At 46.3% G+C, this 107,524-nt stretch overlaps 19 protein-coding genes across 19 annotated transcripts; 12 read left to right on the top strand and 7 right to left on the bottom strand.

Annotated features, from left to right (window-relative positions):
* Positions 1 to 3,714: 3,714 nt before the first annotated feature.
* On the bottom strand, positions 3,715 to 6,466 carry N7539_008819 (uncharacterized protein; the record flags this gene model as incomplete). The annotated part of the gene is made up of 4 exons (XM_056938414.1): positions 3,715 to 3,938; positions 4,215 to 5,239; positions 5,298 to 5,697; positions 5,755 to 6,466. 4 exons carry the CDS (start codon positions 6,464 to 6,466, stop codon positions 3,715 to 3,717), a joined length of 2,361 nt encoding a protein of 786 aa, XP_056786422.1.
* Positions 6,467 to 13,917: 7,451 nt separating this feature from the next.
* Positions 13,918 to 15,646, top strand: N7539_008818 (DUF2841 domain-containing protein; the record flags this gene model as incomplete). The annotated part of the gene is made up of 6 exons (XM_056938413.1): positions 13,918 to 14,007; positions 14,065 to 14,270; positions 14,321 to 14,453; positions 14,522 to 14,717; positions 14,763 to 14,951; positions 15,006 to 15,646. 6 exons carry the CDS (start codon positions 13,918 to 13,920, stop codon positions 15,644 to 15,646), a joined length of 1,455 nt encoding a protein of 484 aa, XP_056786421.1.
* A 4,212-nt stretch (positions 15,647 to 19,858) lies between these two features.
* Positions 19,859 to 20,143, top strand: N7539_008817 (uncharacterized protein; the record flags this gene model as incomplete). The annotated part of the gene is made up of 1 exon (XM_056938412.1): positions 19,859 to 20,143. The coding sequence occupies one exon, from the start codon at positions 19,859 to 19,861 to the stop codon at positions 20,141 to 20,143; it is 285 nt and encodes a 94-aa protein (XP_056786420.1).
* A 1,077-nt stretch (positions 20,144 to 21,220) lies between these two features.
* N7539_008816 (uncharacterized protein) lies at positions 21,221 to 21,412 on the top strand (the record flags this gene model as incomplete). The annotated part of the gene is made up of 1 exon (XM_056938411.1): positions 21,221 to 21,412. The coding sequence occupies one exon, from the start codon at positions 21,221 to 21,223 to the stop codon at positions 21,410 to 21,412; it is 192 nt and encodes a 63-aa protein (XP_056786419.1).
* A 6,209-nt stretch (positions 21,413 to 27,621) lies between these two features.
* On the bottom strand, positions 27,622 to 30,834 carry N7539_008815 (uncharacterized protein; the record flags this gene model as incomplete). The annotated part of the gene is made up of 4 exons (XM_056938410.1): positions 30,723 to 30,834; positions 30,178 to 30,555; positions 29,854 to 30,019; positions 27,622 to 29,785 (listed from the first exon to the last, which is right to left on the bottom strand). Exons 2-4 carry the CDS (start codon positions 30,182 to 30,184, stop codon positions 27,622 to 27,624), a joined length of 2,337 nt encoding a protein of 778 aa, XP_056786418.1. The 5' UTR covers positions 30,185 to 30,555; positions 30,723 to 30,834.
* Positions 30,835 to 34,539: 3,705 nt separating this feature from the next.
* Positions 34,540 to 35,123, top strand: N7539_008814 (uncharacterized protein; the record flags this gene model as incomplete). The annotated part of the gene is made up of 2 exons (XM_056938409.1): positions 34,540 to 34,611; positions 34,692 to 35,123. 2 exons carry the CDS (start codon positions 34,540 to 34,542, stop codon positions 35,121 to 35,123), a joined length of 504 nt encoding a protein of 167 aa, XP_056786417.1.
* An 8,256-nt stretch (positions 35,124 to 43,379) lies between these two features.
* Positions 43,380 to 43,749, bottom strand: N7539_008813 (uncharacterized protein; the record flags this gene model as incomplete). The annotated part of the gene is made up of 2 exons (XM_056938408.1): positions 43,380 to 43,466; positions 43,576 to 43,749. 2 exons carry the CDS (start codon positions 43,747 to 43,749, stop codon positions 43,380 to 43,382), a joined length of 261 nt encoding a protein of 86 aa, XP_056786416.1.
* A 5,318-nt stretch (positions 43,750 to 49,067) lies between these two features.
* N7539_008812 (glycoside hydrolase family 71 protein) lies at positions 49,068 to 50,504 on the bottom strand (the record flags this gene model as incomplete). The annotated part of the gene is made up of 4 exons (XM_056938407.1): positions 49,068 to 49,518; positions 49,573 to 49,795; positions 49,848 to 50,376; positions 50,427 to 50,504. 4 exons carry the CDS (start codon positions 50,502 to 50,504, stop codon positions 49,068 to 49,070), a joined length of 1,281 nt encoding a protein of 426 aa, XP_056786415.1.
* Positions 50,505 to 51,872: 1,368 nt separating this feature from the next.
* On the bottom strand, positions 51,873 to 52,556 carry N7539_008811 (uncharacterized protein; the record flags this gene model as incomplete). The annotated part of the gene is made up of 1 exon (XM_056938406.1): positions 51,873 to 52,556. The coding sequence occupies one exon, from the start codon at positions 52,554 to 52,556 to the stop codon at positions 51,873 to 51,875; it is 684 nt and encodes a 227-aa protein (XP_056786414.1).
* A 13,138-nt stretch (positions 52,557 to 65,694) lies between these two features.
* N7539_008810 (uncharacterized protein) lies at positions 65,695 to 66,462 on the top strand (the record flags this gene model as incomplete). The annotated part of the gene is made up of 3 exons (XM_056938405.1): positions 65,695 to 65,916; positions 66,092 to 66,298; positions 66,355 to 66,462. Coding segments are annotated over 3 exons (537 nt in total), but the record flags the coding sequence as incomplete, so codon positions are not given.
* Positions 66,463 to 66,984: 522 nt separating this feature from the next.
* Positions 66,985 to 67,394, top strand: N7539_008809 (uncharacterized protein; the record flags this gene model as incomplete). Its single annotated transcript, XM_056938404.1, is given in 2 exon segments — positions 66,985 to 67,206; positions 67,221 to 67,394. 2 exon segments carry the CDS (start codon positions 66,985 to 66,987, stop codon positions 67,392 to 67,394), a joined length of 396 nt encoding a protein of 131 aa, XP_056786412.1.
* A 156-nt stretch (positions 67,395 to 67,550) lies between these two features.
* N7539_008808 (uncharacterized protein) lies at positions 67,551 to 67,932 on the top strand (the record flags this gene model as incomplete). The annotated part of the gene is made up of 2 exons (XM_056938403.1): positions 67,551 to 67,594; positions 67,692 to 67,932. 2 exons carry the CDS (start codon positions 67,551 to 67,553, stop codon positions 67,930 to 67,932), a joined length of 285 nt encoding a protein of 94 aa, XP_056786411.1.
* A 2,436-nt stretch (positions 67,933 to 70,368) lies between these two features.
* N7539_008807 (uncharacterized protein) lies at positions 70,369 to 71,097 on the bottom strand (the record flags this gene model as incomplete). Its single annotated transcript, XM_056938402.1, has 2 exons — positions 70,369 to 70,814; positions 70,869 to 71,097. The coding sequence occupies 2 exons, from the start codon at positions 71,095 to 71,097 to the stop codon at positions 70,369 to 70,371; spliced, it is 675 nt and encodes a 224-aa protein (XP_056786410.1).
* Positions 71,098 to 72,413: 1,316 nt separating this feature from the next.
* On the top strand, positions 72,414 to 75,197 carry N7539_008806 (WD40 repeat domain-containing protein; the record flags this gene model as incomplete). Its single annotated transcript, XM_056938401.1, is given in 5 exon segments — positions 72,414 to 72,855; positions 72,903 to 73,481; positions 73,527 to 74,291; positions 74,305 to 74,341; positions 74,559 to 75,197. The coding sequence occupies 5 exon segments, from the start codon at positions 72,437 to 72,439 to the stop codon at positions 75,195 to 75,197; spliced, it is 2,439 nt and encodes an 812-aa protein (XP_056786409.1). The 5' UTR covers positions 72,414 to 72,436.
* An 11,128-nt stretch (positions 75,198 to 86,325) lies between these two features.
* N7539_008805 (uncharacterized protein) lies at positions 86,326 to 86,958 on the top strand (the record flags this gene model as incomplete). The annotated part of the gene is made up of 1 exon (XM_056938400.1): positions 86,326 to 86,958. One exon carries the CDS (start codon positions 86,326 to 86,328, stop codon positions 86,956 to 86,958), a length of 633 nt encoding a protein of 210 aa, XP_056786408.1.
* A 5,362-nt stretch (positions 86,959 to 92,320) lies between these two features.
* On the bottom strand, positions 92,321 to 93,066 carry N7539_008804 (uncharacterized protein; the record flags this gene model as incomplete). The annotated part of the gene is made up of 2 exons (XM_056938399.1): positions 92,321 to 92,850; positions 92,910 to 93,066. The coding sequence occupies 2 exons, from the start codon at positions 93,064 to 93,066 to the stop codon at positions 92,321 to 92,323; spliced, it is 687 nt and encodes a 228-aa protein (XP_056786407.1).
* A 2,301-nt stretch (positions 93,067 to 95,367) lies between these two features.
* N7539_008803 (uncharacterized protein) lies at positions 95,368 to 95,889 on the top strand (the record flags this gene model as incomplete). Its single annotated transcript, XM_056938398.1, has 1 exon — positions 95,368 to 95,889. The coding sequence occupies one exon, from the start codon at positions 95,368 to 95,370 to the stop codon at positions 95,887 to 95,889; it is 522 nt and encodes a 173-aa protein (XP_056786406.1).
* Positions 95,890 to 96,131: 242 nt separating this feature from the next.
* On the top strand, positions 96,132 to 96,479 carry N7539_008802 (uncharacterized protein; the record flags this gene model as incomplete). The annotated part of the gene is made up of 2 exons (XM_056938397.1): positions 96,132 to 96,171; positions 96,199 to 96,479. The coding sequence occupies 2 exons, from the start codon at positions 96,132 to 96,134 to the stop codon at positions 96,477 to 96,479; spliced, it is 321 nt and encodes a 106-aa protein (XP_056786405.1).
* Positions 96,480 to 104,054: 7,575 nt separating this feature from the next.
* On the top strand, positions 104,055 to 105,777 carry N7539_008801 (uncharacterized protein; the record flags this gene model as incomplete). Its single annotated transcript, XM_056938396.1, is given in 5 exon segments — positions 104,055 to 104,088; positions 104,162 to 104,687; positions 104,701 to 105,058; positions 105,120 to 105,254; positions 105,304 to 105,777. 5 exon segments carry the CDS (start codon positions 104,055 to 104,057, stop codon positions 105,775 to 105,777), a joined length of 1,527 nt encoding a protein of 508 aa, XP_056786404.1.
* Positions 105,778 to 107,524: the final 1,747 nt, after the last annotated feature.

The following is a 107,524-nucleotide window of genomic DNA, read 5'->3' as shown; positions in this document are numbered from 1 at the left end:
TAAAGAGCCACAACATTTGCCAAAAGTTGAGGAAAGATCGTTATCATCTGCAAGCTTGGCTGTAGAGATCAAGTTATGCGCGAAGGATGGGATATACCACACCTTCTCAAGCACAATCTCGGTTACCTTGAACGTTTCAGAGTTGCGAAGATTAAGGCTGATATCGCCGTATCCCTCGGTCACCACATCGCGACCATCTAGTAATGAGACGCGAATGCGGCATGTTGAATAGGTGACGAAGGCGGCTTTGAACGGTGTCATATGATTACTTGCGCCAGAGTCAAGCATCCAAACGTGCTGATTATCATCAGCGTCAACGCTCGCTACTGAGAGCTGAGGAGTTACGTATGCGGACGCCGCACTTAGGAAAAATTGGTCGGCCTGGAAGGATACAGACGAAGCAGCTGGTAATTCCTGAACCTTCTTCTCATCCTCGTCCTTAAACGATGAGGTCGCCGCAGCCGCGGCACCACCAGACTTGTTCTGGTCCTTGGGTCCCTTGTAATTCTTACTTTTGGGGTTCTGAAAGCAGTCTTGAGTGCCATGTTTGCCGTGACGTTTGTGAAAGTGACACCATTTCAGATCCGAGCTTGAATCTTTCGAATTTGAATCCTTCGAATCCTTATCGTCTTTTTTGCCGTTTTTCTTGGATTTCTCATTTGACTTGGTAGCTGCCATAGCCGAATAGTGGCGTCTTGAAGACTCGAAGGAAAGGAATCCAGCAAATGTATCTTGTATCAAGCGAGGACTGTCCATATCTGGTTTATGGCGTGTAACGAGTGGCTCAGTGGATGGGTGTGCGCGAATAGCCTCAATAAACTGGCCGTACTGAATCGCCTCTGGGATAGGTTTCTTGATTGCTTCCTGTAGCTCTTGGAAGGTTTTCTGCCACTTCGTGACGAAGGTACTAGCGTTACCCCCCTGACGGTAGTGACAAGTCGCCCATTCGCTGTATTTCTGTTGGAAGGATTGGGCGCTCACTTGACCGAAAGTTGAGCAGAGAGCTTTAAAGGCCTGTGGCGAAGATTCGTATTGTCGAATCAAGATTTTGATAGAATCGTCAAGAGACGCAGATAGGAAGTGCAGACATGCTGCATCAGTCTTTCGATAGACTGCTAGTTCCTCATTCTTTTCGAGGATATTGGTCTGCATCCAAACCCGAATACTTCCGCATCGGTGATGTTTTGAGGATCAACACCTTGCTCATCAGCCAAAATATTACGTACTTCGGACTGACGAGGGAGGTCTAGAGGAGTATCAATAGGCGGATGGTAAAGACCGGTGATAACGGGCCAATAGTCGAGATCCTTGTAGTTAAGGAATTTCTTAAACTCCGTCATCCAAATATCGAAGTTGGAGTCGCCCTTTAGTCTAGGGACGCAATCTTGAATCTTCTCCATGTTAATGGTGTGTGTGTATGATTATAGAAGAGCTTCAACCTGTGATGAGGTCGTCGAGAAGCCTTCGAAGCAGCTCGGGGCTGCAGAGGGGGATGGCGTAGAGCCTAAGAATCAGCGCGGAGCTGGAGGAGTTGTAAAGTTGCTGGTGTCGCGACGTGAGTGCTAAGCTGCAGCGCTTGCAGGACAGCAAGGTTGGTGTGAATAACCTCACTGGCGCGCTAGACAGGGCTCATAACCTATTTGACTCAGGATCTTACGAAGGAAAACCCTTGAAGGTGAAAACACTCGACGTTGAAGAGAGAAGGAAGAAGGAAGCTAAGCTAGACTACTGAGGGTGGTGGTCCCAGGTGGTGAGGGCGTAGCCCATGTGTGTGCCAGGCAGTATGGCAGGCTTCACCACAAACAACTCGGATGCCGAATATAGTCTGCTGAGATTGGCGTACGTGCCCGAATACTCATCACTTCTACTTGAGAAATGAGGCGGAAATCATGTCTCAGCTCCGTTACTCCCTCTACGCAGCCAATCCCGTGGCGCCTATCCAGTGCGCACTCTATGCCTCCACCGCCGATCACTGCACTCGGTGTGCAGCCAATCCTGTGCCACACACAGTGTGGGTACTCTGGGTCTCCAACGCGTATCTAGTACACTCTGCCCATCCAATTCCCGCGCGTGCCGCGTTTCCAGTGCGCACTCTACCTATCTAGTAATCATATTTCTTTTCACCAATACGTCATCTTTATCCAAAGCCTTCATTAAAAGTAGTCGAAAATTCTGCCCCTCTATCAGGTATCTCATCCAAAACCTCGATATCTTCCAGCTTCTGCGATACATCAGTAATGTAAGGCCCAAATCCTAAAAGGGGATAGCCAGAGGGGGACTGGGTCGTATACATGTGAAGAGACGGTAATGAATAGATAGGGATAGGTGATGGAAAGGTTATCTTATGAGTTACAGAGCGAGTAGACTTAGGCTTGTGAGAATAACAACTCTGACTCTGGATTCCCTACAGACTGTCTTCCTCTGTTAATTTGTCTTTTGGAATCTGCGAGTCCTTCGTTCAGTCGTGACGTCCTTGACTTTCGGCTGGCTACGGCCCACGTGACCCATTCTGGGTATCCCCACGTTCAGTTTACCAAGTCTCTGACCGAGTTATAGATACTAGATAGCTACAGGCGTATTAGGATATGATGCGTTATTCAGCCAGGTGGCGTGTTCCCGAGCGGTGAGTGGACGTGGATTGCCGCCGTAGCCAGCAGTCCCCGCTAGTCCAGCAATAACGTATCCCACCAACATCGTGAAAACATCTCTCCCACTAGGAATATTTGCTATGATGGCCTCGCAATATGAAGTGAGCTGCTATTAAATGCCTCTAGAGGTCCACTTCTGACTTCTACAGGATGCTATTGAGCGTCTTAATTCGAGACGGAGCGTTGCGCAGCCCCATCTAAACCGAATGAGGTTCGGATGATATGCTAAAGTAGTTGGAATTGCTCGGTCATTCTGTATGACGAGGATTATGTACTATATTTCGGGTTTCTCCGCGTAGAGCGATTCAAGGATAGTACGCGAGAGAGTAGCGCCATCACGATCTGAAAAAATGGCTGAAGATGACTATCCTCATCGTTCAGTTATCGACTCTATAGCATTACGCACAATATCACAGTATGTGTTTATGGGCAATCAGCCCTTACCTTTATGATGTACTCGTTTCGGGAAACCATGACACTGCGGTGGACAATCCTGATTCATTGTGCGCACCGTCAAGAAGCCATTTGTGATTACCATCTTCGTTTATCTGCTGGTAATGTCCAGGCTAGTCAAATTGTAAGAAGAGAAATCAGTGATTAAGTGCTGGGAGCTCGGGTACGCTCGGTCGGGGACTTGGCAAACTGAACGTGAGGACACCCAGGATGGGTCACGTGGGCTCTAGCCTGCCGTAAGTCAAGCACGTCATGACTTCGAAGGACTCGCAGATTCCCCCCAAGATAAATAATCCGAGGAGGATAGTTTAGAGGGAATCAAGAGTCAGAGTTTTCTTCTGCCGATACATACGTTGACGCACTCTGTAGCTCATAAGATATCCTTTCCCCTACGTATCACTTCCTATTCCTAACCGTCTCTTTTCATGACTCGTATACGACCCAGTCCCCCTCTCGGACTATTCCCCTTTAGGAATTGTCCTTACACAAATATCCGCAAGCCACTATTGATATGCTCACTCAAGCTAAGCAATTTCGCATGCTTCCGAACCGATGGCCATTCTTCAGCCACTTCTATGGCAAGTGAGCAGTTTTCTCTTTGAAAGCGTATCACTCATAGCGATGAATCGGGCTCAACAACTGACAAAGTCACATTTTCGAGCTCACGCGCACGCTGCTCAAGGACCTTGGTGACCTCTGCCTCCTGGGGCGCCGAGAAAGCTCGGCAACCAGATTTGAAGATGCCTGCCTTATGCCGAGCGATATCTGGAAGGTGTTGGACAAGTTGGACGAATACGTGCGTTGCTGCAGGGAACACGAACCCAGTAGCAAGGGACACTGTAGACAGACAATCGAGGATGCTCTGAAGCTAGCTCGTGCGATTGGCCAGACTTTTAAATCGGCATATGGGGCAAACGGGACACATTTTCTGATAACAGGAAGCTCGCACTTAGTGAGCGGTGCACTCAGTATCCTTGGAACCACAGGGCAATGAAGGAAGCGCAATATAGCAGCCAGAAGCACCTTCCCACGTAGTGAAAGAAATCTCTTTGAGAAAGTACGTTCCAGTCCCCGCCATAAAAAAACGTGGCCGACCCTCTAAGAGGAGCTTACTGGCTAGCGCTCTTTTCACTGCGGAGTGGAAAAGGTTGATGAATGCAAAGTCGAACCCAAGAGGGATGAATGTTGAGTATGCTTCAATGAGGTCTACCGCACGCTTGAGTGTCCCATCGGCGCATAAATACTGGCCTTCGTACCAATCGATTCGTGCTAGGCTGACGAGTGTACGGACATGGCCCAGTTGGTCGGTCATATCGTGATTCTGTATATTCTCATAAGCCTTCAGTGCCGCCCCCAGGGTATTCCTTGCAGCGTCAAATTGTCCTAGGTTGATGTGGGCCTCCGCAAGTGGGAGTGCGAGGCGCCTAAATGCTTTCAGTCGTTGGCTTTGCGTTTGCCTCAGCCGCTCGACATCACGATAGAGCAGATCTCGAGCCTGCTTATTGTGTCCCAGCTCACAATACATGTCAGCGAGGTGAAATTGAATATGGCGGTAACTGGGGTCACCATCATGCAGGCAACGCTCAAAACATTCTCGAGCCTCGGAGAACTTTCCTGCGTATCTAGCAACTCTCCCAAAGACGGTATTGAAGAGTCGGGCAGCTTTGAGTTCCATCATTGACGTAGAATGACTCCTGCTCTCCCACCGGTCCAGCTGTTCCCATGCGCGATCAAAATCATTGCGCATTATCGCATTCTCCGCTCGCGAGAAGAATAGACGACCATACGCACAATATGATCTGACGTCTGAATCTGGGCTCGGATATTTCGAAATCTCATGGAAGATTTTGTCTAAAACAGTTTCCGACCCCTGAATGTCCCCCTTCCGCCGGAGCAAAGCGCTCTCCTGCCAGGTAAGCACAGCCTCCACATACAGAGATACTGAAGAATCATGCAGCGTACGTAATATCGATACAATGTACTCCGCATGCGTATGATTTGTCACCTTGCAAGCTGATAAGGACGCCTCCATAAAGCTTCCTTTGACATTGGATGGCAGATCTAGAACATCACGTTTCTGAATGTATTCCCATAGCTTATCCATCGCTGGCATTAAGAGCTTCCCTGCTGTATAGAAGCTATAGTGGTATTAGTGAGACCTTTTGCTGTCTTCGTTGGGGCTCTGTTCATTCTTACGTCTCTTCAAAGGTGTCGTCGCGCGGATAGATGTATCCTATATGTGCGAAGAGAGCCACCAACAAGGGCTGCGGGTAACTGCGGAAATAGCTCTCCAAATCGCAATCCAAGGTATAAAGTTGAGTGCCATCTTCGGCTTTGAATAGTTTGATCAGACCATCGTTGGAACAAGCCTGAATCTCCTCGCCAAAGGTACATTCGTTGGCGAAAAGTTCCTGAAAACACATCATGTCTGCTCGGGAAGCCGTTGTTCGATTACCACTTTGACTCCATCGGTATTGGGGTAATAGCGCCCTTCGCAGAGTGTCCAGCTGAATACGGCTGCTTCCCATAACATGTATGAGAACTAGAAGCAGCATTTTCCTAGTACCCCAAGGGAAGGAAGACGGGTGGTATACTCCTAGAGCCGTATCAGTAAGATAAACATCGTAGTATAGCCAATCGGGTTCGAATTAACCTGTGTTCATGACAGTAGCATGCCAATTACGGCCGCTACAGTGGGAAACGGCTGCCTCCGAGTCGCTTGCCAAATCTGCACCTGACGGGATTTCCGTTCTGCGATCACGTGACGAATTGGTGCGAGTAAAGGTAGTCTTTTCCTTGATCAATGTGTGCCAGTAGATTTCTAGACCTGGACAATATAAGGCATTCTGATTTGAACCCACATCGCGACCAATTCGTTGGACAATCTTGGCGAGTTGAGTGGACGTGATATACATACGTCCATACCGACCGCTTATGCCGAAAATACAAACAATAAGAATTGCGTAAGCGGGGCCAAATCGCTGCAAAGTGAAAATGACCATTTCCTTATATTTGCAATCCTCCCAGACCTTTGCTGCGGGAATAACTTTCGAGAACCCCTCGTACATGCGTTCGAGAAGCCGAGGCTCATGCTCCAAGGCTTCAAGATTCTTCCTGATCTTCTCGTCCGTACGCAGATAAGAATCGCTTGTCTGCAGCCGTGCCTTTATCTGTGCCGCTTTCGTTTCAAAGTCTTTGTAGATATTGTTCGGCTGGACGGGGTGTTCGGGCTCGAGTGAACAGCGGAGATATTTGGCCTCGAGCTTCAACAATTCTTTCGCATGTACATCAAGCCTCCCAAGCCCGCTGGTATCATACCAGGAATATGAGCCTGTCGCGGAAATGATCTGTATTGTCGGTGACATACTGTGGCACGTGTAGTTATGACACGATAAAAGAAGAAGATCGAACAAGAGTACTGGATGCGCGAGGAGGGAAAGATATGTGGAGGGACTCTGGTGTGATATAGCGGCGTTCCTTGCCTGGGTTCGGCAGAGGTTATGAAGAACAGGTGGGGTAAGGCGAAAAGTGACCAGGTACGAACGAATTCAAGGTTATGGAGCGACCGAGTTACACGTGATCTCACTTCGGGTCGCCCAAGACATCTGGCGCATCTATCGAAATTCAAGCATAAGAGCCTCATATTGCTAGGATTACTCCGTCTCGGCGGGTGTTAAAAGCTCTTGAATCTTGATTCCTTCTTTGAGGTTTTATCGACCTCCGACCCCTGACTAACAACCTAAAAACATTAGGGACTCGTGACTTGAACCTCGTAACGATGCGGCTTAATTCGGGTCATAGCCCGTCCTATGACCGTTGGTATACAAGTGTGCTCCCCCTCCCTATTAATTCGTGGGGCAAGAAGTGCAAATTGTAAGTACTTGTAGTAGGGCACTGTTTTTATTTACCGATTACATCAATATTCTCAACTCTACAGTGACGTTCCATAATTTTTTAATCCCTTGGCCGCACGCTGGCTTTGACCGCCTGGTTCACCCCTAGCGCCTACCCTATACGCGTATGTGCGAGCTCGATCGGACGCGTCTTACGCGTTAGCCCTAGAAAATATTCAAATTAGATGTCTACTAGGCGCTGAATTGTTGATTTCAATCACTTTTGTATCTCACTTATGTATCTAGATTTTCTGCCCGAGGTTTTCTGTCCGGCGAAGGAGGCGACACGTAGAGCAACGCGCATATCTCTGGTCAGACGACCGCGTAGACCCGCAAGCCACACAAAAACGTTGGTTATCAAGAAAGGTAGCTTGGTTCAATCACACTCAATCACACTCAAAAGTAGTAGATCGATTAGGCGGTACCTGACGACCGCATCGCGAGCAATAGGAAACCGCTGGGGAGATTGACATGGTAATGATGGTATCAAGTGATGTCAAGGGGCAGAAGTACTACTACTAAGAAATAGAAAAGAACGATATGGTGTAAACGACCGTAGAGGAGGAATATCATCATTAGGTATGTTGTGAACATGACAGGAGGACTGGACTACTGGACTGACTTGGGATGTCACTGTAGCCTCTTCTTCTTCTTCCTCTTTTCTCCAGCTCTTGAGATCCTTGAATACCACGCACACAGATGAATAACAGTTTATGAGTCCTTCTAAAGCTTTTCGTAACTGGCGTACAACAAGGTACTCAATTTAGGAAAGGCCCACTTAGTACAGGGTATTAAGGAGTATAGGTGTTAAAAAGGTAAAAATATGTTTCGTATATAGAGACGTGTTACGGGTGATGGGTAGAAAAATTTGATGGGGTGAATCGGCAGAATCTACCCGTAGCGGGACCGGTGAGAACTACCAATCAGAGAGCCGGATTCGGGAAAAAGGCGGTCGTATGGCCTTAGAAAATAGCAAACCACACAACCATGTCTACAGACTTGATACTTGAAAGAAGAGACGCGGGTCACGTGATTAGTCAGACGAGAGTCGAGACAGTAGGACCACATGATACGAGCGGAGATGTAGACAGATCACGTTGTCGAGACAGAAGCAAATATCTGGGAAACATCACGTGATGTAACTTTGGAGGCGATCAATTTTGCCACGGTCAGCTAATCGGAGCACAGGAATAAAATTCCAAGCACTTACATGAGAGGCAACTTCTCGTTCCACCTCCAATTTGCAATGACGGTTTCCCTACGACCTCAAGCCCGACGATCAGCTCGGCAGTCCCCTTATCATAGCGCCCAATTCTCACTTCTAACTTCTAGTAGAAGTTAGAACCTTTGGCCCTACCATCTGATTGCTTTTAAGGCAGTCCGGCTATCCCAGACGACCCATGAGCAGCGTGCTAGAACGGCTCTACTTTCCAAAAGGGAGCTTGATTTCATTTCCCGGCATACTCCATGTTTAATGATTGGCGGGAGGAGCGGTGTAGGATCATCCAAAACATGGGATTCATTTGAGGTCCGGCTCGTTCCAGGGCTGGTTTATAGGATCTGGCTATTCGCATGATGCCAAAGCGGCCAAACTATCATTTGCACGACGGCTAACCCGATCAAGCTTAGGTGCCAAGTCCCCCACTTTTGTTATTGGACCTCAGATGTCTTACCGGCCGAACTCTCTAGCTTGAAAGGGCTGCAGATTGTATTAGTAGTCAGGTTCGGCCAATCAGAATGCAGTATTTATATGCTTTTCAAAGTGCTCTTTACCGGTGGGTTTACGCATGTAAAAGCGTCAAAATGTTGAAGGGGGTTCGGTGGTGTTGAAAGTGGTGGTTCGGCAGAAAAGTTGCAAGGGGGGACCCTTACAAGACTCAAGCTGCGGTGATGCGGCCGGGGACTTGAAAACTTGGTTATTTGAAAGGGGGGGGGCCCTTTCAATAATCGTAAGGGGGTGGTGGTATCTGACAATGCGTAGATACAGTGAAAAGTGAAAAGTTCAATCATACAGGTAGGTGCGAGGGCTAGCCTAATTCGGTGAGCCGTCGTGCGATCGGTAGTTTGGCGTCGTGCGAATAGCCAGACCCGTTTTATATCTCCGTTCCGATTTGGCTCGGCTCGGCTCGAGAGCCTAAAACTCGCGAGCACGGGCTTGCATCTCTGATTTTCAACTCGGAGCCCACGAGCTCTAAGCTTGCGGTGTTAAGGGTGTTTTAATGATTCTGCCGACTCACCACCGAGGGACCCACAAACCCACACATTCGATAGCCTCTCTTCCTTCCCATGCCTTTCTCACCAATCAAGTTGTGTTTCCCCTTCCCTTTTCCTTCCAGTAGAACGATATTTACAAATAAAGGGCTCGCGGGTACGAGCTTAGATTATCGCCCCGGCTCGTTGGCAAGGTCTACTGTAAGTTACCTAACTTATATAGACGTTATTGATATCTTACTACTATATACCTCCTGTTGCGAACATGACAGGGGGACTGGACTATCTCAAAATGAGAGGGAGGACAGCACATGGGAGGACATGGACACGCCTACCACGTGTGCCACGCGCGCAACGCGGACCACCTCAAAACTTAGGATGTACTGTACCTTCTCCTTCTTTCTCTTTCTCCTCTCCAGCTCTTGAGATTCTCGATTACCACGCAATAAAATTGATGAATCCTTCTGAGAATTTCCCTTTTGGCGTACAACACCTCCGAGGTAATGAAGAAAGAACGTTTGAATCTTCAACCTCTGGCCCTCTATGCTGTAGATGAGTCTCGGGCAGCGGCCGCCTCGATCTCAGCGTAGACGGTCTAGGTCGAACAAGCAAGGAAGAAAGTAGGATTTAGCTAGGTGGAACGTTTGGCGTATTAGGACCCGGCAGACCAAGCCTTATCCGTTCTTCTCGCTCTTCCTTCTCAGTCTTTTTGCGTTATGTTGACTCTCTCTCCACTTAACCTCTCTCGCGTGGATCATTCGAGGGCGACGTCCAAGTTCCTCCTGGCGCTCAATGCGTCGAAGCTGGAAGGCGGAGAATGTTAATTGTTTGTTACCGTCGACGGGCAGTACTTGATTTTTCAATGATGATTAATGCGATGGAATCCGTCCGGCATGATCGATGGGAGGTCTGTATAGACGAGCGGGAATAGGAATGACCGATTGGAAAGGGTAAGAAGAAGTAGGTGGAAGTTGGAACCGTGAAATGAAACTTAAGGTTATGAAGTGTTTACTGTTTAGTAAGAAGGAAGTTCGGGTAACTTCAACGTTTGACTCTATGGAACTACGTGAACGAAACTAGTATTCTTTATTGTATTACAGACGTATTGATAAGGTAAGTAAGGGCCTATAGATTAGGTCCTATACTGTGTATTATTAAGTCTGGATATCCCTAGGATCTGAAGGGCGATGATGTTGACCAGAGAGCAAGGGAGAAAGGCTAAGTAATAGTTAGAAAATACTAATATTCTATCTGTGACGCATGGGCGAAGGTCAGCTTACCAAATGGTGAGTTGGTTGACCAGTTCGTGCGCGGACTTGGAGAGTGGAGGTTGGAAGGTCGGTGAACAGGTCAGTTGTCGTGAACTGGTGAGTCCACTGATCAGTTGGTCGGTTGATCGGTCGACTGGCGAGTTGTGGTCAACTGGTGGGTCGGTTGGCCAGTTGATGGAGAAGGACGGAATCGAGGAGGAGGTCACGTGACCAATGTTTGTGATCACGAAGTCAGGTGATCGTGTTTGTGTTCGTGTTGTTGCCTTAGGTCTCCCACACGTGGTTGCGCTGGAGCCTGAGGATTGTTTGTCTTTCTGTTTACTTCTGTGAGGAATCTTCCATGTGGATCTTTCCATGGGGACCTGCCGCCTCACCGTTGCCCCACTCCACGATGGATATATGTAGCTGCACTTCGCCCTTCTCATTTCTTTTTTCCCTTTCGTCTTGGTTTCCTCGTTGCATTGGACACAGTTGCTTCTTCTTGTTCTCCGTTCCAGACGTAGAATTCAGTAGCTGTACTGCCTGGGAGTCACACTATCTGAGTAAAGTGGACCTTTATACTCTACTGGAAGAGTCTTATCTACTAGATAGTAATATTATTTAATAGCTACGTATAATATACTATAGACGTTAGGAAGAGAAGCTATCCGATCATTTAGCGGGCTAGTAACTGTAGGAATGGAAGTCAGAGAAAAGAGGTAGAGACACAAAGAGGGAAGCAACTTTGTTTCCCAAGTCTTTCTGTCAGTGTTGTACGCTAGTTAGGAAAAGCTTCAGAAGGACTCATAAACTTTTATTCTAACTTGACTGCGTGGTAGCGAGAATCTCAAAGGCTGGAGAAGAAAAAAGAAAAGAGAAGAGGCTACAGTCCATTCTGAGTTTTGAGACGGTGCGCGTGGTGTGCGTGGCACACGTGTCTCCTATCCTCCCATGTCCAATTCTCTCTCTCGTTCTGAGTCCGTTCAGTCCTGTCATGTTCACAACAGTCAGCTGACTTTGGAGCTGTTCCAGGATACGTACAAAGTCAGCTGTTCCAGGATACGTAGAAGTTCCACACGACGAGTCGACGACTAGATAACTCGTACTGGGCCGTCCGCTGCTCTGAATTGAAGTAGATGCCAATATGGTCGAGGTTCGCTGCTTAAGGGTAGGTTGCTAGGATAGAGGTAACTCCGAGGACTCCACTTCATAGAGAAAACGGATAGTAAGCCTGAATCGGAGGCCAGTGCGTACGCTACGGATATAGTTCAGTCAACAGCGACAGCTGCCAGATTACAGTTCAGCCGGGGTAGGATGACCCTCGTCAGGGTAGGGTCCGCCCAATTTTCACCTTTCGCTCCAGAATTATACTTCCCGACCATTTTCCTGTTTTGTGGAACCTCCGAAGCTAAAGTTGATTTACATCTGCCGTTTTTAAGAATAGCACCCACATAGCACCCACACAGCAAAGGCGTATTTCCCGACGTAAGGAAGTTCCGTACGAAGTCGAGCCCAAGTGAGTATCAATGAGCAGGTACTAAAGACAAAGAGGGGACGAGACGTGTACCTGGCGACATGGAGCGACCAGCTTCAAAGAACAGCTATCCTCAGTGCCTAGGAAGTATTATACTATGTGCTATCGATTCAGTTCTAGAACTACGAGAGTTCCTAGGGCGACACTTCGTCCCACTCGGAAGGAACTGCGGAGTGAAGCGACTGCTATTAAACCGTTGGCCACCGGCGCAATTCTTTATGTTCTACACCGACCGCAACACTGTGGTGAAAGCAAAAGCAAACCGTAAGTGAAGCTTGGACATTCTTCAACATTGAAGCTCACGTGTTTTGGAAATATCACGTGCTTGTGGGTATATCAAGTGGGTTAGACAGAGAAGAGCAACCAATCAATGGACATGGAATCAGATCGAAGTGAGGGTTGGGCCCCAGGGGAATAATGTAAAGCTATACCAAATGAAGGGTCACGTGTTTTGGACGGGGAGACCGCCCAGTGGACCAATCAGATGGTAAAGATTCTGCTGGAAGTGAGAATTTGGCCCCATTATAGTGTCGCTTCGCTCCGCAATTAGGGTTACTTTGGTTCAACGTGGGCTCTACGCTTCATCCCGCCGTCAAACCGTCAAGTTGTATGCAGTCATGGCAAAGATAGAGTGCCCGCGAAATTTGTTGCCTCGTAGATGGGATGCTTCATTATCCTGAGTTGATAGTCAACAATTCCCCTCTTCTCTTAAGGCTAGAGAAAGGATAGAGAAGGGCAAGTCGATCGATAATTGACAGTGCGCCAGGCCTGTTGGTCTAATCCGAGAGACGGTCTGACGCTGAATAAGCGGGATAGTCTGAGAATGGAGATGATCGGGTAGGTGTCAAGAAACTCAAATGTCAACTTATCAAATAGCGGACCAAGATGATTCCCAGATGAGGACACGCTGCGGGCTCTGCTGTATCCTGCATCTCTGGAAATATGAATATTAGTAATTATAGATGTTTACATGGCATGTGATTCTGCCACTCACCACAGTCCATAGCTTAGGTAGAATCTCTCCCCCACAGCAATCTCACTCCTCATCCCTCTCACATATCGATACTGCTGCCCCTACCGTAGCCGTATCTCATCAATAGAAATGAAACGAAATAGCTCCAGCAACTGCTCGGCTTGCTGTGGCATAGTGTTTAATGCTTCCGAAAAGAGTATTTTGGTACTTTGTTTCACCCTATCCACTTAGACCGCTGGAGGAGAACTAAAGTACTCCTCTATTTCCTATCGACATGTCTTCCTTACCTGCTCGAATTCAGTCTTCACTTTCAACTTTCTCTCTACTCTCCGGTGGAGGAAAACCCATCCCACTCGCCTCTCCGCCTCCAAACCAAGATCAAGGTACTCAATCTCTACCCAATCTAGCCGCATCGTATTACATACTGCCGTTTCTGGCCTATTGTCTCTGGAACGCCGACGAGAGGAAGTGAATATTAACATCCCCTCGATCCTGCAACTAGACAAGTCCCGTCAGCGGCCGACAGCTAACTGTCCTGCAGTCTTCCCTAAGCGGACGAACTATACCACATATCCTTATAGAGCTGTGAGTATACATCCCCGCAGAAACAAGCCAGACTCGACCGCTAAGCTCGTCTGGAATTGTGTACGGATGTCATCTTGTCATACAAGCTCCCACGAGGCATTACGGTTTGTGTTCACCATTGGCCGTTGACGAGATGACAATGTTCATCTCGGGACGGCTTCGTGCGGCTTGCATAGAGCTGCTTGGAAATCGAGAGCGCTAGGACTGACTATAACCAGATGGGCTTGGCTGATAGTGGGATCTAGAGCAACCTCGACCTCTTGCGAGTGCTAGCCTCGCTCTGTAAGAAGGACCGTCCCATCTCGAGCGGACGTTGTCTAATTCCTCGATCCATACACCCAGGTAACACTTCAGCGTTACCCATCTCACCATGGTTTGCAACAAGTCAAATACTACCACCGGTGTTATGAAGAGGTCTACCTCGGCTATAGAAGGACCGCCTGGTTCGGACGTGACTCCTGTAAGTTGAGACTGATGGAACCCAGACGTGGCTGGGACACTGAACGTGAATGATTAGTCTTCGATGACGTCTCCTCGTTCTTCACTCCGCTTGCCTTTTAACCACTATGCTTTGATCCATTTGGACAGCGAGGGCAAGTTTGAGGTCGATGAGTCGTCCTCTATTCGAAAGGAAAATTCTGGCGTGTTCTCGTCTGAGACACGCTGGAAGTTTCTGGAGATCTTGGGTGTGAGAAATGAATACCAACCTTTCGCTCGCCGTATGTATTTTCTGCCCCCCGTTATTCAAGCAGTCATATCTAAAATGACTATAGGTACCCTGAAGTATCGTCCCGCAGGGTTAAAAGACGCCGCGGAAATGCTCCCAGCATCTCATCCTCTGACGATGATCGGGCCGAACCCGGCTCTGATCGCGAAAATCTCCTCCCCGCCAGATCTGGCAAGGTGGTCCCTATCCGCGTTGGAGACACCCAGAAAGTCATGAGCTACTACGAGAGTGCTCTGAGCACTTTTAGCAGCGCAAGTACTCCGTGGTTGCTGAGGCCTTCATCAAATTCATCGAGCCTCGCAAACAGGCCCGATATCCGTATAACGGATGCAAGCCTCCGCCGGGCTCTCTTCCCGGCTCCAGGGCTGACCCGGAGAAGACCAAACCAGAATGGTGGCCCCGAGGAGTGATACACATGGAGCCTGACCACTTGTTGAAAGACTGTACGTTTCTTTCCATTCCGCTGACATACTGACTATACTAATGAGCCCTGGATCGCATTCAACTTCTGCTCCACATCCTGCGCAATCTTGGAAAGTATGGCGCCACTGCCGCCAAGCTCGAGGAAGTCGCTGGCGACACCAAGCGGAAATTGAAGCATCCTTCTCATGTGAAGATTATCTACGAGATCCTCCGGGTGCGAAAGATGGAGGAGTGCTTTGAGCGCGGGGAAGTTAGTATAGAAAGACCGGTCAACCTCAAACACTTGATTACAAGCTAACATCTCTCAGACGCCGACATGGTCGTTCACGTCTATAATTGCGGCTTCAGCCACAAGGGTGACGGTGACGAGGATGAAGAGTCTGCTAAGGCACCGACAACCCTCAAAGCTCCCGAGCGCGTCGAAGATGATCTGCTAACACCTACTTCCTCTGTGGAGCAAGTCTCTGCTCCTCTCACCACACCAATCGAAATTGTGAATCGTTCAATGCCAGGTCACTTTTCGATACTAGAGACTCTCAATTTTGAAGGCTGTGACGGCCACGCATTCTACGCTAGGCCCCCACATCACGCAGACCTCCGATTCTCGCAATCAATACTCAGTACACCCGCCACCACAGAGATGATGAGTCTCCACAGAGTCTCAGTCTCCGACTACCCCAGCCAAAACCCCTTCCCAACCTCCACATCCGACCAACAACGTACGACAGCAGATCGCTATGACGCCTGGTCATCGCCCATCTTCCGGCAGAACATCTCCAGCCCGTTCGACCACAGCGCTCCACCCAGCGGCCGGAACCTCTTACCTCCCTCAATTTTCGACCACATACCCATGGCATCGCCCGCCACTGGGCCAGTGGGCACTGCCGCTCCGCACCGGGTTGCTCGGTCACCCGCACGGACTACCTCTCTCGTACCCGGTGTAGATTGAAAGGGCGGGCTGGACTCGGTGGGATCTTCGCTTTTCTACTGTAAAACAAAGTGACTGATGTGCAGAGGAGCTCTCAAGATAGAATCTGGTCTTTCTCTTAATGAGTCTTTGTTTAGCGGTTTGTGTTGGCTTCTTTGACGGCTTTTTGATTTCCTTCTATATCTTACTGTGTTTATAACTCTCGCTGATTATTTAGCAACATGATTGACTTCGTCTTATATAGACTTCTTCTCTCCCTCATGCTAGAGATCATGTCAACAAGAATAACGGGTAGATAGTGATCTTTACATATCCTATGCCCGATGATTTCAAGGTTGTGGTCCCCAGATAGCTTTTTGAGATCTTGAACAGAATTATTCACAAACTAGAATCGCATAAGCCTATCGAAGTATAAGTCTGCCCATCTTGTACTAGTCAAGCCGTGCTGCGATACCCTGGCCTTCCGCTTCCAGGGAATAACTATGCTGCTATTTTGGTTGAGGGAAATTATCGCCAGTAGTTCAATCGCCTCTCAGCATCTGGTTGTAATATTGCGCATGCGCTGGCTCACCTGGAACTACCAGTGGATGTGAAAGAGGCGCCGCTTCAGTGCAGGGCTTGAGGCGGGTTGCTGTCAGAAAGAACTTGCGATGGCTCAACGATGATTCGAAGATGGCAATTGTGTATCGCAATATCTGGGATCCGCAATAGCTTACTGACAAAGTGCATTAGAACACCTGGATATAGACTATGCCACTTCATGCACTTTCATCGACAACCGTTTGTCGAGTTTGACATGGGTTCACCACGTCGACAGAAGACTCCACGCATGGCAATTACATCAACTTGCCTCTCCTCCGAAGGTTTTCAATCTCCTGGGGAGGCCTGGTGAGGCTCGCAGAATGATAGAAAGCTGGGGCGTGCCAGAGACGCAATCTCTGACGGAACGCCAAGTGCATATTGACTTTTCGCTTGTGGCCTCGAATAGTTAGAAGTCCGTGTGGACACTGGACCTATCAAAAACTTATCTTGAGAACTGCTACTGCTATACTGGTCTGCTTCGTAATGATTCAAGACGATCCCAAATCACCTGTGCATGATTGAATGTTCATCGTGCGTTGAGAGAGATCGACGAAGCAGAAAGTCTGCTCAAAGAAGAAACTGCGAAACTACGTTCTGCTGATGAATTATTCAGGGCCTGAAGACCTATTTGGGTATAATCACTGGATGTCAACATTACAAGGATATCGCAGCCAAGTCTGGCGGAAGCTCGGTCTAAGATTTTCGACTTGACCACTTTCTTCAGCGAAATCCCGAGCTTGGAAATCAGCAATCAGCGGCTCCATGTCCACACACTTACTGCGTCAGTCCGTGGCTATCACATGCGGTCATCATTTCCACAAGCAATGGCTGATGGGGAAAATGTGAAAACATTGGCCAAACAATATTCTGCTTCTGCCAAAGGGGGTTCACCTTCGCTTTCAGTCTAGCTTTTCCTCGGATATACCCAACTTCAAAATGCCCTTGGGTCCATAAGGGATGCGAAATCCACTTCCATAAAGGGGAAAGACAATTACTGGATACCAACAATCACAACATTAGCAATAACATTAGGAACAGCCGAGTACTTTTCCGTTTTCGAGATCATGCGTACGTATTACTAAGAAAAGAGAAGCCTAGTCACCTATGAACCTATTAATTGATCTAAATCTCCGCTTGAATCACAGGGCTGTACACTTGATGTGGTCGTCTGCGGAGGTGGGCTCATTTTGGGCTAGTTAAGGGGCACTGAGCTTGATCTTTCGCCTCAACTCTGACTAAAGCTTGCTGGAACTTATGCTGCAGGCAAAGGACATAAGCAGGCGTGGATTGGAAAGATAGTCCCCTTATCTTGGACAAACGTCAGTTGAAGAGACACCAAAGGACAGGCGAGATTGAGATTGCCCCAATATGCTGTGGGATTGTGCGCGAGGCTGTAATCACAGAGAACATCTTTTCTGAATGGGTTTCCGAAGAGTTCGCGCAACCTTCTGGAAAATGTTTTTGTTTGGCGTCTGGTGAAAGCCGTAGTAAGACAGGCTAGTTCGATTCGGATGCCGATAGTGAGATTATGACTATGACGGAATTCGGGCAGACGAAGATTGGAGGAGACTTCGCCCTCCCTGCAGACAAGGGTGAAGCTATTGTCTGTACGTCAATCATACCGCTAGTCTGCTTCTACTATTCGAGTAAACATCACCGTACGATTTCGTTCACGATGGTAACGTATTGAAACAAACCCGGAGGCCCTTTTGTCTGCTTTGCCACGTATTCTAGGCAACGGTAACGTCTGCGTTCCTTACGCTGAAAGCCTGTGAGGCTCCAGCTTGGATCTCATCTTCCCGGTCAGGAGTACGGTCTTGTTGACACTTTGATTAGGCCGTGCTAGGGCGTGCTGCACCCGCCCTCCTTCGCCGGTATTCGCTTCCGCCACTTGCTTAACCAATTGTTCAGGCCTTTTCGAAGCTACCAAAATCTCGGGCTACGCGCGAGACCTGTCAAGTACAAAACCCTTTGTTAGAGGGAGACGGCCGAGTAAGTTGGCTCTTACAGTAGGGGGCCGGAATTTCAGAAAGTAGATTGGAAACTCCTATAGCCCGGTAAGACCCCTGTCTGACCTCTAACATGTCAACCTTGACACAACCCAGAACGCTCGACCCCACCAATCTCTTATCCCTTCCTCTCCTGGCCACTGTCTCTGATTGACTTATGCAACCAGGTCAGCTCATCGTTCGTTTAGGCCTCCTCAGAACCGTTCGAGAGCCAGCCACCACTAAGCGCAGATACGTAGAGGGCGGCGGGCGGTACTGGATACGCGGGATGGAATTAGCTGCGCAGAGGGCGCACCGATTAATTGATTCCTTTATTCCCTGTTCAATCATTTAACTCTTTCTGGGCATCTGCGCTTTATCAGTTTGTATTGGAGCAGTTGCGGTCTAGTTATTTGCTAGCACTCATATCAACCACACGGACATCAATGGTCCGATCATTGTCCCTGCCCTATGAACATCAATGACTAGTATCTGAAAGACGCAGGGAAATAGTCCAGTATAAAGAGAAACGTGCGCAGATTAACGGGTATATAAGTCTATTGAAGCCCAGTAACACCAAGAACGTCCATTGTCGACTACAATTGGAAGTGGTTTCACACTGTGCCAACCTATTCAGCCCAATCTTTCTTGTGAGCCTCCCGGGCATAATATGTTTGTCCATACCTGACAGCTAGAATTAAGCACTCAACTATTCTCATTGCCCTTCAGGTAAGCTACCCTGCGAACATTAGCTGGGAAAAGTTGATAGTGATAATCCAGGATGTGTACGTTCTGAATTTCCGACCCGAAGGCTTCGGGAAGACACCATAAACGAGCCTTAAGACCATCTGGGACGAGTGATCCCAGACCCGCTGTTCCGGAAACCCCGTAAAGAAAGAAGCCTGCGAGACCAGCTGGAGAGCCTCAAATGGTGAAAGGATCTATCAAGGGGTTGGAGGGTCCGCGTTTGGATATAGATGAATGATTTTCTGAATCGGACTAAGACCTCAATGACACTTGTACAGTTATGTGACACTTCACCCACAGTCCGGGCGGAGTTCGCGAATCAATTGCGACGTCAAGCTGAGACAAAAAGAAGAAGGCGCAGAGAAAGGTAAAGGAAAGTACAGACCTGCCACAGTCGATGGTGGTGAATGTCCCAGCATTCTCCTCTTCGGCCAGGGACGAAGTGGAGCCGGAAGAGAGAACCAATTCCAAAGGACAGAAGGAACACAACGGTGATGCTTTCATGCCGCTGCTCAGACAAGTTGTATTGTTGCTCTATACAAGAGTAATACTCGCCGTATCATGCACCGATGACAGCTTGAGACTTGCCACGTTGAGCAAGTTTCATTGGATGCGGGAGCGTCGTCAAACATCATTCCGAAACACATTATGGAACAGATAAAAATTCGGGCCATACCGATTTCGGGCGGAATGATGGAAGTTGCGGATGGACATCGCACCAAGATTGATGCCCTAGTCTGGTGTCAAGTGACAGCTAGAATGGACTCGGTATTTCCTGAAGTTGAACACGTCATTACCGTGATGGTCATACCTGGTGATCCAGCCTACCATCTGTTGCTCAGCAGGCATTGAATGCATACGTGTCAAATCAAAGGGGACTACTCGACGGGCACATACACGTTCGCTAACGACAAGGATGAGGTTAGGCGAATGCCCCGAGCGGATTCAGAAGGCAATCGGAGCAGCCAAAGAACGCCAGGAGAATCAGACCGACGGACCGATCCGGATCACCATTGATGCAGTGGGTGGCATCGGAGGATCCCCAGACACGAATACCAGTCCGGAAGATGGCGATATAAATGAAGATGAACTGGACAGCTATTGGGACGTCATCACCAGAGAGGTAGGTGGTGAGTTGAACTGGAAAGAAGACGAAGATAGGCAGTATGTCGCGGATCTGGAGGAGGATTCGGAAAGCTAGATCAGCCCATGAGGGAGACCCTGTTCAAGTTGGGCACAAAAGGCAGTCAGGGGGCAGATTAATGGATGTAAGTCACAGATTCATTGTTTTTGGAGAAGACGACGTATTATGGAAAGTCTTTGTTACCCCGAGAGCGCTTGTTTGCAAATATTGTTAACCTTGCGACTGCATTGAACTTACATTGCCCGAAGATACAACCCTATGCGTTTTAATTCATGAAGCAAATAGCTGCAGTGACTCACGTTGGGGGGGAGATGGGATGATTGAGAGAGAGGTGCGAGAACAAAATCTGATGGGCTTTCTAACCGAAGACAGACCGATATACCTATTACCTCAGGAAAGTATCGGAGGATTTGGGATCAGCGAAGATGTGGACCGCAAACCAACCCCAGCTGATGGGACCGATGTTTGAAGAAGGCTCAGCAAAATGAGATGTCTAGAGCCGGATCCTATATATTTGGAGAGAACTGTTTGAGTGATGAGGTGCCAGTGAGAGAGATGCCCACCACGAAGTTGGGCGTGCACGGCATTCGAACATACCCGATTATGGTGCCGAGGAAGGCGAAGTTGGTGTGATACACCCCGGAGGAGTTGTGGCAAAAGACTATTATTCCGAAGTTGGAGCCGAGGAAGCAGGCGTCATCACCAAATATGTCTCCCTGGTCTGCGGAAACGAAGTTCCCGAAGAAGACAGATCATGTGCCCGGAGTGAAGACGAGCTTGTGGATGGTCCACTAATATATCCAGCTGAATGCGGCCACGATCAAATTAAATTACCCAATGAAGCGGATGGAAACTGATGAGATACGGCTACGGTAGGGGCAGTAGTATCGATATGTGAGAGGGATGAGGAGTGAGATTGCTGTGGGGGAGAGATACCTAGGCTATGGACTGTGGTGAGTGGCAGAACCACATGCCATGCAAACAGAAACAATCAGTAATGTGCTCGGTCAAAGGAAATAGAAAGTATATTTCAAGGCGGATGCAACGAAGGACTACTGGGCGATCCCACTGGCTCCGGAATATGCTTGCGAGACAGCTTTCAATTGGGTATATGGTCAATACTGTTGCCTTTGAATGAGTCAGGGATTGACTGGTGCACCAGAGACGTATGCCAGAATGAAAGACTTGGCGATGGGAAAGATTCCGGAACCATATGGAGAACAGCGACTGTCAGATGGGGATGCGGGATTCGAATACTACATGGACGATGACATGGGGGCAGCCATGACGGTGATGGAACTTCTGGTCTTCCTGTATGATCGGTAGTTCCCACGATTGAGGTGGGCGAGATTGACACTGAGTCCAGCAAAGACGACATTCTTCATTGACAAGACGAAGATTCTTGGACATGAATGCACGTTAACAGGGATTCGTCCTTCAGCAGACAAGTTGTCGGCGATTGCCAATTCGCCCGTGCCTACGAATGAGCCAAAGCTGATAAGGTTTGTATACCTAACGCCGTTTTTGAAAACTTGCATTCCTGGGTAGGCGGACCTAGTGCGGATCTTGAGTCCATAGTCTAGATAGAATCCCTCCCCCGTAGCAATCTCACTCCTCATCCCTCTCTCACATCGTGCAGCTGCCCCTACTGTAGCTGCATTCCAACAGGTTATGAGCCCTGTTTAGCGCACAAAGTGAGTTTTTAACACTTCCTACACTGCCTATTCAGAAATTCGCAAAGTAACCGCATTTTCAACACGGTGCATACGTAGGTTCGGCGCAAAGCCGCGTGGGCCCGACGGCCCCTACGCACCGGCGCACACAAAAACAAAAACCACAACACGAAATCCTACTGGGTGCATAACGCCACTGATCCGCAGAGGATCATTCGAAGAATCAACGATTCACTAACCTTTTTGATTCGCATCAACCAAAATACAAATCAACATACCATATTCGGTCATTTTGAGTGCAAAAAGGCATATCGTTTCAAGTGCACAAGAAGACATATCGAATCAGCTGAAATGGAATACATCGATGCAATCAAGGCGATCGCTGAGTTATCCAAGCACGTCTCAACCCTGGAAGGGGAGGAGACTCATGAAGAATGGAAAAAAGAATTGCTCATGCAGCTCGCACCCTGAATAAAGATCCATTGCTAAACATGCTTGGTGCAAGACGGTGCTCAGTTCAAACGCCCCGAGAGGCACCCGAGCTTGATGTTATTCGCGAGCAGCTCAGAGCTTAACGTGGCGCCGAGCCAACTTCAGAGGAGCTTCGAGTTTGGCTCAAAAGGAATATTGATGACCTAAAAAAGGAATACGAATGGTTTGAAGAGAAACATCGGATTGCAACCCACCACATCTACTGCACCATTAATAAGACTGCGAAAGGGTTCATCGCCGATCGTTCTAATTCATACTATTGTATGAAGGGTCTTGACAACGCGTATGGGACTGCAGCACACACAGCCTGCGCTAATCGGCTTTCAAGTCTTCCGGCTATTAAATACACCGGAGGTGATTCTCATGCGTCCGTTGACAGATGGCGAACGGCTTTGGAAAACTTCAACGCTGCCATACCTGATCACTCATGCGGTCATAAGATAGCCTTGGCCATATACAAGCTTGTGGTCCAAGGACTCTCAAGCGTTAAGGTTCTCATCAACACTTGTGAGCCACCTGATAACCGCGAAAGCTTCCTTAATGATATCTACGGGAAGTTCATTGAATGGGAGTCAAATGAGAAAGCCATAAATGCAGCTATAGCTGCAACCTCTGTAAATCTAGGTGGAAAAGGCAGAAGCAGAGACAGAGGAGAAGACCCTGAACACAAGGACCAAAATGAGTCTAGTCGTGGTAGGGGACGCGGCCGCGGACGAGGCCGAGGACTAAGTTCACCCCATTTTTGTTCCTTCCACAACCGTCCACCTGCTCACGCCAGTGATGAGTGCTGGGAAAACTTCAAAAACAAAAGAAACTGGGCCTAGCAAGGCGGACCAGATGTGGCTGCTGCGAACACCATGGATTCTTCGAAATCTGACTCAAAGGACAAGGAAAAATTAACTAAAAAGGCATCTTCGACCTTTGCGGAGCTTTGCGCTTCTGCCGCGCGCATTGCAACTACACCTCGTAATGCGTCCTCCGTCCATGTTGCAGCCGCATTAGCTGAAAACGATCAACATGCGTGGATGGTTGATTCCGGCGCAGCGGATCATATGTCCTCATATCGCGCGAATTCCATTCGTGTTGCGCCTTTCGTCACCCAAGTCAGCCTAATCGATGGCCATCATGTCCACACCGAAGGATAGGTGATGTAGTGCACAATTTTAGTACGAATGAGATTCTCTTACGTAGCTCACTGTGCACAAGGTTTGGTGTATCCCATCATTCCATATGAACCTCATTTCGTCATGGCAACTGGCCAAAGATTTGGGCATCGAGACTCGGTTTGGAATGGACCAAAGTTCCTTCATTAAGGGGGGTCAATTCATTATTACCGCGCATCGAATTAACGGCCAATATTGGGTTCACATATGCGCCGGAGATAGTCAAATTGATATATTCTGCGCCTCTGCGGTTGAGCTATCTCTGGTAAAAATATCAGATTTGCTTGATCAAGAACAATTTAGCGTTGCGGCTTCGAGGACTTCAAAATTCAAGCTTATTCAAATGCATTTGGCTCACAAAAGAGCTTGCGACGCAGGTGAACAGAAGGTGAAACGCATGCCTGAATATGCCGATGGTATTAAGATTCAAAAGGGCAATGGTATTATTACACCCTGTCCTCCCTGCTTCCAAGGAAAAGCCATCGCCTATTATTCGGCGAGGGCAAATGTATCAAGACTACGCCTTGTCAGAAGCTGCATACCGATATTTGGGGTCCAATCTCAATTGCAGGCACTGGTGGCCAGAGATTCATCACCACTATCACCGATGGTGCGTCTCGCTTCTGTTGGGTCTTCCTGTTCAAGGCTAAAAGTGAGATTTTGACAAAATGCGCCTTGTGGTCAATTATCTGGCTACTCAATCTACTTACACGGTCAAAATAATTTCCGGTAATAATGCAAAGGAGCGCCTCGACATTAAAGCTTTCTGCGAAGAGTCCGGCATTGTATGGGATCCGGTGCCACCCTACACTCAGCAGCTCAATGGAGTGGCTGAAATGAAGAATCGGTGTTTGATTGAATCAGGTGTGGCTATTTTTTCGGGGCATCAGCTTCCAAAGCACCTTTGAAGTAAGCTGCTATTGGGAATCAATTACACCATGAATCGCCTTTGGCATTCAACTATTGAAATGACGTCTTATGAGGCTTCTTGTAGCAAAAAGCCAGATATTTGGAATCTGCGCGTGCTTGGCTGTCAAGCTTGGTGCTTGATTCCACAGGAACGGCGCGCAGATAAGCTTTCTCCGCGCATGGCTGAGTCTAGGGTGGTCGGCTACTGCACAGATGCTTATAAGCTGAATGATGTGCATTCCAAGCGCATTATTACATCCAGAAACGTCAATGGCAATGAGAACGGTCTGAAGGACCTTTCAGCTCCAGATTATGATCTTGATGCAGGCCAACGGCTTCAGGGCCACATGGACCCTACAGTCGATCAACGTAGATATGTGCCTGCCAGGTTTCTTGATGATCAGCCTTTTGAAGACAACCGAATGGACCCGGTTATTGAAGGTCCGCTAAGACCGGTGTCTCCAAACCCTTTCATTGCAACGGATGAGCCACCAATTTCGGAACGGTCAACACTTTGAAAGAATTCCTTCGAAAGGGAGCTTCAGATTCAGGACGTCTACCACTAACTTGAAACTCAACCAGAACTCCATAAAACTGCGACAGAACTCGGCAGTCCTCAGGCAGAACTCGAACAACTTGAAACTGAGGCAGAACTGGAGATAACTCAACCAGATCTCGACTAAAATCGACTGGAACTCTGTCAAACTGGGACTGGTAATCCGGCACTTCGACGCTCAACATGCGTACGCATCAAATGACGGGCGGCTATTGAGTCTGAACAGTATCTCGCGTTTCGGAACGATTCTTACGCTGCATACGTTGTTGATACTAAATACGTAATGTATTCGACTCGCAATCCGGCTGCTGATTTACAACCACTTTCGCATCTGCTGCCGAAAAAATTAGCTCCAATTCGGACAACATATGAGCCGGACGGCTGGCAGGACATGAAGCAAAATTTGACCAAGGAGGAGTAGGCAAATTGGGTTGTCGCAGCGCACAAGTAGATGCAAAAGCAGCCGAAAAATGGCACTTGACGTGTGGTTGATCGTCCTTCCAAAAAGACGAAGAATCAGAATCGGAAGACTCTATTACCACTTCGATGAACCTTGCGCATCAAAGATGGCGGCACTTATAAAGCCCGCCTCATTGCAAAAGGCTCCAAGCATCGCGAAGGAATCGATCATCTTGATGTCTACGCCAGAACAGCCAAAGCTTCAAGTTTCAAGATATTCTGCGCAATTGCAGCCCAATATGTTTGGAATATGCATCATATCGATTACGTGGCTGCATTCTTGGACGCCGATTTGATGGAAGAGATTTACATCTATCTTCCTGAAGGTTTCAAAGAGCCAGGGAAATGCGGCCTCCTTCTCAAAACGCTGTATGGCCTGAAGCAGAGCCCAAGGGAGTGGTACAATACCGTTTATGGTGCATTCCTTGCCATTGAATTCAAGCGCCTGCAGGCTGATCACTTCGTCTTCGTTAACATAAACTCAGGCTCTACTTCCTTCTGCATGTTGATGGTATGCTGATTATTACGCTTCCTGATGATGCGCGAAGGTGGTTGAAAGATCAAAACAAAAAAGACGTTCGATGTCACTGCTAACGGCCAAGTCAGGAGATTCCTTGGAATCGATATTATTCAAATGGATGGCCGGATCTACCTTTCGCAGATAGCGTATGTGCGCAAAATCTTGAATAGATTTGGACTTCAAGATGCGTATACAGTGCCTGCGCCCTTTCATGACAAAGAAACCTAACAATCGCGTGAGGGCACCGTATTGGCTGATGATGAGATCGAGCTTTACCGGAAGATGGTCGGCTCATTGAATTGGTTCATGGTCAATACAAGACCAGAGATCTCACTTCCAGTCACCAAGCTGGCCCGTTACGCACAAAGCCCCTCGCCCAATCGCATGACTGCGTTAAAGCGCATCTTTCGTTACCTCAAGGGGTCTGAAAACCTATGCGTTACTTACTCATATTCACCTAATAGCCTACTCGGCTTCGTCGATGCAGACTGGGCTGGTAAGCATGCCGATTCCTGCATGTCCACGTTCGGCTTCGTATTCAAGCTTGCAAACGGCCCTACCATTTGGGCTTCCAAGAAGCAGACCTGCGTGGCCCTCTCGCCTACCGAAAGCGAGTACATTGTGGCTTCTTTGGCTGTACAGGGGTGGGTTGGTTGCGCCTATTTATGAACGAATTTGGTCTGCTGGATATGCCTACCTTAATCTAGAGGACATCCAAGGCACCATCTTCCTTACGGGGAGTTACGATTTGCGTCGGCGTACTAAGCGTATTGATGGATGTCAAATATCATCACATTCGTGACCAGGTGGCCAGAGGCGCATGGAAATTCATCAAAGTTATGTCCTCCGAGCAAGCCGCCGATGGTCTTACCAAGCCACTACAACGAGTCCAATGCGAGCGCTTCTTGACCCTTCTGAGCATGAAGAAACTGCCTTCATGAGCGTCTCGACACAAGCAGAACTCGGGCAATGTCCCAATACCATAAAAGAGTTTTATTCCAGTTTTCCAGTTAAATTGCGAACAGAGTCGCGACTCAAGGGGGGTGTTTTTATGGCATATGACACTCTCGCACACCGCAGTCCATAGTCTAGAAGGAATCTCTCTCCGGTAGCAATCTCACTCATCCCTCTCTCACCTTGTGCAGCTGCCTCTACTGTAGCTGCGTTCCATCAATTAAGTACAGATTGCAATAAAAGTCCTCGTCAAATCACAAAAGCTACTCAGCAGAAATTAGATTTACTGTTCTCAACTGCTCCATCCGGCTCTAGAAAACCCAGATATCTTGAGAATCGTGTTTTTGTCTGGGGACTTCATACACCTGACCGGATGAGTTTAGAAAGAAGCCTCGGGAGGCAAGGCATAATGGGGATGAACACCTTGAGTAAAAGACGATCGCTCAGAGAGTTTGAACAGGCGATCACAACTTGTAAAAGGTGACCAAATAATAAGTGGCACTATACGCTTTGATACTAGTCAATTGGCGTGACCACGGGAGTCTTTGTATGAGTGCTCAGAGGTGACATCTCCCGCAACGTTGTGATCGAAGATCTCGCTTCCATTCAGTCGTGGGAAGTTTTGTGAGACAGGAAGATCTCGGAAGAAGTCAAAGCTAGGGATTACATTTGAACAGTACTCTCACATTCTTTGTTCAGGAATGGGCGATACTATGAAACGGAGAGGTCTACCGAACGACCCAGAAGATAGTCGATAAGATAGGTAATGTTCACTCAGACAGTAGATAGACATTAAAGTGCCTAGCCCTTTAAAATTGAGCCAATCCACTCCGTTCCAGAGCTGTTCGTAACTTTCTATCCGAGACTTGTTTCTCATTCTTCCGGCCTTTCCGGTTTCTTGATTTTTTTGTATCGCCTTTTACCTGTGAACTCTTACGTAGTCTTTTCACGGCCCCCTCCTTTTCTGTCGTCAGTTTTTCCTTGCGCAGGCGTGCTTGTCTTGCCTTTACTTCTTTGCGTTCCGCTTTTTCCCGCGCAGCAGAATTCTCTCGGGAAAGATAACGGCGCAAGCTAGTTGTTACCCTTTGTGCGATTGTTTCAATAAACGCCGATGTATTCTTCACTTCTGCGTGGCTCGTTTCCTGATACAAAAGGATGTCATCATCTTTGATAAAATCCTCCAAGCTTATGTAGCCCGGCTTCCCATATTCTAGCTCGACTGGGCGTAGGTTTATGTTGTAAAATTGGCCACTCTTGTTAGTTGCCCTGGAAATATGTCTTTCCACATGATTTTTGACTTCAGATTTCGCGCGATGCTCCACAGTCTTGATATAGGTACCGTTGAGAACAACCCATGAGGCGTATGCGACGTTTGTAGCTTGAAAGTTTTTTTCTCCCTTCGGCCCTAATTTGTAACGTTGCGGACGAGCACGGCCTGAAATAGCATCGTATCTCTGCAACCTTGCGGTATGCGTGTCTTTTGAGTCAAGAATATGGTTCGCTACAGCGGTATCTTGTCGCTGATCAACCACATCTGCATTAGGCTGTGTCTGAGGCTGTTCTAGCCCGGGTCCGATCGGTGATACAGCGATTGGGTCTTCCTTCGTTTTAGACTCCGTGCTGGACATTTGGCGCTTATTCATCTTATCTATTTGTGTATCGGCGTCAGTGTCATCTGTCTCGTGGTTGTGTGGCAAGGCTGATGGAAGTTGAAATCCATGAACCCTCGAAGATGGTGGGCTTTGATTTCCACTGCCATAGAAAGAAAATGTTGGCTGGTATAGCTGTGACGGTGCCTCGGCTTGAGAACAGAAGCTCCTTTCCATACTTCCACCTCGATCCATTGTAACTGGATACTGCATCGTATGTCCTTGCCAAGAAGGTGACGACACTTCGCGAATTTCTGCCGGGTTCATGCCTCGTGAATCAGGTCCGTGAGTGCTCTGAGACATGTGGAAACAGTCCTTCATCGCATTCATTAGCAATTCATTGGAGCATTTCATCGAGCGGGGGCCGTCAGTTCCCCGGTGATTCCTCTCGCGTGTTCTGATTCTATGTGGTGCGCCCAGCCACCGTCGCCATTTCCGTGTAAGTCGCCGGGTGAGCTGCTTTTCCTCGATCGCTCTAGCTTTATTGGGTCCTGAGAATTTCGAGATGTTCCTTTTGAATCCGCGAGCGCTGGCACTGGCTTTGTACGAATTACAGTGGCCTTCTTCGATTCCACCTGGTGTCAGAACTTTGCTTGGATTGGGATTTGTAGCATCCGAGGTCACGGATGGTCCATGTTCGCCAAGTGATGGAGTTTCTACATCTGATACATCTGAGGTTTGTGCCTCGGTCCACGTCGCGCCAGTAGTAGCTTCTTGCAGGCACGATTCCTGGCTAAAATGCATTCGATAGTTCATGTCGGATGTGGACGTCTTATGACTGGTCCGGAGACTTGGTGGTGTTCTGATCCCGGAATGCGAGACCGGAGGCACAGGATCAAGAACCCTATCAACCGAATCTGCCACATGTCCGCCATTCAGTGGAGTTTGTACGTATGGAATTTGTGCCGCGCGCCATGTGCCATCGCTGCTGTCAACCAACGCACCTGCCTGATGCACAGATTTTGCCGGAAGTGGTGAGTCTAAGCTAATATCCATCACATCAAACGGGTGAGGGAAGTACGCCTCATCACTTGTTGGTTTAGCGGCCGCGGAAGAGCTGACTAAGTGGGCAGGGAACTCATGCACTGAAGATGACTCAACGTTAATTTGAGGGTTGATGTGAAAAGTAGGTTCCAATTCACTTCTACCGGTACACATGGGAAACTCCCCGCAAGGCTTATTTGTGGAAGAATCGTCTTGTTTTTCGATATGAATAGCGTTGGGCTGAGCGCCGTTGAAACCATCACGAGGCCAATGTGCCTCGTGTCCACCCACGCCTTTCCTGGAAACCTGGGCAGTATCGGGGCCTGGAGACTGCATCTCACTGCCAGGAGTAATTTCAGAAGGTATCAGACTAGGTAAATGGCAAACATCTAGAGGAAATCGACTTACTTCGAATCGCTATCATTTTCAGCTTCCACATAGGGTGATTTCCAGTTACTCGCGTGGTTTTGACGCTCATGACTGTTTTTATGTGTCTGCGTGGAGCCTGAGGGTTCTGGCGAGAATCTTCGATCCAGTGGAAACAAATCAGTGGTCGCATCGTGATGCGAAGTCTCTTTGTCCAATAGTGTTATATCATTCTGTATGGGAGGAACCAAGTTCGTATAATGGGTTGGCGGATCTGTGATTGAATTGTGAGTCTTTGTATGGAGTATGAAACTTATCCCGTTTCATGTACAGGAATTTCGTCTTGGTACGAAGGGTCACACTGACCTGTCATGTTCTCTGGCCCCACGTAACTGCTACGTATGTCTGTCCAAAGTTCCGGATCCTGTCGAGTCTCGGTTTCAGGGATCTCATCCGCGGAATATTCTAGTGTAGAAACCCGGTCATCCTGGTCATTACCCGACTGGCGGACCGAATTCCCATCGCTTCCTCTTGCATGAGTGGTGCTCGGATGCGCATTGAGCGAGCTGCCAAATTGGGGGGACTCGCTCTGGTAATTAGATTCGAGTTCTCGTAGTGAGACGTCGGACTCCCTTGTGGAGTGCTGTGTCTGTCGATTCCCTACCGCTTGTCTGCGCGGGACCTCAGCGTACTGTGAAGGGCAGAATGGATCGGCAAAGAACGCTCGATATATACATGCAAGTTCTATAAGCGTATTACAACTAGCGAACTGGTCAAATATTTGACTTGCATCTGTGCCAATGGTTTCAGCAACGTCGAAAAAAGGTGCTGCCGCGCGGCCTCCGTTTTCTCTAACCAGCGATCACCTTTCTGACCTAAACAGTCATCCCGTGTAATGTTGGGAAACTTACAGCCAGTGCACAGATTCCCTCGAAAAGTTTGACGGTTGTGAGGAAGAAGGTCAATGTCTTCGCGGGCACGCTTCGCTATCCAATCCGAATTGAAACCCAGGCGCTTTGCCATGCTGGCCAGGTGGTTTGGGAATGATGGCAGGTTTGCGTTGTTGAGATGTCTCATCATGAACAACCACAACTGTCGACAGCTGAGCTCTTGGCGTACCTGGAACGGAGCGGTTATCGTTCTCCAGCCTTCTGGTGTTTGTATTGCGTAAGTGTCCACGTTGTTGTTCGGTTGTGTGTATAATCCTCTCAGGGTCTCTTCAGCCGGTATTCCGCATCCTTCCCTTCGCCCATAAGCTCCCTTCTGAAGCCCCAGCATAGATTTCAGTGATATCGAGACTTTGCATAGAATTCTGGCATGCACTGTGAATAGCTGCATTGATGGGATCATGCATTTGGATTCCAAAATCGCAGCCTCGAGTGCCTCTCGACAACCTCCTCGTAGTCCTTCGAATGTATACTGGGAAGAAAAAAGCGCCTTGATTTCATCTGCATCGCGTTGTGAAACCGAGGGTATGCGGGCCTGCATCCTGTCTATCAAATCAGATGGAACATCATCTAACGAGAAAGACTGATCTCCTCGGATTTGATGAACCCGCTCCCGTAAACGACACCAGAAGCCAAGAATGTAATCATCCCAGTATTTTTTGATTGACTAGAATATTGTAAACCGATCAATTTGTGGAGGTGAGGCTTTTGGACAATTGCAAGGACTTGAGGGTACTCACCAGCTCGCATCGTGTCGCGTGGTATTTTTTGGCTTGGCTTTCCAATGTTCCGTACAGCATCTTCGGAAGTTCCTGTTGAAATCTCTCGTATAGAGGCCCAAGTCTGTCACAGTTTCTCAAGACCATCTGACCTTTCGATTCACTGTCGCGGATCAAATGATTCAGCCCTTTCGTCTGACCACTTGCGGTCAGGTCATCTCTATGTTGAAGATAGAGCCGTATCTGGGACACATTCGGAAGCTTGTAATGAGAAACCCCCCAAGTAAGATAATTTTTTTTTTCTTCTCCATAGCTTCTCATCTCAGATAGCTTAGCCGTTGAAAAGAATCCATATGGCGCAGGAACCCACGGGGTGTAGCACTCACTATCGAAAAACAGGTACGCATATCCAAACCCACAGAATTTGCTCAAGACTTTACATTTGATAATCGCCCGTATACGTGATATTCCGTCCAAACAGGTCATTCGAACTCCTGAAAACTCAAGCCGTTGTGGTTCTGAATTTCTGTGGAGTTGCCGACCGTAGCATTGCGTTTTTTCGTAGTCACTTCGAGATACCATTATGATCGGAGCGTTCTCAATGAATTCCGCGTTATCGAAAGATTTCCTGATTCTTTTCATCCACCTCCTCTCATCTTTTGCAAGGGCTATTGTGGCTTTTTCAGGGTCCGGCTGTATATCGTTATATTTCACGAAGTGTAAGCCCAGATATTCCTCCCACTCGGCGACATGAATACGGGCCATGGTGTAAGTCGAGTGTGCACCAATTGAACGCTAAGGTTGTTGTTAATTATATGCGAAAGTTGTCTTCTCTTCGGCTTGAATCACGTTCTAGATATAAGTATTGCCGCTAAAGGAGTGTTCTATTTATAGTCGTCTTTCTCGGTCGGCGTATTCCCTTCTCGAAAAATCAGAAGACGGAGATATGTAGGGTAACTTTCACAGTCTTTATCTAACTCCATTCCAGTTTAGCTACCTGGCCAACTTGTTGGCAGAGATTGCCTCTTTTCACTCAGTGGTAGTAGTCAAGGGAAGGACTTGAAGTTTTGCACGGGTTCTCTCCTAATAGTCTTTCATCTTTCCATTTTCTTTACTTCTACGTAGCCATTTTGCCTCTTCACCTAATACTAGTCCCGCAGTCCCACTGTTCCTCTCTCCACTTTATTTCTATACGGAGACCTGGTCCGCCAGCGTCAACACTGCTACAACCGTACTAACAGAACCTTTTCGGCCAATTTTCTAAGAAGCGGGTACTACGCTACAGTGCGAAGTAACAAGAGAAGAGTCTCGCTTTCATGTAAGCATAATCGATAAATTCGCTTTCGTTTAGATATAAACGTCGTATCATTTGATTGTATCGTAGTATAAGACGATTTTGTTTCGCATGACCTTGGCTTTTCGGTGTTGGTGTCTGTGAGGTAGAAAGTAACTGGAGAGGGAATCGCATTAGGCCTATCTTTATTATGACCCCTACAGAACACCTTCTCCGAGGTTCTAGTCAGAATCTAGTGATCTCTGAGCGAGAGCTCGGACTTTTGCTAGGCTGTCTCGAGGTGCTTTATTCTTTCAGGGTTTCATCATCATCGATATTTGAATCCGAGAAGAGCTACGAGGGTCTATCTAGGGGATCTTGTCAAGAAAGCAGGATCACAGGACTAGTCGTTGTAACGTTGATTGTCATGTAACAATTAAAGCAATTAGAAGGGATCTTGATCGCCAATTTTAGGCCCAAATTATGTTTTGTAGCGAATCCGTGTTCCTGGGCACCGAACCGTGATCCGGCGACATATCCTAAACGCATCAGTGTTGAAGTTACATCCGAACTGTATTCGAGCTCTGGAGTGGGGTATACATAGTCTGTTTTGAGCCAGCCGATCGCGAAAGAAGAAAGTCCGCTAAGAGACAACAGAAGACCTACCATCCTGCGATCACAAGTGCTGCCGTGATGAACATGTTCTCTGTATCCCGTATTACAGGTGCAGTCCAATATTAAAGATTCTGATGAGATACGGCTACGGTAGGGGCAGCAGTATCGATGTGTGAGAGGGATAAGGAGTGAGATTGCTGAGGGGGAAGAGGTTCTACCTAGGCTATGGACTGTGGTGAGTGGCAGAATCACATGCCATGGAAAAAGATTCCGAAGATGTCTGCACCCAAACAAATTGTACCGGATAACGTCAAACACGGCCAGAACCGAGTGTATCAATGTTAATAATACCTATTGCAGACTAGTGAGATACGCTGTCTTGTTCCCGTAAATGGCACAGACCAGATTGGCAGAAATCCAACAGCAGTCAACGCAAAACCTAGCGATTACAATTGTGATAATACTTTCTCATGTAGGGCCTGCGACTGGTAGGCGATCTAGGGCTGGTGAGAAAAGTACGAAGCTTCTCTTACACTAGTTTTGTCCAACCGAGGTAGGAGGAATCGCAGAATTTTGAAACCTTTTACTAATCTATCCTAGAGAAAGGTAATTCACAATCCCCTAGTTCCCTCTGGAACGCTCTTGGCGGATACCTTCTTCGTGCTTAGTATGCCTGACCCGTTTCTCGCAGCGTTTGCATGTCCACACAGGCACCATGATCGCATCAGGGACACGGTATTATACTTGCCGGAATAGTCTACTACATAGAATAGCAAACGGCATTTTTCCACCTAATTCTCGTGCCTTAAATCTTCTCTAGTAATAATAGGTTTCTACTAGAAGGTAGTTAGGGATACTATTCTAGTTTGTATTAGAAGGGTTTGTGTTAGGAGGCGCATGACCGGGGGCGCTAGCTCGATAAAATCATTCATGTAAAAATAAAAAAAATCAAGCAAAACAATCAGATTAAATAGGATTTTTCGCGCCCTATCATGACGACTCCGAGTATCCTAACGGGTCCGTCCGCTAACATACCCATCTATAGAACTGTACTAGTCTCAAGAATATCTTGCGACTTAAAAACTCGGTCGTCGCGCCCATAAATTCCAGGACTGGTCAATGTTTCGAATTAGTCCACAAAATTCACATTCAAATCCTGGAGCATTTCAACATCATGATGGTAGCCAGCCATGATACCAGCACGAGGGTGTGCGACAATATTGAACAACATAAGAAGGATACGAAGGTAGATAGCGAGACGATATGAGTCTATTGAGCATATGTGCTAACTATCGTCTGTTGATCATAGAAGCTATTATCACAAAGACGTGCGCAGCAAGAACATCGCGCAAGGCAGAAAAAAAGAGACAAAATGATGAAATGGAAATCAAGAAGTTGAATGAGCAACTCGAAAAATATCACAAGGAGAACCAGGAACTGAAAATTCAGCTCGTGAAATCTCAAGCCGACCATTCCCAGTACAAGCTGCGGGCAGCTAAAGCAGAAGAGGCATTGGAAAGAACTCAGCACATTCTTACACAGTTGATGACTAAGCTGCCACCAAGTTCGCACCTGACCAACAATGTTGATACCAAGTCTGGGGGCACCCTGTCTTCGGCCAGCTGGTTGACTATTACGCCTCGCTTGAATGGCCATACCCAATCATGGCCTTGCTTATCACCAGTATCGCCAACGTCAGGGAAAGACTGGTCAGGAATTTCCCCGAGCGCCTTTGAATTGACGTGGAAGAAAGATTAGCAATGGTTATATCGGAACCGAAGTCGGCCAGGACTCCTAAGGAAGCCCTGTGCGAGCTTACTGGACTAGGACTATCATAAGATATTGCCCTGTATCTCGAGGTGTGAACAAGATGTGTTTGATTACTACCGCCTCTGTTCGGAAAATACTCTGTGAAAGATATACGAATAGCGCTACTAATGGTGCTGTGTATCATTACTTAGAATCTTCTATCATAACATACGCTAAGTACCTTTCTATTGGAGCATATATACTTAGTCTTATCTTTATAATAGTCCTTCGAAATTCTATCTTTACTAAGGATACTGTAATTCCAATGATATAGTCAAGCTCGCCTATATATAAATTCGAGATTCCGACTCTAATAAAGCGACGAGCCCAACCTTACCGGCTTCAACAAGGTGAAGACATTCAATACACCTCATCATTACGAATGAACGCTCCTTTCTCTATATATCAGCATTTTGCGGCCCTGATATCCTTATATCTGCACCTCAGTAACCGCTTCCCTCCGCACTTACTCAATTCTAAATACTCTTAAACCAAACAACTAATAAGTATACAGTAGGCGAGTTCTCGGTAATAAAGGTAAATCCCTACTTTGCAATGCTACTTATCAGCCAAACGACTTCAAGATTGCCTTAATACGCTGATTTTACGGAAAGTTCATTGCCAGAATTACGTCTGTGTGACCTGAGATCTGTCCTAAAACTAGTAGAACTAGCTCAGAGCATCAGGTAGTTACCTTATTTAACACAAGATGACTAATTAATCACCCCGTACCTTCTAATTTGGGGGGAGGAATAATGATTCCTCAAATTAGACAAGGTACATCAGGATAACATCCACGAAGAATATAATCTTCTCAAATTGATATTTGGGAGGAATCGACGTTCTCACACTATATCTCGACACTGATGAAATTGTTTATCTGGTGAGATACGTAAAAGTAGTCGTAACGTCCGCCCGTGTAAGAGACCTGTTCATAACGAAACAACGCCAGTCTGTAGCTTCAGCTTGGTGTCCGAGGTATACATCGACTCTTCAAAACAATCACGGCCTTGGGGTGACATGCTGCTGGTTTTGAGGTTGGACTTCCAATAGTAACGCATCATAGACGCAATTGAGGCCGATGTAGAGATAGTCGTATTAAGGACAACCTGGTGAGATACGGCTACGGTAGGGGCAGCAGTATTAATGTGTGAGATGGATAAGGAGTGAGATTGCTGTAGGGGAGAGATTCTACCCAAGCTATGGACTGTGGGGAGTGGCAGAATCACATGCTATGTAAACAGAACCGAATTTCGGCGAAGTAACACCGTCCATACGGGGGCTAGGTTTACCCCCGGCAAAGCGACGGTCTGAGTGAGCGTTAAATTTACTATAGGCCTACTATAATCCAGCCGGGGCCGAAGAGAGATTTATAATCAGACAGTGGTGACGTGTAAAATCGTAATATAAGTAGCACCTTTTTGGACGCGAAATAATGATATGGAACTTTAATACCTGGGGTATGGTAGTTCACCCAGAGTGCGTCTTCCCTTCTCGTCGGTATTACTATGAATCGAAGATGATTTCAAATGATTTTCGAGCTAATTTCTGAGCTCTACTGAGGAATCAGATGTTTTGGGCCAACCCGCGGGGGTCACCTTATTCTCTTTTTCCCTGCCTATCGTGCGAGTCTGTTCGCACTGGCGTTGTTCTTCTTTCCTCGGTTTTGCTACATGATACGAATTAGCATAATGACACTGGTGTACTTTTTGAAGGGATAAAAGCGTAGGGAACGAGAGAAGAAAGGAACTAAGACGAAAGAGCAACAGATAAGAACATTTACTTCATTTCAATGCAGTATTTTCCTCGTCCGCCGCTCATAATCAATGAGAGAGCGCGTCTATAGCAGCATAAGAGACCGATTCCCATTTCCTCTCAAGACCTGAATTAGCGTGTCTTATCAGGTCTCGATTCATGGTTGCCAAGACGAGACACATTCCATAATCAATCCCCACGGTATATATGCGTGCGGAGAAAATGGGGCAGCTACACGAAAAACGAAAAGATCTCTCGTGCAACAGCAGGAAAATTCGAATCTTCCATTTCTTAAAGAAGGATGGGAAGGTCGAAGAGATAGAATATGCTTAAATAGAAAAGTCGAAGATTTCAAAGTCTTCAACTTACAGCCACCTCTTCTAGGGCGACTGATACTGATGCAGTATTATATGCAATAGCTAATCGCTGATTATTAGGCGGCTACGCAGAGGATCGAGGACCAAACAAAAAAAAATGGGTAGGGCGGGGAGCGGGGTAATAGAGGCGTGTCTCTATCCTGGATCCCGAATTCGGGGGTCTCCTCTACGTCGCCGATATCAATTATTTCCTTATATCGATTACGGTGCCCGCAAATCAAGTCTAGTGATCGCGGTCAATGAGCTCACTTTACCGAGCTAAGTAGCGAGGGTCTATCGGCAATAACTGCAATATTTCAAGTAAGAATAGAGATATCGTTGAAACGTATTCCTTATACTAGTATCAACACATTAAGGGAAGAGATATATTTTAAGTAAGAGACTAGTCGTTAAACTAAGACTCCGGGCGTACCATGTACATAGTAAATACAGATCCCGGAGCCTCATGGATCAAGGCTGTCTTAAATACCTATCCTCAAAATCTTGAATACTCTGTGGTGATAGGAGTCGCAAACTTTTCTCACTCAGCCAGAACTTGCCTATCATATTGAAGTTTAATATTGGGGGAGTTCTGCTTCTCTTCCGTAAATAATGGGAGCGGCGCATGCTAATGGTATTGAATATTAGTGTGATACCGCCTAATATAACAAACGTGTTGGGAACAGTAGTGAAAATATTTTGTGTTGCGTTGTGTGACATCGCAGCTCGCACAGCTAATGTCCGTAGATGTTCCTGCGGTACATATGTCGATACTCGCCTGTAAAACTGGTTTAATTCTTTATAGTGACAGAGAAATCTACGAAGTACCACACAAGAAGCAAAGATCGCTTTTGTGGCCTAAAAAAGCCTAGGGTTAGCGTAAACGTGATCCTGTCTCGAGAATTCGAAGTATATCTGAACATAGTGCGTCAAAGATCGGGCTGGTGCCTCGTGGGGATTGTAGGAATGAGAGCCAGGTAGATCAGTTATTACACAAGATGCACTGTAAGGCTGTAAGGCTCAGACTTATAGGAGGCTAACAGATAAGATAAGTATTTTCATGACGAGACAATCATATACAGCTTTGGAAGAGATATATCATAGCCCACATAACGAAGTACGACCGCGGGATGCTTAACCCCACAGAGCTTGACAGGGTAGTTATAAATTGAGTCGCTTTTTAATCTTCATCGTTCTCCCAATACCCTGTCCCTATAGCGAGCCTCATGATTTACGATATCGAGAGCTCCGAATGTAAGAAATTTTGACATCTTAGATATTTCTACATAAGGATGCTGAAAGTTTCAGATCGAATATATTTGCATGGCGTGTGATTCTGCCACTCCCCACAGTCCATAGCTTAGGTAGAATCTCCCCCCACACTAATCTCACTATTCATTCCTCTCACACATCGATACTGCTACCTCTACCGTAGCCGTATCTTATCAGAATATATATATAGCTTCTTACTCGCTTTCCATACTCAATATAGCGTATAGCGTTATATTCAGCCTATAACCTCAATCTCATTAGAATAGTATTTCCTCATAGGATTTCTCGAAGTTCGATTCAACACTCCGCTGCTCTGGTCACCCTATTGCATAATACTTATTGACCGCCCCAAAACTTACGGTGCGTGCGTAACATTCTTTCACGATCGCCACGATCGCAAATATTGCTTTCGGGATCACAGGGCTGCGTGAAAAGTCTCAATCCTCACGTCAAATTGCATACTTGATCTCGTGTATTAGATTTGCGAGCTGTCGTAGGGGATGTAAATTCACAAGCTCCTTACGCGCCTAATTTGAAAGATATTTTCTACTACCCTTTGCACTTCTGAATTCTGACGCCCTTGTTCACGGACGGACTTGATGAATGGCAGTATAACCGTATGCCGTTATCAGGGAAACATTTCACCCGGGCGGATTCCATTTACTATTTATGAAGAAAAACGAAATGACTTTATATTCTCGGTTGCCGATATTTAGAGGGTAGTGTGACGTTAAGTTACAAGATGTCTGGTGTAGAGGGCTACCGTAGGGGGCCTTGTAGCCTTACTTCTTATATGTTTACCTATTTAGAGGGACTAAATATCCCAGCTTTTATCTACTCGTGAATATACGTGCGAAAGAAAAAGAAAAAGATTAAACGCAACTTGTTTGGCTGAGGGAGGAAGAGAAGAGAATCTAGCTAGAATGTGGGTTTGTGGATTCCAGTAGTGGTGAGGGAGGCGGCAGAATAGCCGGTATCATTTCAACACTCTCGCGACGAGTAACTGCTCTCTCACCCATCCCAGGACCCAGCGCAATACGGCTGCGGGAGGAACACCCTCAGCGTAGCCCACGTGCTGTGCCACTACTGCTCGAAGTGGGGAGCACTCCGAAGGGAGGTTCTGGGCTCGGCTCCCATACTTGTCCTACGGGACGCGGTTCATTCTGTGAAGGCAGTGGAATTCATGAGGCGAACGGGGCTCCTGGGCCAATTCCGGAGCGTACGAACAACAACGCAGGGCCCCGCCCCTGCGGATATTTGACAGTGCCCTAAAGGCTTCTAATTTGAAAACGCGACTACCATCATGATGGGAGACTAAAATTGTTAGACATAGGGGAGTCTGAAGCCGTTGGCCACGGACAGGAAGGAGGGCGAGCCCCGGCTCCAGGTAGTGCTCTCCCGGTAAATTGCGCCCTAGGCCTGACAGATCCGTGTATGATTAATGATAATGATAATAATAATAATAATAATAATAATAATAATAATAATAATAATAATAATAATAATAATAATAATAATAATAATAATAATAATAATAATAATAATAATAATAATAATAATAATAATAATAATAATAATAATAATAATAATAATAATAATAATAATAATAATAATAATAATAATAATAATAATAATAATAATAATAATAATAATAATAATAATAATAATAATAATAATAATAATAATAATAATAATAATAATAATAGAAATAATAATAATTTATTGAATACTGTCTGTATCCGGGAGGGGCCCTTATATTGGTTCTGTACCCACACGTCTCGATATGTTAATTGATATCAGATTACCGTGAATGCTCTCGTCAATGATTAGTAATATTGTGAATATTGAATGATTTCAATATTATAGATCTAAAATAATTTGGATTGTTCACGTACATGATGCATGATGCATAGAGAGAGTTAGTACTCGACTCATCAAGCAAAGAAAGTAATAATTAGATAGGCTTCCAAGTAGCGCTATAGTAACTTTTTCCTGCCCCTTCCTTCTACCTCGAGGGACTTAAAAAACAAATTAACATACTACTCTGAGAGGTCTTGACTCCTTACTACCAGGCAGCCTAGAAGACTTGCACCTCGCTGAGGTATTTATCCCTGGGACCCGAGCGATGAAACAGTGCGAGTCTGTGAAGGGCTGTAGCAAGACTTGATTCAATCTAACTAGGCCAACATACTGTTTACAAAAAGCTTAAGGAAGGAAAGTTTATCCCGCGCGTTCTCCACGTCAGCATACCAAGGTCTCGTGATACACGTGACCTATATCGGGCACTGGCTCGTGACAGAGTTCATCTATATAGACATTCGGACCCTGAGCAGGCCGGCAGATAGGAGTTGTGTAAACATACATGACCGTGAATGAATCAATGGATCAGGCGCCCAGTGGTTTTAAACAGTTACTGGACTGCCTCGGCCGTCGTTGCTGGTTCTAACGGGTGGTCGAGTGGGACCTTCGGTGTCTTCAAAAATACCATTTAAATGTAATTTTTGAATTGAACCAGCAAGATCCGATGATGATTGAATATGGTAATTATATCTGCCAACGGAGATTACTCCTCTTTGTGAGCCTTGCAGTGATGTGATATAGTATAGGTTTTTCTCCCTACCGTCTTTTGCAGGTTATCCACTTTCTCTTTTTCTCTGTGCGTGGAAAGTGTCTGTCTTGTCTACTCGCAGACCACCAATCTAAGCTTCCCTACTCTCTTTGATTTCTATACGTGGATCTAGCTTATCAATATACATCATAAGGCCGGGACCGCTGCTTTAGGACTAAGGTCAATTAGTGACTATTCCATACTTTTGAATGTATAGAGACTGATGTACCACAGAAAAACAAACTAGGCATTCTCAATAGACACATAGAAAGGGAAAGTTCTATACCCAGCCTTTTGCAATCCGCCACGCGAGAGGCATGTGTATCCTAAAATTTGATGACAATACCTCATACTCCGGGAAAAGTGAAGAGTTATTTTCAGGATCCTCTTCTCGGCCAACTTGAGAGGATATAGGGTCGTCAGCGCGGCAACCTACGGTTATGTCCGCACGGAGTGACGCGAGCTTGGGTTGAGTGCCGTCAGTTCGTCGACGACATAATAGTACTTGGCTTTGAGACCCACATTGCGGTCTACATGACTCCGTTAGGACAAGGTAACTCAGTGACGAAGGCCTTGTCACGCCGAATATACGGCTTGCTAGAAGATGGAAATCCAGTATGTCTGCATGGGTAGCCTCACGCGGCAGGCGGAGGTCCAGTACACGGAGCGGGGATTGAGCCAGTAATTCCATGTACTGGGAATTCTGTCTTGTGTTAGAGAGAGATGCGTGCTTTGAATATACAGATTACTTACTAGAACAAAAGTTGACACATCTAGGGCTAATGCTTCCATTAACCCGTACGTCCAGAGTTCTTGTAACTTACACGGTATAGCGTGGAGTATATCTTCGCTTGTGTAGCCTATGGGATACAGAAAACCATCAACCGTAGAATATGAGCAATCAATGTAGGCGAGGAACGTCAGAGTCTGCGCATGTTGGTGGATGCCCTTAGATAGGTCTTCAAAAATCTCCCCGGTAAAGCTCGCTAGCTGAATCTCTAGGTGTCGTAGTCCTTGAAAAGACACCAAAAATCGCTTTAGTAAGTCTGCTTGCTGCCTTGAGTCTTGACGAGATTTTGAGCGTGAACGATATAGTTCAAATCCACTAAGTCTCCATTGATACTTTTGCTTGGTCAAAGACTCCAGTAACGTCAACTCGGTCGAGCAGCATCCCAGAGACAGATAACGAAGGGATTGAACCATTAAAATACGACAATCAGTCGGGTCGGCAAGGTATAGTCCGCAGATATTTTCATCCATGGGAATTGTATTGAGAGGATCAAAGCTGTTCGCATTGGCAGACATCCGACAATGCTCTGTGATGGTCAAGATCTTATCGTGAATTAGCTGAGGAATCTCGCAATTCACCCTCCAGCTACGGGTCTATTAGCCAATGACCCACAACTACAAAGTTCAAGCGCATTGTAATAGCATATCTGATTGATCGGATTCTCGTGTGTTTGAGTCTCAGAAGAATTTCTACGAGAACTTCGACATGGTCTTTGTCCAAAACACTAGACGAAGCCACGACCTCTAGATGTCTGAGTTGCCGAAGGTGTTGTACGAGGTGTGGACGGCTCCAAAGTATTCGAAGAATAGCAGTATAATCTTTGCTGATGTCCGCTACAATACTGTCAAAAAGACTTGGAAACCCCATATAGCGTAATTGCCTGCAGGATCCCAAAAGTCTGATGTGATCCCATGGGGGTAACTAGAAATCCATCAGTGGAAATTCTCACATGATCGTACTTTCGGCTCGCATACACTGTGACAAATATGTTCGACCAACTCTAGAGGGAGAGCCAGGATATACATCGCCAGTCGTCGAGTAACGTAATATACTTCGAACTCGGCCTGTCACTGCTGATTGAACGGTTGAGAAAAACAAGATGGCTAGAGTGACTCCAGAAAGGCAAAATCAGATTCACTCTTGTATAGCATTTTGGTCGTGATTTATAGCGATGATAGATAAAACGAAATTACGATTACATGTGTTACGATATAATATCAACTGCAGCAAAGATTAGGTACAGTAACTTAGGGAGTAGATGGATATGGGAAACTAAGAGAAATATTATCGGTCATTACGGTTATGAATCGCTTACATAGTCTGAAAATTATGAAACGTTCGTTTTTTCCTGCTTTCCAGACGCTCCCTCAAGTGAGGACGGGGTATATTATGTATTATATATTATATTGAATGATTTTACCGAGCTACATGCGGTTGTCACTTGCTTCAGTGTCGATACGCACAATATTAGTGTACTCATCCTTTTCCCGGGTGACCACTGCATGGATATACTTTGACGATAGTCATGATGGCGGGGAGGAGTTAGCTTCTGGCGATTGGTGGTACTAAGAATTTGAGAGCAAGCGGAGCTGACTCCTATGCAATTAGCTGAAGATTCACGAAGTCATCCTCAATTCTTTGCAGGAGGTCTAGGACCCTGGGATCAAGCGGAACATCACCGTCGAAGTACCAGTCCTGTCGTAGGCCAATAAACCGGCCGAAGTGAGATCGTCTGGACTTCATGTTCTGAGATGCACTGTCACTATGGTCGAGCCATGTCGGTGCATAGGCCATGTAGGAAAATGTCTCGGGTCGGAAGTGAGAAGACAGTAGCCGAGGATATTCGTAGGAAAGTCATCATGATACTTGCCCGTGTCGCAAGATACTAACGGATATAGCGGTGATCGAAGAAAATGTAATAGGTGAACAAATTCATCATGAACTTCCAGATGATTTGAAGCTGGTGAAGGACTCGGACGAATTGAACCCTCTGCTAAGGTCCCCCTTGTCTGCTCAGGGCTTTGACTAACTCTACGTTGTTGCATAGCAAGACCTATACGAGATGCTATTTTACCCTCGAAGGCTAAAGGCATGAAGTCAATATATTGCCACGAGCTTGGCTAGAATACTGATTTTCGTTCCGTTCGATCGGTCGTGTTGATTCCAGAACAGGGAGCGTATACCACTTATAACTAGACAGAGTGGCTTTACGTATTTAGATACGCATGACTTTTAGTTGGCGCTCGCCTGACGGCTATTCGATTAAGGCTGTGTAGTTTATACAGCCAGATATGGTATTTGTAAACTCCTCTGGTCTTTTTCTCTGTCCCTCACTCACTCACATTCTCTACCATAATACAGCCTGTTGAGACGTACAGGTCGATAGACTGATCTTGCGCCTAATTCATACCTGTTGAACATTTGTACTCGCATACTTTGGCACGAGAGTGGATACTGGACATTTCACCTTCTCTGCTGTATTGCGCGACCTTCCTGGACAAATCAAGCTAGAACGATGGACCAGGCTTCACGTGTTTGTCTCTTGCAAATTTGGTGCAAGTCTAAATTTAGCAGAATCCTCATCCAAATTTAGGTATTAATAGTCCGTAATCCTCGACTTGACAGGGGCCAACATTGATCATGAAAAAAGGGAAACGCATCATTGCTAAGATTGAAGACCCTCGCAAAAAAAAAATCACGTTAGAAAAAAGAGCGCTGGGTCTTTATAAAAAATGCTCGGAATTAGGCGTTCTCTGCGGCCAAGAGGTACATCTCTTTCTGCGAGACAGAGCAACCGGAAGACTGCGGTCATTCTCGTCTTCAGACAATGAGAGTTTCCAGCCAGATTGGGCAAAGATCAGACCAGAAGATCGGAAGAGTTGCCGAGATGTTGAACGTCACTATGGTGTGATTTCAAATCCGATCAACCTGGCGGGAAAATCCAAAGATCCAGCGGCAACGCAACCACAGACATGTAGAAGGGAAATCACTTCGAAATCGATTCCTCACGATGACTCCTATCGGCATAGCGCGGTCTTCTTCGAGCTTCTTCGCGATTCTATTACGCTAATAGATACATTAAAATCTCGTACCAAACCTCCTAGTTTCACAGAAGCGACCGTGAATCTATTCGACCTAGAGCTGAGTCGATTTTGATCACAGAAACCAACAAGTAGATAGTGTGCGTTTCACTGCAACCATGTCCCTTCGAACCTGCTCACGCAAATTGTGCTAAGCTCCCATGGTCCCCAACCCACCGCTATTTACGAAAATCAACTCCAGATTTTGGTAGACATATCCCTCTGGTCCATACACCCGGAATTCATATACTCTATACACCATTCAAACTAGAAATGATTTCTTATTCCTGTTCTTGCGGAAAGCTCTGATGGTATTCTGTATGCTAATTGAAGATTTTCTCGTACCGCCTATTGTATACTAAGCGTATCAAGAACGTAATATAAGATTCTACTCTAGAAGTTCCTCACGGGGGCTAGCTCGTGGGGTGGTGGGATGGAGGTGATGGGGTGGTCATGAACCGGATAAACTGGAATTTACCGGTTTCTCTTGATTTTGAAAGACCTCAAACCTCACGGGGTGGAGGCCATGCGGTGGCGAGATCGATTAAACTTGTTTAAGATTGAAAAATACTTGACTAACTTTACTACAACAGTTTAATTCGGTTATTTCACCCTATGATCTCTAACCCTATAAGGTCAATATAGAGATTGTATGAGGTGGTGAAGGTGGTATCAGGTTATATCAGGCTATAATAGGTTACATGATTCTAAGTTGTCGTATTACTTAAAGTTAGTAGGAAGTGATTTTATACTTGCATCCGTTATAGGATCTACTAGATAATCTTAGTAGACTTCGGTAATTATTCAGAACTTTATTAAAGATTTATCAATTTATCAGATGACGAATAATATAATAGAATTGTAAGAAGAGAAATCAGTACCGTCTCTTGGGAGCTCGGGTAAGCTTGGTCGGGGACTTGGAAAACGGGACCTAAGGATACCCAGGATGGGTCACGTGTTCCGCGGTGGCCGCAGCCGGCCGCAAATCAAGGACGTCACGACTGAACGAAGGACTCGCAGATTCCCCAAGGATCAACTATCAGAGGAAGACAGTCTGTAGGGGTTCATGAGTCAGAGTTGTCATTTTCCAATCCAGTCCCCCCCGGGCTAATCCCTTTCGGGAAGTATCCTTATAATATGACTAATAATAGGAGATACCAAGTTTTTTCCATGTATTTGTCACGGCGCAAGTCATACGTGGTGACTCAAGACGATTCACGATCGAATCGACCCCGCGTCGTCTTAGGGTAACAACCCCAAGAGCTCTGTGTGGGGCTGTGGGGACTCGGTACGTGGAACCTCTATGTATATATTGTGGGAACTGGTGGAGCCTGCCAGACCCCAAGATTCAGTCTTTGAAATCAGACCCCATAGACTTGGACTCTCTGCCTAGCCAACAGGTCCTCTGTCCTGCGATACAGACCCCTTAACACCTCTCCTCTCGCGGTCAGTACCCTCGTTTACTTTCAGAGCGGGTTGAACTTCTTTCCCGGGCATGCTTACGCCCGTCCAACACCAAATCGTAGACCGAGTACATTTGACGAGCAGCGAGTGCTTTTGCTTTGATCGGAATTCGAACTGGTCTAGAAAATTTGAGTCTTCCTTACCGGCACCAGTGACTTAGCACGTGCCTCGTACTACTGGTGTGTAGTCTAAAGGATTTCAAATCATTTCAGGGTTACTTGGATAGTACTTCCGGCCTCGATGTTTGACCGGAGAGTTTTTGAAACGAGCTCTTTGTCTTGCCCGACTTAACTCGAAATTCTTGCAGTAAATTTCATTTTGCAGTACACCGGCAAATCGACAGACAGAATCAATTACCCATTGACCATTGCTAGGCACTCTATCACTCTGAGCCCCGTCATTTCTTCTCCCGTAGCATGTGCCTATCACATCATTTATTTGAGATCTTTGTGTCTCTGTGTGGGGATAGTACTGTTACATCGAGTGTGTGATAGCCTTTCACAAGCCATCATCATTCTTCAGCAATCTACGCAACCCCCTGATTTTTTGAGAACGAAACAAAAATAGTCAATCTCATCCTATACAATGTTGAGCCAGGGTAAATCTATCATGACAGCAATGATCATCTCATTGTTGCTTCCAGTGGATGGTTGGCCACGAACGACCCTTGGACTGCTGTAAGATATTAGGTAAAATCTGACTAGAAGGAGAAAGATGACGTATATCGAAAGGAAATCTCAAATACACAGTACAGAGTAACTTTGGTTGGAAATAAAGATAATCTGTATCTAATTCCCTCTCTTCGTACGTTTCCAACGTATCCACCCCAGCTACGAGCGATAGCGACGTGAAGCGGTTGCGACGGCGGGGGATATACTTTTTACTCTCGCTTATGGTAGGTGGATCAGATGTCAGAGTGAAGCTAGGAGTATAAGTAAAATACGGTTCGAGTTGCCTCTTAGATATCTCTTCAATCTTTTCTTGCGAACGAGGATCCCGTGGCTCTGGAAGAACGGTTTCTTCTGTTCTTGAATCCTCCCACTCGAGGCACAATTTTCTGATAACCATCAAGGAATTCTCTCGTTGATCAATTGTGCGTTCCTTTAGAGACACATCCACGTTTAAATACCTAAGAATATACGATAAGTCCTCTTTGATTGCAGTTGGAATTCTGGCGTACTCACCTCGGCTTCGAAGTTATCCCTCAACTTTTTCAATGCTCTCCATATTTGAAGCATATGCCCTGCGTTAACAGCGGAGAGATGCCGATTCTGTCTGAGTAGTCATGTACCACCCCGTGTATTACCTTGCGAATGATTTCAAACATGCCTGGAGCCACTGAAGCTGAAGTGATAGGGATGTGAAGCTATCATAAGTATGTAGAAAGTCTCACCAAAGCCCGAAATCTCGATTCACTCCGCAAAGGTCGAGATATTTATCATGCCGAAAGACGAGTACCTCCAGCCTGAATTCGACGAAATCTAGTTCTTCAATATAGCTAACAATAGAATTCGTTAGCAAAAAACAGCAATTGAGAGAACGGTCAAATTCACCGGGCTAAGCGAGATCTTCGGTGATAAGATGTTTTAGTCGCTGGAAGAATGATGGACTTCGAAGGGGATCAAGTCTTTGCTCGCGGTCAAACCCGAAAAATGTTAACAGCAATCTGCTTTTCAATAACACTCTTGTCCTCACTATTGTACTGGACGGTCTCGTTTCTGTGAGGCCTATGCTGTCGTCACCTTTAGTACTACTTTGAACAGCGACTGGTCGCCAGCACGGCGCGGGTAGCTGGATGCTACTTAAGGCAAACCTGGGAGATGACAAAGGGGAAGTCTCAACGGCGTGCTTGTTGAGGCTGAGCCCCAAATGTAATGGCCTGTTCTTTCTTTCGTCATCTATGAACGGGCAAGGTGGCTGTTGATTCAGCTCGGCCTCGCCGCCCTCGCGCATATTTGACTGTAAGAATTCATCAGCTTTTTTTTATTTTTAGAGGTAATTGGGGCAGTGGCTTTTAGTCATATAGAACTCCATCAAAAAGGCTATGTTTTTGACTTTCAGTGAGGCAAAGATTGTTGTTAACTGAATGGCGTTCTGTGTGAAGAATCAACAAAATCAATGTATCAAGTAAACTGGTGGGTCTGGAGCTCTAAGGCGTTAAATTTTCTGAATAAAGACATTAGCGAGAACGCTCCTAAATCACCACTCAACAACTGAAATGAAAGACCAATCCGACTCGTGTAGTACACCACCGACCGATATGTCTTGCAGGACTGCGAAAGAGCACTGCTATGAACGGTGACGAAACAGCTCACGATAAGATAGAGGAAGAGACGCATTTCTACCAACGTCCAGAATGTTCCAAGAGCGATACTGAAAATATTAAGCACGACAGATCTCAGGATCTTGTATGTTTAAATTCTATGATCTTGCTATATTTACAAAAGCTCAGAGAGCTATGAATAGTGCAAGTATATGGAGTGATACCTTATAGCCTTGTTTCTGTATAGCCCAGGCTAGTCTTCAAGAATCCTCTTATTGAAACAATAGAGGGTGTTAAATTAACGTCTACAGTGTCCCTACGTACGCGTTCGAGTTGTAGATTCCATCTAGGCACACATCTGAAATGTCTCGCGAGGCTGTACCGGACAAGATGACCCCTCCGTCACGTGAAACAGTAAAACGCTGACGACCTACGCCCATCGGGCATCTGTGGGCACTAATTCCTGATGGTGCGCTAAGCGTGATTGATCGCTCCCCTGATTGAACGATAATTTGTGCGGGTGACTGAAGGAAAGCGACAATAAAGACCTCGTCTTTCAAAGTCTCGTAACCGGCTGGTACATTGATGCTCAGTCCAGTGGATGCGCTGGTCATGGCACATTCTGCGCTTTTCTTTGTAGTTCGATACCAGTAAACGATGCCATCCTTTTCAACTGAGTTATAAGGAATTTCTGAGGATCCAGCTTTATACGCGCTAATAAATGGCTTTAACATATTCAGCCACCCGTCGTGCGGCCTATCTTGTGTCAGTTCGGGAAACCAGGATTATATCAGAGCGGCGGAACCTTACATGCCTGCAGTCCATCGCGAAGAACCGTCGTCTGTATGAAGCGATGAAAGAGGTCCAATGTAATGCGATTCACCATAGTCATTCCAGCTGATTATCTCGACAAACTGGGGCCGCAGGTGCAAAATCTCGACCCAGCGATCATACCACAAGAGATCGGACGGAAAAACCCAGTTCTTGTTTAGGGGACGATCTGAAAACTGAGTGGAAAACCAAGGTGAAGCCGCTGCGTCAAATCATTAGCAGTCGCACTACAAAGCTCTCTTGAATTAGCTTACGTGCGATATATGGCTTCCCGTTCAACTCTTGATTGTACATTGTGTCTCCTTCGCGAACGGTGATATTATGAGTGGGGGTTGGGGCTTGGTTGTCACCATTGCTGGGCCAGGCCATCCAATTGAATGCACCGTCTATTGTGTTGAAATCTCCGACACCAGTGTGGAAGTTTGGGGCGAAAAATATGTCCAGACCTGCGGCTGTTCGAATGGACTCAACATTGACGCCATCACCTGCAAAGGAAGACACGAAGACCTTCCCATCAAGTCGGAGCTGTGCAGGTTGATTAGCGTACTGTCTTACCTTGGCACCTATTTCATTTCCCTGTCCTATCCCCCAGTGATTGAAATCGAACGATAAGAATAATTTCATCTCATTATTAGCAGCGGATTCATACGCAAATCCAAGTTGCGTATCAGTAAAAGAATCTGTGCCAATGTTCATAGCGAATGCATCTATACCTGCCTCTCTTGCTCGTCTCATATCGCCGTCGTAGTCACTAACGCCTTGGCGATTGCTCGTGATCCCGGTCTCGTATGTTTATGTCAGCATCATCCTACCGTCTAATCACTCCAACTCACCATGAAATGACAGAACACGAGCTTATCCATCACGCCTCCGCCACTAGCTATCGTTGTTTCCTCGCGACTTGTCAACATCGGGATATTGTCAGAGATTGCGTTCAGATACATAGGTTTTCTGGCCATTCGAACAACCCGCAGGCACGTTCTGTTATCGGAAAAGGCAAACTGTAAAATAAGTACCAGTCTACCAAGAAGAAAGAAATTTTTTTCAAAAATAGGAAATCTGCCCCGACTCTATGTCTGTTAGGTGGGAGTCCATCCAAAACGGGCAAACTACTCAATTAGCACTTCGTGTAAGAACCATAATCAGCACGTTCTAGATCGTGAAACAGCCTTTATCTGACGGCTTTTGGCCTCCTACCCACTTATGTCAAAAAATACCTATCAAGTCAGGAGAATACGATCATCTAAGACTCAATAGTTTCAAACACAGGAAGAGTTTAACCAAGGACGTCTTCTACAGATGACTGATAAATTGCAATACCCTCGCTACGATGCATGTTTTGAGATTCTCTGGCCTTCGGACAGAGCAGCAGTACTCGATCGCCTGTGTTCGCGTGATATTTGGCAGTACTTCAGGTAAATTTTACAGTCTCGTTCTGACCATAACATACGTGCCGCCGCAACCATGTATGTCCCTTCGAACCCGCCCAAAATTGAGGTACTTTGGAAGACGACGCCAGCATAGTCGACCAGTAGCTCTCAGTCTTTTAATTTCAGTAAGAATTAAAATTAATCAATCTCTGACTCCGCACTGTTTACCCTCTACCCGTGTTTGCATGGCATGTGATTTTGCCAGTCACCACAGTCCATAGCTTAGGTAGAATCTCTCCCCCACAGCAATCTCACTCCTTATCCCTCTCACACAGCGGTACTACTGCCCCTACAGTAGCCGTATCCCATCATTATCCATGCAACGTATAATCAAAGCCAAATTGCGAGTGTGTAAATCTACTTTAGCTGAGAATTGTACTGATTGTCACCAAGTGAGTGAGTTACTGTACCTCCATATCCAATATCTCGTTGGTGTGAATGATTAAGCTCGGCAAGACTTTGCTTGGTAATGATTTTGCTGCAAATGTCTCAACTTGTTGTCAGCATATGGCACCTCTAGCATATGTTGTCCAGGAACTGCGGGCATGCACGGAGAGGCAGGCGTTTGGGAAGATTCAGCACCACGTCGAGTACATGAATATGAACACTGATATACTGTAATTTCTGCTCTACAACCAGCCTGACAATCTGGAGCTATTCTGTGTAATAATCGATGTTGGAAGCCCGAACGCCGTGATACTTCATCAACCCCAGTCAGTCATCATGTTCCGCATTATAGTTTGGTCATCGAGCTGCAGATGGCCCAGGGATCAACCGGAGTGAAGGCGGGCCCAGCTTCGCGATAAGTCGTAACATGAGGTGCGAGAATTGGGAGGGAGGTCCACCCCCTCACAGCCACGCACTCACGCTGACCGGCCGCACGGGATCATCGAACACGCTCCGATAGACACTTTCGATCTCACTGAGGTAGTCCTCCACGCTAAACTTCTTCAGCCCCTTACGCTGTAGGAGAATCTCTTCCTCATCCGTGACATGAGTAGCGCTAAATTCTTCGGCCACCTTGTCTATTTGCGCTAGCTCTTTACTGAATGGATGGTTGTCCGTAAAAGGGACATCCTGTGAGGCACGGATGGTCGGGTTACTGCGCGGGGCTACTAATGGCGGGGGCGATATCCCGTGCTGCGAGCGCTGGCGCGCTAACTCTTGGTGCGACCGCTTCGTGTGAGATAAGGCCTGCTGAGGAATCAAAGGGGCGTCGTTGGACGAACGAGACTGGCTGGTCACGGTCGCGGAGCGCTTGGGGAAATAGGATCCAGCATTGTTATTCACGGGGAAAGGGTCACCTGGCGACTCATCAGGAGTGGTGATCGAGGAGTAGCTCTGAGGGGATCCCGTGTCGAAATCGTCTCCCGATCGCAGCGAGGAAGATGAGGAAGAGGTATAGGGTAGGATATCGGGCGTATCGTATGCTAACATATCGGTCGTGGAGATCAGCTGCACGGGGCCTGAGATATTGCTGCGCTTAATAGAGCCGGAGTTGAACCGTATATACTCCTCCTTGCGATAGGGCATGGGGCCGGACACCTCCGGTCGCTTGCTCCGTTTAGTGGAGGCGCGAGTCAGAGTCGACACGTCAATACGTCAACTTGAGTCAATTAGTCAGTAAAAAATTTTAATTAGTTCTGAATGGGGGCAAACAACTTGACAGCGACCCTATAACTTGACAGTTGACATCCATTTAGGCTATAACTTGACAGTTGACATCCATTTAGGCTACCTACCTTGTACTGAAGATCTGGTACCGCGGTTCGCGGGGGTATAGTGCTAAGCCCACTTCGACTCGCGGAGTAACACCTACTACCTTCCGCCAGGAACATGACATGACGGACATTCCTTCTACTGTTGAAATATCTCTCCTTCTACATACATCAACGCTTCCCATTCTGCCACAGCCGGCTAATTAGAGCACAGGAATAAAATTCCAAGCACTTATATGAGAAGCAACTTCTCGTTCCACTCGAATTTGCAATTACTTGAATAGCATTAGTAGACTAAGAGGGATACCGATTAAGTCTCTACCAATTCACAAATACCGAGTTACTAGACTATCCAATGTATCCATTAGGTGTAATAGAATATCGGAACGCATACACTTATTCTTCGGATCCACGTCGGATCGGGAAAGAGTCTTGTGAAGACCAACGCAACGACCACAGGGGGAAACTGAACGACAACCGCCCTCCTCGATACATTGATATGAACGGTTCCTGGTGATAAATATCTTTGAAAATACGCTTACAGTAGTAGTATCGCGAAGAGACGACGGCATAAATAAAAGACTAGCATCCAGAGGGCTAATACTATCTGCGGACTTTCGTAGTCAAGTCTGGGCTCCTCAGACTCTCGACTAACCTGACCGGTATTGAACACCCGTCAATACAGTAGTTGGTCCAGATCCTACCACCATCACTTCTTAAAGGCTTTCATTGTACCCTCGAGTGAAATGGACGAGTAAGGTAATCCGTGAACGATGTTGAGTAGAACAAAAATCTATTCTCTTTTCTCGTGATTAGAGGGATGCTTGACGCGAGGTTCAAATCTATCGCAAATTTCTTACTTTCAGGGGTTAATGGACCTTCATGCCGGCACTATCGCGCGCGCCGCGATATAGGTTTAAAAATACACTTTTGGTTTTTCCCGACGGCATAGCAAGAGCTCAGCGCCTCATTCAGATATCCTCCTATTTTCAAATCCTTTGTCTCACAGGAGAGGGGTTCTCGCTTAGCCGACGCTACCTCAGTCCGCGGACGTTAAAATAACCCTCGTGGTAGCCACCCCTTCCGAGGTTGAATCTAAGAATTTGCTAGTCGAACCAAAAAACTCTACTATATTTTCGAAAGAGAACCTACACTCACACAATTTGATAAATTAGTCACATATCTGGAATTATATAATCATATGGGTGACGGGAGAAAAGTCAGTGGCAGAGACCGCTTATGTCTTAAAACTGATTAGTATCTATTCCAGTACTTATAAGCTCGGTTCGCAAGTACTGCCATTTTGTCATCACCGTGCACAGTACCATACGGATCAAGTCACGCTTATAACACGATCATTGTCCGGTATAAATGGTGTGCGCTCACCTAATAGCTGCATCTTCGCCTGTGTAGCAGGAACAACCCAGCTTGAAAGAGCGGTAAATTGTCCTACGATGAGAATGCCAGACTGCCGTAAATACCGTGGTATAAGGATTAAGTAAGTTCTATCGGATAGGTTTCTCTGGCCATGTGAACTAATGATTGAACAATGGTTTCCACTGAAAGTGATAATCAGAAAATCCGAGGGGCTCATCGAACGTTGCTTCCGCCGTTACACTCACTCGGTCGTTCACTCCGCGAAGATCCGAGTCATCAGGAGGAAGTAGAAAAAACACAAAACCTCCACCACTATGAAGAGGATGATTTCTGCATATTCGGTCTTGACGGTTTTGGTTATCCAAGAGTCGTGATGCCGAGTTTCGCTTCTCAGTCAAGTTCGTTGACGGAGTCGGAGTCATCGTCGAAAGAGGAAGCGTGAGACTTGTGCAGCGATAAGAATCGATCAAACACGTGGTCCAATGAACCCAGATCTCCTGTTGTCTGGTTCAGACTTTCTTGTCCGGATTTTGACAGACACAGTTCTCGTTATACCCCAGCTATCTGCACCAGGAAGCGGCACTGAGGCTTGTGCAAGAAGTAAATGATTCCGCTTCCTGCCCTAGCGGACTCAAATTTCAAGCAAGCTTATTCTGAATATGAGAAACCATATTATTTTACCCTCCCTTTCAGCTCTTCGGTTTGGGCATGTATTACAAAAGGTGAAACAGAATCCTGTGTGAAGTGGCGACTCGAGTGCAGTTAGATGGCTTTTACTACGCTCCACGAAATCTCACATCCGTGCGAGGCAAATAAGGCCTCACCATCCCAACCCAACTCTTGCCTTCCGTGCCTGTGAGCCAGTAAGAACGGAAGATATCCGCGCACCATATGAGAATAAATCACGATTTTGTGCTCCAGTGTACAATTGTCTTTGAAGCAGTGTAGGGACGTATATAACAGAGTACTTTGTTCACATTGATGGAAAATCAAACAGTCCAGGAAAACCACCGACAATCCTGAGGGACTGGGGCGCACCTAAGGCAGGTGAGCGAGACGCCAATATTCTATCTTATTAAGATCTTAAGTGGCTCTTCCGACCGTGGATGACCCCTATATGATAAGATTCGAAGGTGTTCTTTTCTTTTCGTCGTGTAAGCAGACATGATGTTTTATAAACTACTAGAGTAAGAAGGGACGAAGAGGACGAATTGTCCTACAGGATTATTATCATGTATAATGTATAACGATTGCACAGAGCCACACTGGATCTACAATCTGAAGGCATATATACTTAGCGCCCAATCTCTTTGATATGCTACATTAGCACCTCTTAGCACCTCTTTTCCCTACCCTTTCTCTTTGTATCTCATGCCGGAATTGGAGTCCAGTCTCTAATTCAATCTCCACTTTTTTTTCCCACCACTCTAAACATGCGGTCTCAAAGATCTCATCCTCTTCTGCATATTTTCTGTCTTGAAAACGGTAGTTATGTCGGGAATTCTCACAGGCTAAACATGACTGTATCTCTCTCATCCCACATTTCATGACTTGATTAACCATTTGACGAATTGCGCCAATTTTGACATCATACTCGTGAGACTTCATCAACTGCACGGCCAGATGATGGACAAGTAGAGTTTGTAGAGCTCTCCAAATATGAAGCATATGCCCGGCGTCGTCAGATGACAGGTCGCGTTTCTATTATACATGGTAAGACAACAAGACACAGCAAGCGCTTTATGGGCCGCATACCTCAAACCAACAGAATTGGTCATCGGGATGTTCAGTAATTCTGAGTTGGTCCAAAAAATCCCATAAGAGGCCGAAGCCTCGATTAGCACACCCGTAGGGAAAATCTCGCATGGTTTGCAGTAATATTCCTCGAGATCGATCTCCGTCAATCTCAACCATCTTGAGTCTGTCAATGATATAGTTCCTTAACCACATGCAGCAGGATATTCGGATGGAACTATGAAAGACGATCACATCCCGTTCGAGAAGAGTTTTTGCACGGGCTACCGCTCCATCAGTCAGGGCCTCCCCGTGATTGAAGCCAAAAAACGCATAGAACAGTTGTCGCTCTTTAGATTCATTCGTGTCGATGGTGATGGGCGATCTGCTTCGCTTTGAGGCTAAATGAGACTCTTCTAGTAACTTGAACTCTCTATAAGAAAGTCTTCGCAACGTACAATCGTTTCTCTTCGAGATTCCCTGTGACAATTTTGGTGGCAATGGTGGCTTCCTTGACCCCTGAGGCGGCTTTCGAACCCGTGAAGGTTTAGGACCCGTACTTCCGCTCATTTTCGATTGTCCCTTAATCAGAAAATTACATTAGTCGTCCTTACCATATATATATGGTTCTCCAAATCCCCTGTATATCTTATTAATATTGAATTATAAATCATATTCTTTTTTCACCGTTGTTGGTATAACTGCTTTTAGGATTGCTGAAGTATATGTAAAAAATGATAGTAGTGATATAATTAGCGATGCTAAATACTAGACACCAAAAATAGGTAGATCTACTGTAACTTCGAGGGCCAATTCTGCTTTCCAGACAACTACGCCCGCCATCTAGTACTCTAAAGTACATACATAATAGTGGGGGATACCCATTTATTTGGATAATATTCGGGGTCTGATCTATTCCGCCATTGACCCACTCTTACCACTAAGGCTCTCCAGCCAGAGCTCTCTACTCGGCGTCTCCTTCGGATCTTTCTTTTAGCTTGGAATCGAGTCTATGGGCGCTGCCGCCGTTTATTTGTCTCCCAAGATAGATAAACGTACTAGTACAATATTTCAGTCGAAAGGGTGCCCTAGTACCACTGCTCATGCAGAATCACCTAGATGTAGATATTCAGGTATTACGGGGAAAGTAGATAGGTAAAGATGATAGCAGACTTACTTAGGCTTTTATTTACTTGTTCCTCTTCCTTTTGACTACATCAGCCGGTATGGAATCCTAGACACTTGTCATGTTTCCGAAGAAGTAGGCCCGTAGGGAACAGTGACGGTTTCTATTTATCCTACTAACTATTGACCAATATACTATAAGCCGTTAGAGCCCATAGAGTATAGTACTATATTAAATAATCTCGAATTTACGGTATTTACCAGACAAAAGTAATATTTACCGAAAAAACATGGACACGATTGTGTTATATATATGATATATCTATAGCCCATACTTCTTTCTAGAATAGTCTTGAGTACGATATTACCTAAATTTACATAGGCTATGATTATATATTAAAAGCTGTACCCTGAGAACCAGTAGTAATTAATTTTAAATAAGCTATATCCGTCAAGATCAAATTTCAAATTCTCTAGAAGAAAGGCTTTAGTTTATTTTAGTAACCATGTTACTTTGAATTTAATCATTTTATTATTTCAAGCTGATTTAGGCTCTTACAGATCCCCGGGAAGGTGATAGGGGGAAGGTCATGGGGTGAAGGTCATGGGGTGAAAATTTCATATAGCTTAAATCAAGACGTATCCAGTCGTATCGAGTCGGCGCGAGTCGGCGCGAGTCGGCCGCCCCATGACCTCCACCCCGTGAGTCCACCACCTCCGATATAACTGGGTTTAACTGGTACTAATCCAGTTCATCCGGGTTAGGACCATCCCGTCACCCCGTCACCCAGGGCCCCGGATTTTACGAAGCAGCGCCCTTCCTCAATATTCCTGTTCGGTATCAAATTTACCCAGAATGACAGAAACGTGGTATTACTCGTGCCGCGTGCGTGATTGAATCCAGCCATTTTAGGTATTCTAACTGTCCGTCTTTGTACTCTTCTATAGACTATCCCTTTGATTAATTGAAACGATGCAAATATGACCGAGCCTCGGAATCCTCTTTCGTAAATAAGGAAAGGGGTCAAAAAAGACAAACAGAATCGGAAAACCTGACGTAGTATTGAAATTTATGCACGTGAATGCTATTAGACGCTGAGTAGGGAGGTTACGGAAGGTAAGATTGTCAGAGACGTTCCAACGCCGCCCCTAAGGTTGCTCGGGTCGATCTATGGATGCTCCCACTGGGCTCGCCCTGTTCTTCAGTCATTTATTACCTGAGTTTAGATTCCCTCCTCACGCGTCACACAAAGCAAGTACCGCCGTCGCCCAGTCCACAACCTCTAAACCATGAACACATAATAGGTAAAAAGAGAAAAATTAGAAAGCACTTAGATCCTCATACAAATGACTATTCTTTTATCAATAACATGAGCGCCTCGTCATACTAGCAGTCGAAATATCGCAGGGTATGGTGAGGAAAATACAAGCATTGACCCCCCGTGTGAGTCGGTTGTATTTGGATTCGCTCTGTAGCCTAAGAGGAGCTTAACAATCCTAGTGTGTCCACCCTGGTTTGCCTAAAATAAGGGCCGTATCTTCGCTCTGCGCCCGGGCGGGGGATTCGGACTTGTATCTCAACTTTAGAAGGAATTGTATAACTCGATTGTAACCGTTTACGGCTACTCTGTATAAAGAAGCCACTCGTTTCGATGGCCATAATATAGCTTCATCTTTCGCGATCACATCCACTGCGCATTCAATCATCCGGAGTCTTTGCATAAGGTCCTCCTGACCGTAAGTAGCAGCTATGGAAAGAAGTAATGCGCGGACCTTTCCGCATTCCACCCTCCCGAAGAAACATAGCCACTTCGTAATGCATACCACTTACGGCCGCCTGTATCTGTGGCCTACGTAATCTTAGTACTTCGACCCACCTACACCTTTCAGTGTAGGTGGGCTACGCCCATTCTCTCTTTTTCACCCACTTTTCTCAAGCTTCCAAAATTCGCATCATCAACGAATCTACCACCTTCAAATATCAATCAATATGCCTAAGACCATGAGAACCAGAGACCAGAAGCTAACGGAGGCTGTTGAAGTCTACCACCAAGGTGAAAACCCAAATCTTGCAGAAATCGCGCGGAATCATGATGTCTTGCCTAGTGTCCTTAACCAACGCATTTGATGCGGTAGAGGGGCTCTATCTAGTAGAAAGCCTACTCATAAAGCCCTAAAGGACTACCAAGAGGAAGCCTTGATACTCTGGATCAGGGCTACCACAGAAGTTAGAACGTGACATCCCTTAGAACTTTTTAGCGATTAGTCTCTGTCAATACAAGGAGCCATCTTGGAATCCTCACTCTGGTCCAGACCTAGGCTGAGCCTAACGCTGGCCTTGTAATTGTTATTTGTATCATCATAGGAGTTCCAAAATCACTCCTCGTCTGTTGGCTATGGGCCACAGCCATCAAATGTAATTCGCCGAAAGATCAAAAACAACGGATCAAAACCACCCAAAAGATAAAGCTATTATATTTATGATCCCGATTTGTTTGTAATTTGCGACATGATTTAAACCAATTCATCAAAACGACTCGAAAATTGAGACCACTGTATTTAAGATCTGATCCCAAGCAGGCAGTGTATGTCCGTGACACAGCGTTACCACCCGGCAATCATTGTGATATCTAACGTAACGATTAGTCAATGGCATCTGTCCGCTATCGTACTACCTGTCACTGGCGCGGTCGTATGAAGTATCCGAGACCAAATTTTAGAGACAGAATTTTCACCGAAATCAGTGGGGACATATCAGTATTTGCTGTAAGACTTGAAAAGCTCATCTACTTGAAAAGTTGAAATCAAACATTCTGAACCTCTGCGACGCCGGGGCGAGAAATGACTTCATTCCCGCAGTCGGGTCGACGGCGGTCGGCGCAATTACTGCTGATCAGTTATATGTCTTATTAACGAAAGAGTGAGATGTGGATACCATTCAAGTGATCGTCCACGATATAGTCTTCTATAGAAGAGGCTTTGTGTGGCGAATCGGGCTTTGTGACACATACGTTCCGGCACCTTATACACACGACAGTATTCTATATCAGTCTCGATGATTCTCCTCTAGGCTAATTTGATTGAGGTATCAGTAGGCACGGTTCAGCTTGCCTGTAACTGACTATTCACAATGAAATACAAATTTCACGCCTACTTTCTGCTCGCTAACTTTGAAGAGCAGTTCTATCCAACTGCAGAGACTTTGGAAGTACCCGAAGTCGGTATGACTTACAAGGATGCCACGCTTTATTAAAGCTCAAATGACCGGGCGACAAAGAGGGCGGATTAGGTCTTATCGGTAGCGTTTGGCTAATAGTATTAGAAAGCAAATATTCAAAGCGGGTATATATTATAAGAGCTTCCTGAAAATTAGAGATACCGGCATTGAAAGTAGCACTTAATTCTTCAGGCATATGGAGTCCGCTGAATGACCATGTATTAGCGCAAATCATTCTTGACTCTGCCTCTGGTGGTTTAGAATGTGTAACTAGACGGGCACCCGAAAGCATACCTAATTTTTTCTAGCGATTAAGCACAGAGGGTAGTCGCCGGTGCAAGACATTCCTCAGGGGCATTTCACTGAAAAATATTCTATCAATAACCCCGATAAAGGGTAAATCTTCGATGAATGCTTAGTAATGTAATCTTCTAGTCTCTCTGTGCCAAAGACGTTCCGATACCTTTCATTGATCTAATTTTAAGAGTATTTTGCAACTCTCGTCGTATGATCTCCTGCAACTGGCCAAGTCCAATGAAAGCAGCCTGCCGTACGGTGGTGGCCACGAGGGATCGAATGGACGGCGTTTGTGGCGATGAATGTGCGTGACTATTTGGCGGTATAAGTGTGTACTCAGATTGCCGCCGCGAACATCGTCGATACCGAGTTCGAGAAATTTGCTTTTTAATCCGCGGACGATTGCTGAGGTCATGTGTAATAATATGATAACGTACGGTTCGATGTATTCTAGCTTCTACTCTGGACACACTGCCCCGTCTCTTGATCAAACTTATACGGTGCACTGTTCTTACCGTTCTTGTCATATCAGCTATGATAAATGTCCGAGGCTCACCAGTCACTTCAGGCTCACCAGTCACTTCCAGTAATGCCAATGATGTACATTATATAGAGGGTGCTCTGAGAGCTGAAAAGAGGCGCGATGACGAGAGCAGTCCAATCAGTAATACTTGCGTTGGGAATTTTCGACGAAGAGAATTGATGGTAGGCCAGTATTCACGCTGTTGTAGCTTGCCGTGTTGGTCCCAAAACGGTGGTGACGGAAATCGACTACTAGCCGCAACCTTAATAGTAATAGCTATCGGAATTTCATCAGTCCGCGACAGAAACTCAATTTGTCTTGACACGCCTCGCTCAGAATTCGAAGGTTTTCAGATCTCCATTCCTGCCAGTAGAAGCTATGTGTTCCTGTTTGAAACGGAATGCTATTTATGCGCGAATACGACCATCATCGAATTGAGCCGCGTGTGCGTGAAATTCTTTCTTTTCGCTGACCGGAATCAAGCATTTCTATGGTACATTTACATTCGCTACATTGTTCATTACCTGGGACGCAGTCGATGCAGTAAAGGCGGTTGAATTTATAAAGTTAACGAAGCTCCTTGGCCATTTTCGGGGCACACGGAGAACTACGCGGCAGCTCCCTCCCGCCACTGCTTGACAGTAATGAGATACGGCTACGGTAGGGGTAGCAGTATCGATGTGTGAGAGGGATGAGGAGTGAGATCGCTGAAGGGGAAATATTCTACCTAACCTATGGACTGTGGTGAGTGGCAGAATCACATGCCATGCAAACAGACAGCGTCCTCGGAACCTCAAAGATGAGATGATAGTGTAAAGATCCAAACTCTGGCAGACCTAAATGAGATAAGCGCGGGGAGGTCCCTCCATGACAGCAGGAATCTGAAGGAAAGCGAGCCTCGGCCCCAGGTAGCGAGCCTCCGGTACATTGGATCCAAGACCTGACAGATCCGAGTGTGATATATGATAATGATCAGAATAATCAGAAGAATCAGAAGAATCAGAATAATCAGAAGAATCAGAATAATCAGAAGAATCAGAAGAATCAGAAGAATCAGAAGAATCAGAAGAATCAGAAGAATCAGAAGAATCAGAAGAATCAGAATAATCAGAATAATCAGAAGAATCAGAAGAATCAGAATAATCAGAATAATCAGAATAATCAGAATAATCAGAATAATCAGAATAATCAGAATAGGGGAAATAGGAACATAATACTTTTCAACAGCGTCGCAGTAGGAGGGTAATCGCCGCAGCGGTAGGCTATGACAGAAAATGGTGAAAGGTACACCACCAATGATCCATCTAATATGATCGCCGGACATTCATGTTTTGTAAATCTGTTGAACTATCATAAATAGGAGTTGCCGACACTTCCAGAATTAACTCAACCAAAAATTTCAAGCCTATTTTTAGCTCAAGTATTGAGCCGACGGCCCTCTTAAATAGCCCAGAAGAAGAATCTACTCAAAGTCGATATCCAGCAATGCCTGAAATGAGTTCCTCTACATACTCTCTACACCAATCGTGGAAACCCCGGATACAGATACCTAGGACGGATCCTAGGAACTCAATTTTCGGTTTGGGTTCTGCAAATTTGAAAATTGAGACCGATACGGCCGCGTTACCAGTCAGCGACCTCACAAAGGCAAAGAAGAGCGACCCTACAAAGGCGGAGGAGGAGATACAGAGACTATCATCTTGTCTTGAAGAGACGCAGGAGGCCATAAAAACCTTGCAAGGTGAGACGGAGCAGATACAGGACATGGTCCTCAAAGTCGGAGGAAACATGAAGCGTATGCTTGAAATAATTGAGTCCAATTTGTAAGAACCTCGCTACACCCAAAGAAACTTGAACGAACTAACGCCGAGACGTCTTAGCAGCCACTCCGATGGCCAAAGCACAACTCTTTTGAGTGATTTCTCTAATCTAGGAGATATTCGGTGGTGACAGTCATAGGCCTAGCCGACTGGATTGATAGCGCGATGGAGTCAGGGTTTCTCACACATAGAATGAGAACATAGAGGCCACTCCAATTGTGAGGAGCTAGGGTAGACCCTGTTTGAGACACAAACCAAGATAAAGCTAGTTCGAGTGTTTCTCTCTTCGATGGTTATTGAGGATAATAATTTTTGGTCCATTCTCGCACTACTATTTCTTTCTTCTCAAGCCAATCCTAGACCCTCCCACAGCTTCGAGGATTTTCCAAAATCACGGCAGTAATCTGGATAGTATAGTATGACTAGATCTCGAGTTGAATAAGGGAATAGGTTTGGTCAGCGCTCGAATGGCCCAACTAATGCGGAAACAATCCAATTACAGTGAAAGATTCCGGACATCTCCTCTTCTGCTGGCCGCGACGACCTAATTCCCTGCCCAGGTGTTGCTGGTCTTAATATTGCATTAATCAGATTATATTGAAATTCACTCTGAAGATGAAAATTATTTTCGCAGCACATTCAAACCTGCCAATCCAATTACTGGACCTACTACTGAATTCCTAAAACGCGAGAGCATCCCATCCAGTACTTATGCGAGTGGAATGATGCGTTGAAATCCTGGGTTTTTTGGATGAAAGACGCTATCTGGACTCAGTTATAAATTTCACCCGTCGAACGGTCCTCATTATGATAGACTTACGAAACCTGATCTGTTGTCTGCTTCACTTCACAAACGTTCGGGCTAGGGGATATGGATCTGCGATAAGCAAACCTCGAGATATCTCTTTAACTTCCCAGAATCCGCAACCATGGTCTGCTTACCCGGCGGATGCAATATTTTCTAACGAAGGATTTGGTAGTCCAACACAGTCAAGTGGCTCTGGTGTTTCTTACATAGGTAACGTCGGTCGCCCATACGGAAGTAACATCATTTCCATCTCCCCTGCAGAGGTTTCCAAGTACCAGTACGTCGTTAGATTCAGCCAAGCTTCTGCAGAGACCTGGTATGTCGCAATTTGGAACAAAATTGGTCCGGACGGACAGTTGACTGGATGGTATGGAAATGCTTGTCATTCTTTCACTCTGGCGCCGGGAGCAATCCAGTACATAGCATTCGCGGCAGACTCTCAAGGTGGCTGGGCCGCTTCTGACACGAACACTATTCCAAAAGATCAGTACGGCGGTTACGCTTCTACTTGGGGTGAATTTGATTTTGGATCGTCCACAAATCGAGGCTGGTCGGGTTTCGATGTCTCAGTAATACAAGCACAAAGGGCACAGCTCCAGATACAGGGAATGAAGATTTGCTCGGTTGTCAGGGAGACAATGTGCTCTTCCACGACCTGGGATGCTAAGATCATAGATAATGCCTATACCAGCTCAGTTGCAGACATAGACGGGATTGGAGGAGCCTTAACCCCTGGCCCCGTGCGGCTAGCGGTCGATCTTGGCTTCGACGGGTGAAAACATGGAATTCAAATTCTCCGGCACTGATGGCTTGAAAATGGTCTATTTGTGAATTCTAAATTGTCCTACAAATACCCTGACATCCTGGAGCTGTCTACTTGATGGAGAGAACTTTGACCATCGAACACCAGAGGATAGGGCTGTTGCTCGGTCTGGATGGGTTTCAAGATATTGTGGGCCCTGATTGTCTCTTTGAAACTCCATCCACGTTCCCTCCATCGCGAATTTTAGGTCTATAAAGCTAGTCCTATACAGCAGGTGTGCTTGTTCTGGCGCGTTTTATCTGAGGATCTAGTGGGTAAATTTCATTCAATTTCACTTTCACGTTCGCTCTGTTCAAATTATTTTACGAGTCAAGGGATAGTCAGATCAATGAGTAGAGGTGACCGAGTATTGTGGTTGACTCGGTGACCGGCGTAGTTTGTTGATATCTGCTTAGTCGATGGTCCGGCCCTACCTGCAGCGGTGGTTGTGGTGGAGGCATCACTGAATCCCGCGATGACTGAGATAGCTTGATCAATAGAGACGGCACCCGTGAACGGAGTAGGTCCGGGGATGGTGTAGCTGGCCAGCGACCGGAAGATGTTAACCAAAATACCGGAGTCTGTTGGACTGTATAGATCAGAAGGAGCAGAGATAACAAAATCTGTACCTCTTGAGTGACTTGCGCTCAGGCCTGTAATAAATTTTGTCGGGACACCTCTCCCGCTCCAAGACAGATTAATCGTAGCTATCTATTCTAAATAGCGTGTATTGACTCCTCTGGAGAATATTCGAGCCGCTCAAGTGGTTCAGGGGAGGATCGAGATCGTTAACGAAGTGATTGTCTTCTATCGTGGACCCCTTCCCTCAGAATAAAGTAGTCTCTTTCTGCTGGCTCTTTGTCTTCGCAATTCTAATACATACTCAGCATAGGTAGAAGTACCGCATACCTCGTGTCTGCCGTAAGCGCGGCTTGTCACGAATATGCGAACGGGTTTTGGTCCACGAATCACGATATCTGCGTCGAATGTATTTCTTGGACGGGCTTACTTTTCGCTCTGAGGTGCAAGACGCTGCTAAAAAGCCCAGTCAGCGTTATCAGAGAGGGGTTCCCGGCAACGAAAATTCCTTATGAGCTCAATATAGATCTGTGAAGAGCTTCGCCTTCGGTAACATTCAGCCGGCTAGGTTATCAACGTAATTCACACCAGTACTGTAGCCACGGTAAGCTATCGAGCCTTGATGCGTCTGCCCAGGGAGCCAATGAAACTCGGAACGCTCACAGCCCTAGGCCTTTGTATCTGGCACCTTCGAAATTCTATATCGAGAACAGACATGCCGTGAACAGGTCGAACGGCTATCGCATGTCAAGGTAGCAGAGACTCTTGTTCTCCGGGTACTGCTTACCCTCACGATCGTAATTTACATATCGCCTCCCTCGACAGTAATACCGTGGCAGGTAGTCTTTATGGCTTTTGTTAGAACCGGAAACCCTGCCTGTACTATCTATCTGGTGTGTACGATGACAATGCGCTTCCAGTTCAAATCCTCTGAGTTGGTCGGCTGACAGTCTTTCCCCACAGTTCATGACTGCTACACCCTACCCGCCTTGACCATGGAATCTTCCTCAGTGACCGCCTGTATGGGCTGTTGAAAAAATAACTGTTAAAAGAAGAAAATCGTATGAGAAACTGATCGCACTGCTAGTCTCAGCCTTGTCATTGAAGATTGGAGTCGACGGTTCAACCTTGTCCGCGGCACGTCGAGAACTAATAGGTCTTCTCCAACTGCCCTCTTTCGCTTTCTTGTACCAAGTTTCAACATTTAGCAATACTATTCCCTCATCGTCCGTCCACCATAGACTCATGGCGGGGCAAGTCACTGCAGTCGAGCCGGTAAGTAAAGTTGGAGCCTTCCACTTATCCAAGTTATTATCTTACCAGAAGCAGAGAATACTTTTGATTCGTTGATCGAAAGCCATTCTTCGACCTTTAAAGCCGGCTGCAAGAATTATGAGAGAAATCGCGGAGGAAAACCACCCGCACATTTTGACAAATAATTCTATGCGGCAAAGAAACAAGACTTCCTGTTAATTGATGAGTTTGATACCAGGATTACAGCTACACATGCAGCCACTATGGGGTGTGACTCCCTCTGATATTAGAGCGCGCATCGAGAATTTTGCTGCTGCTTATCCGCGAAATGAACTGTTTACTTTGACTATATCTCATAGCGATCAGGCTTCACTGGTCAACCCTGACCATAGGATGACTTTCAATTTCCCTTCCTGGCTCGATGCCGAGATTTCGCAAACGCTACCGAATATGACACTGGCGATAAGTACCATGGATAAAGCGAAGATCGTCGCCCCCCATGATATGCTGTCGCGTGTCTTGCGCGTGGCTTGGGCTCCACATTCTTCTCCTCTGCCACCGTCTAGCCGAGCCAGTCTCGCTCAACATATCGATCAGTTGGATATTAGCAAACAAAACACCTAGGATATACTTGCTGTGTCTTGCCCCCTGATACACCAGCACGAAATCTTTCTGCACTCGCTGTAGGTTCTCCGTTTCTCACAGACATGAACTTCCTTGAAAATCTCTCACTCAGCAAGGATGTCTGTCAATTTTCCGAACTCTACAACCATCATGCCGGGCTAAGCCATCCTGCATCGATAACTATCGCACATTCCCCAGTTCCGGTGTTCTCGCAATCCAAACCATGTTGTTTCAATGACCTCCATTACCCTAGTTCTTTTATGCCGAGAGAATACGAATGGGAAATTACAAAGGAGAAGTGGACGGTGATTAGGTACAGAAACAGAGTGTCGTCTATTTGGCTAGATGCAACAAAGGAGATAAATCTAACTCCGATAACCGGCGAGAATTTCAGCGCCAACATCTGATTTTTATAACTTGGGATGAAAGATTATCATTCAAACTACTGAGTCGACATGAGCGAATGGCCCTACACGACTTCGACTGCGCCTAGATAAAGTCAACCATAGCGACTCTGTCCAATTTTACCCGTGTACGAATGACAGCAGCCGTCCAATAAGACGATCACGCATGTGAAGAATAAGTAAATTGATTTCAGATTAAAGAGGGTCAAACAGACGATATATCAGTAAGGAATACAAATTTTGCTATGGGCGATCCGGACGGTGACTGTCTTAAGTGGTCGCTCTTACCGTCTCTTGATATCAAAATCGGCCGTTCTTAAGCCGACGCTATACTAGGAGTCGTATGACGACTGGCTAACCCCTTAGACTCATTACATACCAATCAGCATTGATGCACGTGATTTTTCTGAGATTGTACGGTACCTGACGCAAGAGCGGGAAGGTCCAGATTTAGGGAAATGCTTCGCTCAGGACAGTTACGAGTGGTCTCGTCGCGTGCTGCGCAATGAAGACCTTAAAGTGATATGGTGGAGACTGATGCTGGAATACGGAAGGTTGATCATTGACGATCGCGAAATAATGTCTTTTAGTGTGATCATGACCTTATACCAACCCCGCCTCAATTAATAACAATTTCTTTCTCCGGAGATGCCAAAAGCCTGCTTGACTAGGTTAAAGCACTATGAGTCTGTACCCAATCGCAGAGAGTTTAGGCGACATTTGCTTTCGATTATTACGCGCGGTGCTCTTGGCCTGGCCAGATATTGAAGGAGCTGTGATGAACGAGCAGGTTACTTTCGTCAGCGTCTTAGACAGGAGCTTTGATGGTAGCTTTCCGCTTAACGCCGTGCGTGGTCTGACCGTTAGGAATGCTTAGCCCCCGCAGCAGTCTTCTCGGCTTCACGCCATGCTTTGAAAAATGAGGAGCCCAGCAATTCCCTTCACAGTTACCGTATCATGATTGAATCTTCTCGTATTAGAAACATATAATAGGTCGATTGACTCAAGCGACTCGTATGTCGAATGACGAAGATTCAGGACGTCAGTTGAATACTTGAATAGCCAAGAATACAGGAAGTGTGGTTTCCTTCATGAGAGACTCCTAAAATGACAGGAGTCTGACTTACTGAGACGGATAATCGAATCTGAGTTACGGCTTATCGAGTCAGATATATAAGTCTACTGCATATCAAAAGTGATGAGATACGGCTACGGTGGGGGCAGCAGTATCGATGTGTGAGAGGGATGAGGAGTGAGATTGCTATGGGGGAGAGATTCTACCTAAGCTATGGACTGTTGTGAGTGGCAGAATCACATGCCATGCAAACAAAAAACAACCTGAATGAACGGTAAACCGTCTCCACGACATTGCTCAATAACTTGCTCGCGCAAGAACCGAACAGGCTCATGGCAGACTGCAACGGGGTATGCTGAGCCCTGAATCCGTTCGGAATGTACCCAGGTTGGAGAGAGGTCTGAGTTGAAAGCAGTGACCTTGATCTCCAGTTGTGTCCTGCATATCACATTCAACCGCCGTCCGATATATCTCATGATCTGCGAAAGATCAGTCGAATCGTGCATCAAATCAGGGCCTCGCCAAGCTCCGAAATAAGATGTATAGACGTCGTTCACCTCGAGAAAATGCTTGATCAAAATTTTAGTCGTCACCGAGTCGGACGCACTGGGCAGGTTTCTTACACCAGAAACAAGAGGAGGTTGCCAACTCTCGTGGACCCAGTCCGGGATGTATGACCAGACATTCCTTGTCGAAGGCACGGAATGTATGGCGGAGTCGTGCAGTAGGTATCGGCTACTCCGTGTAACAGCGCGGCTGGTAGTGAGATCTTTGAGATACATCTCGTCCCCGTGATAAGCTTATCGTGAGCGGCAGAGTCGCCGAAAGAATATAAGATTACAAGTGTACCGCCCCTCCCTTCTAATGCGTGGAGCAAGAAGTAGAAATTGTAGTAGGGTACTCTGATATCCACCGATTATATCAATATTCTCAACTCTATATACGGGGGAGACCCCCGTAGACCCCCATCAACGGGCCAACGGCTAACGCAAATTAAATCATAAATCTATAAGACCATAACGCAAGTAAAGTTGATTATCAACTTGCGGGAATACCCATGGGGCCCATATAGGTACTTGGGTTTGGGTCAGAATTTAGGTTTTGACTATGGGGCCTACCGCCTACGGTTATTCCTGTGGGTATTATACTTTTGCCATGGGGCCCATGCGTATGTTACGGCGGATTGCGGGCTTGGTGGCTGTGCGGGGCCGTAGCCAGCCGCAAGCCATGACGTCGCGATACTTATATCGGCTTGTTTGGTTAATAGGCCCGGCTATTTCCTATAACAGAACAACTCAAGTTCCCAAAACGGAAGGTGTTTTTGGGGTATTTAGTTATCTAGTCATAGACTCATACCGCTTCTAATATCTCTAGGTAGAATCTAGTTTTAGATAGCAATTATATCTAGCTATCGTATATATGTACTATGTATTGATTAAAATTAACTAGATACTAACTATATTAAGGTGTTAAAGATGCGGCTTGAAATCCAGGCTTACCCTATCACCTAGAGACTTTCGGGTACATTGAGAGACTTTGACTCCGATCGCAAAGACATGTATACCTCTAGTCCACCACTGCCACCAGCCGACCGCCACACTCAAGGAATAAGTTACCACACTAAAACTTAGTATAATTACTTATAATCTTTCAGTAAAGGAGTTAAGTCTGAACATTAAAAATTTCGTCGTTTTAATACAAACACTTCGGCTACATAGAGGTATATAACGTGTTAAGGGGTCTGTATCGCAGGACAGAGGACCTGTTGGCTAGGCAGAGAGTCCAAGTCTATGGGGTCTGATTTCAAAGACTGAATCTTGGGGTCTGGTAGGCTCCACCAGTTCCCACAATATATACATAGAGGTTCCACGTACCGAGTCCCCACAGCCCCACACAGAGCTCTTGGGGTTGTTACCCTAAGACGACGCGGGGTCGATTCGATCGTGAATCGTCTTGAGTCACCACGTATGACTTGCGCCGTGACAAAACTAGTATGGTGTATACCACCCATTAGAATCGATAATCGCTTGCACCCTATTAGGCATGGTACCAGAGAGGTGCTGAAGATGTTCCATATCGATATTTTCCCATGCGATTTGGGCTGTATCAACTAAGATTTGCTTGGTATCCTCGTTATTTTTCATATGCATCAGATCAGGCCTAAGCTTGTAGATCTCTGCTTTCAGGAGCGCCCATAGATTCTCAATTGGATTGAGATCTGGTGAGTGAGGTGGCCAGATCATTACCTCGATCTGCATATCATCTAAGGCCTCGCGTACTACACGAGCTGTGTGTGTTGGTGCGTTATCATGCATAAATATACCATCTTCAGTAGATAGTAACGTTGGTAGCACACGCCGATATAACTCCTCGATCACGAATCGATTAACACCACCACGCTCTGAGATAGGATCGCCGAATAGGGGTATTAGGCCTGTTCGGCGATCAGCCGAGAATGCAGCCCAAAACATCTGCTTAACTTGCTTACCGCGATGCGGTAGACCCTGACAGTGATTCATACGTGGTTGATCTCGAGGGCGAATAAAGGTCCATTCGCGTTGTATACCGATACCACGCTCAACAGTACATTCATCAGACCAGAATACACGAGCCCAATCAGTAGGGGTAAACTCGCGATAGCGATACGCCCACTGAAGCCGTTTTGATGCGTGTTCCTCATCGAGGTAGGGCCGCCATAAACAGCGCCATTTACGCATATTTTCTGCGTTTGAAAGCCGTTGAATCGATCGGATCTTAACCCTATGATCAACCTCAGTCAGGAGATCTTCCCGGGTAACGCGTGGATTATCATGAATAACCTCAAGGATGCGCGTTTTGTCAGATTCAGTAAGCTTCTTTGGCCGGCCGCTGCGTGGCTTCGATATAACACTATCCAGTCGATCTGGGGCCCTTTTGATCGTATAGCGTATCCCAGAGAGAGAGATCCAAGGATATCGCTTATGAATACGCTTATATCCCCAGCCAATATCGTATAGCTCGCATATACGCGCGCGTAGGTGAGGTGTAAGCTCTTTAGACCGACCCATGCCTAGGTGGGTAGGTAGGTGGGTAGGTTGGTAGGTGGGTAGGTTGGTAGGTAGGTTGGTAGGTAGGTAGGTTGGTAGGTAGGTTGGTAGGTAGGTAGGAATTGATTTCTACGTATTATTTCCACTGATCTAGATGATCTCTACACTCTTCCTGGCACACGCGCTCTAGCGTGTTTTCTACAACGCGTATATGGCAGGCGGTAGGCTGTATGGCGAGCGGTGTAGGAGATGTGGGGCTAGGGGGTGCTCAAACCTATGACCCGTCACTGTAAATGCCCAAATTAATCTTACCGTTTCGGTCCTAGCGAGGTGGACAACCTAAGGACACCGTAGCTGTCCCGTCCCAGCTCATAACTTAACCTCCCGCATTCCTGCCAGCTATTAGTAAATTAATTATAAGTCGTGGGCTTAGCTTACAGACACCTGCAAAACCAGCTTCACCAATTTACACTCTCACTTTCTTTCCGGGCCCCACCGACAAGGCGGTAGGTGAAGAAATGGGTGTATTTAAATGGCCCTCTATACTGTTTGCATGGCATGTGATTCTGCCACTCACCACAGTCCATAGCTTAGGTAGAATCTCTCCCCCTCAGCAATCTCACTCCTCATCCCTCTCACACATCGATACTGCTACCCCTACCGTAGCCGTATCTCATCATATACATTCATTACTTACTGTACCCACTAGACAGACGCTGTCGATGTTCTCTCGAGTATGGTAGAATTAAGTCGGGGTATTTCCTGAATGAATGATATCCTCCTTTCTTTCGAACAAGTCTCCTTGCATCCTTAGTCTTATCCTTCCTGCAAGGAAACGTATGATTAGTAAGTCCAATTACCCGTGAGACGCATTTCAGATCACAGCCTCACGCCTGGCACCCAACTTACCTCTCTTTGCTTTTTATCTCGCCTGAAAAGCCCAACCAAATCCTGAACCCGAATTTTTTCACATGAGTTGCCATCGTTCCTATCTACGTTGAATATAGGTTTTCATGCCGTGCCCCGTCAAATGGATCCTCTTTCCTCAGCGGCGAGTGTTATCGCGGTTATTCAATTGACTGGAAGCCTCGTGAAGCTTTGCGGAGGCTACATTCAAGAGGTGAAGTATGCGCGGCACGAAATTTCCACCTTGCAACAGGCGATTACAGGCCTCCAAGGGACACTCCAAGACCTGCATAAATTCCTCCGAAGCAACGAAGGAAAGGTTCTACCAACCTCCTCACGACTAGTCAGCAATGTGACCGATTGCCTCTGCGACCTCCGAGCCTTAGAAGCCACATTTGATCCGGGAAAGAAAAAAAAGCTGATGAGGAAAGTGGGATTGCGAGCCTTAAGGTGGCCCCTGAAGCGCGTAGAGATGGAAGGCGTTATTCAGAACCTCGGGAGACATAAATCTTCATTCCTCTTATCTTTACAGGTGGATCAGACGTACGTTTATCGAGCACGATTATATGAAAATTTAAATTGACTCACAGAATACATAGTGTTCTTATGGTCAGCGTCGCTCAGGATATGGATTTTGTGAAGTTGGAAGGTGCGATAAAGGCAGGTTTTGAGTTATTCTCCGATCGAGACGAAGTCCAAAGTCTCCAAGGCACTCGGACCGAGCTCCTCTATCAGATAATGGACTGGGCTATATCGCCGTCCCAAAAATGCGTTTTCTGGTTAAAGGGAATGGCTGGGACAGGAAGATCCATAATATCTCGGATTGTGGCAAGGTTGCTTAAGAACACCAATTATCTAGGTGCTAGCTTCTTCTTTAAGAGGGGTGAAGTAGACCGAGGGAACGCGAAGAAGTATTTTCCTCCACTAACAAGGCAACTAATGCTCAGGATTTCTGGGCTGAGGTCTGGCGTGCAAAAGGCACTCCGAGGTGACCCTGACATTGCATCAAAGTCGCTCAGTGAGCAGTTTGAGAAACTACTCCTTCAACCGCTGCTCAACCTTGACCAACTTGATCGACAACCTCAACCCGCTATGATAGCGATCGATGCCTTGGGCGAGTGTGAACATGATCAAGATATCCGAAACATAATTCGATTACTGCCTCTTCTGTAGCAGGCAAAAGCGGTTCGCCTTCGGATCTTCTTGACTAGTAGGCCTGAACTCCCAATCAACCTCGGCTTTTCCGACATCGCGGATCATGAATATCAGGACCTAGCTCTTCATGAGATATCCGAAGAAGTAACAGAACACGATATACACTTATTCCTACAACATCAATTTACGAAGATCAAACACGACAGGAATATTTCTGAACACTGGCCCGGCGATGACGTTATACAGAAATTGGTCACTATGTCCGTTCCATTGTTTATTTCGGCTGCAACCGTATGCCGTTACATCGGAAATTCAAAGTGGGAACCTAAATTGCGCCTTGCAGAGCTTCTTACGGACCAAGCTAAATACGTGTCGAGAATGGACAAGACATACCTGCTAATTCTGACACGACTTCTCGGCGATCAAGAGTGTGATGAATCGGAGCAGAAGCAGCTCCTGAGCGACTTCCAGGAAATAGTCGGTGTTATCATCCTTCTTGCTGTTCCACTTTCTATTAATTCACTGTCAATGTTTCTTGGGATAGGAACAGACCAGATCAGCAATCAATTGGATTTATTCCGCTCTGTTATGAGTATTCCCGGTGACCGAGATCAGCCTGTTAGAATTATGCATCTATCGTTTCGGGATTTTTTGGTCCGGTCAAGCAGCACGTTTTTTGTGGATGAGCGAAGAAAGCACAAAGACATTGCTAAGTCCTGTCTCAAAACGATGCATAGTCATCTAGAGAAAGATATCTGTAATCTCGCAGACCCTGGAGCGTGTAGGGCAGACATTGACCCCAAACATATCCGCCAATATCTACCGTCGGAATTACAGTACTCTTGTCGCTACTGGATACACCATTTCGAACAAAGTCAGGATCTTTCTTTCGGGATAGAAGATGTGCTGCTATTCCTCCAGAAGCATTTTCTGCATTGGCTGTTGTACGCCAGTTCCAGAAAAGCTTCAGAAGGACTCATAAACTTTCATTCGAACTGTCTGCGTGGTAGGCATGCTTGATCTCCTCCACACGCTAATACAAGTAAGTAAAATTGAACACAGCTATTTTAGACTCACACTAATAGCCATAGGGCGACGATAAGTCTGTAATATCGAATTATCTGCACGATGGAATACGCTTTGTTCTGAAAAACCGCCAGATAGCCGACGAAGCACCGCTCCAAATTTATTATCTAGGGCCAGTCTTTACACCTCGAACGACAATAATTTGTAGAGAGTTCATATCGGAGCTTCCAAGTTGGATATGCCAGTTCTCACAAGTCAATGAAAAGTGGAGTGCAGAATTACAGACTCTCGAGGGGCATTCGGGCTCGGTTCACTCGGTGGCCTTCTCGCCCGACGGCCGGCTGCTGGCGTTCGGCTCTGACGATCACACCGTGCGGCTCTGGGACACGGCGACGGGCGGCCTGCAAGAGACCTTGACCACTAAGGGAATCATCAACGAACTCGACTTTTTTCAAGACGGTTCATATCTAATCACCAAGTTAGGCACCCTTAATGTTCAATCCGGGCACGAAAATCTCGCTTCTAATTCAACCCATAAGAATCGGGAGATCTTCATTGAGCAAGGACGGTGGATAAACATGAGCGGCAAAAATGTACTCTGGCTTCCTCCTGACTTTCGGCCTACGTGTTCCGCTATTAATGGGGATTCACTTGCCTTAGGACACGCATCAAGGCGTGTTTCTTTCATACGATTTCGTCTATAGCAGTCGCCATTAAACAATAATTTCCATTCATTTCTTCCTCTCATTTCTTATTTCTTTGTAAAAGAAGGGCCTGGGAGAAAAGTAGAATGTATACGGCACCTCCGTTTCAATGGAATGTGCCATCCAAGCTCCACAAGGCTCAGATCGGTTTGCCACTATATCATGGCTGAGTCAGTGACAAGACCTGGAAGGTTCTACGCCAGGGGGAAAGAAGAGTACATACCATACCCCGCTAAACAGCACTCAGTATTCAGGCTAGAGTCTTATCAGTGGGGCACAGAATTAACAAATGTGTGCAAATTGGTGAAGCTGGGTTTGCACTTGTCTGTACCTAGAGGTGTACGAGCTCGGGTAAAACTTAGTTAAAACCTTTTAAGTAAAAGCTTAGTATAGTAGTATAGTGTAAAAGTCTTAAATTGTTTTTATTTCTGCAGAGATTAGAGTAGTAATAACTATCTAAGGAATTATTAAATAAGCTTTCCAGAATCTATAATAATCTAAAGTAACTTAAAGAAGTAGGTTAAGCTCTCTGTTTAACAGAGTATCCGATATGAAGCTTCGAAGTTCGAACACTCCGAGGTTTGTATATCACATGATCAGAGCCAGCTGATACGATCGGTTACCATCTTCTTGTTTGGATGATTCTGCCGACTAACCACCGAGGGACCCACACATTAGATAGCCTCTCTTCCTTCCCATTCCTTTTTCACCAATCAAGTTATGTTTGACCTTCCTCTTTTTCCTTCCTGTAGATCGATATCTACAAATTCTTCTTACCAGCGGGATTATTGCCTGATTTCGCCTGAAAATTCGAGCATGGCCTAAAATGGATTTGTCGGTCAGAAAAGTGGGTACAGTAAAGTTTTTGTAAAGTTTTGCTAAAACTGCCTTTTGTGTAGATTTTCAGACGCTTGGTAGTGACTTTATCCTGATCTTTCCTCCACCCGCTGGTGTCAGATTGTTCAGGTACGGAAACATTCAGCAGAGTCAAATCGGTTGAATCGCTCGAGTCAAGGGGTACGCGATCGCTAAATTTCCTTCGATGAGCACCAAATCATCTACATAGGCTGGATGCAGACTTGAAAGGGCACAGTCTAGACTTCAGATGTGCTATAGTACCCAATGAGTCACTACTCACTTTTTGCCATGGCGGACCTGCGCGATGTGGAAGGGCAGCCCAGATAAGCAAGGGAAATTGTCAGTCTGAATTACCAGAGCCAGTCAGCATTCATACGTCTTCGGTCATCGCCATGTACCCAAGAGATCAGTATTCTGTGCCACAGAAGATGTGTCTCTCAAGTCTCTACAGTACCCTGCATATACACGATACGCTGTCGCTTGATATGCGCGCGAATGACTGCGCCCTTCTCACGTTATGACGTTCGATACAGTAGTCGGTATACTTGACTCGCCTACTAATGCTATTTTTTAAAAAAATCATAGGTTACCAAGACTGGTTACACATTCACTGTTGTACAACTTCACTCACATCCCTTCAGATTGTAAATCGGGATCTATCTTGGTGAAAAGGGCACTCACGAATATTTTTGCGACTATAAATCGGAGAAGTCGAAAGTTGGCAAGCTCAGGAAATTAAGTCAATTCTGAATCTTAGTGCTGATATTCATAGGTTCCCTAATTCAACTGGGATTGGATTGTCTGCGACCGCATCGCTCGAGTCGCTCATTGGATACCCCATTAACAAGTTATTGCGTTATCGTCCAGAATGGAAAAGTGGGGGGGTCCTCAAGAAACTCGATGGGATTTTTGCATGACTTAAATTATCCATATAGCTATATCAGCGTGAAACCGCAATGATCAGTCAAAGCTATCCTCATTTCATGCCATGATACTGCCATGATATTGAGTTGACAGACCCATCAGGGCCAGAGGTCATAGGGCGAAGACACTAGGGTGGACGGTAGTTTTCACACAGATCTTATGTTTAACTCTTTTGAATCGATTTCTATCAAGTTGGTCGATACCCACTATTCCATCACCTAGGCGTGATTTTGGCGCTTCGACCGATTTGGTAAAAAACTGGGCCCCTCAAGTTTCACATAGCACCTCTGGTTGTTTTTGTTTAGTAAGACAAGTCCCTCAGCGGGCCAAGAGACAGACGTATCGATCTTCTTGCACCCTCCAAGTGAGACTCAAGATAAGAGAGTACGTTAATAAAGTCGAGTCACAAGACGGCGTAGAAATACGGTCAGACCGCTCACTTATTCTCTCAAAGCGCTTGAGAAGTTTTGAGCTTTGCGCAACAGAGGTTGGAAATGAATGTACAAAAAGATCCATGTTCGTTCTTCTCCTTTGGAATAGCAACTGTTTCAGGTTCAGGATGCTCCTTAGGTAAAGCAGGGGCCGGTGAAGGTGGCTTCCGCATGTGGGAAGCGTGAGACGCCCATGTGGATTTTTTTTCTGGCTCTGGCATATTATGAAAAAGCGGAGAAGTCTTTCTGATGCTTAAGAATGGAAGCCTTGGATAGTGACGTTCGTGTCGAGCGCGAGGCCAGACTTTTATACGTTAAAGTATAACTCGATCGGCTTTGGCTTTCACACCCCCCCCCCCCACGAGACCAAAAGCGGAGCGAAGTTGAAACGCAGATAAAACGGAGACCGCGCGGCAGCACCTTTTTTTCGACGTTGCTGGAACTATTGGCACCGATTCAAGTGAAAGATTTGACCAGTTTGCTAGTTGTAATACGCTTGTATAACTTGCGTGTATATATCGAGCGTTCTTTGGCGATCCCTTCTGCTCTTCCCAGTACGCTGAGGTTCCGCGCGGACAAGCCGCAGGAAATCGACTGACGCAACACTCCACAAGTGAGCCCAACAACTCACTACGAAAACTCGAATCTCATCACCAGAACGAGTCCCCCCAAATTGCCAGCTAGCTCAATACGCATCCAAGCACTACTCATGCAAGAGAAAGCGGTGGGAATTCGGTCCGCCATTCGGGTAATGGCCAGGATGACCAGATATCTATACTAGACTATTCCGCGGATGAGATCCCTGAGACCGAGACTCGACAGGTTCCAAAACTTTCGACAGACATACGTAGCGATTACGTGGGCTCAGAGAACATGCTAGGTCAGTGTGAACCTTCGGATCAAGACGAAGTTCCTGTGCATGAAACGGTGTAAGATTCATCCTCCGTACAAAGACTGACGATTCAATCACGGATCCGCTAACTCTTCATACGAACTTGGGTTTTTCCATTCAGACTGATACAACACTATTGGACAAAGAAACTTCGCATCACGATGCGACCACTGATTTGTTTCCACTAGATCGAAGATTCTCGCCAGAACTGTCAGGCTCCGCACAGACGCATATTCGCAGTCATCAGCCCCAAAGCAACGCGAGTAACTGGAAATCACCCCATGTGGAAGCTGAAAATGATAGCAATTTGAAGAAAGTCGATTCTTCCTGGATTTTTGCCACCCACCTAGTCTGATACCTCCTGAAATTGCTCCTGGAAGTGATATGCAGTCTCCAGGGCCCGATACTGCCAGGTTTCCACGAAACGCGTGGGTGGACACGGGGCACATTGGCCCCACGGTGATTTCAAAGTCGCTCAACCCAACGCGATCAATATTGAAAAACAAGACAACTCTTCCACAAGTGAGCTTGACGTAGATTTTGACAGGTGTACCAATAGAAGTGAACTGGAACCTACTGTTCAGACCGGCCCTCAAATCAACGTTGAGTCATCTTCTGTGCATGAATCCCCTGCTCACTCAGTCCGCTGTTCCGCTGCCGCTAAACCAACAATTGATGAGGCGTACTTCCCTTATCCGTTTGATTCGATGGATATTAGCTCGGACTCACCACTTCCGGCGGAAGTTGTAGATCAGGCAGGTGCGTTAGCTGACAGCAATAATGCCACATGGCGCGCGGCACAAATTCTATACATACAAACTTCACTGGATGGCGGACATGTGTCAAATTCGGTTGATAGGGTTCCTAGTCCCGTGTCTCCGGTCTCGCATTCCGGGATCAGAACATCAATAAGTCCCCGGACTAGTCATAAGACGTCCTCATCTTACACGAACAATCGAATGGATTTTAGCCAGAAACCGCGCCTGCGAGAAGCTACTACTGGCGTAACGTGGACCGAGGCACAAACTTCAGATGTAGAAGCTCTATCACTTGACGAACATGGATCAGCCGTGACCTCTGATGCTACGAATTCCAATCTAAGCAAGGTTCCGACACCAGGTGTAATCGAACAAGACCACTGTAGTTCATACAAAATCAGTGCCAACGCTCGCGGATTCAAAAGGAATATCTTGAAATTTTTATGGACCTCAGAAGAGACAGTATTCCTTTACGAAGAATATCTGATTGACGAGTCAGTCGCGTCGTGTAGCCCGCCGATTTCATCAGAAGCAGCTTCGGCACACTTAAATAGCGGACCTTGGTATCCAAAGGTATCCAGGAGGCGATTCTGGCCAGGTAAAGAACCACTGCAATATAATGGGCTTGGAAAGTGGCTATGTGTCGTCTCACGTGACAAAGAGTGCGAAGCGTTGCTTTCGCCAATATTTGCGAAGATGTTTTTAAGTGATATATCCATGCTCCCTTAAGGTACACAGATTATATAGTTTTCTTTGTAAGTATTGCCCTCTACAAAGATGTTGCTCATAGCCATTTTAAATGACGATAGTTTTTCCGCCATCTATGACCCGATGTGTAGAGACGCTTGGCGTACTGTCGCGGAATGCCGTGGTAGCGAGCTCTATCAGCCATCGCCAGAGTTCTTCCCGGCCATCCAAAAGATGATGGGTGGCGTCGACCAAAATGGTTGGCTATAAGCCCTGAACCAAATAGGTGTCGAATCATTGTGTTGCCTTTGTCCGTGGGATATGCCATGCTCGGTCCGTTTCCCTTGTGGCCACGGAATATGTGAGCGATGTGCCTGGCGATACTCCGGTATCACAAATGAACTACAGCACTACTGTCCCACCCTAGCTCGCTTCCGGAAATGTCCTGTCTGTGGAAACAGCGCTTACGACCACAGCAAGCTGAATATCGAGTAGCGACTTTCGATGGCGGTGGAGTATATGTATTTACGTCGCTGGTCGCCATCCGTGAACTTAAGCATCTGCTGCCTGGCGTACTATTACCCCATCATTACTATGGTATTATTATTGGTACGAGTGTAGGTATGTTTACGATGTTGCTGGGCGTTGCTGAATGAGAGAATGGACACTCACATAGTTGTCTAGGATCTATATATAGTGTGGCTTTGGGTGCGATGCAATAGCCCGTAGCATAATGCATCGACTCGTTTTGGGCAACTGCCGCCAAGGTGTTCAAAAGAGATCGGTGTCTTTGGAAGAGAATACTTTCTATGGCCAAATTTCTCAAGACAGGTGCCTTGTACGATGTTAATGTTCTGGCTGACATTCTACAGACCCAATTCGGCGCTAACGTGCTGCGAAATGTGACGCTGGATGACCGTTGTGGATCGATGTACATGGGAATTACATCAACAACGTTCGACGGTTATCTATGCTTATACCGTTCCTATGCGGATGTCCATTATATTGGGAAGCAGAATAAAGGCTCGCTACTGGCTGGGTTTGACCAACCTTTATGGTAAGCGTACGTGTGATCCCTGCCAGTATTGAATTCAATGCTGTCGATGTTATCTCCTTCACAAAATAAGCTGCGCTAAAAAGATTTAGAGTCGTAACAAGCTGCACTACCCCTTTCCTTTTCGAGCCACTACCCTACAAGCGAGAGAAAACAAAACTCGATAAGAACTGTCCGCACATACAGAGCTTGGATGGAATCTTTGTAGCTAATTGCCCAGCATGAATAGGTATGATGGAAGTCAATGCTCTTTCACGACTGGATACCCGGATGCTAGATCTTTGCGCTAACTTCGGTACCGGTCGGTTTCGAGAATCGGGTCTCTCCGTCAAAAGCAAAATAGCAAAGATCTTCACCCCTCGCTGGATTCAACGGCTCATAGTATGTGTAAGATGTGCGATTGACGCCAGCCATATGTATGAGAAATTCTTGAATACCGTCGATAAGAGGGAGAGGGATCTAAAACAATATCCAATAGACCCATATCTCTCAAGACCATCATTTTCCTGGGACGACTCGTGCATACTCGAGAGAATCGAAGAGCAGATAATCCACCACATGAGAACATCGGAAGTAAGAGCGGATTCACGACGACTTGCACTGGCAACGGTAGCCTCGTGCTTCTTTTGCGCACTTTCTCAAATACCAGCTTATGATCCTCGGGATGGCCAGTTCCACGCAAAACAGACATCTCAATCCCGGTGGCCTGAGGATAATGCAATCTCAAAGGCGCTTTGTGGGTACTTACAGGGTGCGTATGTTGTGGTAGGAAAGAAAAATAAAGTATACAGAGAAATCCCTCAAATGGGATCACTCGCTGCTCCGTTATGATATCCGGCCTAGATACACCTATCCACATCAGCCTGTTTGAACATGAGAAAGGTACTCGTTCCATCAGTGGGTTCCCTATGACACTCGCGCAGATGTTATATCTTCAGCTTCCCTCCGCTCCGCCTCCTTTTTTCGCAGACGGAGGTGACACGCAATTCACTTGTCAAACGGCAAAGTGCAAGAACTCTGAGAATCATGAGCCACTAGCCAAAACGTGCAAACGCCGATGCATCTGATTCCGATGAGCTTATGGTATTTATGTTTCATGTCAAGAGGCATCCTTATTTCTTCGCTTAGGAGAAATCTATGGATTACTGGTATCGAAAGTTATATACGGAGTACCTCAAGTACCCAGAGCAACACGATACCCATAAAGCCATAATGTTTATAATCATAGTTGCTTTCAACCGCCGCTATGGGGCAACGATGCCCTCAACCACCTTTCGGTCACATCACGTATTGCTACCATAGAAAGCTCGGCTATAGTGCCTACCTTTGAGCATGCTTATGAAGTATATAGCCGATCATTCATTTGCATGTTCATAGATCTGTAGGCGATGATAAAACTATATATTTAAATTTCCAGACTCACTGCACCATCACATTCTGATAGAATGGCTAGCTGATATCGCTCGGTGTGTTGACCGATCGCGGCACTGGGAATGATTTGTTAGGGGATGACTAGGCCTGCCGCAGGCTATGCGCAGCAATGAGAGAAAAAGGAGCAAATATGTATACAGTCGTTCTCGAAATCGGCTTGACCGGTACATACCCACACTCTCTCTTCCGGCCCCACTGCTAAGACGTTAGCACAGATCGTTCATTGCCCTGGCCACACTTTGGTGAGGAAGGCTGTAAATCACCAGTGAGAGCCGGGGTATATCTAACTACTGAACAATTACGCAAGAGTGTTCAATGGCTAGTGAGGATTTGGTAAAGAGGAATGGTCGTTAGGTTGAATTTGACGTAAATGCTATTTATACCCTAGACAGGAGATTGTGTTCTGAGAGTGCGAGGGATATGACACGACCTCATGAACAACCAATTGCGACTGTAAATATACAAAATGAAGAAGGGTTGAATGGCCGATACTCTGGAGGCAATCACAACAGGTTTGATCGATTATAGGTTATCCAGGAAGAGCCGTCACTTAAGCCAAACCCATATATTCCTGGCAAGGTCAAACGACTGGCGCTGGGCACAGTAGGCTCAGTGGACCCCAAATTCAGGGTATCAAGTATTGTGTGAAGATGATCGGGTGTGCTTTTATCAAATTGGAGGTGAAGAGAGTGAGTACAGGAAGGATCGAAATCAGTTTCACCACTCACACGTAGAGATTCCTTCTCGAACCGTCTCTCGAAACCCACTATACTATTTAAAGTTACCCTACCCATGAGGGTATGATGAGGGCATGATGAGGGCATAGCTGACAAAAAGCGGCTCGTGTTCTTTCGCCGCGGAGACAAGTCGCTGAACCTGAAATCTTAAGCTTGGGGTTCGAAGTGGTATAGACTTGATCTGGTGACATCACAGTGACTTGCGATCTTCGTAACTATTGAGAAATAGTGCACACTCAATGGTAGCAGACATAGCTCTTTATGTTATCTGTGAATACACAGTGCTGACTTCGATATACGAGGAAGTTCCTCTAGGAGCCAGTGAGCCGGTCTTTTAATCTCTCCCAAATTTTGTAAAACTTTCGGCCCTCTGAAATAAATTGCACTCTGAAATCAGCGATGGACCTTGACTATATTATTTTTGCTTCCCACGGACTAAGACCATACAGTTGTACATGGACGAGCTAGACAATCACGTCACCAAATTCCATGATTTTCAGAACAAAAGTATGGATAGGCATTTTCCACCGTACTCGAGTAAGATTAATTAAGTGACGTTGGAGCCGAAGTGACTCAGCTCATCCGGACTAGGAATCAAAGTACAGTATGCCAACGTGGATTTGAATCGCAACAATGTGGTCCACATGCAAAAATATTCACTACTATGACGATATCAAATGATGGCTGTTCTACAGTTCAAATCTAAGAACAGAACACAATTAAACGGCTAAGCTAGGTCGACTGGGCCGGTGGTCTGGTGATTCCGGAGGAGCCGTTGAAGCGAACACCTTTCATAATGACATTGGTTCACCACGCTGTTGTCTAAGATGAAGCCGCAGCATCTCAAATAAACCGTGCAATTTGCAATTGCATCTCTCCGTAGAACCAAATGGCTGACGTGACGCAACACAGCCTACTCTGAGCTGGTTCGGTAGGAATTTGGGGTTGAAAGAAGCCGGTGAAAGCAGAGGGTGGTGAAATTGATTATGGAGGGCCTCCCGAAGGCCAGAATTGGGACGAGAAAAAACAGAGTGCTATAGTTCGTACTATATAAGCTCCTCTTGTAACCTACATTCCATCATTCTAAATCTAGCGATTGTCGATTAATTCGCTATTTGCAGATCCTCAAAAGCTGCACCGCTGCACGTATACTATTAGAAATGCCCTTGATCTTTATTACACTGCTCGCTCTAAACGTCTTACTCTCCCGTGCTGGCCCCACCACAACCGAACCCAACTGCCAGCTTGACTGGAACCTGTGTACGGCTAGCAATGATGGAACAATGTCCTGCTACTGCGATGGTACTAAACAGCAGCAAGGCTACATTTCGATGACTAACTGCTTCGCAAATGATAATGGACAGTTGACCGCGCGAGAGAAGTACGTAATGACTTGATCTATCACCGGGGGCTAAGTCTTCTAATATACCGTCCATACATAGTGGTGGGTTTATGGGCTCGTGTGACATGGGTGATGACCTGGCCAGGCTGCCAATGCTTCAAGCAACTTGCAAACCTGGTAATCAGTTGACATCAATCAACATGGGTATGTATAGTCTCTATATCACATATATAACTCACTGGAAGAATTTGTTGGTTGTGCTGACAATTGAATAACAGACGGAGTTATATTGTTCAAAGGTGACAAGTTGTCTTGCTTTGGGCAGACTTGGGAAGGCGCGATCTTCTCTGACTGATTAGCGCCGGAGACGGGAAGTTGTCAACATGGGTCACAAGTGGAGCAGTGTAACATGCAAATGATAGGCCCGTATGTCTGTCAAGAACAGTAGATGATCGATAATGGAAATATAATTCTGGTTGAGCAGTGGAAGGTATTAAGTTCGAGGGATTCAAAATTGAGGAAGAAGTCCAAGCCAGCGACGAATGGAGGCATGCCCCCTCTCAAATATGTTCATCAGTCTTATGATGGCTAGGAGCGATTTGAAAATTCAAAAGTCAAGCTCTAGCAGTTATGGGCTGAAAAGCATACAAATTTTTTGATGAGATTGTCTCGTGTCAAATAAACTGAAGCAATAGTGGTAAGAAGCGAATAATGAATTGGTGGTTGCTGGATTTAATCAGATAGCAAATGTTGAGAACATAAAATTAGGGGGAAATAGCCCACCGGTTTTGCAAGCAACCGAAAGGGCACAATTGTGCACCATTTGGCCAACGTTTCCCCAGCCTACAGAACCTCGTACGCAACAGTAAGGGCAACACTGACGCCATAGGCGGAATGAGATATACGCTTCCCAAACCGTGCTCCCTCGAAATTGTGCTCTTTCCGAATCATTCTGCAAAGCTGTAAAGTGAACGCGGGTAAACGCGGTACCCTCTTGGGGTTGTTGGGTAGATTAGTGATGGTGGGAACCCGGCCAACTATACCTCCCATAGGGTGTTCTGCGTATTACAGGATAGCGTGATGAATTGGAAGGCCTGCATGATTAACGTAATTCCCGGCCGATCTGGCCACCTCGAAACACCATACAGAATGCGATTTTTCAGACCATTGTATATCAACAACGAAAAGTTGTTTTTACCTTATTCTCAATATGATAGATTCACCTAGCGTAAGAAGCAGAATGGCTTAACTGAGATGTATAATGGATAATTTTTTACATGCATTACCAAAAATACGCTAGCAGCGACCGACGGGGATATATACCAACATTTTGTTGACTGTAAATACTTACTGTAAATACTTCTATGCATGATAGAGATGTGTGGATTGACATATTAAGTGCCAGGATATCCGAAGATTCAATATCAAGTCTCGAGCGTTGAAACATCAAGTTGTGAAATATGGCATTTACTGTGGTGTTTGGGGTGTACGGCTCGCTTATGATTACCGCAGTACAAATTTGACTAACTAGCCCTACATTAGAGCAAAATGATCCAGTGAACTTGTTTCTCGTGTTACAAGTTACAACCACAGTTCAAATTATACATGTCTCTTCCGACGAATGCGTCAGGAAGGACGCATGAAGGGCGTAATCTCTGTCTAGCAGCATGTTTTTTGTTATGGAGTTTGATGAGAATTGCCACCTCTTACTGTATGCTCGTGTTCACTCCTGCCTGCAAGGCCGACGCTGACTTGCCCCACAATTTCAGCATCCGACTTTGGAGCACTCCAGAAATACAGAAAATATTGAGCTTACGGCCACGTACAGTGGTTGCTTTGTGGAGCGGCGCATTTATGATGCGCCTGTCGCGAGGTTTCGCTCCCGACAGCAGGGATTCGGGAGCAACACAGTCACCTTGTCCTAAGAAGAGCAGGAGCAACTTGTCAAGGCTCTCGTCGGAGCTTGTGAAGCCAAGGACGACCAGATGCCCTTATTGAAGGAAAATGATTTACAATGCAGACAATTGATACGACGATTACCGCCAAAGGCTCGAACATGGATAGTGGAAACAGGTCTCATCGGACAAGAGAGGGCCCATGCAGTAGAATTGCCTCTAGTCTTCCTCCGCTAATTACCGCTGTTTCCCTGAACCCCCGAGCCAATCATTTCGACATCTCTTCTGTCTCAGACGGCGTCAGTCCTCATCATCGTGGAGCTCAAAATAAAGATCGCTCGAGGGCTCTCGCCCGGCACATTGCGGCACATTCACATGGGCCGATGCTCTTGACTCTTCGCTTCGATAATACGAAGAGTGATACGGTGAATGTTGACGACGGGGCTAACGCCTCGAAAGGCACAGACATTGGCAGGATATCCGACAATGACTTCGAGGCTGGTGTCAGTATGGACATTCTTCGAGGTGGTGAAATCCTGGGAACTATTACAGATCATGTGGGTAATGTCGCTCAATACGCTTTTGCAATCCCGGACACCGATTTTAGTCTCGAGGATGTCCCGAGACCATGTGATGGCCTCGCAGCCGAGAATGACACTTGCTTCCTCAAAGTCATTGAATTGGAGGCTTCCAGTCGTGGCAGGAGGAGCCCACTTTCGAAATCCCGTCCTTTTCTGATGACGGATAACTGATCGGCTGGGTCTGTCTGTGCCTTCCCAGTGGAGGCCACGGCTGTAAAACTGATGCTGGATGAAATACACCCGCCTTTGCCGTCCCCGCCGACCAATCGAAACGAATATATCTATGGAAGAATCGGGGAACATGATATTGTCGTCGTTGGCTGAGCGCCCTTTGCGTACGGCGGTACATCAGCCGCGACTTGTGTGACTCACTTGTCATCTAGTTTTCCAGCCAGCCTCTTTTGTCTTGTGCTATCGGTGGCGGGATACGAAGCACCAAGGCTGATATCCGACTAGGAGATGTTGTAGTGGGCCAACCAAGCGAGCTCACTGGAGGCGTGGTCCCAGTTGATTTAGATAGATTTTTCAGCGATCGGAGTGCCTAGCAACATCGAAAATATTCGAAATTCAGAACGTTGATTTTAGCTATTTCAAGTTCACCAAGTGACAAGTCGACCTCCTGCTGTTCTGTTGAGCACTCTTTTTTCTCTTCAATCGTATCACCCTATGCAGGGTCGCCAAATCGATGAAATGGTCAATGTTTTACAAAACGCTAGGTTCATGAGACAGACGTAAGACGACCCTTTCTGTTAAGTGAATTGTACTATCAAGTAAAGCACCGTATGATTCGAAACTCGGCCTGGGTCCGGCGCACTTTATTTCACCGAAGCAAATGAGATCATAAGCCACCGATCAGTCATGGAGAGAAGTCACTGAATACGAAGTGACGAGTGGCACTCATTCTGGGTTAACGGCATGCAGGTCGGATCGCCGAACCGCCAAATTGAATCTGTAATGATTGTCGTGATAGAAGGGGAATATGACAGGTCAAATGAATGGAGATCCTAAATCAAGGGAAACCGGGTTGGGGCAGCAAATGGTCTCGGCCTACTAGCGCTAGATCTGGAGACGGAACGCAATTTGACCATACCTTGGCCGCTCCATCTTCTATCCGCCAATCAGCGGATAGCAGCTAGGCTCTGCCTCCTCTTCGTAATTTTCCCCTTGTCTCCAAAGAGGGCCAATTTTAAGTGGTATACGCTTTCGGCTACCCTGTGTCTCTTTTCGCCTTTTTATTACTTTTCATTGATTTTTGCCATTTTTTGGTTAAGTTTCTTGTTAGTTTTTCAATGGTTTTTTAGTACTAATTGCTCTACGTCTATTCGTGGTACATTGGAAAAACGAGATATATCTCCCGAAGTGAGCCAAGTGGACTACTGGATCACTCTCGATAAGAGGAGAAGATTCAGCCTCAAGATGGATGGTGAAGGGATGGATGGGGTGGTGAAAGAACGGCGCCGAGGCATGAGTAGCTATATGACTGTGAGAAGGGCAGGCCCGTCGCATGCGTCGCGACCGAGCAGCTGAAACCGAGATGATCCGCCACCCGGCTTCCCGTTGCCGGCAGATCACCAAGATTGTTTGCTCCCCTTAAGAACCAAAGGGATGTGGGCGAGCCTCCCCCGCTCCCTACTTTCGTCCAGGCACCAACCTTCAGGGTACCTTTGCCTCTTGGAGCTGGTCATGAGGTCGTCCGTGGGCCCACACATTTATGATGGGGCCACAGCCCACAGGCTTTTGGCGGCTATACAGGGGCCGTCCGTGGCCTGCCGCATCGCCTTGACAACATGTTCCGCGCGATCAACACTATCTCCATTGGACCGTCCTTTGGTCTGTGTAATCAGCGGGCCCAACTGTCACCATCCCAGGACAACGGTTCTCACCAGTACTGTACTTCCTGATGTTGACGTGCTATGATTTTTGTGTGACATATGTCAAAAAGGCTTATGTAGCTGAGTAAAATACCTACCGTAGAGGGAAGGGGGAAAGGGGGTCGCCTCGCCTACTGCCCATGGGTGGCTTTTCGTAAAAATCCTCTACAAGGGGAAAAGAGAACGGTGAACCGCAGCTTGATGGGTAGGAGGAGGAAAGAGGGAGAGACCGTAGCTAATGTGGGCTTGTGGGTCCGTGGCAGCAGAATAGTCTAGCCAAATTATCTGAACAGTTACGGCGCTAGAGATCTCCAAATCTACCCAGCCAACTTCCAAAAGTTCGTGATCGAAAACAGTCCCTTCCCTTCCCTTGTCCGCAGTAGCTCGTGTCCAGGCTTCTTTGTATGGCTCTTTAGCGTCATTCTCACCTCCTTGGCTACTAATAGTCAGGACTCGGGGGCCTCAGGGCCAAGGATCGGCGCCCAAAACCAGGATATATGATCTCACTTACATAGTCAAAGGTGCACTTGAGTTAAACCAGCGAGCCCTACAGGCAGGCAGATTATTGGAGATGATTTCTTTGTTGTTGTTGCTATTGTTTTTGAACTTTTGACTATAGTAGTAGTAGTAGTAGTAGCAGGAGTGATAAGGGAGAGAAAGGAGAAAGAATGATGGCATCGTAAGCCAATCAGGGCTCGCGATAAGCGTACCAAAGAGAACTACCACAATTAACATCCGCGCGGCACCTCCAACAGGTGTGAAACATCTTTTATTCCCAAAAGCACTTACGAACCAAAGGGCAGTCCCGAAATATTTATGGACTATCTTTAAGCTGTCTTCCTGCCTTTCGAGCCAGAACTCAACGATCTTATCGTATCCCTGGGCAACTGCGAAGAGACCGCTGGGACCAAATTCGTTGAACAGATTTTTCGTCCTCACATAATTGAAGAGATTATGACCGGCTGTAACCTGCCAGATTAAGCAGGGGATTTGAAGGACTTTGTGATATCAAAATGCATGTCATGCCCTTTTCGTAGACCGAAGGCCCATGATGGGAACTGTTCCAGCAGCTTATGAATCAGGTTCCTCTTTTGTACGAGCACGGCAAGGTCAGATGCCAAGAAGGCAGGATTGCAGAGGCTAAGCCAGGCACCGTTGGGGTTGGAGGGTAACCTTGTGAGTTCTGGCCACCAAAGTCCAAAGCTGTCTTTGTTCTTCTCACACCGCCCTCACTGACATGCGGGTGTCCGGCTTCGGGAATAGTCAATCCCTTTCATCCGCCAAGCCGCCCACAATTTCAGTTCCTTGACCATTCGATTCCGTTCCGTGGTAACCGGGCGCTCGAACGACTTTAGACGCGAGTCAGGCAGCGGCATCCAAGGAAGGCCCAGGTGTGATGAGCAGTTTTACTTAGCTAACGGAGTGCCCCGAAGAAAGAGCTCAGCGCGTGCCTGGGGTTGTTTGTCACCCAAATTATTTTAAAAGATGATTGTTTTGTTTCTATTCTTTTCTCACCATAACAGTCCAGAATTTCTTATTGTCTTAATTGACTAATCTTTGGGATGGAATGTCCTATCATAATTTTTGACTGGAAGACTGCGAGCCGTATCCCTTGGTCATTTTGGTTTGACCCGTCAGTGAGGACCAGTCTAGGTCAGGTCTCAGATATCATTCGCGCCGGGAGCCCTTTCTGTCATCGCTCTCAAAGAGTCTATTGGAACGTGGAGGACAGGAATTATCAACGAAAATTGAGGGTTGATCCGATGATAGACTTGCCTCGATAAACATGACGGATTTATATTTGAGGGGATTCATAATAAAGCGCCCGCTCTGCGGAGACTTGACCGTGGTAAATCTGGAAATTAATCTCCTCGCCGTGAGCCGTGAGAGGGAAAGTATAATCGCAGTCTCTTTAATGAAATTGGCCAGCGTGCTTGAAGGACCCTGACCCGTGATGGACATATAGGTATGTAGCAGTTGAGACTAAGCTTGTTTTTGGTCAGAGGATACCCAGCCAAGATCGGGGTAGCTTGTAAACGAGTCGCACAGAATTGAACAGTCCAGAGGGCCGTATTCAGCACCGAACGGTGCGTCTCGCTCGCCGAGCAATTTCCTCCATGTGTACATTTCCTTTATCTCTCTCTTTAACCAAGCGACGCCCGGCAATGCGAGATCGTTGGTCTCGAGAGAAGCTTTTTATCATTTCGCTGCTTTGACAATACGCGACCAGCCAGTTTCCAATTTATTGGTCGATTGGTTTTTTCGAGATCGTGTTTAGTTGACAGCGTTACGAATAATAGCGCTGAGAGAAATCCGTTGATACCCGGTTGAAGCTACCGAATGCCAGAAAGTCCGAGAGAGACTGGGGAAGAAGGCATATTACCGGGATTGAAGCCCCGACTTTGATCCTCAAAAGGTTCAAATGCCATCGCCGTCTAAAGAGAGGAGACGAGCATTGTAAATATGACTCCATTCCATCACCACAGATGCTGAAAGAGTTCACAGAGTACTGTGTTGTACTGTGTTGTTGCTGAAATGAGATTCCCATGTTAAACACCTGCGACTGAGATTTCAAGAGCTTTCTGTGCACAATAGAAGAGAGACAACAGGGCCGGTCTCACAAGCACATCTGGGGCCACCACCAGAGCAACCATAAAATATTCATATCCTCAACAAACGTTTGTTCTTCTACGCTACGCTAGCCGCCGTGCTAAGAATTCGGGAAGACTGATGATCAGCCTATTACTGATGCCATTGAAGCTCATCGATATCCAAGTTGATTGAAACACGCATGATATTGTGAAAATGTGCTAGTGAACCCAGGTCCCTTACAAAGTTGACTATTTTTAATCCACTTCTCGCTCTGAGCCCGAACAAAAGAAAATAATCCAAAGCACTCAAGGACATATTTTTTCTGGTCACGGGGACCTGAGTCATTATGTTTCGAGATCGTATCGCTGTGTAAGCCCTATCTTTCTATATTCCCCTCGGTATTTGTCGACGCCTTCTCCTGATTCCTTGGTATCCCATCCAACTTTAGTATCCATAGTATCCATATTTTTATCTGTCGTAGGCCATTTTCTTGATCGTATTGGATGACCAGCTACTAGATATTGACGACTAATATACGAGCCTGTAATCTCAGAAGGTCGAGGCGCGTTGCCTTCCTACACAAACGAATGTGGGACGGGCGGGGGCATAGGCCGGCATGTGCGGAACCAACTGTCTCGATAATGGATATCGTTGCAAGGATCGTGCGCTGATGTTATGGGAGTAGCCAGGTCTATAAACAAATTCTACCTACTAGTTAGTTACGTCTGTTGCCGGTTCGCCTTTTGATCTACCTTTTTCCTATTGATTCAACGAGGTTTCCGACCAGGTCCTAGCCTTCTAGATTACAGACTCCCTTTTGCTAGTATCTACGAACGTCAATCCAGGCTAATAGTGACATCAAGCGCGCTACGGGTTTTATGAAAATAAATCTACGATTTCAGAAAACAAAAGGGTAGTACCATAATGGGCAAGAGAAGCTGTTGTTGTTCGCGCCTCATTGAGGGTTGATGATCATTGGGATATATAACTAACCCTTGACCTGTGTTTTGAAATCGTATGCCTTAGGCCGGGATTAGCGGCTCGTGGAATGAACGGGGGGTGTGGAAGTTCTAGTATGGACAGAACAACGAATCCGAATGCAGGCCAATTGAGTAGTCATCGTAGTTTGAGGGCCATTGCCCGGTCATCGGCATTTCGGCGAAGACTTGAGGCGAAGAACCCACGGCCAGGTAGCTAGTATCTTGCCTGGAAATAGGGCTATCCACAGGGTAATGTGGATTACCTGAATAGTACCGTGGTGTGCTATCATCACCGCGGTAATCTTCGCTTTGCCAGTGAGCATCAGATCCGCAAAGGTGAGATGTCAACAGACTAGCCGAGAATCCTTGGATCTGTAGCGTAGAGGGTGAATATGTTGAGAAGTCGCTCGTATTTGAAGTGAAAAGGGTGAAGTCACCCATCGAAGGGGTTTCAAGACATCCGATTTCACCAAAAGGCCCTCCTGTGTCAATCGCATTGAGATTTGAGTCAAGGTTACTCATTTCCTCTGATCGGGTGAGTTGGTGATCGAGATTTTCCTCGCTGTGATTTAAACGGGGGTGAAATTGCGTTCTTGCCGGATGGACTGAATCCGAGGTGCCTACCATCTGTTAGTAGTTTATCTATTAGTTCCCGACCCCTGAACCTAGGCGAACGTACAGGCGTAGTGGCATTTGGAGGTCTCCCCCTGCTGATGCGCCCATGAACTGTCGTTCAAGAGACCCCACCTGGTTCTTTCAACCTTACGGGGGCTTGTGCGGTTGGGTCTTATTTCCAGCGCGGCTTTCTGGAGATCGTCTGCACTAGTCCCGTTCATACCACTCTGAGCCAAATGGATGAGAAGCTCGACACAATCTGAATCTCAACGGTCAATATCATCATGATTTGCGATATACAATCTCATAGCGGACTAGCTTTATCGAGAGAGGGCATACCATGTTTGGAAAGAGCGCTGGGCGGTTTGTACGGAACAGATGTAGGCCACCATCCAGGCCTGGACGAGTCAGAAAGTCCCGGCTTTATTTTGCGTGAGCGGTACGGAAAGATGGATCTTTTCATAGGTTCAATCTGCCTGATCATAGCAGAAGCCCACTTGCTGAGCTCCTTCTGGGTCTTGCTATTCAACACAGTTTTATGTATTGATATTTTATCGGCTTTGCCATGAACGTAGGGAGCAACCTCTCTCTCGGGTATCCTATCAAAGAACCCACTCCCGGACGAAGAGTGCGAAAGTACCCAACGCTTCGTAGAATATGCGGAGTTTTCTTCACCCGGATTCTTTCTTACAGAAAGAAAGGAACTCATCGTACGGCAAAGTTGATTCTAGAAAGAATAAGCAGACACCTGGAGAGAGGTTCAACGGATCATAGATCAATATGAGCAGGCACTTTGATCAGCAGTCTAAGAGAGATTGGATGAAGTTCGCGGTGAGTTAGTTTTGAACTGTGACAGAAGAAATTCAGCGTATAGTGCGTGATCGTCCGACTCGACTCCGATGAGCTCTATATATATTTCAGTCATGATCAAATGGAACAAATGGAGACAGTTCATCTCATGCCGGAATCCTGACTCAGAATCATCTCGAGCAATATGCCGGTTTGAAAGAGATCTATAAGTCAAAGCCGAAAAGTACCTGTGCTGGGAGAACTGTAAGGCATTATTCCAATTGACGAATGAGAATGTATATCTGAGTCTGATGAATATGTCAAATGATCTTGTTATATACGGGTTTAGTGGGTGGCGGGGTTGGGCTGAGTGCACTTAGATTCACCCGCTCGAACAAATCACATGAAAGACAAAGACCCCAGTGGCATGATACTGGAAACTCTTGTCTCTACCTCGAAGACCGATACTGAAGCTTGAAGCCTCAAGCCCTCAAAATAAATCTAATACTTCGTTTTGTGAATACCGTGCCGGAAGAGAAGGATAGTAAGACATGGGCGCCCTTCCCTTCTCATCTGCGGTCACCACCCAGTCCGCCCTACCTCAACCCCTATTCCGATTCCAAACCATCTATAGCTTCGAGGAAGAAACATCAGGGTTGCCTTCATATACCGATATTGCTGATGAGGTAGTCACATGTGGGAGCCGATGAGCGGCATCATATCGTACTAATGGTTATTGGGTTTCATGTTCTTAATTACATCCGGCATTTCACAAAATTGTTTGACGATAACATTCAACACCTTGAAACTCGAATGGGGTATATATAGATGAGCGTCTGTTTTCATGTGGTGAACCTGATTCGATCCTCCCTGTACTACCCGTAACACACGGGGTCATTAACATCTTACCTTCAGCACCGCGCAGCCAAGGGCTTCGGTTGTAATTCGGTATTAACTCGATATCAAAATGATCACAGGGTGAGTAAAGCCCAGAATTAGAGCAGTCATGATTAAAGCAAGGGCTCGTAGACCCCCTATAGAGAGAAACTGCTACAACCAGCCGAATTAGAGGGAGTCGAGAGAGTAAGGGTTAACTACATCAGAATCCATTCAAGTACTCTATAGCTTTCCGTGATCGATCTGTTGCACATGTCATATACAGACCTATTCGTATCTTAATCAAAGTGGCCGCTCTTATCCTTGCAGAACTTATAGAAGCCAAATAGACCATATATATGGATATCCTAAATATAAATAAGTCCTAGATGATGCTACCACTTAATCTAGGTTGGTGTTATTAAAGAAGAGAAAACACTACATCCGTCTTTCATATGCTGCAGACTGGTCACAAGAGAGTCTCATCCTAATATTCATATCATACGGTCATTCTCGAAATCGCCTTGACCAATATACACTGAGACCGTCTTCCTCGGCCCCGCCGCAAAGGCCTTAGCGCAGACCATCTATTGGACTGGACGCATCAAGTTGAAGGAAGGGCCCACGTTTTGAACGTCTACAAGCTCGGGAAGATCACACGGACCGCAGTTTAATGGGGTGGCCCCAATAGATGAGCCGCGCTAAAGGCTTGGCAGTGGGGCCGAGAAAGAAAGCTAAAGAGTGCACTGGTCAAGGCAATTTCGAGAATGACTATAGACTACAACTGTCGTACCCGCATGCTCCAGCAACTTGCTTGCTTAGCTCCTTCGTTTCCACCACACTACCAACGACCAGCGATGACTCCAGTGAGACAATATTCGGTTCTTTCGACACTGCAACGACTTAAATACCTTCCAGCCTCCATTTTTCTACCACGACGACCCGTACTTGTCGCCCCGTCATTCTCACTATTCTTGGCCAGCGAGACCGGTCGCAAAGTTCGGAAACCGCTGCTTGTACGCACGATATCCACCCGCGAGGAGAAGATGACACTGGATGATCTGGGTATGGAACAATTATTTTTCTATACGAGTGGGCGATGGCTCTGGGATGAAGAACAGCAGCTCCGAGACAGATATAAGGCCTTGAATGTCGCCCAGCTTCAAACCTTAGCATCTCAAGCAACAGGTTCGGATGGCTGTGCCTCGATCACAAAGCTGGCAGAAGGGGGTTTCAACAAAGTTTTCCGCCTCCAGATGAATGATGGCAAAGCCATTTTGGCTCGTATTCCCAACCCAGATGCAGGGCCCCCCTTTTACACAACTGCCTCTGAAGTTGCTACCATGGAGTTTGTGAGTCTCTTCCCCCAGCAAATATGAAGGACCAGATGACTCATGCGATTTTAAGGCTCGAGACATCCTCCAGAGACCGGTCCCTCGAATATTGGGATGGAGTGCAACCTCTCAAAATCCAGTGGGTTCAGAATATATCTTCATGGAAGAAGCTGCTGGAAAACAACTAGCAACGCGATAGGATGAATTAACTCCCGATTCAAAGCTAGCTATCGTGAGAGAGATCGTGGCTATAGAGACAAAGTTGTTGTCGGTATCTATCTCGCAGTATGTGTCCTTTTGCTACGTTGCCATTATTTGTTCCTTTACGTGCTCACTTTCTAAATTCTAGCTAAGGGAACATATATTTCTCGAGTGATGAGGTAGATGGCGCGGTACCGGCTCAATTCACGAGCGATGTCCCTATTGAATTGAAAGAGCGGGTCTCTAAGAAATTCACTATTGGCCCTACTGTCCAGCGAGATTTCTGGAAAAAAGAGCGTGCTACAATGGATATATCACGAGGTCCTTGTAGGTGGTATTTGCCCTCAGTGAAGTTTATGGCGTCTAATTGCTTGAAGGGTCAGGTGCCGGGGAGTTCGCATCGAGTGTTGGTTGGCGCGAGGTTGATTGGATAACAAAGTATGCTGTTCCAAAGCCAGCCGACGATATTATGTTGAGCTCTACAGCCCAAAACGACCCGCGCGCACATCTCGATCTACTCAGGTAATACCTAAGCATTGCCCCCAATCTCATGGAGATTGATGCCCGCCTTAGTTGTCCTACTCTATGGCATGGCGACCTTCACTCGGCCAACTTTTTTGTTGATGACAACCGTATTACTGCAGTTATTGATTGGCAGGGCTCGTGGGCTGGCCCGCTTCTACTTCAAGCGCAACCATCTCCACTGTTGGATTATTAAGGAACCATCCTTCTTGATCGTCCGGACAATTTCGACGACCTTGGCTCCGATCAACAAGTCCAAATTAAACGACAAATATTTAAATCTACACTTTTCCAGCTTCACTTGATGGAGACAGAGAGACGGAACCCTGTGCTCGCGAAAGCATTCCATCTGGATCATGGAAAAACAAGACGTCTTGCCGTCGAATTGGCTGGGAATACTTGGGACGATGAAATTGTGCCCTTCCGGAAGGCTCTCATCAATATTGAAAAGTATGACTCTGCAAGACATATAACAACGATGAGAGCTGACCATATAAACAGGCACTGGCACGAGATGGGGATCAGAGGGAATTGCCCTTATCACTTCACAAAAGAAGAATTAAAGAGCCACGCTATAGATGCAGAAGGTTGGAATGATGTCCAGGACTTTTTTGATAGCATTGAGAGCCTTGTGAAGAGGGATGGCTGGACCCATCTCGAAACGTTTGATGCTGCCTTTGATTTCTTCGCGGACCTCCGGAAATTGGGCCTCAAGCGCATGAAAGGCAAAGAAAGAGATATTTTCGACAAACTGACCGGCTGGGCGAGAGGTCAAGGCTGAGACTTATTTGATACGAAGGAAAACCCTTGAAGGTGAAAACACTCGACGTTAACTAGGAGAGGAGGAAGAAGGAAGCTAAGCTAGACTACTGAGGTTGGTGGTCCCAGGTGGTGAGGGCGTAGCCCATGTGTGTGCCAGGCAGTATGGCAGGCCTCACCACAAACAAGATCCGCAGCCAGTATCGCAGCCAGTATCGCAGCCAGTATCGCAGCCAGCATCGCAGCCAGTATCGTAGCCAGATCCATAGCTAGCATCGCAGCCAGCATCGTAGCTAGTATCATAGCTAGCAGTATCAAGTCGCAGCTAGATCCGTCGAGTCTAGTCAATTACAGGCTAGTGTTGGTGCCACAGAACCAAGGTTCGGGTCCGTGGGTCACATGACTTGTACTTCGCAGACCGCTATGGCAGAACGCCTCTCCCCCTAGGGGAAAAGAATACTACGAGACAAAATTATATGGGCCCCCCCCTCCCCCTATAAAGCGTATATCCCAAAGAAGTTAGTCTAAACCATTATTGTTGTGTCTCTGACGAGACCAATTAGTAGTTAGTACACCTGATGTGGGGCACCCACAGGCTGCAGGAGCTCAGTATGGCGGTTGCCGTACTCGCCACTGTCAATTGGGCAGCGCATTTATAAACAACCCCATTCCGCGGCGACTGTAGTCACTATTGTTACGATGAACAATAGTCAAACTACTTTTAGCGCTTAACATCGAGGTCGAATTGAACACGGTACGACGTTGGGTCATGTGCCGTGGTACTCGGAAAACTAATGTTCCGATAAGCGGACGAAGTTGGGCCGCTCTCCCTTCAGAGTTTTGGCACCAACTTGAAACCTGAAATGCAGTTATCTCACATGTCGCAGAAGCGTCCGACTCGACTGGTTTATGACAGTCGCACCGATTACTATTATGCCTATCTCTGGACCACTCGCACCTTCAATCGGGCCTCTGTCGACGAAACTCTCTAAGCCGCCTGTGCCATACTCCGCCAAGTGGAGATTCACCGCAAATTCTCACATTGCTTCGCATCCCACACCGGTAGTGCAAGGCTGCTGCATCAACAGCGAAAGTGACAGGGCCGAGAGAAGGAAGCTACATCCAGTTGACCGATGCTTAAAGCATCCCCCTTTGCCTGGCAAAGAGGGATACGACACGGTCAGCCTAGAGGTCATCGACCTCTTGAAAGGAGGCGATGGCCATAATTCCCAGGTATTTACGGTCCGACTACTAGACTTTGAGTCAAGATCACAATTGCTTCCTCAGAAAGGGACAGTGCTTGTTGTAAAAATATACGACCCACTCGACTTCGATGATGACAAAGCGCACCTTAACCCATTCCTCTGCGTGGACAAATACTACACTCATGAGGCCAATGCATATATGGCCCTTGGCGAATTTCAAGGCCAAAGGATTCCGAGATACTACGGTTCATACTCTTTTGAGTCTGTCTGTGAACGCAGTACACACAAGGACAGTCCGAATGATTTTGGTCGACCACATCGAAGGTATTACTATGGCAGATGCTAAGCCGAGGAATTTTTCAAATCAGCTCGTCAGAGCATTTTGTAGTCGATTGTGGATCTCGAAAGCTGGATCTTTGAAAAGGACGTTTGGCTCACCGATCTTGAACCACGAAATGTTATCATAACTTCTCCGGGTAGCGACAGACCCGGTGTCGTGTTCATTGATTTTCGCCCATGCTCTTTTTAACCGCAGGAGAGATGATCCCCCCTTGTTACGGTTGAATAATTTTCTAGGAGAATACGTTTCGCCAGTCCTTCGGTGGAAGAAAAGCAGAGGCAAAGGAGATTCGTTTTCGGAATGGATTGATTGGGATTCGGATCCCTGGCTCGAAGCTGAATTTGCACATACGGTCTCAAGCATAAAGCCAGATATGCGAGAACGATGGCCCGACGAATAACTAGTTCTGCGAGAAGTTAGGCGGATGCTTGAAGTTTAGGATTACTGTTACAAGTGGTTTTGGCTCTCTTAAATGCTGGAGATGCCTTATACTATACGGATAAGTTCTAACTTGCCCCGTTCTGATATGGGGGTTGAATTCTCTTATGCTGTAGCGCAGATGGCAAAAAAACTCCGGCTCTTTCCTTCTCTGTGATTGACGGCGGCCACTCATATCTCTTTTATCTTTATCCCTGCATGCCGAAAGTGGCTTTCTGCGCTCTTCCGTTTTGCACTAACCTCATGAACGCACCGTCGAAGGAAGGCATGAAACCCTTAGCCAGGATTCTCTTCACATCCTGACCAAGCTTTCATGATATAAGCTTTTAGCTCGGCAAAGAACTCCTCGATTGGATTTAAATCCGGCGAATACGGGGCCAGGTACAGTAACTTCACTCCTGCGTCAGCACATAAGGTCTTGATCCGGTCGTAATGATGAAAAGCTGCGTTATCCATAACAAGCACGGATTCTGGCTCCGGCCACCTCCCACGGTGCTGCAGAAGCCGCTCGATAAGCGATTCGAAGAAGATGGCATCAGTTGAACCTTTGAAAATACGGTAGAGAATGATGCCATCTTGAGCATATGCAGGCAGTATCTGAAAGCGTTGTCCGCGATGCAACTTCGACAATTGGACCGGTGTCACGCTGAGTGCTGACCAGCCAGTCCGACTATATCTAATCCTTTTATCACATCCAGACTCATCGCCAAACACAAGACGATATGACCGAAATTCAGATACCTTACGCTGGTAGAAATCTCGTAGTTGTGGGTTCTATTCTTTGGCTTTCTGTTGGGCTTTATTCTTTGTCCAGCCAGCGCGCGAAAGAGCACGTTTAATGGTAGATGATGATGGTAAAATGTTGAACTCATCCCATAGGAAGATAACCATCTCTTCGACGTATAGGTGATGCCTCGAAACCCGTAATTACACACAAAACACAGAGAATAATGGGGTACTGAGGGAACCAATAGGAGTCAGCTGTAAGTAACTCCTCCACTATCTTCGACAAAATATGATCAAGCAGAGAGATACGGGATGGAGCGCATAATTTATGGAGAATTTCAATTGAAAGCAGTGGTACGACGCCATCTTTAACAGGTCTGCGATAGCTTGAGAAGTAAAATGTCAAGGCTGGTATTATAGGACATGGGACATGGGACAATTCTTGAAATGCGTTGTCCTGCTACTGATTGAAGGGCCAGAATAGCTTAATTTATGGTATTGTAGACTGTAAGGATATCAGGCCGGAAGGGAATGATTGATTCAATATGTATACAAGAATCAGGACATACATTAGACGCGAAGTTGATTTCGTAATTAGGTTGTACAAATTGACATGTGCAAAGACTTCTGACAATTCAGCAAATCGCTGCTGGGGAGAATTTTTCAATCACCTTTGAATACCAGCCAGGCTTTCCTCTTTGGAACAATCTCATCGCCGTGGCTAAATGTTGTCTGCGAGAATCTTGCAGTGCGGTAGAAAGACGATAACCTTCAGATAGACCCATCTTTTTCTCATGACGTATCACTGCCGTGATATATTCATGTCTGTCAGTATATTTCTGTACGGTTTTTGCATCCTTCGGGTTCCCATTCTCATCATAATCCCACGGAACGTCCATATCAGGTGGTATAACTGAGAAGGTCAATGGAAACTCGCCAAAAATCTCCCATGGTCCTGCGAAAGCAGCTTCCCAGTCAATGAGGCCCAAGAAATTGTACTCGTCATCAAAAACCATATTGTTAAGACCGAAGTCACTATGGCACAATGGAAAAAGACCTTTATCATGAACAGAAAGAGTAGCAGCAAAGGTCTCAACTAAAGATCTGAAGGAAGAAGCGGAGGAGGATAGCTCATCAGCCAGCGAGCCCGCTGCTTCTTTCAACTTTTCCTCGGATAGTCCGAACTCAACCTTAGTTGCCCACTGCTGGAAAAACTCAGTAGCTGTTTCAAATGGGCCTCCTATTCCGGGTATTGGGCCTTGTTTGTATGAGCCGTCACTGTTCCTGCCGGTAATGGTCCCGATTCTTGGTAGCTGCACTCTCGACAACCGAACCTAGGAAGCGGAAATTTAGCAAAAGATGAACAGAATCGCCAGTCAGTATGAATCTCACACACCTGAATTTCGGCCATTTTTGAGAAAACACAGCTCCTACGGAAGTTGGGAATCTCCATGCCAAGGTCCATGCCGACAATGCCCCTTTAACAGTCCATCAACATAAACTATGCTTCAACCCGGCCTTCAGGGTCAAGTTCAATAGCATGAATGTTGGGGACGAGAATATTGGCTTCCTGTTTAACGAGCAGAATTGTGTGATACTCATTGCCAATTATGCATTTAGTCATGTCTTTTTCGGCTTGGTTCCCAGAGAAGGGCCGCATTCGCAAACGAGCGACCCAACGCACATGGTCGTCAAATTCAATGATTCGGACCTCGTGGCTACAGCCAAGTCCAATATCCGAAAACAATTTGCACGGTCTTCTGTCGCGCAATCTGGCCGCAGCTTCAATGAGCGCCTCCCAGTTTATTGATGTAATAAAGCTCATGACTCTGGCTCGCATTGCATCGTCGGTAAGAGAAGCGAAATAAGACCATCGGTAGCCGGAAAAGAGTTCCCCGTCCGCACATTTACCAACACCTGTTCCATCTTGCACGGATAAGCACACAGCGTCGGACATAGTCATAGAAGGCGTCTCTTGAGGTAAAGGTCATGTTGAAAGATTTTTTTGTACAGTAAGTGGAAACAGAACTTTTCGACTCTCCGACCATTGATGTGGGTGGGCTCGCAAATAAAAACAGTGAATGGCGGTGAGACTGGTGCCCTACCCAATCCACTTCTTCCATTCCATGCACTCCATCCACGCCATCCACGCCATCCGCGCCATTTATTTTCGTCCATGTCCGTGGACGAGAATGATCGAAACTTCTCATGCACCCAGCACTCATCATTTAAATCTGTGGAGCAAAGTAGGGCAGTAAAATACTCCCGAAATAGTTTAGTGTCATGTGTGTCGTGATTTGTTTGTTTGTACCTGGGGGATTCTCAACAGTCCGAGAGTTGGCGAGTTACAAACCCGTTCTCTACATACTCTTGTAAGCAAGGACAGCTTAATTGTCCTCACATCTTCTACTGTTTCTCTTTTCCGTAGCTAATTTCGACTCATCTCTTTGGATTAGCTCCGCTTGGTAGATTACCTCCATTCTTACATACGATGCCATACAATATCAGTTTGCTGTTACAAAACCCAAGAGAATACCGAGTGCCGTACAAGGAATACTATAGACTTTGACAGACTCACTCGTCGACATATCCTTGGATGTCGCGGAATAGTTGGTATTATGCGAAAACAGCATAACTCATTTGTTACTCAGTTCGTCTCCGGTAGGAAAACCAGTCCTATCTGAGAAGGAGGAATTATACCTGTTCTCCACTCCTAGCCCATTATAATATACAGCCTAGGTAAATTAGACAAATTAGCTGTTTTGATAAGATACCTTGAAATGAACTGGGTGTGCTAAGGTGTACGCCGGTTTCGAAATTCTGTGTTGTCTAATTTTTTTCAAAGGGAGCCTATCTGAGAGCAAGTGCATGGAGCTTTTTCAGGGGGATGAAACCGCTCTTGTCAAAATCAGATCAAGTTTAATCATCGATATCGCGCAGCAACCCTTCTGAAAGCAAGCTAGGTATGTCCTTCGGCTGCGAAATAAGACCTGAGACGAAACTGGGAAAAGAACAACTAAGATCAGGAATGGCGCAATAACTTCTCTGGAAGATATTGGATTTTGAATAGTCGGACGAAGACCAAGAACCACTAGAACAGATCCAGGGTACAATTTGCGCAGCGATGAAAGGAGAGGTATTTTAATACCCTTTGCCATCGAGCGCTGCGGACTGGCGTTTGCATTGTGATTGTCCTGCTTCCATACACCACCCCCATGTCCTGTTTCTAGATTTACCTAAGAGAATATGACAATTTGGACAGACGACTCGCTTAAACTAGCTGTAGTCCGTTGCCAAAAAGCTGCATGGTTCTCACACCTGCACCTAATGTTTTAAAACAGAGGTCCTGGCTGCTGGGACCTTGATTGATCGGACCAAGCTCTCCAGTGCTGGTTTCGAGGTCAAATTTAGAGGGCTAAATCTGTGCATTTGCTTAGGGTTGCCTCTAATACAGGTGCCCGTTGGTATTCTTATAACCCGCTATGGCGGAGAGTAATGCTAATGTAAGTGAGCACGTTGTCACACTGTAGGTTTCTCTCCGTCTGAACGGTAGACGCTCAAAATGTGAACCATCAAAATATTTCTTGGGAATTACAGTACATATAAATTACATATACTGAAGCATCATGAGGGATTGAGCTCATGGTAAACTATGTCTTGTAATCGGACTGGTTGGTACTTCTTGGCGGCCTCCCACGTCAGCGGCCTCCCGCGTTAGTGGCCTGCATGTTTGTAGTTTCGATATAGATCTTGGCCTGTTCTTATCTTCTATGTGTAGTATGATGCTAAACCTTTATTCGTCTCGTGCATAGTTTCCCGAAATGGGTACTTTGAGGAGCATCTCCTGCCGATAGGTCCCCGATCAGTCTAGGAAGGCCTCAAGGTACAAACCTGCTTCCAGACACACCGCCAATTATGACTCAGTGAGCCTGAAATTCTATCACTCGTGGTGTATATAAGAGGTAGGTATGAGGGTCATGCTCAGGAGCATTTGGGTAAGGACACAGGGTAACTCTAAAATGTCATCGTGCTTGCCTAGAGAAGACCGTGCTGGTATGTTTCTGGCTGACTTCATTTTTTCATCTTTACACATTCCAAAAAAAGACCTAACAACACGACTTCCAAGACTTCGCGTACCATTTGAGTTTGCTGGAGCTTGATGAGTCCGATGGCCAGTCTGACGAAGCACTTCTTGCCCCGGTACTGACTGGTGCGGTTCTCAACCAACCATCGCTGGGCCCTACGCAATATGGACTACTAGGGGGCGTGAAGAGAATTGATACGCCTTCATACCCTACCATGAACGATGAAGTGACGAAAAATGATCCCCGGTTATTTTTCAACGTTTCATCACCGTCGAGTGTGTTTATCTGCGGATCCCAGGGAACTGGAAAGAGTCACACGCTGTCTTGTTTACTAGAAGGGTGCTTGATCCCATCCAAAGCCGGCAGACTGTTGAGTCCCTTGACAGTTGTCGTATTTCATTACGATACCTTTATCTGTGACGGTGGTGGCTCGCCCTGTGAAGCTGCCTTTCTATCGTCTCGTCTGGATCTGAAGGTCAGAGTGCTTTGTGCTCCGACTAACCTTCGTACTATCAAGATAAGGTGGGCAAGCATTACAGAAGCTCACACTGCTTACAATACTACAGGGTACCTACTCAAGATTCAACATCGAGGTACAACCTTTGCAAACTGATCAGTCCCATCTCAATACCAAGCGAATGCTGGATCTCATGTCAGTTGCCCGGGATAGCGGCGCTGGCCCATTATACTTGCAGACTGTTCAACGGATATTACGAGAGATGCGCCTGCTCCAACAAAGCACAGGACTTCCGTTCGACTATCAAGACTTCAAGACCAGGGTACTTGGTTCTGGACTGCTGACTGGTCAATTGGAGCCCTTGAAGCAAAGGTTGAATTTTCTCGAGAGCTTCATGCCACCCCACCAGGCAAGCACGGGTTACAAATTCAAGAAAACGAAGGCCAAAACCCAAGATGGAGCTTCAAACTGGGCACCAAAGGTACTGTATTCCAAATGCACTTCTGGGCTACTTGAGCTTACCTGTGACTCGGGCCTCGCAGTTGACCATCGTTGATCTCTCATGTCCTTGTGTTTCCCCTGATACCGCCTGCAGCCTTTTCAACATTTGTTTCGAAATATTTATGGAACAAGATACCAATATTGGTAGGATCGTCGCCCTTGATGAGGCCCAGAAGGTGCGAATGATAAGTTCATTGTGTCTTCGTTCCACTTACTCGATTGTAGTATATGAAAGATTCTGTCGAAGCCCAGAATTTTATAGACACCCTTCTCTCTACTGTTCGACTACAACGTCACCTCGGTGCTCGCATCTTTGTTTCAACTCAGGAGCCAACCATCTCCAGCGACCTTCTCGATCTATGCTCTGTCGCTATTGTCCATCGATTCCCATCGCCTGCATGGGTTCGTGCATTACAACCTCACGTAGCTGCGGCAGCCTTAAATCTACACGTAACGAAAGATAGTCAGGCAAAGAATGAGCAGGCACTCCTCGATATTCCGGCAAAGCTCTCTATCTTTCACCGGATCGTCAACCTTAAAATAGGCGAGGCGCTGCTCTTTTCGCCGGGTGCCATGCTAAGCATCGTGTCTGAAGAGCCTGAGCTACAAGAAATGGTCAGATTAGGCTCCGGATATATGACTATCAAGGTGCGAGGCAGACTCACAGACGACGGCGGAAAAAGTGTGTTATCCACTTGAAACTATCTATGAATATGTGTTTGATAATGAGGCTTGCTGTTACAGTAATGTTTCTCGGGGGCGGAACATTAACCAACAAGACCATAAAAGATCACCCATATCCGCAGTTGCGGATATTGCCCAGAGTCCTATATATAGTATGGTAACGCAACTTGATATTTCCGTTGATCGGCCACGCCGTAACTCTTGCCTTCGAAGACATTTTTCTTCTGTCGACCTGCAAATGTTTCATGACTAAATTTTTTTTGGGCTGCAAAATTCGATTAAAAAGCAACACTGCATCGTTCGCTCTCACATGAAGCTGGAATCTTACCGCAGTCCAGGTATCGCTCACTGCTAAATATAGCTCCTACATAAGGACATATCATTAGTATCAACTCATCAGTTTCTTCCCTAGGCGTTGATTTTTATGTGACGGATAATAATAGACGAATGGCGCTCTCTTACGTCGCACGGAATGGTGATCCGGCGCTCGTAGACAATTTACTCGAGTCGAGACTGGCCGACCCAAACTTACTTGGTTTTCATGGCTGTACGGCTGTTTGAAATGCCTCCCAGCATCTGGATAACGGGGTAGTTGTGAAGGGCTGTAGCAAAATTGATTCAATTGTACTAGGCCAACATGCTGTTTACTACAATCTTGTAGAGAGGGAGGTCTATCTGGTGTTCTTCTGCAGAAGAACACTAGGTTCGTTCTGCCGCAGGCGGTATCAATCCTCCGCCCGCCTATGTAATCCTTCAAGGCCATGGCACATGGTTTATGGCCGGGCTCTGGCCCGTTACAGTAGTACCTCGATCACTTATGACTACGCGGATGAACCCTAGCTCTCGAAGCCTTGCAAATCCCGCACCTTTCATGTACGCTCTGGAGTACATCTATTTGAGGGTCTTAAAGACCTTCATATCATCATGTCCACGCAGTATGTTAGTCTTATTGTGATGGCTTTACGGATTTATGTGGCATATAGCATTATCTTTAATGTATATTACAGTACGGTCAGTGCAGGAGCTTAGCGCTCTGATCTTTCGTTAGCCCTACACTGCAATATTCTTTTTATATCACCATGAATAGTATCAGGACACTGTTGTTACGCAGTGCCAACCAATTACTGTGAGTTAAAATGTCCACAGATTTTACTTCCTCATTCCTTCTGCGAGCCCCAAGAGTCTCTCTCAATCATACCGTCGCTTCGCAGAGTATTACTGCGGGTTTGACTCTGCTCAAATTTTTGCAGGACGTGCTAGAGGTGCTCACCAAGAGTTAATCACCAAGTTGTATCACCAAGCAAATCTCCTAGCTATAGGTTAGGTTGTGATGGGATGCAGCTACGGTAGGGGCAGCTGCACGATGTGTGAGAGGGATGAGGAGTGAGATTGCTACTGGGGAGAGATTCTATCTAGGCTATGGACTGCGGTGAGTCGGCAGTATCACATGCCATACAAACATCCCCCTGAATGGCGACTCTGTCCGCAATCTCACTGCAAAACTGAAATGAAACTATTGCACATTGTTGAAACAACAGCCGAGTTCTGATTGTGTCGAGACTCGAGACGCTCATGAAGGCAGTCTCTTCATGCCCAAAAGGGTTAAGAAGCGCTCGAATTGAACTCGTTGTAATAGACCTCTGGCTATCTTGATTGTTTTGTGTATCAGGATATGCCATATTTAGGACTTAGTATCACTGAATTTGCGTATTTAACGCGTGAGGCTGACGCTAGTCGATTTGTTGACGGAATCACTGAATTT

This window comes from Penicillium diatomitis, assembly GCF_028827545.1.
Source record: "Penicillium diatomitis strain IBT 30728 chromosome Unknown utg000014l_segment0_segment0, whole genome shotgun sequence".
NCBI lineage: Eukaryota > Fungi > Ascomycota > Eurotiomycetes > Eurotiales > Aspergillaceae > Penicillium > Penicillium diatomitis.
The sequence above is the reverse complement of the archived record's forward strand: the minus strand, read 5'-3'. Positions and strand labels throughout refer to the sequence as shown.